The 141,629-nt window shown below is 38.2% G+C and overlaps 12 protein-coding genes, 3 long non-coding RNA genes and 1 other non-coding gene across 35 annotated transcripts; 5 read left to right on the plus strand and 11 right to left on the minus strand.

Annotated features, from left to right (window-relative positions):
* Positions 1-13,033: 13,033 nt before the first annotated feature.
* LOC112274576 (brefeldin A-inhibited guanine nucleotide-exchange protein 5) lies at positions 13,034-27,228 on the minus strand. Of its 2 annotated transcripts, XM_090245557.1 has the most exons (35): positions 27,155-27,228; positions 26,860-27,062; positions 26,154-26,220; positions 25,354-25,603; positions 24,952-25,073; positions 24,621-24,679; positions 24,424-24,481; positions 24,125-24,212; positions 23,544-23,861; positions 23,071-23,129; positions 22,866-22,935; positions 22,682-22,750; positions 22,252-22,374; positions 21,855-21,908; positions 21,496-21,581; positions 21,186-21,282; positions 20,873-20,971; positions 20,546-20,773; positions 20,153-20,263; positions 19,589-19,773; positions 19,273-19,447; positions 18,572-19,002; positions 17,996-18,413; positions 17,535-17,774; positions 17,158-17,281; positions 16,871-17,019; positions 16,318-16,677; positions 16,008-16,174; positions 15,396-15,706; positions 15,093-15,262; positions 14,693-14,812; positions 14,425-14,561; positions 13,978-14,293; positions 13,650-13,745; positions 13,034-13,370 (listed from the first exon to the last, which is right to left on the minus strand). In XM_090245557.1, exons 2-35 carry the CDS (start codon positions 26,966-26,968, stop codon positions 13,308-13,310), a joined length of 5,529 nt encoding a protein of 1,842 aa, XP_090101683.1. In that variant the 5' UTR covers positions 26,969-27,062; positions 27,155-27,228; the 3' UTR covers positions 13,034-13,307. The 2 variants fall into 2 exon arrangements, with proteins under 2 accessions (XP_090101683.1, XP_090101682.1); XM_090245556.1 differs by having other exon boundaries at positions 26,860-27,195.
* Positions 27,229-28,908: 1,680 nt separating this feature from the next.
* LOC112274577 (uncharacterized) lies at positions 28,909-32,980 on the plus strand. Of its 2 annotated transcripts, none has more exons than XM_024504246.3 (8): positions 28,909-29,273; positions 29,691-29,915; positions 30,024-30,295; positions 30,839-31,242; positions 31,413-31,538; positions 31,815-32,000; positions 32,163-32,300; positions 32,638-32,980. In XM_024504246.3, exons 1-8 carry the CDS (start codon positions 29,137-29,139, stop codon positions 32,866-32,868), a joined length of 1,719 nt encoding a protein of 572 aa, XP_024360014.1. In that variant the 5' UTR covers positions 28,909-29,136; the 3' UTR covers positions 32,869-32,980. The 2 variants fall into 2 exon arrangements, with proteins under 2 accessions (XP_024360014.1, XP_024360015.1); XM_024504247.3 differs by having other exon boundaries at positions 28,915-29,273; positions 29,663-29,915.
* A 3,870-nt stretch (positions 32,981-36,850) lies between these two features.
* LOC112274328 (serine--glyoxylate aminotransferase) lies at positions 36,851-39,700 on the minus strand. Its single transcript, XM_024503734.3, has 5 exons — positions 39,407-39,700; positions 38,455-38,739; positions 37,713-38,082; positions 37,378-37,588; positions 36,851-37,202 (listed from the first exon to the last, which is right to left on the minus strand). Exons 1-5 carry the CDS (start codon positions 39,609-39,611, stop codon positions 37,065-37,067), a joined length of 1,209 nt encoding a protein of 402 aa, XP_024359502.1. The 5' UTR covers positions 39,612-39,700; the 3' UTR covers positions 36,851-37,064.
* Positions 39,701-39,710: 10 nt separating this feature from the next.
* LOC149986742 (uncharacterized) lies at positions 39,711-41,627 on the minus strand. Of its 2 annotated transcripts, none has more exons than XM_090245591.1 (3): positions 40,347-41,613; positions 39,999-40,161; positions 39,711-39,852 (listed from the first exon to the last, which is right to left on the minus strand). In XM_090245591.1, exons 1-3 carry the CDS (start codon positions 40,477-40,479, stop codon positions 39,741-39,743), a joined length of 408 nt encoding a protein of 135 aa, XP_090101717.1. In that variant the 5' UTR covers positions 40,480-41,613; the 3' UTR covers positions 39,711-39,740. The 2 variants fall into 2 exon arrangements, with proteins under 2 accessions (XP_090101717.1, XP_090101718.1); XM_090245592.1 differs by having other exon boundaries at positions 39,743-39,885; positions 40,347-41,627.
* Positions 41,628-42,103: 476 nt separating this feature from the next.
* On the minus strand, positions 42,104-45,501 carry LOC141044707 (uncharacterized). Its single transcript, XR_012216373.2, has 4 exons — positions 44,323-45,501; positions 44,130-44,176; positions 43,539-43,660; positions 42,104-43,201 (listed from the first exon to the last, which is right to left on the minus strand). It is a non-coding gene; the product is annotated as an uncharacterized LOC141044707 (long non-coding RNA).
* An 8,487-nt stretch (positions 45,502-53,988) lies between these two features.
* Positions 53,989-55,630, plus strand: LOC112274021 (uncharacterized). The gene has a single exon (XM_024503152.3). It carries the CDS (start codon positions 54,734-54,736, stop codon positions 55,229-55,231), a length of 498 nt encoding a protein of 165 aa, XP_024358920.1. The 5' UTR covers positions 53,989-54,733; the 3' UTR covers positions 55,232-55,630.
* Positions 55,631-56,066: 436 nt separating this feature from the next.
* Positions 56,067-56,808, minus strand: LOC149986743 (uncharacterized). Its single transcript, XR_016499803.1, has 2 exons — positions 56,704-56,808; positions 56,067-56,209 (listed from the first exon to the last, which is right to left on the minus strand). It is a non-coding gene; the product is annotated as an uncharacterized LOC149986743 (long non-coding RNA).
* Positions 56,809-58,175: 1,367 nt separating this feature from the next.
* TRNAN-GUU (transfer RNA asparagine (anticodon GUU)) lies at positions 58,176-58,249 on the plus strand. Its single transcript has one exon. It is a non-coding gene; the product is annotated as a tRNA-Asn (tRNA).
* Positions 58,250-59,319: 1,070 nt separating this feature from the next.
* On the minus strand, positions 59,320-60,848 carry LOC149986744 (uncharacterized). Of its 2 annotated transcripts, none has more exons than XR_016499611.1 (2): positions 60,712-60,848; positions 59,320-60,248 (listed from the first exon to the last, which is right to left on the minus strand). It is a non-coding gene; the product is annotated as an uncharacterized LOC149986744 (long non-coding RNA). The 2 variants fall into 2 exon arrangements; XR_016499610.1 differs by lacking the exon at positions 60,712-60,848 and adding an exon at positions 60,545-60,597.
* LOC112274114 (uncharacterized) lies at positions 60,242-66,270 on the plus strand. Of its 6 annotated transcripts, none has more exons than XM_024503288.3 (3): positions 60,242-61,264; positions 62,495-62,588; positions 62,887-66,270. In XM_024503288.3, exon 3 carries the CDS (start codon positions 63,287-63,289, stop codon positions 65,264-65,266), a length of 1,980 nt encoding a protein of 659 aa, XP_024359056.3. In that variant the 5' UTR covers positions 60,242-61,264; positions 62,495-62,588; positions 62,887-63,286; the 3' UTR covers positions 65,267-66,270. The 6 variants fall into 6 exon arrangements, with proteins under 6 accessions (XP_024359056.3, XP_024359054.3, XP_090101664.1 ...); XM_024503286.3 differs by having other exon boundaries at positions 62,949-66,270; XM_090245538.1 differs by lacking the exon at positions 60,242-61,264 and adding an exon at positions 61,459-61,593.
* Positions 66,271-66,966: 696 nt separating this feature from the next.
* Positions 66,967-71,987, minus strand: LOC112274116 (uncharacterized). 4 transcript variants are annotated; one of them, XM_024503296.3, is made up of 9 exons: positions 71,744-71,987; positions 70,333-70,806; positions 69,954-70,103; positions 69,434-69,661; positions 68,976-69,186; positions 68,597-68,733; positions 68,336-68,416; positions 67,948-68,014; positions 66,967-67,711 (listed from the first exon to the last, which is right to left on the minus strand). In XM_024503296.3, the coding sequence occupies exons 2-9, from the start codon at positions 70,773-70,775 to the stop codon at positions 67,331-67,333; spliced, it is 1,698 nt and encodes a 565-aa protein (XP_024359064.1). In that variant the 5' UTR covers positions 70,776-70,806; positions 71,744-71,987; the 3' UTR covers positions 66,967-67,330. The 4 variants fall into 4 exon arrangements, with proteins under 4 accessions (XP_024359064.1, XP_024359061.1, XP_024359063.1 ...); XM_024503293.3 differs by having other exon boundaries at positions 67,918-68,014; XM_024503295.3 differs by having other exon boundaries at positions 67,918-68,014; positions 71,723-71,985.
* An 8,012-nt stretch (positions 71,988-79,999) lies between these two features.
* Positions 80,000-82,218, minus strand: LOC112274311 (protein SRC2). The gene is made up of 3 exons (XM_024503685.3): positions 82,128-82,218; positions 81,168-81,559; positions 80,000-80,960 (listed from the first exon to the last, which is right to left on the minus strand). Exons 2-3 carry the CDS (start codon positions 81,525-81,527, stop codon positions 80,592-80,594), a joined length of 729 nt encoding a protein of 242 aa, XP_024359453.1. The 5' UTR covers positions 81,528-81,559; positions 82,128-82,218; the 3' UTR covers positions 80,000-80,591.
* Positions 82,219-83,248: 1,030 nt separating this feature from the next.
* LOC112274309 (uncharacterized) lies at positions 83,249-88,746 on the minus strand. 5 transcript variants are annotated; one of them, XM_024503680.3, is made up of 13 exons: positions 88,277-88,746; positions 87,843-87,992; positions 87,484-87,528; positions 86,606-87,352; positions 86,359-86,456; positions 85,771-85,856; positions 85,429-85,557; positions 84,956-85,023; positions 84,475-84,555; positions 84,125-84,291; positions 83,878-83,932; positions 83,679-83,756; positions 83,249-83,573 (listed from the first exon to the last, which is right to left on the minus strand). In XM_024503680.3, exons 4-13 carry the CDS (start codon positions 87,314-87,316, stop codon positions 83,499-83,501), a joined length of 1,548 nt encoding a protein of 515 aa, XP_024359448.1. In that variant the 5' UTR covers positions 87,317-87,352; positions 87,484-87,528; positions 87,843-87,992; positions 88,277-88,746; the 3' UTR covers positions 83,249-83,498. The 5 variants fall into 5 exon arrangements, with proteins under 5 accessions (XP_024359448.1, XP_024359446.1, XP_090101638.1 ...); XM_024503678.3 differs by having other exon boundaries at positions 87,838-87,992; positions 88,277-88,703; XM_090245512.1 differs by having other exon boundaries at positions 87,838-87,992; positions 88,450-88,695.
* Positions 88,747-90,815: 2,069 nt separating this feature from the next.
* On the minus strand, positions 90,816-94,361 carry LOC112274366 (aspartic proteinase Asp1). 4 transcript variants are annotated; one of them, XM_090245772.1, is made up of 3 exons: positions 93,798-94,361; positions 93,367-93,458; positions 90,816-93,080 (listed from the first exon to the last, which is right to left on the minus strand). In XM_090245772.1, the coding sequence occupies exon 3, from the start codon at positions 92,812-92,814 to the stop codon at positions 91,108-91,110; it is 1,707 nt and encodes a 568-aa protein (XP_090101898.1). In that variant the 5' UTR covers positions 92,815-93,080; positions 93,367-93,458; positions 93,798-94,361; the 3' UTR covers positions 90,816-91,107. The 4 variants fall into 4 exon arrangements, with proteins under 4 accessions (XP_090101898.1, XP_024359575.1, XP_090101900.1 ...); XM_024503807.3 differs by having other exon boundaries at positions 90,816-93,083; positions 93,798-94,197; XM_090245774.1 differs by lacking the exon at positions 93,367-93,458 and having other exon boundaries at positions 93,798-94,193.
* Positions 94,362-94,747: 386 nt separating this feature from the next.
* Positions 94,748-97,329, plus strand: LOC112274369 (uncharacterized). Its single transcript, XM_024503813.3, has 4 exons — positions 94,748-95,254; positions 95,983-96,076; positions 96,220-96,386; positions 96,723-97,329. Exons 1-4 carry the CDS (start codon positions 95,009-95,011, stop codon positions 96,975-96,977), a joined length of 762 nt encoding a protein of 253 aa, XP_024359581.1. The 5' UTR covers positions 94,748-95,008; the 3' UTR covers positions 96,978-97,329.
* Positions 97,330-97,780: 451 nt separating this feature from the next.
* Positions 97,781-102,124, minus strand: LOC112274368 (15-cis-phytoene desaturase, chloroplastic/chromoplastic). Its single transcript, XM_024503812.3, has 11 exons — positions 101,727-102,124; positions 101,467-101,555; positions 101,284-101,341; positions 100,840-100,992; positions 100,556-100,704; positions 99,934-100,267; positions 99,454-99,556; positions 99,221-99,314; positions 98,767-98,954; positions 98,460-98,622; positions 97,781-98,190 (listed from the first exon to the last, which is right to left on the minus strand). Exons 1-11 carry the CDS (start codon positions 102,013-102,015, stop codon positions 98,128-98,130), a joined length of 1,683 nt encoding a protein of 560 aa, XP_024359580.1. The 5' UTR covers positions 102,016-102,124; the 3' UTR covers positions 97,781-98,127.
* Positions 102,125-141,629: the final 39,505 nt, after the last annotated feature.

Below are 141,629 nucleotides of genomic sequence, written 5' to 3' on the forward strand. Positions count from 1 at the left end.
GGGACATCTTCAATCGATACTTGAGATTGGCTCCTCACAGTTAACTCTTCTGTCAGTTTTGACACCTCATTTTGTAAAACTTCAATTTCAGACCTCATTTTTCTCGTTTCACATCTCAATTGGTCACACAATAACGCTTTCTCTATCGCCAATAACTCTGTCTTGTCCACTTCTGCTTGTAACTGGCATTTGAACTTCTCTCGTTCCAAATCCCATGACTTCTTATTCTGAACCAATTCGTCCCGTTGTCCTTCCACAATCCATGAAATCTGTTCTTTTTCCTTTGTCCAAGCCTCATATTGGAGAACCAATTTCCGCTCCAGGACCAACTTGGCTTCTTCAATTTCTTGAATCCTCAGTTCTTGCTCCCTAATTTTTCGATTTTGATCTGATATCCTTTTTTTACTGTCTTTCCAATCCCGTTACTTCTGTCTTCTACATCCAATGCTCGTACCATACAATATATTTGCGAAATGTGCTTCAATACGACATTTTTAAGAAATACTCCTTCAGGTAATCGACCTTCAGGAAACGCCAACTGGTTGATATCTATCAATAATGGGACTTCATTCTCCTCTTCTACCGCAACACCACTTGGAACCCGTCCCGCTTTGATAATCGGAACTACCCCTTGAACCACTGTACGACTTGATTCTCCGATTTCGTGTATTACATCTGCTGCATTGTGATTCTGTGCCAACAAATTTTGTTCTCTCTGCAAAAGTGCTGACACTGGTATAGGATTTTCCTCTTCTGACGGTGGTTGACGCAATGTGTGCGCGATGACAGCATACACATAATTTGAACAAAGCAAGGATGTGAACTTCTCCAATTTGAACTTGGCTCCTATCTCCGCATGAATATGAGTAGCTACATAAGCCGCCCAGTTGAACACCATCCCTTCAAACGCTCCTACTGCTGCATACAATAATCGTTTTGACACATAAGTGGGGTGTCGGTACAACCTTAACCGCCTCAACACGAACCGCAACCATTTTTCATATTCTGGTGTAATCGCCTCCTGAGTCCGCCATCCTTGGCTCCTTTCAAAGGATGACATTTCTTCCTTGAAATATCTACCTGGACTGAAATCGCTTGACTCATCAGTCCCTACTGCCATCTCTCCAATGGGAAGAAACAACACCTTTTCCAGGATTGTTTCATCAATCCCAATAATTCGCCCTTGAACCACACTCGATCCATCCTCGGGGTCGAAATTCTTAATGTATTCCTCCACTAATGATACATTGATTGATGGTAAACGCTCTGAATGGTGCAAAAACTGGAACAGCTTCGCAGTCCAAAAATCCCTTATTTTTCTCTGCGTCCAACAGATTTCTAACTTCATCGGCTCCATATTGGTAATGATTATCACAGACAGTGGTTTTGCTGTGCGTTTAGCTCTCACATTCCGGCCACTTTCATCTCTGTCTACAGCTCTCTTGGTACTTTCAATCGCCATGACTCAAACGCTTACAGGTCCTAACCGTCAATGCGACTCTCCAGTATGCTTGAAACACTAAAATGAAACACAAATAAGCAACAACAGAATATAACACCACAGAATAATCCTTAATAGGAGCCCTACTCCTATTCTATTACCTAGTGATGAGAACGACAACATGGTACCCATACTGTCCATTTTTCACTTCCTTCGCATCTGATACAATAGTGATTACTAAATATCCTTGCAGCCGCCTCTACGCCTTATACCATAATTAGGTCCCTCCTGAGTCCATTCGAAGTCCCCTCCCCTCAAATGAAATAAAACCCGTCTCGGATTTTAGGTATTATATAACCGTAAACGATTCCCATTAATGCAGGTACTGAAACGATGACCCGTGAAATCTTCCAATTGAACAGACCCATTGAAAAATCCTTCAATTATGCAATATGGCCCATGCCAGCGAACTTGAAATTTTTCCGAAAAATGATTGAATCAGCTATCATATAGCAATACCAAATCATTGGGCATAAAACACTTCGACCGTAGTTTACTATCATAGTAACTCTTCCTCCGTTTTTGAGTGGCTTCCATGTGGAATAGAGCTACAGCCCGTATTTCATCCAATTTCTCCAATTTCATCAACCGAGAGTGTAATGACTCGGTGTCATTGAGGCGTTCGTCTAAGGCAATACGTAAACTGGGAACCTCCAATTCGATAGGTAAAATTGCGTCTTGACCGTAAACCAATTGGAACGGAGTAGAGTGGGTAGTTACTTTATAGGCGGTACGATAAGCCCACAAAGCTGCAAAGAGTTTGGTCTCCCAATCAGTACCGGCCCCTGAAATTGTCTTAGTCAAGACTTTGCACAAAATACCGTTGGTCTTTTCCGTTTGCCCATTGGCGCGAGGATGATAGGAAGTGGTCTTACAATGCTTGATCTCATATGTGGTCGTCAAGGCGGCGATGGTAGCATTGATGAAATGGGTGCCTCGATCGCTGACCAATTCCTTGGGACACCCAAAGCCAGTGATAATATTCTCATATAGAAAAGTTGCCACCGTACTGGCATTATAGGTGCGGGTAGCAATCGCCTCTGCTCATTTGGTGACATAATCTGTGGCGACTAAGATATACTGCTTTTGACCAGGTTTTGACGCAGGTGCAATGGGACCAACAAAATCAATACCCCATTTTTCAAACGAGACCTGAGCCAAGATTGGGACTAACGGCATGGCGGAAGTACCCGTAGGTCGACCAATTCGTTGACAAGGATCACAACGACGAACGAACTGGTGGGCATCAGAAAACATTGTGGGCCACCAATATCCGACCATTAAAGCCTTGCGAGCAGTGCTGTCTCCCACGAAATGACCACCACAACTATCCAAATGACCACCACAACTATCCAAATGACAACCGGTAAGTATTGACTGTACTTCACTGGGAAAGATACAGCGCCATAAAAGACCATCTCGGCCTTGTTTATACAAAGCATCACGAATCATCGTGTATGGGGCACTCTTCAGAATAAGGCGCTTCTTAAGCTTGTCCGTGAAAGTTGGCGGAAAAGTATGGAAGGTCAGAAACTGAATAATTTCGCTATACTCGAGGGATATTACATCCACTACAAATAATGTGGCGTCGGGAAGATCATCGAGAACAGGCTCGTTGCCGAGAATATTAGACAACCGAGATAAATGATCCGCGTTCGCATGTTGCTTCCCAGGTCTGACAACCACTGTAAAATTGAACTCCTAGAAGAGTAAGACCCAGCGAGCAATGCGCCCACTCAATTGAGGCTTATTAATCAGATATTTGAGAGCATCATGATCCACATAAAATACAAACGGATACCCAAGCAAATAGTGCCGAAATTTTTGAACCGAGTATATCATATCCAACGTCTCTCGTTTAGTAGTAGTATAGTTGCGTTCGGTAGCCATTAATTGTCGACTGGCATAATATATGGGATGATGTAATCCCTTATCATCCTTCTGGCTTAACACCGAGCCAATAGCAGCATTGGATGCATCAACATACACATGAAATGGCTTTGTCCAACAAGGAGCTACCAATATTGGTGCAGAGACCAATTTTGACTTTAAGACCTCAAAGGCTACGGTACACTCCTTGGTCCAGAGGGGACTAGTACCATCGGATGGAGGTTTCTTCAGTAAGTTCGTTGAAGGTTGACAAATAACCGCAAACAAACTTATAAATCATCGATAATAACTGACATGACCAACAAACCCTCGAACACCGGAGACTATCTCCGGTCTGGGCAAGTTCATGATATGCTGCACTTTGTCAGGATCCGTAGCAATACCACGACTGGAAACAATATGGCCCAATAATTTTCCAGACAGAACACCAAATTGGCACTTCTCTGAATTCAACGATATCCCAAATTTGGCACACTCAGCCAAACATTTGCCTAAACAATGAAGATGATCTTGTTTGGTATTGAATGTATAAAAGTCATCTAAAAAGATCTCCATAAACATCCAAAGATAGTCTTGAAAAGCTTGAGTCATCACGCGTTGGAACGTGGCTGAGGCGTTACATAACCCAAAAGGCATCACGCGATAAGCAAATGTGCCCTAATCTGTAGTAAAGGTTGTCTTGAGCTGGTCTTCTTTTGTAATTTGAACTTGATTATACCCGGAGAAACCATCGAGAAACGAATAGCATTCGTGACCGGCGACGGCGTTCAATATACTATCCGTGAATGGTAACGGAAAGTAATCTTTCTTAGTGGCTGCATTAAGTTTCCGGAAATCCTGACAAATTCGGATTTTTCCATTCTTTTTCGGCACCATCACAATTGAAAAAACCCACTCACTATTAGGTACCGGGTAAATGAAACCCACCGCAAGAAGCTTGTCCAATTCTTCCTTCACCATAAGGGAATATTTAGGATTAAGGTGATGTTGCCTCTGGCGTACCGGTTTAGCGTTTTCTTTCAATATGATACAATGTTCATAGACATCAGCGGGGATACTTTGTAGATCATCATAAGTCCAAGCAAAAGCGGATTTATGATGTAAGAAAAATTCTGTCCAACAGGTCAACTCTTGTTCCTTAATACCTTCGTAGACCTTAATTAGCCGAGGTTTGGCCGTGGTCGCTAAGTTAATAGTTTGACACACAGGTTCAGCAACAATACTCTGTTTCAATTCCCGCAGTGATTTAAAGTTACTCCGTATATCCGACATATGCGAAGTAACGAATCCCGTCTCGAGGGCACTAACATGGTGCACATCGTGCGGAGGTTTCCAGTCAATATTAACATAAGCAGAGTTTTCTGAATCCTTCGGATATATCAAGTACTCCCCCGGACCTCCACATTGGTACACCACTCCAAGGTGTAGTACTGCCTCCACATTGGCCTCTGTACTCGGTACTTCTGTGTCATCCTCGGAGCTAAGCTCTTTGTCCGACGTCAATTGAGATACTGGCAACTGAGACTCCCCGTGATAGCGTACTGGGTACATTTGTAATACCATTTTATCTACGCCCTTACCAATTGTCAAAGTACCCCGACCCCAATCGTTCTTGGCCTTTGCTTGATAGATCCAAGGTCGTCCCAATAAAATAGGGTACGATAAAGTCAAACGTTGTAAGCGAAAGACAATGTAGTCAATTTCATATGCAATACCTACAATTATAGTTTGAACACTCCGTAAAATACCCATTGGCTTAACTTGGCTATGATCTGCCATCCGTAATACCAATGTCATGGGGACTAATTGTTCGAGATCTAAAGCATCCATTGTATCTGCGTTCATTAAATTGACATTGGAACCTCCATCTACCTAGACGCCAGAGATCAGAACACCATCAATCGAAACATCAATGGTTGGTGCACCTGGATCAGGGTTCAAACTAACTTCACAAACTTCCATATTACGATGCCGATGTCTTGTTAGGGATGAATTCAAGGTAGAACGACACTTTGGTGCGACTGCTAGAAGTTGCTTCATAGAAATTGAAGGTCGAATAGCGTCCAAATCCTTTAAAATATCGTAGGGTTCCATATTTAGGGTAATTCCCAATGCCCTCTTCCGTTTCATGGGTTTGAGTTTAACTCCGTGAGATAAATTATTCTGCCGCCGTGGCCTTGGAATTGGAATAGCAGCTTGAGCTTCCTTGGGACTACCTTTCTCAAGGGGATCTTTCAACGGGTATGATGCTTCTTGGAACTGCGGTGGGAACAAATCGGTTCGAGATGGAACTGAAGACTCCGTAATTGGGACCTCATTGGGCTTCGCAACCAAATCAGGGCTCAAGACTTTTCCAGTATCAAGACCTGAATGGGATGGATCCGTAATTGGGTGTGATTGGCCCTTCGCTTTAGGATCGTCCAAATGTTTAATTAGGCCTTTTCCTTTTTGCTGACTCCTAGTAAGAACAGTATGGACACATTCCACCCGATTTACTGGAGAGCCTTGAGCACCTCGATTTATCCCCTCCATTTTTCTTGGACTCTCGATCTGCTCATCCTGATTATTGAAATTGAATGGAGCATTACATTGCTAATACGTATGCCCTGACTGCTTGCAATTCCCACAAACAGGCGCATAATCGTCACTGGCTCTTGGATTGGGACATTCATTGGCATAATGACCAATTTTTCTACAACAGAAACAACGCAATGGCCTTTTTGCACCTCCATCAGGCATATTGGGTGTCTCCATCGGTATATACCTACTAAGTTTGTTCCATGTAGGTTGAGAAAACGATCCTGGTTGTCTCGGTTGTACTTGGTTCAATGGCATCGATGGAGCATATGGTTGATACCCATGCTGCTCCTTACCATAGTTCTGAGGATTTGATACAAACCCCTGATTATAAGTGGAATTCTAAAAATGATTGACTGCTCGATTTTGGCGGTTAGATCGATTTCCATGCCATCCAAACGTATTTCTTGTTTGAACTTGATTGACATCCCATGGAGTTGGTGGAATCATGGTCGGATTACTGAATTGTTGTTGTCTTTGCAAATTCCAACAATTAGCGGTTAAGTGCTTGCCTCCACAAAATGTACATTTACCCAACACTTGTGAAGGTGACGGGCATTCAGTTACCAAATGACCGTGGCCCTGACAATTACTGCACCATCCATTGGTCCTAGTATTGGTTGGCTTTTGCCTCTTCTCTTTATCTTTGGCCATATTAACGGCCATTTCCTCCATTTTCTTCGTCAAGTTCAATAACAAGACTTCATTGGAATCTTTTGAAGCTGGTATTATTTGTTTTTCTGCCAAAGTTGACTCTTGTGTTTGATATGGAAAATATGGAGCATACGCTATTGTGACTTGCGGTGGTAAAGCTTGCAATGGGATAACATTAGCTGGCCCCTAAGTATTGGCACTTGAATGGGCCACTGTTTCGATCATCTGTGGATAACTATCCACTGATCTGTTCAAAGCCGGATATTGATAATTGCTTTGAACTGGTATCATCGTGGCACTTGCAGTTAAAAACTGATCATAATGGCATTCCTTCCAAACCTTGGCTCTATCAAGGGATGCAGATACTGTAACTGGTTCAGCTTCTTTTATAAATATTTTTAGCTCTGGTGGGTGCAAACCATTTATTAATATAGATAATATAAATGCCTCCAACATTTGGTGGTTCGGCCACTTACTAAGTATATCAGCCACTCGGCCATAGTACGATTCCACCGCCTCTCCTAGGATCATTTTGCTGTTCATTAACCTTCTTCGAAGACGGTCTTCAAAACTAATTGGTCGAAAACGGGTCAAAAATGCATTCTTCAATGCTTCCCAGTTCAAAAATTGACCAACTGGTTGACGGTTATACCATTCAAATGTTGTATCTTTTAAGGTTGCTAGCAACCATCGTAACCAAATATCCTCGGTTCTCCCATTATTGGCGACACATGTTGTCAAAAACTGCGATAAATGTTGATCTGGATCCGCACCCGGAAAGCCCCTAAAGGTAGGTAATGGAGCCACGCTAGTTTTGCAATCACTCACAGTACCCATTTGTACTGCTATGGGAACCGCTGGACCTCCCGTCGTCATTCAATTTGACAACGTGATACTTAATCGTTTGTGAATATAGTCTGCGTCTCTCCCAAATATATTTTCTGAACTTTCCACCTTGCTCAATTTACTATTATTATCCTTGAACAAGTTTATTGGTTGAATAGGAGGTGAGAATGACGGATTTTGAAACACACTGGCAATTTCTCTAACGGTATATACTTCTGAAATATTAGATGTCGATTAGCTTCTGGATATGCTCAAATATGACGACAGGCATGCAACCATGGCTTAATCCAGCTTTGTCTATGATTCCTTTTTAACTTTCTTTGTTGTTCGTTTCGAAACAAATTTCTTGCTTGCGATCTCTCTATTCTATCTCTTGACTGCCGTATTTTCTTTACTGTTAAGTTCTCATTCTTAATAACCATACTCTTTCATTATATTCTTCTCCGATTGCTACCTATTTTCCATCTTCTTCAACCGGCAATTAATACCTAATACTCCATGCTATTATCAATTTTCCCGGCAGCGGCGCCAAAATGTGATTGTCGTTTTACTTACTCTAATTAATCTAATCAGAGTAAACCTGTATAGGGGGATTCGAACACAGGGAAAGAATATCGCATGAGCTTATACGTTAGGGTCACACAATTAACTGTATTCCGTACTACTTAAAACACCCAGGAAACACTACAATGCTTTCCACTTCCTAATAATACTCCACCATCACTGATAACAATAACGTGTAATCCCGCACTATCCTAAATGACAGGACATAATCATACTATAATCCAAACTCTGGAATTCTTCACCATTAACTGCCTTCACATTATAGTGTTTCACACAAACACAGACTCATTCTTTCCGCTGAACTACAATCAGATTTCAGCATTCAATCTTTTTTCTTCCCATTTAATAACAATCATACTTCCATTTTATAATTCACTTTCACAATATTCAGAAACTCTTAATCTTCTTATTCAAAGAAAATAACAAACAAAAGAAAAGAGGTAGCACCAAGCTTACCCCGGCTCACACTATCACAGTCTGGCCCCTACTTCCTCTCTCCCATCCTCCTTAGGCTAACACAAGATACCAACTGCTACATTTCTAATGAAAACTGCTTTTTCTAACTATTCATCCATTTTACCTACTGAACTACCTTTTCAACAGTCATCTATCCATGTTTACACTATAAACTAAGTATCTACAATTCAGCAAATAACTACTTATTCTACAACTACCTTGATGAACACATATGAGATTAAGCATCGAAAAACTATTCCATATCATCCTCGAGCAAGTGGGCAAATAGAAAAGACCAACGAAATTTTGTACAAGGTCTTGACTAAGACAATTTTGGAGGCGAGTACCGATTGGGAGACCAAACTTTTTGCAGCTTTGTAGGCATGTCGTACCGCATATAAAGTAACTACCAACACTACTCTGTTTCAATTAGTTTATAGCAAAGAGACAATTTTACCTATCAAGTTGGAGGTTCAAAGTTTACGAATTGCCTTGGATGAATGTCTCAGTGACAAGGAGTCGTTCTACTCTTAGTTGGTAAAATTGGACGAATTAGATGAAATACGAGCTATAGCTCTTTTTAGCATGGAAGCAAGTCAAAAACAGAGAAAGAGTTACTATGATAGTAAACTGCGTCCGAAGAATTTTATGCCCAATGATTTGGAATTACTGTATGATAGCTGGTTTAATCATTTTCCAGATAAATTTCAAGTTCGCTGGCATGGGCTGTATCGAGTGATTGAAGGTTTTTCTAATGGGTCTATTCAACTAGAGGATTTCGTGCACCATCGATTCAGTACCCGCATTAATGGGAACCGATTACAGTTATTTAATACATAAAATCTAGGACGGGTATTCATTTTTTGGGGAGAGGTGACTTCGAATGGACTCGGGATAGACCTAGGTATGGTATAAGTGCATTAAGGTGTAGATGCGGCTGAAAAGATAGTTAGTAATTATTAATGTGTCAGATGGGACGTAGGTGAGAAACGGACAATATGCATAACCTGTTGTCATTATCACCAAGTAATAAAAGAATAGGAGTGGGGCATCAATAAGAAATCATTCTGTGGTGTTGTTACAGTCACAAGTGACAATTGAAGATGTTCAAGAATAGATGAATCAACTACAGCATCAGTTGGAACTCCGTGATGCCCAGATCTTGAAACTAGAGGCTCAAGTCCGTGAATTGGGAGAGTATAATGAAGATCTCTCAAACCAGTTGAGGAAGGAGTCGATGGACAGATTGGAGGAGGAAGAAGATTTGAATTTAGAATCAGAATTGGTGGAATCCACATTATATAATGTAACAAATGATCAATTGGATAGGCCATAGGAAATAGTAACTTTATAGAGTTTTGTTAAGTAGTTTTTAGATAGGTAATAATTGTGTGTTTGCGAGGACACTGCACAAATAGGAGTGGGGCTATGTAGAATAGATATTAATTCGTTTTTGTAAGATATTGATAAAATAGACTAATAGTCCATAGAATAGTCAGTTCAAGAGGACTGATGATTGATTTAGTTATTAAAAGCAGTTAATTACGTGATTACGGTTAGAATTTGGGAATAGTGAGTAAGTATATAGGAGTTGTAGAAGTTAGTATGAGGGCCAAATTGTGATAGTCATGAGCCGGGATAAGCTTGGTGCTACCTCTTTGTCTCTTTGTTTTTTTTCTTTGTTGTTGAAGAGTAATGGATAGTTTTTCAATACTGAGAAGTGAGTCTGTGGAATAAATCAGAGATTGATTTATGAGTTATTGATTATGTAATTGGAGTACTCAGTGATTGAATTATATGAATTATTGGAAGATTAGGACTATTGTTTATTGAGAGCTGTGTGTGTTTCGACAGAGGAAGTCTGTAATTATAGAAATTATGTGAATTTAGATTAGTTGGAGTGAAATCTGTTATTCCTGGTGTTGGATGGAAATTATTGTGTTTTGAGCAGTATTTTGAGAGTGCATGATTGCACATTGTTGTTATCAGTTGATGAAGGAGTATTGTTACTAGGAGAAAGCATTGTAGTGTTTCTTAGTATTTTAGTGGTTCGGAATACAGTTAATTGTGTGACCCTAACAAGTAAAACTCATGCACTTAGTCTTTCCCTGTGTTCAAATTCCCCTATACAGGTTTATTTTGAAAAGAATTATAGAATAAGAAAAACGACAACCACAATATCTTTTCTATGAAAAAAAAAAATATCATATATATTCATCAAATATGTTGAAACATCAAAAATATCCCTCTATACTTGAAAGTAGCAAATCTACCTCTCACTTTTGTGATAATAGCAAATTTATCTTTAAATGTGATAAGGTATCACTACTCTTCTATTTTTAGGTATATTTGGGATCCTTTTTAGTACTTTTTGGTGTCGCATGTAAACAACTCTAAGTTTATTGGCAATAGAAGCCAAAGACATGAAACCAAAGTTGATATTAGAGGCTTTTGTATGCTAGAGATCTAGTAAAAGTTTGTGGAGACAGTTTTATAGGATGGCATTTTTGAATACCTAGAAAAGTAATTGATGTCAATGAAGTGAAAATGGTTACTAGCCTTGAAATCCTTGATAATATCAAATCAAAAAAATATAGTCCAAGAGCTTCTTTCAACCTATTAGTCACGTTTTCTATGAAATTTGTAGGTCGAAGCTCAACATTAGTAATATTCTTGTCTATGTTGGTTCTTGAAATCATATTCAAAATATGAAATAAATAAATAAATAAATAAATAAATAAGGATTTGTCGGTACTCACTTGTTCTTTGTGTATGTCAAAGAGTGACTTTTGCTTCATGTACTTGACATATTTTCCTACAATATATATTTTAAAGATCATTGTATTGTAGTTCACAAATTCTTGTAGCACCATTAGAGATTTCAGTTTGTTGAGACTCCACATGTTGAGTACAAACATGGCATGAGACTTGGCACTTCCATTTGCCACCATGGGCTTTGCAATCACAAGGGAAAGTCAATTGATTCAAAGGACTTTCATCATGAAGTATTTTTACATTGTTGACAATTAATTGTTTAAAAATGTTGCAAGTTCCCAAACTTGGAGAAATTTGTAGATGTTTTATAGCCTAGAGTATAGAAATGGGATTTTGCAACTTTGTAATTGCAACAAAAGGATTTGTAATCACCACATTTGAGTGCCAATACTTATATTGCAATAGTTGCTACATCTATACTTCTTCTATGTGCTTGTGTATAATCACATAAAAAAGGCCCCTAATCCTTGGGAGATTTGTGAAAATCCATGCAAACCAAGTTTATCCCTTTGCTCTTGGCATATACTATGAGAGAGAGTTCTATAAAGTTTTTCTACTTCTTCTTTACTAATGCATATCCTACATCAAACATCTCTTCCCTTGTGGACATCATTTGCACCAAACCCTAAAACAAAACACTCACAACAAACTGCAACTAATTCTTATTTCTTTCCTATTCATTGTTGCTTGTACATGCTGACCTAGTTATAGATTTTAACACATTCCCACAAATTTGCACAACACTCAGATATTGATAAAAGAGTAGGAGACAAAATGTGCCAAAAAAGGTAGCTCCAAAATCTGTGCAACATACAATTTGGACCCCAAAATGCACCTAAAAAGGAAAGAATGGTAATATTTTATCACATTTGGAGATAGATTTGCAATTCTCACAAAAATAAGGAATAGATTTGCTATTACCAAGAATCCAAGAGTAATTTTAATATTTCAACATATTTCAAGGATACATATAATATTTTTCCTTAAAAAAAATTATGTTTTTTATTTCAATTAAATGTTTGTTGCATTTCAATCTAATTTTATTTATTTATATTTCTTGTTGTTTGAAAATTCCAAAAATACATACTACTACACCACATTACATTAAATTAAAATGATAGAAATAAGTGATTTGGAATAAAAACTATTTTTGAAAAGAATAATTTGTGATTTACAAATATATAGCATGGTTTCCAAAAAATACAATGAGCAGCATCAAAGTAAGATCAAATATTACTGGATGAGACATTACAAAATGCAATACTTACTTCCAAAAAAAATAGTTATAAATATAACATAACACTTTGAACCACATTACGTATTGATCAACTTCCCTAAACTTACATTGCACCAATTTCACAACCCAACCCAATGATCATTTCAACAAACCATGAGAGAATTGCATAGGATGGAAGACCACTCCATGGAAGCACTAATGAAAATTGGCAACATAAATACAATCCCTAGCAATAATGTGTTGCCAACTATCAAAGGCAAGACGAATCCAACAAACGCACAAGATGACATCTATTGCATTGTAGTAAAACGATCACCAAAACCTCCAAAATTGCATCAACAGTCATGTGCTGAATCCATCCTGATCACAAGAACATTAAGCCAAACCTAGAGCCACCACACCATTCAAACCAACCAGACCACGAAAAAAGGTATTAGGACTCATCAACTCGGACAATCATCATGAGATCGGTAATCTGCAACAACTGAACCTAAACAACAATAACCAACTCGAATACCTCCTGCTGCTCTCGATTCAGAAGCAATTCCAATCTTTACTGCACGGGGTCCACAACACTGGACAATACTCCAGCGCACTCGCGAGTGCCCCTCCCACGTTGCCAAGGTATCCTTGCTCCGCAAAACAATTCTGCCTCTCAAATAATGGTTCCGTCTCCACTACTCTATCATCTACAACGGACAATCGCCTGTCCAATGTCGCTCACACCTACTTCTCTATCAACAACAACCCACCCTCCAAATTGCTCCACTCCCCCCCCCCCACCTAATGCCCCCATCCTACCCACAATCACGGCAGAAGTGCCACCAATTGCACCCTAAATAACTCTCCCAGAGCTCTCCTCACGTCCATCTGCACAACCGCCATCCACACTCTCAGTCTACTGCAACCACCCGCTCGTCACAAACATATACCATGATCCATCCAGGATTCAAAAAACCACTGCACCAACACTCTACCCCCACACAATCTACTGCCAACTGCCCATCAAATCTCCATCCCCTACCTCCAACAACCTCATCAATCAACCACAACCACTTCCGGAACACCACCCCGCCTACTCAATACTGCATACCACCACGACACTGCCCACCAATCCACACACGCCAACGGTTCACGAGAAGCTCGTACCTGATCACTGCAGATAAGCTTGGTAAACCAAGGGTAGAACTCTTCTAGATGCTTCCTGAACAGCCTTCTGTCCATCTCCCTCATCGCCTTCAAAACCTGCACAACGCAACGCTCCGTTCCTCAATTCCCCTCACCCACCACACCCACTCTCCCAAACCCACTCGACACCTCACTCTCCATTCACAACTCCAAAACAAAATGTGCCGCCACTCCACCACTTCTCACATGCAACGCCTCCACCCATCCCCAGCCTTCCGACTTCACACGCCCTTGCGCGCCCCACCCTACCATCACACAACCTCCATGCCATGTGCGTGCGACCAACTACCTGCACAGTCACCGGTGACCGTAGATCAAGCGCTCGGTGGACGTCGGACTCCACAGCCTCGCTTGGACCCGGTTGCAATGTCGCCACTTCTCTCAATACGTCCCCACAAAACGACACCAGCCGCCTCTCCGCCTCCTCTCTCAGCTCCTGCTCCCCACCTTTCCACGTCGTATCACCACTGTTGGGACCGTCACCACCCTGCTCCGTCATCTCATCATCCCTCGCTTCATCACCACCCCCGCTCGCGGTCTTGTTCAGCACTGCAAGGTAAATCTTCGTGCCTTCGGTTTCCTGCCGCAGCAGATTCGGAGGAGACCTGCACCACAACCTCCGTTGCAACGTCAACAAACACCACCACGGATCCCACTTCCTATCGCCCACTCCCACCCGCACCAAACCCGTTTCACACACTACAACATCATCCTTCCACTTCCCCCGGAACCTCACCTATCTCCAGCGACATGCTGCATTCTACTCCGAAGGTTCGAGTCGCTGTTGTAAGAACCCGCGAATTCCACCATCGACAACACTGTATCCATCATCAATCGCTTGTGTGACGCCTGTAATCTCTGCCAGTGATTCCTCTGTCCAACGCAAACGCACGTCAAATTCACCACCACACCCCACCGGACCATCTCCACCAAACATGCCACATCACACCACCAATGCAACAACACCACACTCCACCATCCACTCCGTTCAAAAATATCCTCACCTGCAGACTATCCAGCGCGCCCAACAGCAAAAGCTGTATCACGCATTTCGTCCTCACGTCCTGCAGAAACGGACTCTCTGCTTCGCTCCCGTCGGGGCCAAGCTCCATCACATCCACATCCTGCACACCCAACGTTCGTCTTGTCAGACAACCCCACGCTCAACCATGGATCCTTCCCTCACAAAACCTCCTCTTCCCCTAACGCCTCCAACTACTCAGGGGACGCTGTCCACGCTACGCCTCCCGCCGCCACGCTTCTCGACACGTCCTTTGCATACCCCAATCTCTATACTTTCCGACACCACATATGCACCTCCCTCACCACCTCCACAACCCCGGTAACCCTACACCACACTTCACACACCACACTGCACCAGGTTCTGCTCAACCACCACATTACCTGCAAAGAACTTTGCACACCAACATCTGTGGGTTTGCTCTTCGCACTCCTGAATGACGTGTTCCTCATCAGCAGTGTGTCCATCACATTGCTCATGAAAGTCCGCCCACTCGCCAGATTCGCTGCCTTGGCGTCCCTCGGAGAAGCCACCGAACCTGGTGCTTCAAAACCTGCACAGCACCACGCTTCCCATTCATTCAACCAACCCACCGACCTACAACATTCCAACACCCATGCATCCCACATCTATTCACCCCTCTCCACACCATCTATGCACCGCCATGCCGTCACCCCCATCGCTACCTTCGGACTCCGCAATGCTCAGTCTTTCCACCCGCTCCTCTGCCACTGAATCGAAGCTCAACCGACGGTTCATCTTCGATGCGTCCCCGTTGCTCACGCTCTTCGGCGTTCCTTCAACCGCACCGTTCTCGTGAGCTACCGAATGCTCTGCCTCTGCCTCTGGTTGTCCGCCTGGGGTGTGACCTCCTCGCATGCTCGATGGAGGGGTCGCAATTGACAGCCTGCCCGGTCCCGAAACCAAATCCGACCCCAACGTCACCATGCTCTCCGGCTTCATCAGTTCCACTGGTTGGGTGCTCTGACACGCATCCCTGCACAACCACCGCACGCGCTGTCAGAGCGTTCGCTCCAATGTTGGTTCCTCGAGTACACCTGCACCCCAACGCCTCGGCTTCCACCCGTGTCGCCATTTACCACGCAACCCATCCATCAACGCAGTCACAGCACCACTCCACCCACCCGACCCACCGTGCTACAACCAACTCCACCTTCCAAAGATGCACATCCGCACAACCTCACTGACATGTACCGCCCCCCGAGCCCTCACAAAAACCCCGTTCTATCTCCCCACTCCCCTCCTCAATCCACATGCCTCCACGTCACAATACTTACCGAATGCTGTCCAGAACAGTGCTCCAATCCTTGTCGTTGAACTGGTGTCCACCAACTTCAGCAAGCCGCACCAGAGCACCCATCGAAATTGCTGCCAATGTTTGATCCGGTCGAGTAGCGCAGTCCAGCAACAACCCCAACAATGCCGGTAACAGAAACGAAACCTCCTGCCACAACTCAAACACGCCCCGTCAGAACCACTGCATCCACCTCCTCTCGCCTCATCAACTACCCGTCCAAACATCCCACCCCCGCCACCACAACAATTCACCACCACCACCACCCAACACAAGCTGCCATGCAACCCCACCTTGTAGAAACTGCTGAACAGGTCGCACAACAGCTGAAGCGAGTGTATGCAAGTCTCCCGAAGCCACTGATCTGCAGATGCCGGCTTTTCCCCATCTTTACCAGCATGACGAACGTAGTCGAAGATGGGAAACAACACACGATGGAACACGCTGTCCCAGAAAGGTCCCGAAAAGTTCTTCCCACGCTCCTTCAGCAGGTCGAACAGAACCTCCAAAGCACAGTTCCTCACTTCCGTTCGCGGATCCGACGTCAGATCCGACAACCCGGCCAGCATTGGGAACCAGTAGTACTCCGCTACCTCCAGGTCCGACTGATCTCCGTTCTCCCCTGTCTTCGACACGCCACCGGCTATCTGACCCTGCACACACCGCGTCACCTCACCATTCTCAGTACAACTTTGCCACCACCTCCTGCTCTGCACCCACATCGTCCGCAAAACAGCGTACCACCTCCAACCGGACCCGCGCAACCTTCAACCACAACGCAAACGTCCTCACGCTCGCACCACAACTGCCTACGAATGCATTCGCCCAACCCACCACCCATCTTACATCTGCCAGCCGATCCTCACAGATTCGAAGCAGGGCAATAGCCTTCAGACTCGTCTGTGGACTGATCTTGTTGTTTGCAAATGCAATCAAGCAATTCACGCAGTCCATGAAGCAATCTCCCACCACCTGATCAAAGTGTTCCAGCACAACTGCACCAAACCCAACCCAGAAAACAACCCCTCAGACCCACCATCTTCTCCTCCACACCTGCAATCTCCACCATCTCACAACCCAAATCCAATCGCCCTCACAACCCCCCATCAAATGCATCCACCACCACGCAATACCTTGCTCCACATTCTCGAAAGCAACGTCGGATATGGACACCACGCCATCGTACGCGGCTGTGGTGAACACCATGAACACGCTCCGCCACCCGGATTTGATGCTCCCAACCTTCGACTTGATCATCTGAACACAACCTCCCACTGCTCAGCACAGCCCACCTACTTCTACCGCCCGAACATCCCTATCCGACCAAAAGCCCACTTCAACCGCACCGCCACTTCACCACACCAATGCCGACCGTTCCACCACCGCCAACCTCCCCCCTCACACAAAACCTACGGGATGCCTACTTCCCACCAACCCGCACATGCTGCCACTCCGGACATGCTAATGCCCGTCCCACACGCGCAACCACATGTTCACAACACCTCGTTACCTGTACAATGCAGTCCACGATCAGAGCCCTGATGCTCGGGTTCTTGCTGCTCCGCATTATCACCACGAAAGGCTTCAGAATGTCGTTCTGGAATGTGAAGTTCGCCAACTCCGCCCTCTCCAGATACTTGATCGCCAGTTGCCTCAGAGAGTCGATCGCATACATCGCAATCTTCTCCTCCGAATGACTTCCAGCTGCAATGAAGTGCAGCGAAAGAACTGCCCATATCCTGCCCCACACCTGAACCCCACACCCGCATGCACCCTGTCAACACCCTCCACCTTCACCCTGCCGTCACAACCTCCACGTCCTACGCGCACGCCGCCCACCTACACAATCTTACTCCTCATCATGCAACCATGCTTCACAATTCACCCCCGCGCAACAAACTCCTCTCACGTTCTCCAACCCCCTTCTCACTGCACTTCTCATCCACTTCCTCCTCGGTCAAGTCACTTTACCATTCGAATTCGCGTCATGTTGTAGTAGCTGATCTCCACCAGCTTCGTCAAACTGAACACCCGCGGTGGAGACTGCCTCAACTCTTCGGCTGATACCCCGCACAAAGCCCCAAAGAACTCCACGATCACGTCGCTTGGCAGCCGCACACTGTTCACAAACACTTGTTCCGTCGGCTTCCCTGTCAGCTCCGTCAACGAAAGCACCAGAGAATCCCGAGATATCTGGTTGCTGCCCTGCATCAACGTCGATGTCATCCCCGGCGTCGTGATTATGAACTCCAGCCTCGACACGCACTCCAGAACAGCATTCCATGTGTCCTGCAACGCCTCTGGTTCGTTCTGGCACATAGATAGCAGCGTCTTCAAAGCCTCCACGTTCTTCGATCGCATCTCCCTCGGCGCATGCAAAAACGTGAATCTGCCACCACAAACCACGCAGCCACATATGTCACTATAGTCCCCGCCCGCGCCCTCTGTGCACTGTGAACGCCCGGCTCACATCCAACTCCAACACCAACACCGACACCAACCCATCTCCGCTCCAAACAATCCTACGGGACGTCGGTAGACACCAACCTCACTAAAGACGTCAGAAACGCATAGCGCATGGTCTCCATTCCCAGTGCCTTCGTCAGGTGTATGCCAAGTCGAACCCCTTCCATGCACAGCAGAACTCGCGACTTGTTGTCGCTGTCCTCCATCGTCACAGAAAATGCTGCCAGCAACGGCCATCCCACGGCTTCCAGCATTGGACGAGCCAGGTCCTCGTGTTCCGCTTTGTGGAACACCCCTTTCTTGAACCCCGCTTTCTTGAATATCGACTGCGTCACCTCGATCAACTCGTCGCTCTCTTTCTTCGTATCGGCAGCACCTCTTCCTCGAAATCCACCCAGGTTCAATATGCTCACCAGCGAGCTTCTCTCTTCCGGCCTCTCCCTCTTCGAGTCGTCGTCCTTCAGCTTTATCTCCTCTCGAACTATGGAATCGTATATTTCCTCCAACAGTTCCTGCCACGTGTGATCAAACAAGTCAGTTGCACTTCCCCACCCCTACTGCTTTTCCCTATTCTTCCCAATACCACCACCACAACATCCCCAAAACCCGTATCCTCCACCACACAACCCCCTGTTGCACACCTCCCGAAACCTCGCCCAAAACTTACAAACTCTCACACCGCTCCCAAAATCCTCGTGTTTCCCGACCCACGCTCGTCAACTGCAACAACCCTACGTTCAAAACACGCCCAAGCGTTCACGGCCCATGCGCTATGCCCATACCGCAGGAGCATGTTCGTCCACGTCGCTGGACGAGTTCATGCGCACGAAGTCGGACTTGCTCATCTTGTTGGTCACCATGGGGTTGTGGGCGTCCGTGTTCAGCATGATCACTGCATATGCCAGTATGTACGCAGTGTCCGCGTTCTTGAACAGATTTGGATTGTCTCGGCAGTACCTGCGGTCAATAGTACATGCATCACCCAACCATCACAGCAACTAACCACAACCTCATCTCAACTCCACAACCAACAACAGCGCCGTCTCTGCCGTCAAGTGCATCGCATCACCCGGCCACGCGCTCTCGCCTCCTGCTTACCTCTCCGCAAACTTCTCCATGATGCGATCGATCTTCTGCGCTTCGCCAGGAAGACGAAACCCGTTCAGGAACATCCGAATGGCTTTGTCGAACTTCATATCCTTAAAGCTCAGTGCATCAACGAATGCATGCATCACTGCCAGCGGAAACTCCTCGTGCTGCCCCAAGTAGTCTCCGATCATCGTCTGCACCACCCACACCCAATCACGTCACAATCTCATCTCCTCCAACACTGCACCAGTCGCACGCTCTAATCCCCAAACACTGTCCCGTGTCGCCCCACAATCCAGCCCCCTATTCTGCCATCCGTCATCAGCCTGCTATTCTGCCAACATTCTTCGCCTTCACAGGACCGACTACCATCCCGCCTGAACCATCATCGCCCACTCCAGATGACGCAAACTGTACTCCAACATCCAAATCACCTCGTGCTGCCCTCAGGTTGCAGCCCATTCCCATCCAGGCCGTAATCTGACCAACATACCCCTTGCAACAACATCCGTGGTAACCCGGACAACGCCTATCCTGTGTGTTGCAAACTCCCAACTGCCACGAAATCATTACCTTGTCCAACCCCGGAGAATCCCTTAGAAACTGAGCGACTGCTTTTGGCTCCTTGGCCACCAGGTTGTGCTCGAAAAGAAACTTGATCCCACTTGACGGCTTCATATTGAACTGTACAACCAAGTAACTCGTCCGTGTCAGCACATCTCACCTGCTCACTCCATCACTGTCACACTTGAAAGATGCACGAACAACAGCTGTGAAGCCAAATGTGCACACCCCACGCACCAGTAACTAGCAATCATCCCACAAAATACTATTCCTCAACCCCTCCTGCCCACTCGCCACTGGTACTGTTCTACGTCCTCTCACTAGTATCGCATCCGTAAATCATAGCTTCACAACGCAGGTGCCATGCCGCCCTCGTCATCAATGTTGCAGTCCGCCGGGTACCTTGGCAACCGCGCTCTCCATGGTGACCTTCAGAGCTTTTGCTTTCTCGAACTCATTCGCTTGGGTCACGACCTTCGCGTCCTCCTTCACATCCGCCTCAGTACCGCCACCGTTCACCCCACCAGAGTCAACCTCCACGTCGGCGACGGTCAGGTCGGGAAACACTGGCCTGTTCCCCCTCTGTTTCGATGTCCACGTTCCCAGTGACCTCAGCACGCTCACCAGACACTGTGGATCAACGCACCACTTGGATGTCAGATGCCAGCCACCCGACAACGACAAAACAACAAGCCCCCATAACCTTCGAGATTCTCGAGTTTCACTCACTTGAAGAGCCAAGGCTTTCAGCGCAATGTTTTGCGACGCATTCGCGGCGCTGGGATCTCCATTCGCCGTCCCTTGGGCAAGTCGCGATAGCGAATTCACCTTCATCACACCCCACACATCGCATCAACCAACCGCACATGCCACACCACGTACAACCTCCACAGCCACAAAACCAACAACGGGCCACGACAATCGCCCGTCATCAACTCATACATTCTCGCTTGTCAACATGTCAGCATCACCACATCCTCACGCACCACTGACCGTCCCAGACCAAACAAACGTGCACTTGCACCATGTTTCGGCTCCATACCATGCGTTCAAACAAGTTCGTAGCGTCCAGATCACAATCGTAGTTCACAAAAATGTCTGCCAGCATCTGCGGATCGTTGCAAGCCTTCTCCAGCATCCTGCAGTGCCACACACCACACCACACTCAATCCGCTTGCACCGCCACCATAGATGCACGTTGGACCTCGCCTTGTCAATCAAACATCAGGCTTGTAACCCGCATCCAAACACCACACTGCTAAACACGACCGCAGATTCATTCCGTCAAACCCTGGGACCCGTAAACAAATGTGGTTGCTCCAACCAGCCTCATTCGGGGGACCCAATCTTACTTCAGCACTGCCGTCTTCTGATGAATCGAACACTCGATCTCCAACGACCGCAAAACAATCAAGTTGAAAAATATTCCCAACTCCGCCTGCACCAACAACCCCAGTTTGTCAGCAAATTCACTCCATGTCGGACACGCCGTACGTCGACTCTTTCAAACAGGCTGCTCAAGCCGAGTACAGATCCAAACTGGACCAGGTTCACCTTGCACACAGCTCACGCATTCGTCTTAATCGTCCACTCAACACTCAACACTCAGATCCACTTCCACACTAAACCTGCTCTGCTATCTCAACACACTCGGAGACCCCCGTTCCAACTCACGAGCGAACAACAGAACCCCCATCTACCACAACTTCACCTTCAGGCTTTCCCTGTAGCGCTGCATCATTATCAGAAAGATGTTCACTGCAAGCTGCCAGTACAAGAGCACACAAAATCAGCAACTCCCGAGCCTCAATGCCACACACGTCCATCAGTAACGTACAGGGATAACTGTCCACAATAAATCACACTACAAGATCCCGGCAGTATACGCCATGCAGCCTGGCTTATGCCTCCTCTCACGTTCATGTTTCCACCCCAACTCATGCTCAAGTCTGCATACTGCTGAAAAACCAGCAGTCAGACAGAGCAGCTCCATTCACAAAATCAGCACTCTACCAACGCAGTCTGCTCGTCACCTAGGCCACCCGCTCCAGGGCAACAGCTTCGCTTGCATCGCCAACCCAAGGACGACACAAATATCAAGCACCCACCTGGAAAACTGCTGCGGTTGGCGAAACGCACGACCTCAACAATGCATAGCATAGGTACGCTTTCACGAGCTCAATGAAAGGGAAGTTCGTCGTGAAAGCATGGTTCACACTTTCCAGGCATCCCTGCACAACAGTCCAGGATCCATCACACAACAATGCTACCAAAATCCATAACCTATCACCGGCTGCACACTACAAATCCCCCAAGCACGAGAATCCCAACATCGTCCCCAAGTTGAACCTTCTTAGATCATTTCCCGACAACGCATCGCAGGCAACCGCTGGATTCATCAGTTCCGCCCGTCTATCATCTATACCAGCCTGCATGCATCCTCAACCTACATTCCACATCAGGCGAAGCTTCCGCACCGCACACTTGCCTTCCTATCAATCACACACACACACACTCAAATTGTACGCGACAGCTCACCTGGAGCAACTCCAGAGAAAGTAGCTTGGTTCTACTCAGAAAATCGTCACTCCCATCCTTCATAGCCATCTGCACACGCATCATCTTGCACGCTCAGCTCATCAACGACATCACCACGCTGCACCTCCATCATAGCATGGAAAGATAGACACGGCACAAGCAGGAATGAACAATTGTGCCTTACTTTGCAGATAGTGCGGAGGACAAGAAGAGCGTCTTTCTGGCCCAAGCTCAAAAGGTCCAAGTCCCCTCCACTGTTTGCGTCCCATACATGCACACCACATCAACAGGATGATGCCACCGGTTCAGAAAACATTCCCTACCCATCACACATGTCTACAGCACCACCATCACTTTGGCCCTTCACAAGGTCACCCAAGACCACGTACTCATGGTTCTTGATCGCTCCCTCGGGCGTCACGGCTTTGTCCAATGCAGCTTCAATGCCCTGCAAATCCACACCCAACCACGTTCCCTCAGCTCTTCGCACTATAAAACCACGACGTACACTGTACCGCCGCAATAGCTCAGCTGCGTAAACTACTGGAGGACATCTGCAGCGCGACCCCACCCAATATCACGTGCACAGAGCGCATGCACCCCACATTTACTCCCACAGCAGCTCAACCACCTCAACAAGTCCAGGACCTGCTTAGCATCACGATACTACCAACGACGAATGAGGCAAACCACCCACCGAGAGCGGCGCAACCAAATAACAGCACTGAAAGAATCACAAGTACATTGCCGACTGCTGGAGAACACGAAGAACACCTAGGATCAATGCGCCTACGGTAAGTAACATGATGCCATGCTGGCTTTCTACAATTTCTCCTAACGAGCGTTGTTGTTAACCGCATACCTTGAGATCAGATTCAGTCGCCAGATGTTGGAACTCCGAAATCGGCACTGGTGGAGGAGTGCTTGGCACTGGCCGAGGTGACCGAAGGGGCGTTTCCATCGTCTCCCCTGTGCTTGCGTTCCTTGCTTCCCCGGTCTCCGGGTCTATGTGAATTGTGGTAGTCCTGCTGTACGTCAATGCTGGCCCTACTGTGCTCTGCCCATCTTCTCCGTGAGCAACCTGTCCATTCGATGAGGCATCCGGGACTTCATCGTTGGAGCCACCAGCACGTGCATCGTCGCCTGCGTGTGCCGATGGCGGTGCCACACTCTTGCCAGCCTGTACAACGTGCGGGTTCTTAGCAAACAGGACACGCTGGGCAGTCACCATCCAACTCGAGGCACGGTTCCGGTCTACGTACGACGACGCTAACCAACGCTGAAAACAAAATTCGACAACACGGTGCCTCGTATGGCAGACCACCGAATTCCTCACTTTGCGCGCACCAATTACACCGACTCCAGAAAACGACACGTTCCCACATCCTGTTCCATCCCATGCAATGACCGACCGACAAACGCCATGCGGGTCCACACAATCACCTCTACATCGATCTCCATGCGCCTCAAAACGATGTTGATCATCTGGGTCAAAGTTGCCTTGGCAGTCGCCTGGTTCACGGGGTTCTTGCTGCAACACACAGTACCTCGTGTTAAATAATCTGACGTAATCACAACCCCCAAACCGAAATCACATGCATGCGTATTTGGACCTCACGCTGACCTAACCTGGAAAACTTTGCTTCCAAATCACACCTCTCCGACACGCATCCACCACTTCTTACCGACCAATCCAGGCAAGCATCATTTGCGATGCTTACTGCCTTTGTCGTGCACCCTACCTGCTCAAGACGATGTTGTAGCACGTTCGAACAGCGGTCAACAAGCATTCTCCGTGCACTGCAGTTTCACAGCAGGTACAGCCAAGTTAACTGCTGATCAACTTTGGTTCGAACAATTTCTTCATTTCCGTCAGCAAAAGCATCCACTGACAACTGCCTGCTACACCTCAATTGCACAACAGCAGGTGGACCCTTACCTTGAAAAGTAGGTGAAGCTACCGCAGTCAGAAGCACCTTGATGACCTGCAGGACCAAACTGCACCACAGTCCAGACCACATGTGAGACCACATCCCACAAAATGACGAGTAACATGTCAGGGTAATCCCACAAAGAGAATTGCGATCCTCAGTCCGGGAAGAGCCCAGTCACTACCAAATGCAGGTTGTGACTTGCTAGCCCACAGTCTGCGTGTGAACGTGAACTGAGCCAAGTCCGTTCCCCAGATCACACACACAAAGACAGACTGGCTGAAATTGCACGCCTCCCACCCAAGCACCCGTCGCAACTAGCTTCAAGGCGGATCTTACCTGTCGGGTGCGCTAGTGTCAGCAGAAGCACAGACCATGTTAAGTATCTCAGTTGCCAACTGCGCATTCCTTCCTCCATCAACACCAGCTTCTCCCACCAGATGTCCGTATGATATGAGTTTCTACACACATGGTGCCATCGATGGGTCAGTCGAAGCAAAAATCCTCCATTGCGAAGAAGAAAACCGCAATCACCAAGCTTGCGGGAGTAAGCTGGCGGCACCACATTCCAATCTCCATCACCAGCACAAACGGGAAAATATATCGACAACCACGAATACGAGGAACGCACAAAACAAATCATGGACCACGGCATTGTGAGCAGAATCACTCCGTGACGTCCTTAGCACACCTCGCAACAGTGACCGACCGAGCACTACTAGAGCAGGTGTGTGTTCTTACATGTAGGCAGTCTAGAGCTGGTTCCACAAGCTTGGACTGCTTCGTCTCAAAGGCGAGACGCAAGGGCAGGATCACCAAATCTGCTTCCGAACCTTCTAGGATGTGTCCGGCCTCAGCTAGGGCTGCAGCAGCTGCCTGTCCGGTGCTGGGCTTGGCGGGAGATATGGCCGGGCTGGTATCCTCAAACTTCTCGTCTGCTTCTTTAGGACTTGATGGATCACCTTCCGAGAGATTGTCTTGGACGACGGATCTGCATCCACTATGTACATGTCACTAGAAGCACCACGGAAGTATTGATTTTCGGTCGTCAAGGAACGGCGGAATAGTATGACCACGCTGGAACGACCCTGTTACTACTATATCACTTTTGGACTATGTGTCCATTAGCTTGGGACACGCTCTTTGCAGCATGACTAGGCTCCTTTTGGAATTTAGCGGAGTATCTTTTATTGAGCGTGACCCTTAACCTGCGACCTCTTCTAAACGACTGATCACTTGATGTTTTTTAACAGGAATTTCCCCAAACGCCTCAGAGAAAGATAATGTATGGCATGCGAGAGCTGTTGCAACTTAGTTTTAAAATGGTCCGCTTACTCTTTTATTTTAATTGCACAGTGTCATCAGATTTTATAAGATGCATTTCGCTGTCAGTTTCTAATCCTACCAACAAGCTTGACCAAAACATATATGCTTCCACATTCATATTTGGCCTGCCTTCAGCCACTCGTTATTGGAACTCACGAAACAGAGCAGGGCGAACCGCAAAGAAAGAGTGATTTGATATTGTCCCGAAAACATACATTTCATCTCGAAAAACTGGCTCTGGCTCTTCAGGGGGCTCATGCGGTGGTGACACAGGTTTCCCCTCTGCAATGTTACAAGAATCCCCCGAATTAGTGACCTATTCCTGACATTGATCTTGGTTGTCTGGAACGCTACGAGGAAGAGCTAAAAACATGTTCATTGAGCTACACCCTCCATTGCTTGGGACATTGCTTTCTACAAGTTCTTGAAAATTCACAATCATCCAAGAATGATATCAAATCAAATGATAATTCACTCCATGAAAGTTGTTGACTTCTCAAAGGACATTGCTCATGCATCTACGCAGCCAACTGCGGAGAGTCTACACATGTAGAACACAGTTGATTTTAAATTTGCTGAGGCCTCCATCCATCAATATGTTCGAAACATCGCGCGCAGGTCACAGAATATTTTACAAGGATGAGAACAGAAACCCCAAATTGCGCCCAAGGCAAATCCAAGGCAAATCCACTCAATTGAATTTTCTCGACTTGTGGCGAATTCGTCGAAAACGATGCCAATGGTCCCAAAAACGCACTTGCGAAATGCAGGCCGGCGCCAACCGGACCCGCAGAAGCAATGCCATCGTGTGTGGAAATCCGCTACTCTCGCGAACACCCCAGTCACTCCATTAGGTCACACAAGCTTCTCACGCGACGAAAACCAGAGCGCTTGGATCACCATAAAAAGTACAAAACTCACCGAGATACGCCTTCAGAGCAGTTTGCAAGCTGCCAAATTTGCGGCCAGCGGAATCCTTGAGCATGCGCTCGAACGCACGCGTCACGAAGGCGCCCCCGGCCTCCGCCATGGTTACACACTCTTGCACTAGATCAGAATGCCGCTCTCATAACCCCGACCTTAAAACCTCGCAATCACAATCGCACGGGCTCCAGATCCTCCTCCTGAAATGCAACACAGCATGCTTGAATCGAACACTCTAAGGGGAGCACTAGCGTCCGATGTGCACTCCACCGAGAAGTAACCATTCACTTACTCAATCAAACAGCCTTGCTCACCAACGCGGAGGACCCAGGGGCTGACTGGGCCCCGCTTCGCCATAGCCATGACTCCTCTTGCAAGAGTTCCTCTCTCCCCATCCACGTCCTGATCCAGGTGTTCTCTTCAGGTGTTAATATCATTCGTCACCTGGGCCATATCCCGATTCCCTACTCCTTCCCCACCTGCTCCACGTCTCCATAACCACTCCCTCCCTCAAAACGGAGCTTTTATTGGCTGCAAATAGGCACATCGTGGAACTATATTTTATAGTTATTCTTATTTACTATTATATAATATTATCTTGCACGTTTTATGTTAAATTTGGAGCTTCTTAGTACCTTCAGTGATGATTCGATATCCGTAATAACGTTCAATTTGGTCATGTTTTGGAAAGAGAGAATGTTGTTTCGGTGATTTATATGACAGGATATATTTGTTTTCAAGAGTGATTTCGGTTTTGAAAAAAATCAAAAATCAAAAACAACAACGACAACTACAAGTCATGGAATTGTTTTTGGGGAAAAAATATTTGTAAACATGTTAAATATAACAAAGTCTACACAAATCATAATGGCTCGTGAATGAGCTTATGCATTTTAATCTTGAAGTACTGTTCTCAAATCAATGAATGTTTTCATGTATTTCACAAATTTAGGATTTAATTTGATTAAACTATCCAAACAAATATATTTATTATAATCATTAAATTGAATTGTGAAAATCCGAGTGTTAACTAGTTAAAAACATGAAAATCCATCAACAATTTAAAAAATAAAAAATAAAAAACTGAACTAAACAAGATAAAATAGATCTCTAGAAAAATTCAAATCAGACATTGATTTTGAATAGAACTGCCGAATATTTTTGTTACCTGCCTCACATCTTACACAATGGAACGAGCCATGTGCACAATTGACATGGAATTTATTAAGGTGTAGTCATAAAAGCAAAAGAAAAAATTACAGTAGATGGTTAAGATATACAAACATCAACTTATAAAATAAACTTAACGAGCCATAGACTACAAATACACAATGGCATGATTAAAGTGGTTTGTTTTAAATAAACTAATTTTACCATTTTCGATTTGTTTTAGAAGCTAGTTGAATATATTCTTTTATCAATTCAAAAATAGTAAAAAGAAACAGAAAAATAACTATTGATTTGGCATGCTCACAAGGTACGTGCTCTATCATTAATTTATTTTTCGAAAAATAAAAAATGGTGAGATTGGAATATAATATATATATTCCAATCTCACCATATATATATATATATATATATATATATATTAGTTGGGAAATTTCCCCATAAAATAATGGAAGAAAAAATTATAGTTGCAACGTAATGAAACAAACTAATTTATCATGATTGTAGAGAAACATCCCATAAAACCAAAGGAAATGTAATAAAATGTACTTATTCCACAATAAAAACATTTACAAGTATAATAAGTTTATGCAATTGGTCTTGGAAATCTATTCAAATGTTGTAAGGATGATTGAAAAAATTTGAGAAATTTTCATGATCCAAAAAATATTAATTTCATGACAATTATGTTAGATTCACATATATGGCCTGCATGTTCAGACTTACAGTATCATCCATCATTCATCCACACGTCATCGAATTTCATCCGATACATCCAACATCCATCCACGATGAATCGAGATATCATCCATCCATCTCATCCGTGGAAGTGACCCAAGCTTAAACCCCAGTGACGAACTACTATGGCGATTTTAGGGTTTAAGGTCCGAGAGTGTGCCACTCGTTGCTGCCAATCGATCATCTGAATTGTGCATCATGGTCGAGAATTGTGACACCAGATTGCTCAAGTGGAAAAACTTTAACGGTCGGTGTTGTTCATAATGAAGATTAACTGTTGCAGTGTCTCGGGAATGATTTTTTCTGTCTAGGGTAGGGAAGGAAGTGGGATGTGGAGAAGACTGGGATTGCGCACAATTGGTAAGGAAGATGGGAAAGCTGAGCGCTGCTGCCGGCGGGGCTGGGAAGCGGGCTTTGAAGCGCCTCCTTGAGCCCCCGATCGACACACTTTCCAAGGTTTTGCTGGTTGGCAGGCCCAATGTGGGGAAGTCGGCTTTGTTCAACAGGTGTGTAGTTTGTAGAAGCTCTTGACTAGTGCGTAGAGCACAAATTCAGATGTGTGGTGTGTTGTTGTTTTCTTTCAGTTTTATTTACATTCAAAGAAATTTTCCTTAAGCTTCGATGTCATTACGTTCAAGTGATCTGCCCGAATTTTTTTGATGCTCATGGATTCCCTTGTGGCTTTCGTTAGTTTTGGTTAGTTCAGATTTTGGGTGACTGAGTTAAGAAGTGGAGTGAGTTGAGCATTCTTAGGTGATTGGAATGCGTAGTGATTGGACTTAATCAGGTTAGTTGAGGAGTGAAGGTGGGGGAGTATTATTAGGTTGTTACATGAACCTTACATTGAGCTTCAAAGATGCTTGATTTTGATGTGATTTTTCATGCACGACCACAGGCTGATTCAATGCTTGGATCAACGATAGGTTGACGAAGAGGCGGGAAGCGCTTGTTTACAACACCCCAGACAGCCATGTCACGCGCGATGTGCGGGAGGGCGTGGCAAAGCTGGGGGACATGCGGTTTCGCGTCATGGACACTGCAGGGCTGGAGACAGATGCCGAGGCGGCCAGTGTCTTGTACAGGACTGCGGGCCTCACGGCTGCAGCACTTCGGAATTGTCAAATTGCGCTTTTTCTTGTTGATGGCAGGTTGTTCAATTCCTAATTTTCTTGAGAGAGGAGCATACTTTGTGTCGAATTTTTTTCAACCTGTAGAATGTTATGAAGAATTTAAGTTGATTGCGAATTTATGAACAGATCTGGGGTTCAGCCGCTGGATGCTGAAGTTGGAAAGTGGCTCCGCAAGCTTGCGCCAAACGTGCGTGTGAAGGTCCTCCTCAATAAAGCTGAAGGAATGCATGATGATGCCAGTGGCTCACTTATGGCAGCCATGGGGGAGGCCTACAGTTTAGGTTTTGGCACACCTGTAGCTATCTCTGCAGAGTCTGGACTGGGCTTAGCAGATTTGTATGAAGATTTGCGGCCGTGGGTGGAAACAGCCCAGGAAGCGTTGTTGGCTAAACGAGCAGGTATCATCACTACCCTCATTATTTTGTGGGCAGTTTTGGTGCGCTAATAAATTTTCATTGATGGTAGTTTAATGATAACATTTCTTTGATAATATTATTCCGAAGTAAGCATGGCAGTTTTCTTTTGTCGAGACTTTATTCTACCACGTACGTGATACTTACGGCTGCCTTACACCTTGTCCACTACTGAAAAGGTTTTAGCCCAGGGCATGCGTATTTTTGGCAAGGATAGCAGAACATGAAATTAGATGGTTTTAAATAAGTAAATACATAGATAAATAAAGAACATATAAAGACATATTTTTCTCCATCTTCTTAGTACTCGTGAAAGTGAAGACTGTTTTTAAATTGTTTATATAAAAAAATATTATTTTGTAGTCTATGTGGATTCTGTACTACTTTCTCATCCGTCAATTTTTTGGAACCCCGGCTGAAGCTCAAAGCTTCTAAATCCAGAAGACACATCTCAACTTCTTTTACCATGCGTAATATTAGATTGTGGTATCCATGTCCAAATCTAATCTTGCTTGTTACGGTTATCAGCGGCAAATTTGCGTGAAGAAGAATCTGCTGCTGTAGAAACTGAATTGGAATTTCGAGTAGATGAACCTGCTGGAAGTGGGCTAGAGAACGAGCTCAGTTATAAAGGAGAGCTTTCATCTTTGGAAGACATCTCTATCAATAGCGAAGTAAGACTTTCTCTTGGTGACACTGACGAATTTGAAACCAAGTTGAATTTGAACGAAGAGAACGAGGCATTGATGAGTGAAGCCGAGTTGAAGAGGGTGCCAATGCAGTTGGCAATAGCCGGGCGTCCTAATGTTGGCAAATCTACACTTCTTAATTCACTATTAATGGAAGAACGTGTGTTGACTGGGCCGGAGCCTGGATTGACTCGTGATTCTATTAGAGTAGAATTTGAGTACGAAAACCAGAAGATTTTCCTTGTGAGTTTGTTTCTCCGATTTTCCTGTTATTTTTGTAGTTTTGCACCGTTTTCACACGCTTTTTTTTAATATTTTCTTTCCTTTTCTTCCTTCACACCATTTCTGTAAGTTCACAGTTAAGTTTGGTTCAATTTCATCATGTTTATTACATGGGGATTGGCGCTTGGCAGGTTGATACTGCAGGTTGGATGCAGCGAAAGAAGTTGAAAGAGGGGCCTGCTGCTTTGAGTGCAATGAATGCGCGTCGCAACGTTCAACGAGCCCACGTCGTTACACTTGTTTTGGATGCTCAAGAGGTACTTTTCAACAACAGACATCAATGGCTGACACACGCTCTTAAATATTCGCGTAATTTTAGCTGAGAATCTCAAAGATTGGTTCTTTCAAATAAAGGCCACTACAAAATGTGGTTAAAAATCGTGCTCAATGTAGGAATCACATTTATACAACTTTCTGCTGTCTACTTCTATCAAGCACTACTATACTATCAGACTATAAGAATGCTGTTTATTTCGATCTAGGTTCCCAATTCAAGCTTGGTTTTGACTTTGGGAACTGGGCTCTACATGCAGATCGCTGAGACTAAGAGAAGCATGCGGCATACGGAAGCTGCCCTTGCTCAGTGGGTGGTTCAAGAAGGTAGAGGCCTCGTTGTTGTGGTTAATAAAATGGATTTGCTGGCGGGAAGTGAGCATGCTCGGTTAAGATCACTTGTCATGAAAGCTGTTCCTGAAGAAATAACGAAACTCTTACCACAGGTGCCAGCCCATCTTACGTTGCTGATGTTCATTCCTATGAATATTGCCTTTTGATTTCAAGTCATAGAACAATTCCGAGAATATATTTTAACTTTGCATTTCATTTTTACGTATTTTTTTAATCCATTTATGAACGTATGAGTATTACATTGTATGTGATAGGTTACGGGAGTACCTATCGTATTTGTATCTGCGCTCGAGGGTAAGGGGCGGGCTGCTGTAATGCGACATGTGAATGAAAGTTATAGGCTGTGGTGTGTGCGGCTGCCAACAGCGAAACTCAATCGTTGGATTCGCAAGGTAAGTTAACTTTCGGTGATTTTGCTGATCTTGACCTGAACTATCTTTAACCAGTTTCTCATGACTGCTAATACACAAATCTGATTCACTGCTGAAAGCAATGCAGTCTACTGTCGAAGATGCCGCGTTGATTGATCCCGAAACTTTCGAAAACTATTGCTTACAATTCGCAAATTTCAACGTGATCTTTTCTTCTAGACCCTTCTAGTCATTTGAACTAATGTCCCTGATAAACCTATTCCAGCCTAATTTTCCATATTAATTCTAGATTGGATTGTTCGTATACCCAGGCATGACTGATCTATTTATTATTGACAAGGGGATGTACATTCTGCAGGTCATGAGTCGGCATCCGAAAGGTGGTGAGGGTCATGGAGCTAAAGTGAGGTACATAACTCAAGTTAAGGCTCGGCCGCCAACATTTGTTGTATTTGTGAGTGGGCAAGGCAAGCTTGACGACACTGAACTTCGATTCATTGCTTCTGCTCTTCGAGAAGATTTTGGCCTAGTAGGAATTCCTATTCGTGTATTTCAACGGTGTAGTAAAGATCAGCGTACCGTCGAATAGAGAAACCTGTAATTGGGTGAATGGTTGAGTAGATGGTTTACGTTTTTGCACTAATATTCTTGAATGCTTGTCTCAATAAATAAAACGAACAATCAAAGAGTGTTCATGTCAATTTGAATGCGAGGTAATCGATCTAGTTCAGGAAATTGTGATCTTGGAACTGCTTGCCAAAAGGCTGGTGTGTTGACCAATGCGCAGATTATACGCCAGTTTAACCATTTTTTCACGTAGAGCATGCTGCCAGCTCCCAGTTCTGAGTGCCATGACCTAGTACTGAATCTTTGACTATTCATTTACTACCAATGATAAAAAAAAAGGCATATTTCATCGCCCCAAACTCTATTTGTGCGTAACTGAATCGTAACATTACTGCATTGGTCGAGTTGTCATGGAGTTTAGATGTTGAGATTTATTATTGCAGAATAATCAAATCAAGTTACTGTGCACATGTTAATAAAATTAATGACGAATTCGTATTATATGTATTTGTGTTTATAAATAAATAAATAAATAAATATATATATATATATATATATACACACACATAATCAATGATAACGTGGTAGAGTCAAATGAAGAGCGGGGTTTTTTATATCAGTTAATTTCATAAATCAAACAAGATTGAAATAGTAGATTATGTTATCATGTTGCATACATGTGCGTGTAGATATGAATATAATGTTTTGCAAAGGTATGTGTGATGTCTACAGGCACTGATTCTTGACTCACTCGGTAGCATAAAGTTATTCATTTTAAGTGCGTTGGTCCATGTTTTCATGTTAAGGAACTCGTATTGGTTCTTCTAGGAGCTGAACAAATAATACTCATGAGAAAAATTTATTAATCACTAATTGCCCATGGCTTCTTTAAATAAAATTGGTAAATATTGAGAGAAATAACATTGAATATCTCAAATAAAAGATAATTTATTTTTATTTTTATAACACAATAAATAAAAAAAAAATCATCTTTTGATATTCAAAATTTTATACAAAGTTGAGTAATTCTAATGTTGTATCAAAAAATCATCTTCATTACTATCAATCATGAGTTTCACCTAATTAAAATGTCATGGTTTGTAACTTGAATAATAATTTTATAGCACGAATTCACATTAGATTTTTTTTATTTTCAACTTGTAAAACATGTTAAGTTTAACATAATATAAATAGTCAAATTAATTAATCTATTGTTTCACAGAAGTATGCATAATTTTTTATACGTAAGTGTAGCTAAAATATATATATATATATATATATATATATAATGTTAAATTGTCTTATTGGTACTTTAAACAAATCTCAAAATGGTTTCAAGACTTGATTAATTCTTTAGGTTTGGCTATTGATTTGTTGACATAATATAAGACCAAGTTAAATGTCTACATTTTATATTTTAACTAATTTTTTTAATAGTTGGAGACAAATCTTAGTTTTTAGAAAATGATATACTATTAATGTAACAAACTATGGTAAAAGTATATATTATCTGTAAACAATCAAGTTGCTTATATACCAATGTAGCAAAGAATAAAATATGTCATCTTTGTTGATCACTTTTTTTATTACAAAGATGCAATTAAATAAAGTTAATAAAATTAAACTTATGCAAAAATTTCTTCAAAAATAAAACTTTATAACAAAGCTAAAATATACAATGATAGGAACGTTATTTTAATGCAATATTAAAACTAAAATCATACATATGTATTATATGATAAGATTTTATTTATTTATTAATTTTTTGTTGATGTTTTTGAATATTTAATGCCACCAAAAATCTTAATTACCAAATCCAAATATCTTGTTTAATTCATAATTTTCATCAATGTTAGAATCTCATTGTAATTGCATAATTAAAAGAATAATTTTTTCTTTTAAAAATATATAATTATTTATAAAAAAATAAAAATACTATCTTATTATTCAACTTGTCAATTAATTTTTTTTGTTATAATTTAAATAATATTTTATTTTATTTTATTATAAATTGAATTAATAAATGATAAGTACATTGATAATATTATTGCATAAGAATAAAATCTCTTAAGTTTTTAATAAATAATTCTTGTAAAACACACCAAAAACCATCACTAAAAATTATAGTATTATATATATATATATATATATATATATAATATCATTAATAATAAAAATTGAGTGATTTGGTACAATTCTTCCTTCAAAGTTGAAAGCAATCCAGAAATTTAGATACAAGTATCTAAATTCTTTAGCTTTCTACAAATGCAAATGATAAAGTTTTTTAACAAAATAGTCACTATTGTACAACTTGTTGCAATTGAAGTTGGTATATTGAATAGCAAGAACATCAAAGAAGAAATTGCCAAATTTCCTAAAAAATATTTGTTATAAAGCTTTCTTATTTCAAGGAGATGTAGCAAAGATACCAAAAATATTAAAAACAAAGTACAAATTTTATTAAAAAAATAAGACGTGGTTCTTGTCACCATCTTTTCCTAATGTTCATGTCTCCTCTTTCTTGGAATTTTAAAAATTTAGTGAGTGATAGCAAATTAGTTACTTTGGTTCAAAACTAATTCATTAAGAGCTACAAATCTTAGAACTTGATACCAAACAAAAGAGCCTCTAAAGTTAACATGGAAGTCCATGAAGTAAGTCACAACATTAAGCAATATATGAATTTATGCACAAGATGAACACATATACAACTCATTTGCTATAAATCACAATACTAAAATATGTATTATACAATTTTGATCATACCCACTTATACATATCTGCAACTTAGGGAATATAAGACACAACTACAACTTGAAATTAGCATTAATATGTTCTAAGCTATGAATAACCAAAGTTTCAAAACCAATGTTGATGATTTGATATCACATATTTATATGCAAAAGTTGTGTAAATTCCAATAATTCCTAAAATAAAGTCAGAAATTCACAAAAAACGGGACATTCATGGTTTAGCTTGAAGATTCTGAATGAAGGAACCAAACAATTTTACTTTGTTTCTAGTTCAGGACATACCTGCATCAGATTGTTTTCTTGTGCTCCGGATGAAACAATAGATTGGGTTTAATACGTGAATAGCAGAGTTTAGTTTCAATTCATTCAAGCGAAGGCACTCTTCAAAATTCACTTGAAAAGTTCTGAAGAGTGCACTACAAACTGGTTGAATTCCAAGTAATGCCCTGCTCAGAGTCAACGACGAATATCCATAAAAACATGGTGTCATTTGAGCTTCGTAGTATGAGTAGATTGAGGTCTTCACCGACAACACTTGTAAAAATATCATTTGGAAGTCTGTCAACTTCGTCTTTTCGATTGAATCCTTTCAACAATATCACTGTTTGTTAACCTTCCTGCAAAATATTACCCAGTGTGGCATCAGACCACGAAAATTCTGATAGGTGGGTGTTTTTTTTGTTGCGTTTACTGCATATGTATTTCGAAACTCAACACCCGTTTGTCCATTACTTCAAAATAGAAATAAAGGTAACGTTCAAATATTTAAACTTTAGTTGTGGCTTCTTAATGACAGGACAGCGTTACTTTCGACTGCAGCAAGTCAGCAGTCTTTAATAAATCTGGAGATTAAAGTATGTCCACATTTTCGGGAGACACATGGAATGGAAGTGTCCACTATGAAGGAGAAGCTTATCCACAGACAACTTTCTGGCACGCACGGAGTCACTCCTATCCTACGAGATAAGTTTTTTCTTACAATTGTTGGTTAAATTAGACTGTCCGAGAGCTCTTGACCATCTACGGGAAACTTAAATCCGAGGTGGACATTGAATTTCACATGAATGTGTGGTCGAGAATGTCTGACATCGATAGTGTGTTTGATGATAGTGTTTAATCGGTTGTTAGGGAGTGAAGTATTTAGGATGATACATACTATTCAGGTTCGTATTAATCCCAGTATACTCAATACACGTTTGAAACTGTAAATGCAGTTTACAACAAGTTTTGGAAATTATCCAGCGGGCTGTGTTCAGGGAGTAGAATTGATCGTTTATACAAATGGGATACCAATACATTTGGTAAGCAATGTAATCTAGTGCCAAAGTATTAGTTAAGGCGATTGTACACAACACTTCAACAACTCAACAGACACCCTTCTGGACTTTCTAAAATATTACATTGACGGCCACAGACTCTGGTGTATCCAGACATTTCTAACATCATCAAATGCCGGGGTAGCTGCTCATATACGAGACACAATCAAGGGCGTCTTCTTTGCGAGATGAGCCTGAGCTGCAGCTACACCGCTTCCTAGGGTGACTGGGTATCCAACCTCCATCAGGCACAACTCAACTCCTGCCAAGGCTCCGAGCAATTGCAACTGCACACAGGCGAAATTCGTAAATTTACATTAGCAATTGATACAAATGGAAAAGTAAGACACAATTTCGCAAATATTGTACGAGGGAGTCTGGAAACAATTCGTGGAAATATTTCATGGAGGCTCTGAATAAGCAGATTGTAGCGCAACGCACCCATGTCCTTAGCAAACATACCTCGTTAACATTTCCAAGGTGTCCTATACGGAAAACCTTCCCTGCAACTTTGTTCAAGCCAACTCCGAGGCTCAAATTGTACTTCTTGTATGCAATCTTGACAATGTCGTTGCTGTTGATCCATGAAGGCACAACAACTGCGGTAACGGTATCACTTTTCCACTTGGGATCCTTGGTGCACAGAGTGAGGCCCCAGGCCCTAACAGCTTGCCTGCAAAACAGAATGATCCTCATCGATTAAGCCGGCGCTAAATCCCCAGATGCCGTAGAATTTCTGTAGTCACTGAGCCAGAGAGTGATCTTTGCAAGATTGTAAAACAAGTACACAATTTTACCTGGTTGCTTCAGCAAGACGACAGTGCCTGGCAATGACGTTGTCGAGTCCCTCCTCATTGAGAATCATGTCCAAAGAGGCTCTGAGTCCGTAGAGCATCTGGCTCGACGGAGTGTAAGGCCAATAAGTTCCCGCTTCGTAAAACTTCAAGTAATCACCCCAATCGAAAAACACGCGGGTTGACTTGGATCTTTTCGCAGCTTCAAGAGCCTTGGGGCTTGCGCAAACAATACCAAGGCCAGTGGGAAGTGACAAAGCTTTCTGGGACCCAGTAAGAGCGACATCCACTCTCCAGTCGTCCATACGGAAATCAATTGCACCAATTGAAGATACTCCGTCCACCAACAACAACGCTGGGTGGTTTGCCTCATCTGAAACAATCACCACATGTGATTTGCGACAGAATCAGTCATGGTGTTTCGGGAATGCAATTTAAGAAAACCCTTAAGTCTAAATAAGAAGGAGCAGTTGGACGTTGCAACCTAGTTCAAATCCTTTTAAATAGGCATCTCCTTCATTCTACATATTCGAACCTTCTTGCAAATTCTACTCGCTGCGTTAAATCAATTATAAAGGTTCTAGAATATGGCAAACCTGGCTGAATAATGATAATTAATATGCTTTTATGTCTAACGCATACTACACATATTCTCACTGACCTCTCCGACTCTAAACCTTGAATTCGCTCACAAAAACATTCTTCACAAAGTTAGTTCCGGATACAATAAGAGGAGAGCGTTTACCGAGCACTCTGCGTACAGCACCGATGTCGTTCGTGACTCCGGTGGAGGTCTCATTGTGCACCACGCAGACAGCCTTCACAGAGTGCGAACGATCAGATACCAGCTTCTGTTTCAAGACATCCAGATCGATTCCCGCACCCCACTCACAGTCAACTACGTCCACATCGAAGTTGTATCGTTGCATTTGGTCAATCCAGAGAAGGCTGAATTGTCCCAGCCGGAAGGAGATGATCTTGTCCCCGGGTGACAGTGTGTTCGTCAAGGCACTCTCCCATGCTCCAGTACCTGACACGAAAAATTCGATCAACCCATATCCGTAAGAGTCGATGCAGGACGACAACGAAACTTTCAAAAATTATCACAGTAACACGACACAATTTTTGCGTTTCTGAGGGACATGTCTATGTTCCTGTTCCTGTTTCATCGATTGGAGGGGTACTAGACCAGTCAGAACCCCCCCCCCCCCCGAAGCAACATTATCACAAAATTCCAAATTCTTGTAACTCGAATTGAGACTCAGTTAAGACACTGAAGCGAATAAGAATGGTCCATTATAGTGCAGCGAGGAATCGGACGACCATGTATCTCTGTATAACAATAGACCCGTTTAACTTGCGAAGAAAACAACATAAGCAGTAGCCGAAAAGTTCTAATTAGTCAATTTTCACTCATGGCAAACGCTAGAACCTTCAGTACTGAAAAGACAATCATTCCAAAAAAAAACAGAGAACCTAAACAAAACAAAAGAGGACCGAAGAGCGTCTGAAACACATCCCGGATGATAGCTACAGCCTCCGACGCGATTTTGGAGAACGACAGTCACTACCTCGGGGACAAATTCGACTCAGATGTTCACGGAATTCTGCTCCTGCAGCAACTACAGGACGAGGATGACAAACACAGAGAGAGCCAAACCATGTTGGGATCCAACCGAGCAGCGAATTGATCATACCTGTGGTAGGAAAAATGAAGGAAGTTGCAGTTTTGGTGCGGAAGATCTCTTTCACATCGTCAATGACGGATTTGGAGAGCTTGGGGAAAGCGGGGGAGCGGTGATCCTCGTTGCTGCGGTTCATAGCCCGCAGAATGGGCTCGGGAACATTGGTAGGGCCTGGAACAAACAAATGGTTCCTCCCCGGCGCAGGGTAGTACTCCATGACTGCTCAGGCACCACCACCACCAGCTCGTGCAAGATCTATCAGCTGCGAGTCCGACTGCGAACAACGCCAAGAGGAATGGAGCTGTGAAGGTGATGGATGAGCTGCAATTGAAGGAAGTGGTAGAGGTTAAATTAAGAGGGCCAACGCGAGGCTGAGAATGTGGGGTGACGGGGAGCCCAGGATTGTGGGATGGGGGTTCTCTCTGGGGATGCTGATGAAAGCTCCACGGCAGCCCGAGCTTCATCCAGGATAAGGGGCCTTTATCAATTCTCTGAACAATGGACCAGAAAAATAGGAGGATAAAATCCAAAGAAAATTCGTAAAATGGGTCAGTAAATTAAACAACCCTCAGAAAACAATCTTTCCTCGTAGAGACACACTCACGTTTTCGGGAAATTGGTTCCGCGCAGCCCCTGACTCTGAAAATCCTGCATTCTGCTGTCAATTTTGAGGAGAAACGATCTCCTCACGAGGACTCGTTTGGTAAGAGTCCGTGTTGACTCTCTAATCCGAGAACCATCGATTTTCCTTCTCATGTAATTAGCATCTTTTCGAAAAAAACACACACACAACAAAACAAAACAAATCTCAAGGGTTTGTGAAATGGGTGGTAAATCAGATGTGGACGAGGTGTAAGATAAGAATTGGAAGGGTAGTTAAGTAATCAAAATTAGCTTTCTGCGGCTCAGAAACTCCAGCGAAGATGACATTTTGAAGCCTGTGGTGGCGCACCCAGTTCCGAAACGCTTGTTGCATGGCTGATTGAGCGGCCACCCTTCCAAGACGGCAAATAAATCTCGCGTTTCTCGTGTCGCACATTCCTCGATGCTGATTGACCCCATCCTTCCAAATACCGTTCTTCCATGACAGCAACAAACAGTTCTGTTCCACAGCATCATAACTTCGAAACCCACCTCGAAGAATGAAAGGTTTCGCAGAGTGCGGTCCAAGCTTTCTCTGCTGCTGCTGCTGCTGCTGCAAGTTCCTTTGCTGAACAGGACCAGAATCAGATCCAGCTTCCATTCATGCAAGAACGTTGAAATTTTTACCCAATTTTCAAAATTTAGAGTTTATCCATCAACGCAGCCCTTATGCTTGCAGCTTAAATTTGGGTGTGGACGGTGCTCGGCTCACTTGCATTTCATTCCCTCCACAAGCAGTTTGTTGGTTGATTTGTTGTTTAGTAAGTGCTATTTGTGTGTCTTGTCTAGTGTACAGACAAGGATTGCTAACTTAGTTAGTGATGTTGGAATAGTGGATGGGCAAAGTGGTTTGGATGTTTGACATGTGATTCACATTCAATTGTGAGCCATTGAGAGATTTGATAATGCAAGAATGATCTTTTGGATATATATTGGATTGGATTTGTATAGTAAAGACGTGTAAATGGTGTGAGTCAATGATTTTAGCAAGTATTAGTTGTTGGGTTTCTTTTTTCCTTTATTTTGGTTCATTTTTATTCAAAAAAGTAATAAAAAAGCTGTGAATTACACTCATGACCACCTAATCACTTTCATTCAAAAAAATGTATTTGGTTATAAACTTTTAATGATTGGTTACTTTGTTCAAAATTAATTAAATAGTGATTGTTTGCAAAAAGCTAATATACATTGTACAAATAGGTTTTAGATTATTTATAGAAGATGATGGAAGCTATTAAAGAATTTTTTATATATATAGAATTCAAAAATATCAAAAAAGTTGATGATTGAGATGTCATATCTTTAAAACCATGCAATATCTTCATTTTTTGTATTAGCCCAAAACTTTCATTAAGTATATTTTATCAAATTGTATATGTTTTGTATTCATTTTATTATTTATTCAATTTTTTATTTTACCAAAACTTAGAGAATATATAATAAAAGTAACATGCTACTAAAATTTTGGATGTTGAATAAATATACTAATATTTAATTTAAACCTAAAGATGTAGTTTAAAAACTATGTTTATATGGTTTAAACATAAAAAAATTAAAAATAATCTTAAATTATTAAAATTATTAACACTATGAAATTTTCATAAAAAACTATTAAATCAAGAACTATGAAATAATATCATTCTAAAAAAAACAATCACATTATGTTGTTAAAGTCTGAAAAAAATTATATTTGAATATTTATATAAATATGAAATTTGAATATTAACAAAGTTGTGTATATCAATAGTTTTATCAAAAAGTGTTGTTCTCCAAAATTTATAACTATTATCCTACTATTCTTTTTCATCTTACAAAAATGACCATTGGTTTCCATTCATTTATGAATACCTTATGAGAATAATCACTATTGTATTTATGCACAAAAAATAATAACTTTAATACAATCAAATCCTTACAAGTAGAAGCTAGAATTCTTCTTCTTTAGATCTTTTACTTATTATACATATTTTAAGCTATTGCTATCTTTTTTCCTAATTAAAATTTATTTTTGTAGAAAAATATTATTTTTTATTATTTTACATTCTTTCAAATTATTCTAGTTAAAATTTGAAGATATCTTATTTTTAGAAAAGTATATTTTTTTGGTGATTAAAGTATATTTTTTTGGTGATTAAATTATATTTCATGTTTTAAAAAGTAAAAAATAAAGACTAAAAAATAAAATATTTAAATTTTTAAGTATTTAAAAAATATATATATAAGCATTTTTTAATTTATAAAAATATGTAACTATTTATCACATTTCAAAATATATAGTTTCCATAAGAAATAGCAATAGATAACATAAATTTCATGTTTTTTTTAAGACATGTTAAAATATCTAATTAAATATATTATAATTTTAATGTACATTTTTTGTATTTATATTTATTATGTAGCATTTTATTTCTAAAAAAATCATTGGAATATACAAAGAACAAGCAATCCCTCATAGTACCATTCAAGGTTTTTGGCATTTAATACAATATACAACAAAATAAAATATAACTTGTGATTGGGCAAATCTACAGTATCAAATGTTGAAAGTGGTAGTAATTGAGTAAACTACGGTAACTCAGTCATGATGATTCTAATAAATATAATACAAAACTTATAAGATACAAAAAAAATTAAATTAAATTAAATTAAAAATTAAAAAAATAAAAAACTTCTTGTGTATATATACATATATATTTATTTATATATTTATATATTTACTTATTTTGTACATAAATTCCGAATCCTTTTGCATGACAGATAGCGAAGGAACAGCCTTCGCACATAGAACTGAAACAATGCATGGAAGATAACATGACGTCCAAGAAGGCTCTTCGTCCATGGCAGATGAATAATTACAAACTACAATTCAGAAAATCACTCACATCGAATCCTGGCAACAACGGCGTAGAACACTGAAATAATGCAAGTGAAAAGATGAGTGGTTTTCCAGAGATCAGTGACATGGTGCAAATGGAAAAGATGGACAGGAGGGAGAAACTCAAATGAACCTGCAAGCCCCATCGCTTCAAACTTGATAAGGTCAAGATTTTACCTGAAATAGTGGACATTATTGACAACTCGGACTCTCCACATCTGTCTCCGTTACCCGACCCAAGTACTCATTCTATCGAAAGAATTTACATCGTAATGAGAAAACAAGAAATGCTGCAGGACAGCGAGGTTAATAAATCAAGTCCACTCATTCATTGCAAAGCTAGTCCAGGAAATCACCCAATTCTTGCACTGGCCATAAGAAACAGTCAAATTGTAAAACTTGTAGCACAAAATGGATTTGAGGGAGGGTCATCAAAAGCTCTCATATGTTTCACACATCATAACTCTCCATACTCTAGCGTCACACGGAAAGACTCATATGACCTTTGGAAAATCAATTTACACAGCTGATAGTTTTGAGAAACACGAAGTTGATCCGACTGAGAAGGAAGCACTGTAAACGCAGATTTGAAAAAGGTGAACTGTACAGGCTCCAGGATCACTTTACCTACAAACGACTGAACAATTCTGCCGTCATAATGATTTCAGGGTTGAGGGTAAGCCAGAAGAAGGTTCATAAAGTCCAGATGAAGACGACAAGGTATCGGACTCGGCAGAGTGGCTCGACTCCTGCGGCAGACACGGTACAACAAATACATGTTACGATCCACCAAGTGACACAGACGAATATATTATCTCCTTTTAAACTTTTTCTCAAATCTTGTTTCGGTGACCAGAACAAAACTTCCCTTTCTCATCTTTCTGTGGCGACATCAACATACTAATACTTATCGATTTTACAAGACAAAATGAAGAAAAGAAGATTCAAAAGTTAAGTATGAATAAGACTAATACTGCTTTTAAACTCAAAGCGAAATTACTAAGCAAAGTATGAATTGAGGCAGCACCACAAGAGTATTCCAGAAAAAAGTTGTGTCACATCGACCGAGATTCATCTGAAAAAATCTCAAAAAAAAAAAAAACAAAACAAAACAAAACAAAACTGCACCTGATCAGGTGGCGCAACTATTTCATGATTTAATAAGGGATTCAATAATAATTTGTGCCCAAAAAATGCGAAAAAATCAACAAAAGTTACCACTGCCGCAGCATGAGAATGTCTAGCATAGTCTACCATGCTCCACACTGAAAACCGAGACCAGAAATGTTAGTGCAGATCGTCACAATCGGAGGCTATATTCTAGTTTATCAATCAGGTAGAGGAGTGCCACGCTCCAGATTGTTTTTTTTTATTTTCACAGCGTAATTCCGGAAATCTCTCTCAATCTTACGATTGAAGTGCTCATTTGGATTGTTGACAGAAACAATGTCTGGCTCATCATGAAACCTACGACGCCAGCTGAACTCCTTTCGACTTTTCAACTCTATCTTCCATTTTCTTTCACCATCCCATCAATGTTTCTCCCCGGTATCATAAGTTGCTGAACAACATCGGAAGTAATACAGATAATCAGTTCTTCTCAACAAATATTAACATGTATCCATTGCGAAAGTTCACATGCATCGACCGTTGTCAACGATACTGATTAAAAGCAATGAAATAGATGGAGTCCAAGAGAGAAATCAAGTTCCATACATGGAAAAGCTCGGGGAAAATAAAAGCTTCAAATCACTAAACAGAATGCTACTTGTGGTAATTACAGGCCTAATAATGAAATTATTTTTTTTTATTGAAAACTGCCACAAAAAACCCAAACGATTGTCCCAAAATGAAAGTTAACATCGAGATTCCTCTTCATTTCGGCGTATCCTCGAAATTTGATTAAACGCTCTGGCTCCAAAACATGACACAACATGCGAAAGGTAAAATAACTGCACCAATTAAAACGGTGAAGGCAACTGCATTATCGCGCACCATCTCGTGATAGTACATGCCAAAAGGCCGAAATAAACCCACATTATTTCTAAACTCAAAGTAACCCACATTTGTAACTGCAAAAAACAGAGTGGAGCAGAATTTAGGTGAACCCATGTGATTAAAACCGACTTGAATGTAGAGTACCCCGAATTAAAGCGAGCTACTATGAAACGTCAGAAATCCTTGTTAAGACAAGAAAAAGTGCAGCAGCAACAGCAGAATCCATACACAACTCTAATGCCGTGCACTAAAACCCTAAATATGAAGAATTTTCCAGCATCCTACTAACTTGCAAAATTTTCGAACATGATATGAATGCTAAGAAAATTGCCGCACAACAAAGGAAAGCGTAAAGAAAAAAAAAAAGAAAAGAAAAACAGTTAAAATTACAATCAATTTGCAAACAATTCGGAGCAATTAGGAACCTGATATGAATCCTACGACAATTGTTGTCTTTTTTCTTTTCTTTTCTTACAATCTTTTTGTTTGTATTTTTTTGTCAAAATAGTTATATTTATAACATATACAATGGTTTATTTTTGGATGCTTGCAATATTCTTAGATCATCAAGTACCAATTGTTATGTTTAAAATAAAAGTTGAGATCTTTAAATGACACAAATAAATTAAGAAGAGAAAAAAAAAATATATATATATATATATATATATAAGAAATGAATTGAAAAAAATTAAAAATATCATCAGATTTTAAAATCTCTAAAATATATGATACAAATACATGGATATTCTTATTTCATTTTTTGTATACAGTACCATCTAAACTATGTAAAACCTTGTAGAAGAGTTTCTATGAGTTACATAATTTTTTTTAAATCTAACAAGTTTTGTATGAATATTTGTAAAAGATTGCAAAAGATTTTGGATTGTTTTAAAAACCTATAGAAGTATTTAGAAATCTAAGAGAGGTTCTTAGAAACATTTTTAAATTATTAAAAAAAAAAAACTAAAAAAACTAAAAAAACTAAAACTAAATCCAATAAGAGAATTTAAAGAATTTTCACAACTTTTAAGGATTTATAAAAATTAAAAAAAATATCTATAGAAGAATTTAAGAATGTCTTCAAATAAACTAAAAGATACTAGAGGTCAAAATCTATAATATTTATGTTATAAACTTTGGTTTACATTAATTCTACACAATTATATATCACGGCCATAATCATGTAAGCTAATAATTACATATAGAAATAGGTAGAAGTAAGTAAAAATAGATAAAAGTAAGCTAATTCTATAATATTTAATATAGAAGCTTCCTAGAAACTTCCTAGACGCTGCTTTGACTTCATAGGTGTCTTTAATTGACTTTTTGGATTAGAAACGTGGTCAACAAGTTGGCCATGTGCCACACATGTTGTTAGCTTGAAGATCAAGCTAACTATGTGGCCCACACGTAGAAAAACTTGCCTTGTAAGTCAAGGCATGTGTCCTACAAAGTCAACACATATTTGAGGTCCTATAGAACGTCGCCACGTAGCCCCTAGTTATATAGTATATATAGAGACAAGAGTGAAGGCTTCTTCACTCTTGTGAACTCCTTTCTTGCTTCTAGTCCAGGTTCAAGAGTCTTTAGTTTCTTGTCTTGTGGCAATAGCCATTCCAGTTTCCTTTTAATATACCTACTTGTTTATATTTTGACTTATTGTATCGAGATAGCCTTTTTGTGTATATTTTCCCTCATCGAGTCTTTGTCCTTGACAGATTGACAAGAGTACACTTACAATATCAGAGCTTTATTTTTCTTGAGTGAGAGTGGATTACCCCTTTCTCTTGACAAGACATAAGCGTATTAGAAGTTTGCGGATTACCCACTTCTAAACTGATATTGTTCTTAGTATCTTCTTTGTTATCAAGTCTTTCTTTTCTTTTGACTTGAGCAGTATCAAACAAATTTTTCTTCTTAGTGTCATTATGGCAGAGCTTGTTGAAATGAAGAGTGCAATGGCACAAATGCAAGAGCAAATGAGGGAGTTAATGCTTGCGATGCATCAACTCAATTCACCAACACATGAAAGAACAAGAATAGCAGAAAGTGGAGATATAGAGATGATCGGAGCTGCTTCAACATCTACAACAAATCACGTTCCTTCTCCAATTGTACAACACCTTATAAGCACTAGAGAACCAAGAATTGCCTTACCCGAGAAATTTGATGGTACGAGATCTAAGTTTCGAGGGTTCATCAATCAAGTACAATTGGCAATTGAACTTCAACCGCAAAGCTATCCAACTCCAAGATCACAAGTCAGGTTTATTGGCACTCTACTTTCTGGTTCTGCATTATCATGGTTTTCGTCTTTTCTTGAACAACGAAATCCAATATTAGACAATTTGGAAGCTTTTTTGGTGGAGTTTCGATCTATGTATGGTGAACACGATGCAACTCGTGTTGCAACAAATAAGATCCGAATTCTGCGACAAGGAAATCGCTTAGTAATAGTGTATGCTTCACAATTTCGACAACTTGCAATTGACATCAAGTGGGATGATGCTGCACTCATTAGTCAATTTCTTTATGGATTGCAATATGAAGTAAAGAAATTGATGCTCAACTTACCTGATCCTCAAACTTTGAGTCAAGCAATCGATTTTGCGGTAAAATATGATAATCGACTTTTCGAATTTCGATCTGAGAATCATTCACGGGAACCTCAACGTTAGTACTCAATGGCAACATCAACATCTTTGCCAAACGTACATTCGGAAGTAGAAGACATGCAAATTGACGCGGTACGTTTTAAATCCTTAACTGAGCAAGAAAAGATTCGTCGTCGTCAAGAAAGATTATGTTTATATTGCGGAGAACTTAAGCACACTACTCAACATTGTCCAAAGAAACGATGCAACTATAAAATGAGGGGTACGACGGTCAAAGAAGACAACATGTCGGAAAACGGATTCGTCCAGCTACAATAGGGACCGTGCAGCTGGAACCTTGTACAATTCCTAATGAAGGTCCTATCCTCTCCTCAGAACCCTCTCCTTGTTTTATAATAGACTTATATTTAGGACCTAAGAATTACAAAGCCTCTGCTTTATTAGATTCGGGAGCCTCAACATGTTTTTTAGATGAACAATTTGTTAAAAGTCATAAAATACCCTTTGTACAGAAACCTAAACCAGTACATGTAGAAGTCATAGATGGTCGTCCCTTGTCTTCTGGAGATGTCACTCATGAAACTCATCCTATAAAAGTAACAATAGACGGTCATGATAGCTACATAGCTTTTAACATAATTAAATCCCCATCCAATCCAGTTATTTTAGGTTTATCCTGACTAGAAAAATATAACCCTCGAATAGATTGGAATTCGCGTAAACTTGATTTTTCCCAGAGCGTTATTAATAGTTCTACTAACCAAGTAAAAAATTATAAGTCTAGTACAATAAAACCCGTACTGATAGGTGCAAAAGCATTTATATACGCAGCAAAAGAAGGATCAACTTTTGCTATTTATGCTGTACCTATTTTTGAAAACGTAAAGACTTCAAGTGGCATTCCAAGTCAATATCAGGAGTATCAAGACGTTTTTGAGAAAAAGAATATAGATATTCTTTCTGAGCATCGTCCATATGATTGTTCAATCGACCTCAAGGAAGGAACTCAGCCACCATTTGGACCAATTTACAGTTTATCGCAAGATGAGATGGCTGAACTCAAGACATATATTGACGAGAATTTAGCGAAGAATTTCATATGCCATTCAAAATCTCCAGCAAGAGCTCCAATTCTATTCGTAAAGAAAAAAGATGGATCTTTACGAATGTGTGTTGATTATCGAGGACTCAACAAGATCACAATCAAGAACAGGTATCCATTACCTTTAATATCAGGACTCCTTGACCAGTTGAATTAAGCTAAGATCTATACAAAAATAGATCTAAGAGGAGCATATAATCTAGTACGGATCAAAGAAGGAGATGAATGGAAGACTGCGTTTCAAACCAGGTATGGACATTTCAAATATAATATCATGCCCTTTGGACTCACGAATGCACCAGCTGCTTTTCAACATCTCATGAATGATGTATTTCGTGAATTCTTAGACAATTTTGTCGTCTGCTATCTAGACGATATCTTGATCTATTCTAAGAACGTCGAAGAACATGAAATACATGTTCGTCAAGTATTACAAAAACTTAGAGATGCAGGATTGTACGCCAAGATGAAAAAGTGTATATTTCACACTACTCAAGTTGACTTTTTAGGATACATCATTTCAAATGATGGTCTCATGATGGATTCTAAGAAAGTCCAAACAATCATGGATTGGAAGATTCCAAGGACGGTAAGAGATGTCCAATGTTTCTTGGGATTTGCCAATTACTATCGGATCTTCATCAAAGATTTCTCACGAATTGCAGCTCCACTTACACGCTTGACTAGTAAAGATAAATTTCAATGGAATCAAGAAGCGGAAGCAGCATTTGAAGCCTTGAAGACATCGTTTGTCTCTGCACCAGTCTTATATCGTGTTGACTTTTCCAAGGTATTTTTTATGGAAACAGATGCATCAGATTTTGCCTTGGGTGTAGTTTTATCACAAATGGGAACAGATGACAAACTTCATTCGATAGCTTTTCATTCAAGAAAATTCTCAGTAGCCGAGATCAATTATGAGATCCACGATAAAGAACTTCTTGCGATCATGGATTCCTTTCAAGAATGGCGTCATTATCTAGAAGGCGCTTCTAGTCCAGTCACTGTGTATACAGATCACAAGAACCTCGAGTATTTCATGTCAGCACGCGTGTTGAATCGTCGTCAAGCTCGTTGGAGTATGTCTTTGTCAAGATTCGAGTTCATTATCACTTATCGGCCAGGAAAACAATAAGGTTTGTCCGATGCCCTATCTAGACGTTCTTATTTTGCACCAAAAGAAGGAGATGCAGCTTTTGAGCAACAAAGAACGGTCCTCTTGAAACCGGAGCAATTTCATCTCCGAGCAATGAAATCAACATTGACTGTTGATTCAACTTTTCTCAAGCAAATCCAATCCAGTATGTCCTCAGACCCTCTTGTTCATGATATCGAGAATAATTCTTCCAAGTCTCATGATCCTTCTAAGTTCGAGTTCAAGAATAATCTATTATATTTTGAAGGACGCCTATATGTTCCAGAAGGAGAAGCACGTTTATGTGTTCTTCAAGCACGTCATGACTTTCCAGCAGCAGGGCACTTTGGATATAATAAGACTTTGGAACTCATATCAAGAGATTTTTGGTGGCCACAAATGTGGAAGTCAGTCAAAGACTTTGTACAATCATGTGATATTTGTTCAAGATCAAAAATTCCTTGTCATCGATCTTACGGACTTCTTTAGCCATTACCTATACCAGAACAACCATGGTCTTCTGTTTCTATGGATTTCATCACAGATCTTCCAAGCTCAAGATCTTACGATTCTATATTTGTGATAGTAGATCGTTTCACCAAGATGGCACATTTTGTGCCATGTACAAAATCTATCACAGGTGAAAAAACAGCTAAGCTTTTCATTGATAATATCTATCGCTATCATGGATTACCTATAGATATCATATCGGATAGGGGAACTCAATTTGTGTCAAGATTTTAGAGGACCCTTTTCAAGATTTTAAAAGTGAACATAAAGCTATCTTCGGCTTTCCATCCTCAAACTGATGGACAAACAGAGCGCGTAAACCAAGTCTTGGAGCAATATTTAAGGTGTACTATCAACTACCAACAAGATGATTGGACAACCCTTCTCCCATTGGCAGAGTTTGCTTATAATAATACGGTACATTCTTCCACGCAACAAACACCTTTCTTTGCCAATTATGGCTATCATCCACGACTTGATACTTTTGATTTTTCAAAAGTTGATAATCCTGCAGCAGAAGATATGGCAAATCGGTTGTCAGAGTTACATGCAATAATGAAGACGCAATTGAAGAAAGCTCAAGAACGACAAAAGATAAACGCAGATCTATATCGTAAGGAGCAACCACAACTCAATGTGGGTGATAAGGTATGGCTACTTCGTCGCAATATCAAGACTACTCGATCTTGTGACAAGTTGGACTATCGTAGGCTTGGCCCCTTTTCTGTTTCTGAACAGATCAACCCAGTTGCATATCGGTTACATCTACCGGAGTCAATGAAGATCCATCTTGTATTCCACGTGTCTCTTCTTGAACCATATAAGACAGTGGATATACAAGGAAGAAGACAAATGCCACCGCCTCCTATAGAAGTAGATAATAATGAAGAATTTGAGGTGGAAGAGATATTAGACTCAAGGCAGCGCCGAAATAAGCTGAAATATCTTGTTCATTGGCGCGGATATGATATTAGTGAACGCACATGGGAGCCATCCAGGAATCTAGCGAATGCATCAGCTAAAGTCAAAGTTTTTCATCAACGACATCCATCGAAACCAAGATGAAAATCTCTCTTATAAAAGAGACAAGATTGAGGCAAGATAACATTCAATTTCTTATCCTTGTTTGTAACTTCTTTGCATTTGTGACGCTAATTAGATGGAGAGCCAACAACCAACGGATTCAACTCAAGAACCTTCGTTTACTGACCTGCCGGACAAGACATTACGATTGTCACAACCTTCAAGACGACTCAATCGAGATGAAGATCTTCAAGAACGACATGTTCTTCCTCGAATAGATGGTGAGATACAACGCATTTGGTATCACGATTTGGGAAGGGACTCTCGATGTTTGGTGATTTTGCTAGAGGTAGGAACAACTCGTGATGGTGTTCCGAGTATTCTATTCGAAGAAAGTTACGAAGGCCTCAACAATGATCAAATAACTGGGTGGTCTTCCCGCCCTAGTATGGGACACTACCGATGGTTGAGAGGCCCTATCAATCATCTTCGAAGAGAACAGAGATCAGAGTATGTGGCGAATATAATTCGTCGCATCATAGATTTCCTCAACATATGATGACCGCTCCTTGTGGAACTCGTCTCTAGAAGGGGGGGTAATGTCACGGCCATAATCATGTAAGCTAATAATTACATATAGAAATAGGTAGAAGTAAGTAAAAGTAGATAAAAGTAAGTTAATTCTATAATATTTAATATAGAAGCTTCCTAGAAACTTCCTAGACGTTGCTTTGACTTCATAGGTGTCTTTAATTGACTTTTTGGATTAGAAACGTGGTCAACAAGTTGGCCATGTGCCACACATGTTGTTAGCTTGAAGATCAAGCTAACTATGTGGCCCACACGTAGAAAAACTTGCCTTGTAAGTCAAGGCATGTGTCCTACAAAGTCAACACATATTTGAGGTCCTATAGAACGTCGCCACGTAGCCCCTAGTTAGATAGTATATATAGAGACAAGAGTGAAGGCTTCTTCACTCTTGTGAACTCATTTCTTGCTTCTAGTCCAGGTTCAAGAGTCTTTAGTTTCTTGTCTTGTGGCAATAGCCATTCCAGTTTCCTTTTAATATACCTACTTGTTTATATTTTGACTTATTATATCGAGATAGCCTTTTTGTGTATATTTTCCCTCATCGAGTCTTTGTCCTTGACATTATAAGTACTTCTTTTCATAAGTTGTTGGTTGTTTCTTCAATCTATTAAAAAACACATGTAATTTATACACATTTTCTTTCATATACATCTTTATTATTAATATCAAATAAACTCATTCAATATTCAAAAATCACTTGATATATTAGCTAATATTATTCAACTTGATGGTCTTAGCTTCATCAAATATGTACTTCTTATTTATGTATCAACATAAGTTTCATTGTATAGATCTAAATGTCACAAGTTGTTGTGTTCTTTTTCATAACAAGATTTAAAATTTAGGATTATTTTAAATAATATATACTTAATTTTATTAAATTTATGTGTCATTTTGAGTAAAATTATTTTTTATGTAGAAGGTGCTATCTAACCATATTCCTTCTAAAAACTACATGAAATAACCTATAAAATAAATATTTATTTAAGGTATAAATCTAATTCTTTAATATTTTAGTTACATTATGCTTATATAATGCCTTATTGTAAATATAATATTCAAGTACAACAATTGTTAATCTATACTATTTTTAAATAAGATTGAAACTACTTACACATATATTTTGGATTTAATAAAAATTTGAAGAATTTTTATATTTTTTTAAATTTTTATATTTGAATTCATACTTTTATAGGTCTTTTTAAGAATAGGTTTTTTTTAGTTAATACCTATTTAATATGTTTTATTAATCATATCCTTTTTAATATACATAATAATATACATAAAAATATTAAAGTTTAAAATGTAAAAATATTTTTTGATTTATATGTATATTGACCAAATAGAGAATATTGTTTTTATTAAAAATTACATTGTATGTTTGATACAAGTGTATGTTTTATATTTAAGCATTGTAACAAGTTATTTTTTATGTTGTGATTTTTTTCAAAGTAATATAAAAAATTTAAGAAAGATGAAGCATGCAATTTATAACATGTAGGAGAATTGTTTTAGATTTCATCTTTTTCAAAGAGTTTTTTTAGATTTTATGTTTAATTTATACATAGTTGTAAATAGAAAATAGTATATAATTTTATTATTTTTATATAAATACACTATAGTACAAATTATAATGTAGCTTAATTTAAATTTTAAAATTATATATATATATATACATAAATATATTTAAAATACTGAGAGTAATATATATTTAGCAAATCAATGAAATAATGCTAGCAATAAGTAAAATCCTAGAGCCAATTTAAACTCAATTCTTGCTCTAATATTACATATCACTTTTGACAAAGTCAAGATAGATATGTTAACTTGACTTTTGTAAATTATGAAACTATTAGCATTTTTTTAATACTAAATTATGTATATTTTTTTTTGTCAATTTTTGACTTAGAGCATCGCCACCCGATGGCAACAATAGGGGTAGCCAATGGGTGGATGGTGTGGCAGCATGGCGCACAGGCTAGGGCGGCCCCAACATAGTCTCCACCCACAAGGTGGGGTGGCCGGCATAAGCCAGGCCCAGTGCCACATGACCGCCCCACATTGGCTTCCCTAGGACCCCAATCTCAAATCCCCCCCTCCCTCTTAGCAACAACAAATTCAGGTTTTACAGCTTTTTCGTGCCAAGCAACATGGGTTTCCGCTAGTATATATACATATTCAAATATGCAAGCGTAACAGTCTTTTCCAGTCTGTCACCGAATCCAAAATACCCGACATTGATGTTTTTTGTTACTTTTGACATTTTTTTAGCATCCAAAGTGAGATCCAATTCCTTTGGGACTATTTACTCTCTCAAGTACACCAGGCAGAGTTGAGGAAGCACACGTCCACTCTCCATCTCTGTGTTCATCTTTTCGGAAACATCACCGACAGTAAACAAATTCGACCGCGCTTGCCGACTAAACACAATTCTCCGACTAGAGAAAGCGAAGTCGGACGAATTTGAGTCAACGGAACTACAACGGGGTCGAATCCGAACGCCAAAAACAAGCTCAACAAATGCTCTCTCATGCTTCATCGAAATGAGTGCATGATCGTGGGGGTGAAGCAACGAAGTTGCGATGACCGGTTTTAATCGGTATTCCTCTTCTTGCAGGTTGCGAATTCACAGGGCGCGAAGCATCTCCGGAGATCCTGAGCTATTCCTTATCAATTGATCCTTAAACAGGCGGTATTTATTTATTTATTTATTTATTTTCTGCACTGCACCCCCACTCCGATGCTTCAGTCCCACCTGAACGTAAAAGAGTTAGTTGCTACAATCAGATTGCTGGGATCGTTGGAAGTCTAGGTTTGTCGCGGTGACGTGAATCCGTTTCTGATTGCCATGGCGGTGATGTTCGCATATGTTGCGATGCTTTTCGCTTCTGTACTCGTTGCAGGAGTTGGAGTTGGGGGACAATCACTGTACTGTAGGGAAGCGACCTACTCCTCGTTGGCGCCGTGCTCGAAGTACATGGCGGTGAATTCCAATTCCTCGACCCCTACTCCGACGTGTTGCTCTAGTATTTTGGCCTTGAATACCAAACAGCCCGACTGTCTTTGCCAGATTATGACACAGCTTCTGAACTCGACGTTAACAGGGGTGAATTCGACTAAAGCGCACCAGATTCCCGTCATGTGCTGCATCGCTGTTGACACGGTGAAGTGCCCGGCATTTGCACCACCTCCGGGCTCGTCGATTGCTCCACCGGCTTCATGTGTAGCGCTGGCTCCCTCCGGCCCTTACATGGATGGCGCTCCCGGCGTGCAAGCAAATCCGCCGGAGGTGTCCGCTGCCTCGCCGATCAGAGGCTGGTGGCTGATGAAGTGGATAGTGGATTGACTGCGGCTTTTCCTGCAGCATATTGGCTAAATGGGGAATACACCTTCGCTGATTATTTCATTGCTTATTTTTTTGTGTTTTATTTTCTATTTTCTATTTTTCAAGTTGATTTGCGGTATTATATGATTTGGTGCATTGATTGCGATAGGAGTTGAAGTGATCCGGGACAAAACCCTACATGTGACGTCCATTTAGAAAGTGGATCACAAGATTGTATATATTTAAACGACAGAGGAACTACCCAAGAGTATTCGTGAAGGTTAAGATTGGGTGAAACTGTTGAAGGGGAACCCTAAATGTTGCTTGAAGTTGGAAGCCTAGATATTACTCTACACACGGATCACCGGAGATGTAGTTTTTGAGAAACTTGAATTTGCAATGAAGATAGTGATTCATGAACTTTGTGGAGCAACCTCGTTCAAAACGACCTCCAAAAATGTGATTCGCGTGCAATCAATCTCTTTGCTTCTCCACTATGGAAGGCCGCAAATGCCACATATACGAATTCTGTATCTACAAGCTTGTAATGCATTTGATCCGCCGTGTTTTTGTGTTGAAGACCCAGGTTTAACGCCTTGCTCAATTTTGAATTACTGGTAAAGGGGAATAGAGAGTTGTCGGAATGTATGACCAGCAAAATGAATTCCGCTTCCCCATATGTAGAGAGCATCAACGTGCCTTTTTAAAGCTTACCTCTTTAGATTTACAACTTTTGATCAACTCAGCTAAGTTGCCAGAAAGATTATGTTGGAGGTATACTTGGCTTGTAGAAATAACGAAAAAAATCTTGACCTCATGCGACAGCACATGCAGTCCACTTGTCAGACATGGTTCATTTCAGTCTCGCTTAATAGTAGTGATAGGAGTGCCGTTTGCAATCCCAAGCTCATTCCATCGTGCTATGACGTTAAAAGGTTCGCTCCTTCGATTCCACTCTAACAATGCGACACGGCCCGAGGACAACCTTCCTGACCTCACCTGCGAACCAATACCAGTGTTTAGTTCCGATTACTGAATGAAGGCGTGACGCGGGACTCGATCAAAGCTTTTAATCTGCCTTCTTCACGGCAGGAACGATCACTGTTAGGATATCCAGTTCAACCTCGTAAACAGTACGTAGGAGCAAATTTTCGACCGACTGGAAGACTCTTTCAAGTGCACCAGACAACACGGGACAATATTTTGTGTCTCATTCGAAACGGTAGCAGTTCGAAACAGTTTCAGAGCAGACAGCACCTAACTTGTAAACCACAACGTCAACATAGCGAGGAACTCTAGGTATGACGAGAATCACACATGATTCGCCCAGATCAACCCCAACGTTGTGTACCAGCAAGGATGAAAAATACACCACACAGAGCAAAGTTCAAAAAAACCACAAACACGGTCGAGGTACACTCTACTCAGAGATCGAAAGGCAAAAGAGCGAGGGGATGGCACGCCGTCAAATGCCAGCGTCGACGGCAACAAACCTGCTGTGCATTGGGATCAGAACATCATCATCAAGTGGTTTGCGAGCCCGTGCTGTGGTTGCATCACTTGCTGAGATTTGATGTAACGACGTCGTAAAGAGTTTCAGAAGCTCATGAGTTTGAAAAACCTCATGATGTGGGGGAAGCGAGAAACGAACCTTAACCTAAACACATGGAAATGTGAGCACGAGAGTTGCACGCCAACTACAATGTCCTTCATTTGTTTATGAAAAAAATATATATATATATATATATATGTATTATAACGTGAATATTTTGAGGACATGAGCATATTCAAAACATAATAAAGTATTTCTACACAAGAGGCCAGAAATGAAATATTTAATATATTTGTGCATATTTGTCTTATTGAATATGAGTATGTGTGTGTGTAGTCTATTTGTGCATAGTATAAATGCACACATAAAATTTAAGAACTGCTTAATATGGAAATTTGAGAGCAAAAAGATGAAAAAAATGGATTGAATAAAAAACCCCCCCATCTACTTTCTATATGTACTAACACAAAGAAGTTCCGTTGACTCAAATTTGGTCTTACTAGACAATTTATCACAAAGAAGCTGTAATTTGTTTTTGAAAGATAAAAAAACATGGAACATACATAAAACCAGAGTCCCAAGAAGAAGCCACTCGGCGCATGTGGTGAGGTGGATACAAGATCCATCATCTTCGGTGGTGGTATCAAGCAAACGTAAAAGGACGCTTCGTTCAAATCTTTAGTTCCCGGGATGCCTCTGTCATCAAGCTCACACCGGAGATGCAGACAACGCAGAACAGGGCAGAGATCCGATGGAGAGGATGCAGTGAACCGGGGCCCACGAGTTCTTCACTTCACCTGAGGTCCGTCACAACATCGGGGAACATTGTGGTTACCTGGCTGTTCACGGCGGCATTTCGTGTGTGTGTAGGGGCAACGACAGCGATGGCGGCTCTCTCTCGCCCTCTCGCTCTCTCTGCAAGCTGCCATTGCTGGGTGTGAAAAGCATTTACCAAGATTAGAGCTGCTGTGCTACGTGCTCACCTTGGGAGAAAGTGGGTTTGCGTGGCGATATCGTGAAGCAGAGCGTGAGATACGTCACGCATTTGTGAGGGGAAAACGAGAGTAGTGATCTGAAAGAGGTGGGAGTTGACAGCGTGTGCGGCAATGGGCTCGAACAGCAACTTGCCCAGAATAAGAGCGGAGGACAATGTAAAAATAGAATAGAATAGAAGAGCAGAGGACGCTGGGATTCTCGAGGCTGAGGTCGAAGGTAACAGGGAAGACCACGAGAGGGGGGCTGCGCGGGAGGGCGTGCAGAGAGAGTGAGTGAGTTGTGCTTGGAGCGGGTCCGCTTCGTTGCACGCCTCGTTCGGATACACAAGTGGTCTAGATTTTGATCGATGTATATGCCGATTATTGTCCCTTGTAATATCTGATATAAATATATATATCAACCCATCCTTCACCATCGGCTGGAATAGCTCAGTTGGTTAGAGCGTGTGGCTGTTAACCACAAGGTCGGAGGTTCGACCCCTCCTTCTAGCGCCATTGCTTAGTTCTAGAGAATGATCTGTATGTACCGATATATCTGTTTTCCTTGAACGTCATATGATTAATGTTTTGCAAGCCCTATTGAAAATCAACAAAATTATTCATACTTTGTTTGTTTTTGCAATAAACCTTGAACATTTTTGAAATGATAAAGAAGTTATAGTGTATGCTACACCAGTTTACTCTAATTATTTTTATTTTTTAGAAAACATCAGAATGTTAAATCAATAAAAACCATTTGCAAGTTCAATTGCAAATTTTGATGTCTATCATTTGTGGATTTTATTTTGTGAAGGATGGAGTGAATATCATCTTTAAATTGGAGTGAATATCATCTTTAAATTGGAGTGAATGTCACTTAGCTTGTTTTTGCATAATGTAACATTGCTTTGTAACATTTTATTTACAGCAATAATTTATTTTGCCTATTGAATTTTAAAAATTAAAGCTCGATTGATTTATTTATATTTACAATCTTTTTATATAGCTTACATAATATAGCTAATTGTAATAATGTGATTTGTATTTTAAATGATTTTTTTATATATACTTATAAAGTATTGTTTCACTAAAATACTATGAAATAATAAAAGTTGAGAAATTTTGGAATAAGATAATGTTTTGTAGCATTTGTTTGATTTGCAAAAAACATTAAAATAATTCAGCCCTCTAAAGTAACCATTCTCAACTTAGCATGAAGAACCAATAATTAAAAATGTCATAATTTAAAACATTGTTACTTTTACTAATCGATTTGAAACATGGTTATTCTAGGTAAAGTATGCAAGGGAACTATTTTGTGTTTAAAAAATAAAATAAATCAGAATAAATAACTGCTTAAGGAAAACTCTTATATTTCAAATTTATTCTCTTACTGTCGAAGAGAGTCGTTCAAAGTATAATGACTAAATTGACTAATAAGACCAAAATCAGCCAGTTTTTATTAAAGAACTAAACAACCATTAAAATGAATGTACAATTCATGTATGGAACATTTGATTGTTTATATATATATATATATATATATATATACACACATCACAATCAAATTTCATCAAATCCTCTTCAGATACAAAAAAATTAATCAATTTTTAAAAATTACACAAACTGCTTAAGAATGATTTCTAATTAGAGCCGATTTGTTTCAACAAAAGCATCATCACATCGTCATGTCTGCTTTGCAAAAGCCCTTTTTTCTATTATGAACTCTATGTATTGCATCACAAACCCTAAATCCCTGAACACTATGCTACATCATGAGCATTGTGTGTTGCCTAAACCCTAAACCCCAACCGGGTGCAATACTTTATGTTTAGAAGGCAATGTTGTTGCAGCAGCAGCAGCAGGTATCTTACAAAACTTCGTATCCTGTCGAAGACAAGTTCCATAGACTGCTTGGTACCTCGGCGTGTGTGTGGATCAAGACCCCGTGACAGAATTGCCCGCTGACAAATCATCAATGACCTGCAAATTTGATGAGCGATGCTGCATTGGTGACTTCCTCTCTTGACTTGTATCTCTGCGTAAACTGTGTTTTGATCTGCAATAAGTAGTGGCTGGGTAAGAATCGCCCAGGGTGCGAAAGCATGGCTTCTCAAGAATATGAGGCGATAGGAACATAGTAGAAAATAAAAATAAGACAATGGAATTGCAAGTCTCATCCTCTCGTTCTGTAGTGACTTGACCTAAATTTTGAACAAAACCCGAAACGAGCTCAATCGAACACGGTTGAGATGTGTTTTCCGAGCAACATTCGCGGATAAAACACCGAAACAGTAAATGGAAGTGGACGAGATCGACATGTGGCAAAATCCTGCAAATTCAATCACGCCGATGGGCCCATGAAGGAGACAAGGATTTTTGGCTACGGAAGGAGTGGCTTGATTACGGCACTCAGAGGAGAGGACGGCAGCGGCCCGAGTATAACCATAGCAAAGCAGCTCCATGATCAGCTTGAAGTCCACGGGAATGATGATCGCGCGGATTCACACTCCTGCGAAAAATGAGAACACTGTGAATCTTCAAGTAGGGGCCAATCTGTGCTGCAGAGATCTTTAACAGAAAGGAGTGCCCGATCCAAAGCACTCTGTGTACTCGGATTCCGAGGAAGGACGAAAAGTAACCCCAGGAACGTGGCATGGTCTTGGCCACATGATGCAACAAGTACCAATGCCCTCATTTCGTCACTGTGTTTAAAATTTTGCGAAAGCTCGAAAATTAGGGTGAGCGACACTAGTTACAAAACAAGTCTACACTGCTGATTCTGAGAACGAAGCTCACCATTACTACCTGAAGGCTCTATAATACAGATGACCTTTTGTAGGACGTTACACGTTAATAGCTAGCTATTTGTAAATGTGCTTGTTAGGGTGAAGCTAGGTCGACTACTTGAAATGCAACTACTATCAATTTACAGAGCCATGCAACGAAGGATGCCCAGCTCAATGGAGGTCGACCTAGACACTGACAGGTGGTGGTGATTGTGAATGATCGAGGTCGCCGAGATCACTTGCAGAAAGAAGAGTGGTAGTAGTTTGGAGCTCGTCGTAGCAATCTTTAAACTTGGGCTGTAGCCATGCAGGGAGTCGCAACAGTAGTACAGAAGTATTAGTTTGTATCCATAGTGATTCTCCGATGACGAAATTGTTCTTGGTTCTGCAGTGATCGGTTTGCCTAGATGGGTACTTGTCGATGCATCTTGGATACAGCGGCATGAACCCTGATTCTTCCCTTTCGTAGTGCACTCTAGCTGTTGGTCATTTCCACGCGCAGATAGTGGTCGACAGAAACGACATCATTTGCAATTACAGAGGTAGCAAATGGCTTCATTGTTTCGCTTGATGCGAAGTCCCAGGAGGGAATGCCAGCAGAAATTGGACAAGATTCAGCAAACTTCCCAGTGTTTTGATGGAGGAGGTAGTCTGCGTCGCCCTTCCACGCAAGCACGAGTACCCAGAAGGAAATTGCGCATGACTACGCAAGGAAGCACACTGCAGACGCTCAGAGATGGTAAGGAATCAACTGGCGATCTCGTTCAGCTCCCGAACTCTGTTGCATTTTCGGTGACTCCACCGAGATCAAGTGTCAAAGTTTCTAATTATATTGTTCAGATCGGTTGATAAGCTCCGAATCGGCTGAAAGAATACATGTGCGCATTGTCGAATAGAAAAAAACGATTAGAACAACGACTCCGTTCAACTTCGAACCCAATATTTAGAGCCCCACCGAGTTGAGAGGGCCGGATTTTGTGGCGAGTCTAGGGTTTGGTTGGTGTCTTTCTTCTACCCGGTTAGTGGTTGGATTATTGCTGGTGAGCATCTTCAAGAAGCGCATTGATGGTGCGCTTCCTTAACTCGGGTTGGTGGTTGTCCGTTTTCATGCTCAATGCTTTTGATGTTTTTGATAGGTGCCACTTTGCATTGTGTTGTTGGTTTGAGGGCTTTACGTGATTTGCTCCAGCATCCGTTGATTGCGTGTCGTGGATCGTGGATCTCGGCTTTTGCGTTAGGTGTGGTTCATTACGGTTGTAGTCCAGCCGTATCTTTGTTCTTGTGTTGGAGGCTCGAGGGGGCGTGGCCGTGGGGTAGTTCACTTCGTAGATCCTGGTTTTGGTTCGCCGCATTGTGCTCGCAATGTGGTCGAGGGCGAGATTTGAAGGCAATGAGGAAATCCTCACGAAGTTGGAATCATAGACCTGAGAGGGCTCTAGTGATAGTGTGTCAGTACATTTTTTTTTTAAGCCATATGTTGTGTAGATGCACGGAGGAGTCGATTGTATACCACATTCTGGTCATTTGGACTTCGATTTTAAGAGATGTGTCTGACAAATGGAACGTTGAGGATGCTAGATTTTTTGCAACGATGTGCACGTCGTTGCGATAATGTGCGGTACCGTTACCATTTCTGAAGAATTTCCGTTGAGGCGAAGTGAACACGCCCACGATCACTTCGAAAACCTCAATGGGTCATCGTAGACAGCAGTCACCGTGCTACTCTTTGCCGCATTAGTAAAGGATTGAAACTGTTCAATGCCAAACTACCGAGGGCAGTGACTGACTTAGCGATGGAAAGGGACCTATGTTGTGATGACTCTGGATTTTGGGTTCACATCTTTTGATAATTATGTCACGTGTGGTGTCGACACTCCTGACTGGATGGGTTGCTACGTTTAGAGCAGTGCATCTAGCTGGACATTATTGTGGAGTTAATACGATGAGTGTGTATGCGGGTGTGTATCAGTGAGCCTCCAAAGCCCAAGGATCAAGGATCTGCCCGAGCCAAATCGAATGAATCTAAATGGCAGAAAATGCTCACCAGCAATAATCCAAACATGGTAAAAACACACTTCAGTTCCTGCTTCAATTCGTGATGTTACTCTTAAGATTGTTGCGTAGTTAGTGTGTTTCATTACAGTGCGCCTCGAAGCTGTGGCCTTACAGTTGAAGGCAGTGTGATTTTCTCTGGCTAATATACTCGTTATTCTTTTTCCACATACGTTTCACTCTGAATTCGATCACATTCAGCGAGAACAGCTAGGAGAAATTCTTGTGGCATCTTGAATGATCGGGTAAAGTTTAGGGTCTAGGGTTTTGTGGGATCAACTTGAACATTGATTTTCCTAATCCTCACAGGTGATTGGAACGCGCTTTAGCTGATGGAGCATGGATGTATATGGACGTTTTTTGTGTTACAGCTGAAGGTGGGCGATGGATTGCAACAATTTAAGCCCTTGCAAATTGAGGGCACAAGGAATCTGGAGCACCAAGTCACTTCCATTGTTCTGGATCCTAAGACTACCAGATGAGACCAGACCTGGGGTGGGATTCGTGCCGTTTGTATTGTGAACTTGATCCCAGACATGGTCTCAGCTCATGGAAGGATACACCATCTACTGCTCGAATGTGGAGACCTTGTTCAGGAAGCATGCAGAATGGCTTTCTAGCTCTCTCTACACTGTGCATGGTCTCTATTTGTGGCGCATCTTTGCTTTATTAAAGGAATTCTCAAGGTCGAATCGTAAAGGAATAGAGAATGGCAGAGATTGAGAAGCCGAAGAAGAAACTCTTGAGCAGAGGATCCCCTCAAGCTTGGTTCATCAGGTTTCTAAGATCCGTCCGAAGAAATCCTCACCGGAGGTTGAGGGATCATGAACATGCGCACAGTCCTGAGCCTGTAAATACCCGGAACTCGAAGAAGGTGGTGGAGAACATATACAAAAACCAAGAAAACGCATTCAGTCGAATTGAATCTTCACCAAACTTCAACGTTCTCTTAGAGAAGGGCAGGGCCTCCAGTGCCAGTCCAAAGCCTGAAGATTCTCTGCTCAGAGCGTTTTCTAAGTCCAAGAGTTATGTGCATCCGGATGAAGCGGATGAGACGGACGAGGCGTCCTCAAGGAGCGGGACTAGCCACGGTAAGAGCAAGTCCTCGGTATTCTCTTCGCTTGGATATTTGTGTAGCGCTGCAGGAGAGGAATCGTTTTCGAAGAGAAGCTCTCGATCTGAGCAAGTTTCGTCCTCGAGTAGAAGTCGTAGTGAAAGTAGGAGTCCATGGTTCTTTCCTGGATGTGGGAGTTTCTCCTCCCGCAATCGGCGAACTCGGTATGGAAGCATGGATAACTCAAAGAAGGCGGGATTGTTGCAATTAGATGTGAACACGGAAGAGGTGTGTACAGAAGCAACGAAAGCAGAAGAAGTAGCTTCCAGAAGATGCCAGAAAGGTGAGTCTTGGGTGGGAGATGATACCAGAACGTGGAGCATGGATCTCTCGATATATGGAGAGGTTGTGAAATGCCTCGTGAATGATGTGAAGTCGTCACCAACAGCCAACAGAAAATCTGCCACGTTAGGAGAGCTCTTCTCTGAACCTGAAACTGATGAAGCTCCCATGATCCCCCCACGTTCAGAAGACGAGTTTGATGATCCCTATCCGGCTTTTCCGTGGAGTTCATCGATGTCCTCGTTCGGCAGCAGTCGAGAGTTTTGGAGAACTGAAAAAAAGAACCGGAATGCTACAGAGAGCAGTACTGCGTTGGTGCCTTATAGTGGGGAGTTCGGTAGCGTTGACATAGGGAACATCTCAGATAGCCAGAGTCTGCTAAGAGCTAAAGTTTTCGGAGCCGAGATGTACAGAAAGCAGTGTCAGTTGGAGAAGAAGCGGGAAGAAGAAACTAAGAGACTCCTGTTGTCCCTAGACTTAGCTTTGGACCAGTACAATCACGAGAGGATTACTGAAGACGACGATTTCAAGGTTCAGAGTCCCAATTTTGAGCTCTACAATTCCCCTGTTTTTGAAAGTTTTCTAGAGTCTTCAACTAAGGCGTGGGGGACCGACCCTCTTCCACTTCGAATTGAAGGGGGGTTGAAGGATTTAAAAACCCCGGAATCTATTCGGGAGTTGCACTGCATTACTATTCCATCGCCTGATATTATGGGCAATCAGCAGGAGCTTATGCTCGATGAGGAAGGCGTGAGGGACACGACTCTCTGTGGCGACGCTCCTTCTGCTGCTGGCAAGGCGCGCAATAGTACGAAGTGCAGTGTGGACACAAGCACTCAAGCGAAACGATCTCCTTCCACTTCAATCTGTGAGGATAGGATCCACCATCCGCAAGGAGAAGACAATGCAGTGCTCAACTTTGCACGTCTACAGATTGATGAGCTGAGCACTCGGAAGAGACGATTCAGCAAGCCACGAAGAGCCCACAAGCAACGGAGGTTCAAACAAACAGCCTTCGGGGCTGAGAGCTCCGTTTCTCCTCGACCCCCTCGTCCTGTTGGAAATGTTGTCAAGGAGAGTGTGGCAGTGGTTGTGGAAAGCTCCTATGATCCTTACGCTGATTTTCGTGAGTCCATGATTGACATGATCGTTGATCAGAACATCCAACAAACTTCCGATTTGGAAGAGCTCCTGCAGTGCTACCTTGCATTAAACGAGCCAGAGTATCACCCAGTGATTGTTGATGTCTTCTCAGACGTCTGGCATGAACTGTTTGAGGACAACAGCACTTGAACCTGGTTTCAGAAACCAGCTTTTGTTGTCAACTTCACCGGTTCAGTGATCAGATTGTTCCTCGTGCCTTCAGTGCCTGAATTCCAAACTCAGGTGGATTCTCTAGGCTCTTCCAAACTATTTTTGCCCTGAAACCCTGTGTGGGATCGGGTGTAGTGTGCAAGTGCAGATGAGGAATAATTATCCTGTGGGGATAACGGATAAGTTGTGCAAAATAATTGTTACTTCTCACTGGCTTGGAATTAGCCATGAAATTGATAGTGGTATAAAGTTTTAACCATGGAAGCTAGTACGGGATAATGGTGCAGCTTCATAAGCCATAGCAGATCGACAAGAAGTTTTCCCGAGGCCATCCTTTTTTTTTTTCCCACAAAACCATTGTTTTCTTCTTCAGTGCACCTGCTTCAAACCCACATCAATTCGTGCATTGTCACCTGAATTACTCTGCTCTCTACCAAGTGATCCTAATTGTGGAAACCATTACCGCTGCTATCTCAGCATTGATCTTTCCACATTCAATTTATTCTGGTTCATGCGTCATTTAGTGCAGATTTGTGAAACCCGAATGAGAGAGGTACACTTCTAACGAGAAGCAAGGCACATTTGTGTATAACATGTTGCCTCTAGTGTGTACTGCAGCGATTTAGGAAATCACAATACAAGCAGGTTTTCGGGAGGTGTTCGAATTTCAGGAGCCCTGTTTCCAAAGAAAGACATTTGTCACATTTCAGTGAATGGCTTTTAGGATAATTTGGTATTGATGAGCGAAAAAGGCATCAAAGGTTTGGATTCACAGTGCTTACACATGATGGAAGTGAGTCTAAGAAATAGTCAATGAGTTTATCAGATTTCTAATTGGTAGCAACTTTGTCAAAAACCTGTGGTATATTCTAGTTTTGTTTATCTAGCTCTTTATTACAAAAGGTAGTAATACAGGCCGTATTTGTAAGTCCAAAACCCAAAAGAGCAAATAAAACCAACAAACAAGAGAACATGATGCATTAGTAATTTGATTCTTTGATGTATGAAGGATGGTTTATCCATCAAGTTCACGGGTATCTTTTAAACTATTCTTCCTTTACTGATTTACCAACTAGGTATATGCTTGGATAATTTCAGTACTTTCTTCTAAGTTTTTCAAGAATAGTAGTTTGAACGAGATGCAATTAAGAACTTTTTGAGTTGGATAGAGAAAATTTTAATACGGCAAAAACGTATGTTTTTATACACATGTCCATGCTAAGAGTCTTTTAACTACAGCTTACGAAGTATGCTTTATCAGGTTTCCAATACTTTTGGTTAAAACTTTGTACATTCGTATGAGGAATAATCGCTTTTTGCCTTGATATTTATCCTGTGATTACTTCAGAATATAATTTAAATAGTCAACATTGTGTTTATGTATTTTATCAAAGATACATAAACACAATGTTAACTATTTTTTAAGCACTTTCTTATGAGAAATTAACAATTGTGATCGATTAGGACTTACGGTGGCAACAGGTTTTTTTTCACCTAGTAGGCGTGGAGTAGGGAAGTGGATACGTAGAGGACAAGTAGGGCTGGAATTCCGGAGGGTGTGAATAACATATTCGTGATGACTGGTAGCTGAAAGGTCGAAAGGAGTCACAAATACGAGTCATATCAATTGTCAGTCATTTTGATGTTCACATTGAGGACTTCCCTCAGTTCTGAGCTGGTATTGGCAATTACTGCAAAGAAATCCTATATTGATAAGGGTTAAATTAAAATGAAATACAAGGCATGGAGAAGTTTCAGAACCCCGTCTTTAATAGCGAACACAATCCCAATATAATCCCAGTAAGAATAATGGGGTGTGCACAGAATTGCACACCAGAATGTCAAATTTAACTGTTACGACACACCTGAGGAGGCATCGAGAGTACAGTAGTAGTGCATATGAGATGACACCTTGAGATGCACAACTGCCTTGAATGGGACCGTAAAAATCCAAATCCCTGTGTGACATTAACTCCATGCGAATAAATTGTTATCTGTCAGCGTCCTGAAGCCGTTCCGCTCCTTGCATTTAATATCCGAGAATCAGTAACTTCCAGAAGTAACTTCCAGAAGTGCTTTCGCTTTTGGTAATGATATTTCTGCATCAGGTGACGCAGAAGGTGGATTCAAATGACTCGTATACTTAGTAGCTCCATCAGGAAGACCGAATACCCAGTCAAGAACGTTGAGGTACTTCGACCTGAATACATCTCGTTCTTGCGCATAGCAATGCATGATGATGGCGGTAGCTGCACTAAAAAGGAAGACGTCTATTCGTTTGGGAGGAGTCAAGTTGTAACGCTCTAATACTCCCCATTCGGTTACGCAAATTGCAAAACTTTCAATAGCCCTTGCAAAGCAGTAGAGGGCAAGTTCCATTCGTCGTGACTTCTTCTCAATCATCACTGCCAACCCGACTGGAAACTGTTGACACAACATGAAATAATGGTATTATAATCAATTCACCAAGAATAATGCAACAAATTGAACTCAACTATGAGACACCATGGCTAATATTAACCAACTGACAAATCAGAGGAATAAAAAAATCATGTCTGCACATACAACTTCAGATCCTTGACATGCACATCAGCAAGCATGGTAACTCTATGACAGCAAGACAAAAGTACCATGAAGATGCAAAAGCAAAGGATTCGTACAGTTGCTGTAGCTATAAGAGGTGGCTTGCAAATTCCAGTTGATCTAAACAGAAAACACGTCCAGGCCCTGTGAGAAAGTAAAGACACAGCAATAAGTAAGTTAACCGCACGTATTTGCTATCACTCAACATGAAAGTAGAAGCAACCTTCGAGAACCAAAATGTCCTAATCTCGATTCCCAAAATGCTTCCTCCGAGCAAAGATTCACCTACACCGCTTGCCCGAAACAATAACGGCTACTACTTGTATATAGCAAGATTTACATTGAGGAGCGCAGCTAGTATCGATGATATAGCTAGTAGTGTGCTACATCATCTTCGTGTAAAATGACATGCATAGTTCAATTGAGAAGTTCTAGCAACGATTTTGTTAGTAATAAAATACTTACCAAGCAGAAGAAGTGTACACTGAGAGGAAAAGGCTAGATCTGACAATTCCCAGCACCGACTTCCATAAAATGGGTGAGGGTCTGCACCAGCAACAACATAACAAGTATAACATCAAACTCCACGATTAAAATATATTTTTTTCATAAAATTCCTCCTAATTATCCCCTCAAACGTAGACTTATAATCACACCTAGCGAGAAATTACCCAGTCGAAAAGGTGTACACTTTCTCCACTCTGTGATTGAATAAATTTTACATACCTTGCAAATAGGCCTTGCCGGTGCACAAGAAGTGCAGGGACAAGGTAGACAGGTACATAGACTGGCAAAGAACGTAGATATGCTTGAACCAGAAATGAGAAGAAATGCGGCGTACAACCTTGCGTTCCATGAATCATCTGCGAGAACATCACAAAGAATTTATGCCAGATCTCAGGCGTCTCTGTCAACTTTAGATGTGCTGATTTCTACCTTCGACATACGCTAAAAGACAAGTATGAAGGAAGATCCTATGAACATGATAGAAATCGACAGGTTTTGCCTATCAGCGTTTAGCTGCACAAACCTCCACAATTTGCATCATGGACTGCTGTGATACTGGAGCCTAACAAAAAATTTAGCATAGTTCAGAAGTGCTCACTGTGCAAGGAATAGACATCTCCGGGTTCAGTTTAATGTCAAGCCCTGATGACCTGTAGTGCTCCTCGATACCCTTTAATGCAGTGAAAGGCTTTGTGTTGAATGCTAACTGGTTGATGCCCTTGATGATTGAGGCATCTTTACCTCCATGCTTATTGAGAAATGAGACATAAGATTTTGGTAAACTGGATGGCTTCAAAATCCAGGCCGTCCTACAAGATAATAACAAAATAACGACTACAAGAGCGCTTCAGCATACGATAACACATGAATTGTACGGAATAAAAGGTGCAGAAATTCATTATTTGCCCATACTTGAAAAAGAATGTTATATAAATAAATAGTTGATGCCACAAAGACAGTAAAGACCAGAAGTAACAAATTTTAACAGGGACCAGATGTTGCAAAGAAAAATTTTACATGTAATAGTCTTTAAGAAATGGGACAAGCAGAACGTACAGAATCTGACATGATGATAAGCACATGAGAAATGTATCGCCATGCTTCCAAGACAGTGGCTTACAAAGCCAACCTACGCGCTCGCTCTTTAATCCGCAGCGAGCAGCCAATACAGCTGCCCGCAGAAGTATGTAAATGGCCATGCTAGTGTGGCGCACTTTGTGTCCAGTCAATAGCAGAGATGGACCTACAATTGCTCCGGCAACCAAAGATCGCCACCTCGCAGTCCTAATTGATGATCAAAAGTAAGAAAAGCCTGGGTTAAGCAAAACCTCAAAATGAAAAAGCATTGAACGTATTAAGATAATACAGAACCTCACAACAGACCAGCGTTAACATGAAATGAGTTCTGAATCTGCTCGTGAATTAAAATCGTGATCAGCATGATACAATCTCCACCAAATTACAAAGGAAAATCGAAAAACAGTAGAAACAAGAACGTAGTTAATAAATTAAAGACGAACTAATTGGGGAGAAAAAGAAAGGGAAGAAGAAAGAAAGAAAAGTATCCGAGCCAAACCTTCGAGAGCCTCCAAGCGCTGCAATGGTTTCCTCAACGGTGCAGAAACCTCCAGCGAAGGTTCCCAAAAATAAACCATATCGAAGAGTCTCCCTCAGTGCAGCCAAAAGAGCCTGATTATTTGTCTTCCCAATCTTCACAGGCGACTTACTGCATCAAAACAGAAGGTTTATAAGTTCCACAACTTAACCAAGGAACAACCAATAATGTCTCTACCAATAATGTCTCTACCAAATAATTGCTTTTAGTCCTGCACAATTTGAAGAAAAATTTTAGTCCTGTACCTACAATGTATGGATAACTTTAGTATTAAAATGTCACCAGGGATACACGTATATCAAAGGAAGAAGATGACGGTAACATGACACAATGCAACTACCTTACGGACGATTTTCTCCTTAAACGAGTGAGGATACCAAAAAGCGAGAGACCTCCTCGAAGTCCAGCTCCAATTACAAACCCTTTGACAGATGCTGCAACACACCGCTCTATAGCTCTCCAGCTATTTCGTCCATCATCTTGCCCAGAAATAGAACAATCGTCCTTAGGTGGACCTCCTATTGTTTCAAACATACTAATCTTCTCTATACCATTAGTCAGCTTAGCCAGAGCTGCGGCACTTCTTGATTGTATCATTCTTCCATTTACCAAAACAGGGCCGCTTACCAATGAATTTTGCCCAATGTCCTTCGAATGAACCATTTTATTCAGCAGCAAAGGAACTATGACATTTTTTTTATCCCTCTCATGTTGATCTATTCTAATAACCTCTTCAACAACCTCTTCTGTGATTGAGTCCTCCGATCGCACGTTGCCTTCCATAGTTCAGTAACTTAATATTATGCCTCCGTGCCTGGTAAAGAACAACACAACCAGAGGATGAAGAACTTCATAACGGACACAAAAAAAGATTACAGAAATGGGAAGCTGGAATATACAGAGAGTTGGAATGTTGTCCCTCACAAAACCAACCCAAACGCAGCGGATAAAATATTCCAAAATAATCTTAAAATTCAGTGACCACGCTCCTCGATATAGTAAGACCCTTAATGCGCATCTATGTGCAAGTTTACATCAAGTGCCCATCTTCACTAATGCATATTCACAATCCTCGAGTCCAGAGCTTCGGTTAGCCATGATATATTACTATGCTGGTCTAGATTCCGAGAGAAGGAATTCTCCAAACTAATCAAGTGATTTCCTCCATCATAAAGTAGTGAAAAGATTTTAATTTCTTGGAGCGTATCGGGCGATGACATAACAATCCGCGGCCGTTACACGTAGGTTTTGATACAAGTTAAGTTATCTCCTTGACTCGTTAAAATTGGCGGAAAACATCAGAAGCCACTAAACAACTGATTCTCTAATGTATTCTTGAAAGTTCATGCAATATCATCAACCAAAAACGAAAAAAACAAAAAACAAAACAAAACAAAACAAAAAAAAACAAACAAACAAAGGTAGTGTCAGGAAAAACACAATGCGAGGCAGATACTTCACGAGAACACCCTTACGATTTGAGAGCCAGAGTTTGAAACACAAGATCGAATTCCCGTACTAATTCGTGCAATTAACACAATTAACAGCTCACAAACCGCAATCAAAACCCAGCAATGGAGAAAGCCGCAGGAATAGCAAAATAAACCTCGGGTAATAAACCGCAGAGGGCACGCAAACGAAAAAACTAGCTCCACACACTCTCATCTCTGCTAGAAAAATAAAACAAACAAACAAACAAGAAAACAAGAAAAGAAAAGAAAAAAACACACCGCACTAACACCGTCACAAACCTTCGCCGCAGCAACAATAACTCAACGACGCGGATCCCATCGCACTGAAAGCAGCATATCCGTCAATCGCTCGTCAGCAAGCGATGTGCAGGATACGGCGAAGGGAAGGAAATTGGCGAGAGGAGGATCGACGCACGAGAGGCGTATGATACAAACAACAGCCCCGATATCAGGAGGAGGAGAATGGGGAAGAGGAAGAGTAGGAGGAGTCGAGCCCAGCCCAGCCAATGCACCCCCGCCCCGCATGCAACGCAGTTCCCACAGTGCTTGAGGAAAGGGCTGGGCAGAGCAAGGCAGGGCGCCCCTCGCTGGATGGATGAGAGAATATTATAATCCATGTCTCATATCCCATCCCTCCTCTCATACATAGGTACATTTATCTATCCATCCATCCCCCCTGGATGCCGAGCTGTAGCTTCGTTGCCTAGGCATTGGGCCTGGCGGTTGGTGCCCACGTTTCGCCATTCATTGGGGCTCCTGACGGCAATGAGGCTCCAATGCCCGCACCATGGCCATATCTAGTTGAATTCGTATTGGTCGGAGGTGGAGGCGGAGCCCCCGAGGTGTGAGTGAGTGAGTGCCGTGGCTCCTCCACTTGTAGGAAGCTCCCCTCCCCTCTTAGCCCCCCTCTTCACCCTTTGGCAAAGCTTTGCATGGCGGGTTTTTTTAATTTAATTATCTATTTATGTTACTTATAAATATTTTTCACTCATTAGGGCCGGTAGATGTAGGCAAGGGTAGCCAAAATGCAAGAATTTCTTAAACAATGGTTGAGATTTTGTAGTTGGGATTTGAATCACCTATCACTTTAGCACCATAATATAATCTTCAGTGCAATTTTCACATGGCCTAGAATAAAACAGCATTGCCATCTGTTGGTGCTAACATGACTTGCCAAGGGATCAATGCCATGGATTCATGGCACCCTAAAAAAGATGGGCACAAGGCCATCTCAAGCCACATAACAAAGTAGTCAACAAAAGTCATATCTAGCATCACTTGCTTGCTTCTTAATGGCTCTCTTAGGACCAATCCTTCCCCCTCTCTTATCATGGACATATATATTTATTCTAATATTTATCTATATAATTAAATAAAAATAAATAAAAGTAGATTTATTTTATAATATTTTCTAAAGAAGCTTTTTAAATGTTGCTTTGACTTTACATGTATTTGTAGTTGATTGATAAGTTAGCAATTTAGTCAAGTTAACTACATGTTGATAGCTTATAAAATAAGCTAATTATGTGGTGCACATATGGAAAACTTGCCTTATAAATTAAGATATATGTCTTGCAAAGTCAACACATTTTAAAAGTCCTATAAAAGTTCACTACGTAGCTCTTAGTTTAAAATATACACGGAAGCAAGAATGAAGCTTTCTTCATTCTTTTTAACACCTTTCTAGTCTTTAGTCTTATCTTAAGACTTTTTAGTCTTCTTATCTTTGACAATAGGCATTCTAGTTTAGTATTATATCATCTTTGAGTGATTATTTAATCTTTTTGAATAATACAAGATTGTCTTAATCTTTTAGTTCTTCAAGATTAATATCCTTGATAATTTGAGAAGAATATTAATTCGTTTTTCTTATCTTGTTTCAGAAGTGAATGGATTATTCTACTTCAATTGTTATATTTTGAAGGTTGCTTATTATCCATATTATTTTTTTAAATTTTTTTTAATATTAATATTTTTCTTAAAGAGAGCAGATTATCCTTCTTTGTAGAATTTTTAATTTGATATTAGCAGTTGCAGATTACCTTCCTCTAATTTGACTTGTAGATTTATTAAGTTGTTTGAAATGGAAGAAAAAATCATAGATGCTATACTTTGCAGAAGTAAGAATAGATTTACAACTATTGTTGATCTTCATGAATTTATCAACACTCTTAATGTAGAAATTTTATGCATTATGAGCGCCAACTATGGAAATACTAATCCTATGCATATATAAGAAGTTTAAAATCTATATCAAGAAGTTGTGCAATTGAAAGAAGCAAGTAAGTTGACCTCAGAACTAAATCTAGGAAGTTTTGCTGCTATTAGTATAATAGGGACAAGAATTAATATACCTAAGAAGTTTGATGGAACAAGATCAAAATTTTGAAGATTTTTGCAACAAGTCAAGGTGTATCTAAGATTGCATCCCTTCCAATACCTTAATGGATTTATTCAAGTTGGATTCATGCATGGATTTCTATTTGGAAGTGTTTTTTTCTTGGTTTGCACCTTTAATAGAAAAGGATTCATGACTCTTTTAAGATATGAATTCATTCCTAAAAGTGTTAATGGCCACACTTTGAGAAAATAATCCAAAAAAAATACTAGAGACTAAGCTCTTGTCTTTATGACAAGAATCACAATCAACTACCATATATGTTGTTGAATTTCAAAACCTTACTTGCAACATGGACTAGAATGATAAAGCTCTTATCAATCAATTTTGATATGGATTGAAGGATAATATCAAAGATTTATTATTAATAATACTAAAAGCAAAAATCTTTAGAAGAATTTATTACTCAAGCCATTATATGTTACAATTGATTACTTGAAAAACGTCAAGAATGAAGACATGGCTAAAGAAGAAGAAGTCAGGTAATAATGGTAGCTCCTAATTTTTAAGAAATTTATTAATTAAAGCCAGAATCAATGCAAATTGATACGATATATTTTAAAATCTTCATAGAGCAGATAAAAACTTAATGTTGTCAAGGAGGCTTGTGCTTATATTATGGAGAAGCTAAACATACTACTTAATATTATCCAAAGAAACAACATAATTACAAAATAAAGAGCATGGTTGTAGAAGAAGATAATGTATCAAAAAATAAATTTCTCTAACTACAATGAAAATCATGTGGTAAGAATCTTATGTAATTCCTAGTAAAAGTCATATTCTCTCTTCAAATCTCTCACCTTCTTTTCCAATAGAATTTTATTTAGGACCAAAAAATCACAAAGACTTAGCTTTATTAGATTCAGGAGTCTCAACTTGTTGTATAGACAAAAACTTTGTCAAAAAATAAGAAACATTGTTACTCAAGAAAACTAAATCCATATATGTAGATAATTGTTTGTTATCTTTTGGAGATGTTATCTATAAGATTATTATTTTAGATGTAGCAATTAAAGATCATAATAGCATAGTAATATTTAATGTAACAAGATCTCTATTTAATCTAATTATTTTAAGATTATCTTGGTTAAAAAAGTATAATCCTCAAATAAATTGGATTTTTCATAATCTTAACTTTTCTTATAATTTGATCTAAAATTTTTTTAGTCAAGTAAAAATATATAAGCCTAGTACATCTAAATCCTTATCAATAGGTGCAAAATCTTTCATTACTATGCCAAAAGAAGGATGATCTTTTATTATATATGCCACGCCCATTTTTGATGGTGGAAAGACGTCAAGTTGTATTCCTAGCTAATATCAAGATTTTTAGGATGTTTTTTTTTTAAAAAAAAATGTAAATATTTTTTCAAAGCATGAATCTTATGATTGTTCAATTGATTTGCAAGAAAGAGCTCAACCACTATTTGCACCAATCTACAACTTATTATAAAATAAATTGACTCCATTAAAGGACTATATTAAAGAAAATTTGGCTAAAAACTTCATATGCCATTCAAAATTTCTAATAGAAGTTCCTATCTTATTTAAGGAGAAAAAAAATGGATCTCTATGGATGTGCATAGACTACCAAAGACTTATTAAGATCATCATCAAGAATATGTATTTCCTACATTTTATTTCAGGACTTCTTGACTAACTCAATCAAGTAAAGATCTACATAAAAATAGATCTACAAGGAGCATACGATTAGATTTGCATCATAGAAGGAGAAGAATGGAAGATTTCTTTTTAAATTAAATATGGATATTTTAAATATAATGTCATGTCTATTAGACTTATAAATGCACTAACTACTTTTTAATATTTCATGAATGTTGTTTTTTGTGAGTTTCTTAATGATTTTATTGTTTGTTATTTAGACAACATTCTAATCTATTCTAAACACATAGAAGAGCATAAAATTCATGTTCATTGTACATTATAAAAACTCAGAGATACAAGATTATATGCGAAGATGAAAAAATATATATTTTATATTATTCAAATTAATTTCTTAAGATACATCATTTTTAACAAAGGACTTATGATGGATCTAAAGAAAATCCATACTATCATATATTAAAAGATTCCAAAATCAATCAAAGATGTGTAATATTTTTTAAAATTTGCCAATTATTATAAAATCTTCATCAAAAATATTTTTCAAGTTGCAGCTCCTCTTACACGTTTGACATATAAAGATAAACTTGAATGAAGCAAAGAAGGTAAATCATCTTTTGAAGCCTTGAAGACAAAATTAATTTTTGCATCAATTTTGTATCATTTTAAATTTTTGGAGCATTCTTCATAGAAACATATGCATCACACTTTGCTGTAGATATTGTTTTGTCATAAATAAAAATAACTGATAAGCTCTATCTAATAGCTCTTCATTCCAAGAAATTTTTAGTATGCAAGATTAATTATGAAATCTACAACAAAGAACTTCTTACAATCATAGATTCATTTGAAGAATGGCATCATTATTTAGAAAGAGCTTTTAATTTATTCACTATGTATATGATTCACAAGAATCTAAAATACTTCATGTCAATACATCTTTTGAAACATTGCCAAGCTTATTGGAGCATGTCTTTATCATGATTTGATTTCAAGATCACTTATAGATTCAAAAAACAACAAGGTTTATTAAATGTCCTTTGTAGATGTTCTTATCTTGCACCAAAAAAACAGAGATGTAGCTTTTGATCAACAAAGAATGATTTTTGTGAAGACAGAGCATTTTCATCTTTGAGCAATAAAATCAACGTTAATTTGTGATTTAAGATTTTTTAAGCAAATTCAATGAAATATGTCATTTGGTCCTCTTATTTATAATATCAAAAATAATTATTTTAAGTCTTATGATACTTCCAAGTTTGAGTTCAAAAATAATCTATTCTATTTCAAGAAATAATTATATATTCTAAAAGACAAAGTATGATTATATGTTCTTCAAGCTTGTCATGATTTTCTAACAGCCACACATTTTGGATACAACTAAATTTTGGAGATAATATCTAGAGATTTTTAGTGGCCTCAAATATAGAAGATAGTCAAAGACTTGGTACAATTATGTGATATTTGTTTAACATCCAAAATTCCTAGTTATCAATCTTATGGACTTTTTTAGCCATTACCTATTCCAAAACAACTATGGTCTTTTGTTTCTATGGATTTCATTATAGACCTTCCTATATCAAGTTTGTATGATTGTATATTTGTGGTATTAGACCATTTTATCAAGATAGCATATTTTGTACTATGTACAAAATGAATCATAGGTGAAGAAATGGCTAAGTTTTTTCTTGACAACATCTATCACTATTATAGATTATCCAAAGATATTATATTACATAGAAGGATTCAATTTGTAACTAGATTTTAAAGAACTCTTTTCAAGATTTTAAAGATAGGTATAAAGCTCTCTTTGACTTTTTATCCTTAAACTAATGGACAAACCGAACAAGTAAATCAAGTTCTATAGCAATATTTGAGTTATACCATCAACTATGATGATTAGAAAAGTCTTTTGCCATTGATTGAATTTGCATATAATAATTTGATATATTCTTCTATTCAACAAATACCTTTGTTTGCCAATTATGGTTATCATATATGACTTAATACTTTTGATTTTTCAAAAGTTGATAATTCTATGGCAAAAGATTTCACAAATTGTTTATTAGAACTACATGCAACAATAAAGTCGTAATTAAAGAAAGTTTAAGAACAAAAAAAGATGAATGCAATTGCCTATTACAAGGAACAACCACAATTTAACTTAGGTGAGAAGGTATGGTTACTTTGTCACAATATCAAGACTATTTATCCTTATGACAAATTGAACTATCACAAGCTTGAAAATTTTCATATTTGTGTATAAATTAATCATGTTGCTTATTAATTATATCTATTGGTGTCTATGAAGATCCATCTTATATTCCATATGTCTCTTCTTAAACCATATAAGATAGTGAATATCTTGGAAAGAAGATAAATGCCACCTCTTCTTATAGAAGTGGATAATAATCAAGAGTTTGAAATAGAAGAAGTCTTAGATTTAAGGCAACACCAAAATAGATTAGAATATTTTATTTATTGGCATGGATATGATATTAGTGAATGCACATAAGATCCAATAAAGAATCTTATAAATGCAACAAAGAAAGCTGAGGCTTTTCATTGATAACATCCATCAAAATTAAGATAAAGAATATCAAATCTTTTTTATAAATGAAACAAGATCCAAGGAAGATAATATTCTATCTTTTACTCTTATTTATAATTTTTGTGTATTTGTGACGCTAAAGAGACAGAGAATCAACAACCATTAGATTCAACTCAAGAGCTTTTACTTGCTAACTTATCAAACAAGACATTGCAATTGTCACAATCTTCAAGATAATGTAATCAAGATAAAGATTTTAAACAACAACATGTCCTTCCTCAAATAGATGGCAAGATATAATGTGTTTGGTATCACAACCTTAGAAAAGAATTCCAATATTTGGTGATTTTATTAGAGGTAGGAACAACTCCTCATGGTATTCTAAATATTTTATTTGAAAGAAATTACGAAGACCTTAACAACGATCAAATAATAAGGTAATCTTCCCACTTTACTATGGTACAGTATCGATGGTTGAGAAGACTTATCAACCATCTTTAAAGAAAACTAAGATCAAAGTATGTGACAAACATAATTTGCTACATCTTAAATTTCTTCAACATATATTGATTATTCTTTTGAGAACTTGTCCCTAGAAGAGCGGATAATATCACAAACATACATATTTACTATAAAATTTATCTATATGATTAAGTAGAAGTAGATAAAAATAAATTTATTTCATAATATTTTTTAAAGAAACTTCTTAGAAGCTTTATAGACGTTATTTTGACTTTATATGTATTTGTAGTTGATTGATAGGTTAAAAACTTAGTCAATAAATTAACCACATTTTCAAAGCTTGTGGAACAAGCTAACTATGTGACATACATATAAAAAACTTGTGTTGCAAGTTAAGATATATGTCTTGCAAAATCAACACATTTTAGAGGTTCTATAGAACATTGCCATGTAGTTCTTAGTTAAGAGTATATATGGAGGCAAGAATGAAGCCTTTTTTTATTATTATCAATACTTTTTTAGTTCTTAGTTTTATTTTAAGACTTTCTAGTCTTCTTATCTTTGGCAATAATTATTTTAGTTTAATATTATATCATCTCTGAGTGATTATCTAATATTTTTGAGTGATAAAAGAGTGTTATGATCTTTTAGTTCTTTAAGATTCATGTTCTTAAAACCCCTCCAAGAAGCTTCTTCACTATAATTCCATTGTTGATCAAAATCAAGATACCTTGGCTACAATATGCTATTAGGAAAACTCACTATCTTACTAGGATTGGTGCCAACAACAATGATGATACTTTAATGGAATTTTAATCTTATTTACATATGTTTGTTTATAGATTTAAAACAAAATTTGCATAGATTTTAAAATGAATCTATTATTTCAAAATTCAAATCTATGGTCATTTATATAAGTTTAAACACAAATTTTTATTCTATTTTTAGATTTTTGAACTAAAACAAACTTATATCTCATAGTTTGTTTATTAGATTTTTAAAAATAATGACATTAAGGATTTTATTGCAAAATTCTTAAAAATTACAGCCTTTGAATGTTGTAGAATTTAGCTTTTAAAGTAAAATCTTTAAAAGATAAGTTTTATTTTGATTTTTTTGAATCTTTATATTTTATAATGTTATTATAAGAAACTTCTTTTATTTCTTGAACAATGCCATATTCAAAAAGATATCCTAATTAAATTTTAATATTTTTGGAATATAAATGAAATCTAATAACTTAAAAAAAATCAATCCATAAAAACCACAATGCTCCTATAATGTAAACCTCCAATAGTATCTTTTCAAGTATACACCAAATAGTTGTTCTACACACCTTCTTCGACATAAAACAACATTTTCAAAAAAAAAAAACCTATACTTGACATTTTGCAACCAAAGTATCATTCAAATGTCTCCATTGTACACACGACATGAAAGAAACTCTTTAAATAAAAGAGAGAGCTAGAGAGAAAGAGTTATATAAAAACAGTCAAACTAAAATCAAACCATAAAAATCTTTATTCTTTCAAACACCTTTGATTTCAAGATGCTAATCCTACCAATTCAATCTTGGAATACCCAATTGCCCACCAGACCTACGATCGATCACAACTGGAGGTGTTGCAAGTGTTAAAAATGTTCAAAAACCCTAAAACTCCTAACAAATGTGATGATCAGAGCCCACAAACCAACCTCACTTCCATGGGGCTCGTAGCCTATCAAACCTCAAAAGATTCCTATACAGTGTCATCAGAAGTGCAATTCTACAACTGCTAGTGTGAGTTTAGTGTTTAAGGTTACATGTGGATCATGTACTGTACATGAACAAAATTCCTATTACATGCGTCTGGAAATGCCCAGGTCATTCTTATCACGCAATTTGATAAGAATCAAGAGATTGCGAAATGCTTTACACAATCGTACATACATTTTGCAAAAGAATTGTCAGTAGAAAGGTGACAGTCCGGTGGTAGCAAACCTATCATGGAGGTTTCCTTCCACCGATCTGGCTCCTGGTCTCATTCTTGCTCTCTTGCTTGTCTGTTTGATTTTGGTGGCTCCGTTTCCGATGCCTGCTGTTGTGCATATTAGAATACTTGCTGCGGAGGATATGTCTGTCGTGGAGGATAATTGTTCTGCGGAGAGGATTTTTGCTGGGAGAGATAGGGTTGCTGTGGAGGATACATTTGATGCAGAGGGGAAGCCTGTTGAGGAGGATATGGTTGTTGCGGAGGGTAGAGGTGCTGGTTGTCTTTGAAATATGCACTCAGCTTTGCAGCAGCAGCAGCAGCTTCGTTATGTCCCGTGGAGTTGGCGGGATACACTGGATATGTTGCCTTTGGAGGGTAAGGCATATGTGGTGCAACCGAAGCTGTGCGCTCTGTTGTCTTCAGAACTGTTCCCACCTTCACAGCGAGATTCAAGACACCGCGAGGCTTTCCCAACCTCGTTTTAACCTGCAGAGTCGCATAGAAATTAAGTCAGTCGCTAATTCTTTAAGAGTCACAAACTCTGAGAACCTGACTATGCCATACGTTGCTAGCTAAAAGCTCCATGGAGAACTCGTCTACGCGATTGAAAACCATGGAAGGTGTGAATTTATTGTTAGTGCAGAATTGTCCATTTGGTATAAGAAATATTCCCAGAAAAGAAATCGCGAGTACCTGATACGACATGAGTGTCGACTCTGGAGAAGCATTCGAGTCCGCCGCTCTGCACTGTAAGCTTAGATCCGACAGTGGAACTGTCACTGTCCCTATAAGCTTGTTGGAGATCGATCCGCGGTTGCGAATTACTATCGTAATCTCCCCGCCACTACTCCAAATCACTGTGTCCTCACAAGAAAATCTCAAAACGCTGTTCCAGGATGGATTGATGCCGCCGCCTTCATCAACCACTGTCTGCACCTTATGGGACGGATAAACCCAAGCTACAGCATAAGGGTTCATCAAACGTCCGTAAAGTCTAACATTCTTCAAACCCTGTGCCGAGATTACCGTCACTTCAAGCTCTCGCTGTGCCATTGCAAATCACTCACCAGAATTTTTCCTTCCCGCTGCGCAACGAAGCCAATTCTAATAACTAACCACAGCAAACAAAACTGTGCAGGATTTTTCTCGTTCCAACTGCAAACTTATTCACAACAACCTGGAAGAAAACTCTTATACGTTTGAGTTGTCTACAAGCAAGCAAGCAAGCAAGCAAGCAGACACGGGCTTATTTGCAAATTATTTTACCGGCAATCGGTGTCGCGGTATTTGTATTATACACACAACGCTCAGATTTTCGTGTTGCCAGGAAACAGAAAGACACACGTTTTCAAGCTCTACACACAACGCTGGACCAGGATGTCTGCCAATTTAACGACTGGTGAAAAGTCTGCCAATCTAACTACTGGTGAAAAGTCTGCAAGTAGTACAATGGACATCCTATTCAAGATTGAAAGCCCTAGACTACGCATTACCAATTCTAACGGTTTGTAGGGCAGACTTGGGCCCGACATTCTCCTCTGGTGCTTCAATAGTCCTCCTAGCGTCTCCAATTCAGATTCACAACGATGCCAAATTTGCGTATACCTAGCAACCTTCTCACAAAGTTTACGATGCATACAGTTCCCAACTTACACTGTTGCATTGTGAGGGTCTTTCAGCTGCTTCCCGGCGCGGGTCAAGCCGATTTTGCCGACCGAAATGTCTCGTTGGTCTCTGATTGAGTCTTTCAGTTCAAGGATGGACATGTCTAAACGGTGGAGAATTACCTGCATGGTTTTCTAGGAGAACTTTTTTAACTTTGATACATAAGGCCTTTCGCGGCGTGTGTTCGGACGCAGATGTGAACTGTGAAGCTTGACTAATCTAGTTGGAGGTCAGGGAGGAATTCGTTCGGTTTTCGTGCATCTCTGTATAACTTACCACCATACAACGCAATGACGGCTAGGGTTTTTTTGTTTGTTTGTTTGTTTGTTTGTTTGTTTTTTTTTTTTTTCCATAGATTTTCAAATCTGCTAACAGTCTCGGTATCCAAGTTGAGCAACCTTTTTGCTGAAGGTTGGTCACTTGCAGGGAGCTAGACATCCATAGGGGGACGTTTGTTAACATTGACGTCATGTTTACACAGCCACCAAAACCATGTGACGAACGGCTAGCACCAAAAAAAGTCACTCATGTGCGATGTGTTACCATGAAGATACTGTGAAACAGTAGAAAGTGCAAGGAGGACACGTTTTCTTATGGGAAGCCTCATCCCTCGCATGTTGCAGAGATCATAATTTTTTTGTTACCAAGCTTCATTTCTCCATGTTGTACAACTGGAAGACACACGTTTTCAAGCTCTACAGCTTCAACGTTAGAGCATCTCCACTGCTGCTCTCCATATGACAGGTACACTGAACCCGCAACGAAGACGATAATACCAGTATGGTCGTGCCTGATATAGCTTGAACCGGAACTTTTCTCATGGATTCGGGGCTGACTGTACTTTGGGTACTTCCTCGGACTGATACATATCGCAATCCTCCGCATTGTTGTTCATCCACAAACCAGTAAGCAGTGTCATTATGGAGAAATTGATTACAGATCTTGAGTTTGTGATTCAGAATTATCCCAAAAGATCTAATTTTTTCCATCCAACTTTCCAGATCACTGAATTCATGCTGCTGAGGTGCGCTGAAGCACAGGACACAGGAGGGAGAAAATCTTTCTGAAGACTACCACAAAGATACCATCCAAAAAACACCCAAATCATGTGGTGGACAAAATAGGAGTCAGTTAATAAAGCTCAAACACAAACAAAAGCATTTCAAGTCACCTTTTATGCCACTTTAAAAATGCTCCAGTAGCCTATCTTGTATGTGCTCTTATGTACAGAGAAGAAAACTCAGAAAGAGCTCTGCACTAAGGATAACAGTGGTGTTGCAGTTCCTCCACTACCACCGAAACTTCTACAGATCACTATACATCACTATAGAGCTCTAAGAAACTCATGTACCATCACCCTCACGACATTTTGTCTCGCCGCATCTTTGTAAGAAGCGACCTCATAGATTCTGCATCAGTCGCTCTTGGCGCTTCCTGTGTTACAGATATCACTAAGTAAGAATAATTCACGGATTGCTAGGATGTAACCAAGTTCACAAATAATATATAAGAAACCTACATCCTCACACATGACTATACCTGAATGTAAGCTTCAAGGCAAGGTATCGCCTCTGAGAAACGGTTCAGCAGATACAAGCATATTCCATAGTCCCTGGTCTGCACCATACAGGAACAACACGCAGGTATAAGCAGAATTGAACGTGTTTCTAAAGAAAGGCACAAGATGGAGCCAGAAATTAATATCTTTTACTCAGGGTTGTAGACCATCTGGGCATACCTCCTCAATGACACCTGGCCGCACAATCTTCAGATAATCGATGATGCAGAGTGTACTACAAAAGCCAGATGACAACAAAAAGAATCAATACAGGAATAATCACAGGATAAAAGCAGCACATAACCCAGCCATCAAAACAGCTGCCAATCATTCGTGAGCAAAGCAAGTGGCCTAAGACAATCGGCTTCTTGAAATAAAGCAAGCTAAACTCAGCTTCCAATGAATTTACTCGAAGAATTAGTATTACCTGACAGGATCTTTCCGTTCAAAGTAGATCCGTTTCAGGTTGAATAATAGGCGAAGCAAGAAAGCTCGATTAGTGATGGATGTGTGCTTTAAAAATTCTGGGTTGATCTCAACTGGCACACCATACACTACAGATAACCTCTCTTCGGCATCCTGCAGGAAAGTGATCTGCCAGACAAACAGAAACCCTTAGGTTGTGCCGTCACTTCAAAAACTGATGCGACTAAACTAGACATCTGGATACACGAAATTGAATATATTGATCATTTCAAACACATCAGTATCAACACAGATAACGATGGCAAAGTAAGAAGCTGCCAAACAAATAGCAAGTTTCAAACTAACACCTACTTTGCCATTCGCGTGAGCATCAATGAAAAACTCTAATCCATCTCCAGTTGGACGGCACATAAAATGTGCGGGCAAGTTCACCTGTGATAAGTCCAGTAGAAATAAGCATTCTTAGTAAATTTGGACCAAGCAACTTAGTGCTATTTGTATACACTGAATATATAGAACAAACCTACTTAGTACTGGTGCTCATTCAAAAGTAAAACGCAAATCAAGATATTAGAAAGTAAACTTATTTCAAATATAAACTTGTTACTTTTGGATTCAATCACACCTCCCCTCTAATCAAAGCATGACTCTACCAGTCTACTCTTGAACTTCCTAAACACGATGCGACCTTCATGTGAAGACTGCACGAAGCCCTAGGGCTGGGCATTACCTAAAATAAAGGTCGAAGACTCCAGAACTCATATATTCAGCCAACTTCATCAAGACGATGAGTGAAAGGAAACTACATAGAGAAATAAAGTCAGGTACATACCCCTTGCATTGGCAAACCCACGCGCTTAGCAAGTTCCATATACAACAGTGACATTGTAAGAGGCAATCCTGCCATTCAATACACAGGCAAGTACCAGATTCAACCAACCCATCCTAACGAAGAATCATATGTGGAGCACATAGGCAATGAAAGAGGTCATGGAGTACAGATAGAAAAACTTTAAGAAAATCCAGACGTGTATCTCAAACAAAAAATTTAAATGGAGCCCATGCGAACGCTTTCAAGATTGTAATTTTAACTGCGTATAACAAATGCGTTTTCCAAGGGTTAGAATGAAAGCCATTCTACCGGGACCCAACACCACTTTATTACTAAACCGTTGTCATCTAAGTACCTGCCGGATAACTGGACTATCGAACCCTAATCACCTTTGGAGCAATTAGAGCAAAACTGACAGTGATTAGGTTGCTAGGCCTAAAGAATATTCATAAAAGCCGATTACAGGGCCATACCTTCTCGCCTCTTCAGCACCATGTTTATACATGAGTTGTCGGGATCAAGGTAGTTTGTCGCTCCCTTATAACCTAGTTGACCATAAAGATACCTATTGATGGAGTTGATCATTCGCATTGTGTATCGCTCTGAATGAAAAACAATGATGGTCAGAGGATGTGCCACTTGAACGTGCTTACAAATTTATTCTATTATCAAATTCCTTTACCACACCACAATAACCCTTTTCTCATTACACAATACAGTACATCATATCTATAGCTCCAACCTGTTTATGAAAGGTACAAAAACCAAAGCCACTGAACTAAATTATTGAAAAGTCCAGTATAAACAGTACAAACCAGCAGGTGGTGGTAGCAGGGGCTCAAGTTCATCAGCCATTTCCTTCATCTCGGCTTCCACTTCTTCGGCAGTGATTCTTGGGTACCTACGACCATAGCCACATATTAACAGCCCAGTCAAACACCAAAATGACAAAAAACACGTCCTGCTCCAAAGTACTATTAGCAGTATAAATCTAGACACTTGAAGAACTGATTCAAGCCTCCCGGCTCTCGAAGAGGAACATACTCTTGGTTAAACCTCACAAAACTAGGTGATGGTTACATGCAACATGATAACCTAAACAAATCCACAAGCAGTGAAAACGCCAACTTAGAGAACGATGGACTAAAGACACAAGCTTACTCTACGAAACACAATAGTAATTACGACTATAGCAAAAGAAGGCAAGTCGTAGAAGCCACATTATCAGCTTTTCTCGCCTGTTTCTGGTACACTGAAATCTACGCCATCGCATCATGTCAAACCCAGTTCACAGAAAGCTAAAGAACTAGTTTTCTTTTATTTTTTTATTTTTTATTTTTTATACAGTACTGTCACTCACTTCTTGAAACCGCATTGTAGGAAAATATCAACAAGAAACTTACAAGTGCTGGGCCACAAACACTGCTGCTCGGACTAAGCTGATCTCTTCATCTGGCTTTGCCACTTCTGCCCTGAAATTCTCCAGAGCCCTCATACGGCCCTACATTAAGTGCAGCACGCATAATTATAATCTATACGGTAACACATTCAGCTGACTTCGGCCAAAACGTTTTGAGGTTCAATACACTTCACAATGTTCATCAAGAAGCTGAGGAATAGCCTTTAAAGACGACAGAAAAGGAAGCATACCGTGTACAGGAATAACTCAGACTCCAGTGTCCCAACTTGAGCGGCTGAACGATCGGCTACTCGGTCAGATTTGGAACTTGGAGTAGCTCTGTTGGTCACCCCTTCATTAGGAATACGCGAGACCTCATATTTCTCTTCTCCTCCGGCGCCAGTCTCATTTTTATCACCACCCATCCCTTCCGAACTGCAGCAGCAATTTCGTGATCGTGGCCTCTTCGATCCCCATGGGGAACCACGTCGATGGATGCCACCAGAAGTCGAAGCAGGAGATGAGTTACCAAATGCAGAGGAATGAGTCGAACCAATTCTAGGTTGATCCCTGAACCAGTGTCCTTCTAAATTGTCAAACAACGACCTACTGCATCCGACATTCGTCGATGATGTCTTACTTCTCGCCGAGTGTCCATGAACATCTCTGACCTCTAATCGCTCGTGCCAGCCTATATCAGTATGCATGACCAACCTGCCACCAAGGCCGTGATTGAGCTCCACACCATGGGTGCAACTCTGCGCACAGCATGCATAATTCCCTACTTGGACAGCTTGTGTTGATGTGACCAGCAAGGACGACCTTGTAGTCACATTGCCTTGCTGCAGAAACGCAGATGAGACCCTTGTGTTGCACACGTTACTTTTGCTGCAGCAAGGACTTAACGAGACTGGCATAACCGAAAATTGACTGCGAGCTAAGTTCGCACATGCCGGTTCCATCGAATTCTGCCACGACAATGCAGACTCTCCACGAAACTGCAATATTGTATCAAACAAAAGTGGACACAAGACTTCTGTTAATTAATGGTCGTCTCTGTAACCAAATGTCCCTTCACACAAAAATGATAGACTAAAGCCAGAAAACTATGTGGAAGAAAGAAGCTTACCACCTAAATTCAGAATCAGATGTTACTCTCAATTCAAGCGGTTTTCTGCTAATCACACAGCTCCAGCAAGTTTCCGATTAATCACTCATTAACACTCGTGATAATTAACCAGCCATCATCAAACAAGAAACTGAAACGATGAACCCATCGTCAGGTCTCCAGAACAAGTCATCACTATGGCAGAGTCCTAAAACCGCAAAGAAACAGAGGAGTTCCTCTACCTTTGTAATGTCTATTTGTCCAACTATGACCAAGCTCTCATTCAAATACCACGAGTAAATCAACCAGAGTCAATGCAATAACGTGGTAACGAGATGGATAGCCCTCTCTCTCTAAACTCCTCGAAACAACTACCTTACAATGAATACGACCGCAGGACAGCGTTACTCAATTTAGCTCGATTCAGCTCTAATCCGCTAGAATCCGTGCGCCGCCCACCCTTGCTACCACAATAACTTCCTCCATCACCAAGACCGCTGCTCCCACCACCCCCGCAACAACACGCTCGCCTGCAGAAACCCAATCGCTTCATCATCTCTCATCTCCAGAAGTGCGCACTCACCAAAAACCGTTCAAATTCAACAACACTCCAAATATCTCTATTCAACATGAATTGACGACTCTGACGCCCACTTACTGCCACCCTCGGAAACCAAACCCCAGCTGCCCCACCCACCCACCCAATCAAGAAAAAAATAAATTAAATTAAATTTTAAAAAAATGAAAACCCAGAAACTGAAAACGAACACACTGCGATTGAAGGTACCCAACCGTATCCGAAGCAGCAACCCACCTCAGATTGTACAAGCCTGGACACTGTCGATGCTACGCAAATGCTTGCCGGGCACAGGGAGGGGAGCAGTGGGGGTGCACAGTGACAAGAGAGAAGAGGAGGCTCGTAAAGGCCGAGTTGGGGTGCGATAAAGTGGGGGCGAGTGAGCGAAAGAGAGGTGTAGCAAGTAGTACCGGTAGTGACACCAACACTGTCGTCGCGTGGAAAGAAGGAAGAAAGGAAAAATTCACTTCGTCCCGCAGGAGAGGGAGAGCGAGTTGAATCAACCAGCGTCTCTGTCTGTCTCTCTCTCTCTCTCGACCGAGTCTTGCGAGATATGATCTGCACACCACCACCACCACCACCACCACGACGAAGGCGAGGCCCACAATCACGACGACGGAGACGACGAAGACGAGGCGCACGACGACGAAGGCGAGGCGAGCGAGAACCCATGGACGAGGGAGGGGAGGCCTTATCTCGCATTGGTAATCCCGTCCCCCTCCTTCCTTTGCAGGGGGGTGGGGACGGGTGAGGACAGGCCCGCGGGTCCCCCCACCAGGGGTCTTCTAGGCCCCTCTATCCTGAACTTGTGACATGTGGCGGTGTCGCATTAGCGTTTCTGACTTTGTGAATGGGTTGTCACGGTGATACAGCCCAGTGTCCATTCGTTACGTCTCATTTTTCTTTCGTTGTGTATAACTTTTTCTTTACTTTTTCCGTGCGAGTATACTTTTCTTTTTATGTTCTTTACCGTATGTCTTTTTCTTTCTCTTCGATATTCTCTTGGAAATCATAGTTTTAGTCATTTGTGGATTAGGTTATTGGATTTAAGGTTTTTTAAAACTTGGAAGACATGTATATGTAACATGATAGAATTATGTTTGGTCCAATGAAATGACTAAAAATAATGCAAATTTTAGTAAAAATCTTGACTAAATGACTATGAATGTACATCCTTTCACAATGTATGAGGTATGTTGTTCTTTCACAATACACTTCTTTGAATACAATCAAGATTTTTTTAAATATTATTTTTATTAGTTGAATTTTATGTTAATATGATTAGAAAAATCATAAGAAATGTGGCAAATCAAAATGTAAAATAAAGTTCACTCCCTTATCAATTTGAGGGGTAAATATATTAGTATATGTATATATATATATATATATATATATATTACAAAAGAGAGAGTGAGAATTATTAACTCTTCATCCCCAATTGATGTTGCTATGCCCCACTTGACCTCTACACAACTTAAATTAACTAAAACACATCCTTCAACACTTAGGGCACTTTTAGCCAATCCAATATTGATCCAAAAGTAGAATAAATTAAAAAATTGATTTTTAAAGTTTTGGTAGCCAAATAAAAAAATAGAATTTTGAATTAAACGATTTTTGAGGTATATATATATATATATATATATATATATTATATGCCTCTTTTTTTTGCACTTTTTTTTCCCTTTCTTTGTTTTAAGAAAGATCGATGGTTAAGAGGGAGAAAATGAATATTTTATGGAAAAAAACTTTTGTGAGCTATTTAATATATATATATTTTATATATATATATATATATATATATATATAATAAAATATAAATTTGAAGCCTTGTACTAAGATGTTTTTTTGCTTTGTATTAAAAAGTATATATAACTATATATTTTCAAGTTGCTAACTATTTGTTCTAAGATCTTATTAATTTTTTGAAACAAAATATAAAAAACGTATTTGGAATTTATTATTATATATCTAATTGAATTGTAAATAACATTTAAAAATATGGTAGATATTAATCTTATTAATTTTTTGAAACAAAATATAAAAAACGTATTTGGAATTTATTATTATATATCTAATTGAATTGTAAATGACATTTTAAAATATTGTAGATATTGATAATTGCAATATTCCATAATACACAAATAATGCAAGATAAGTGTTTTTATTTTTATGTTTTTTAGCAAAGATAGAAAATAATCAAAATAATTTGTGTTTGTGTATTTGATATTTTTTTGTTTTTTCCAATAATTTTATAATTATTGATATTTTTATATTTGGTTAAATTTAGTAAAGTCAAAATACAATTTATTTATGAATGTTTCTATTCTTTTTCTTTTTAAAATTTTATGTGGCCAAATATTTGAACAAATTAAGCGTAAATAATTAAGTGTTATCACTATATTTTTTTGTTTGTTTTTTTACTATTTTATGTTAGGAAATAAAACTATGAGATTTTGTTGAGTAATCAACATTTGGTCTTGAAATTAAATAGTGTTACAGTGCATTCTTGGAAGTGCACATACCAATTGGCTAGAAACCAACATTTATTAGTATTCACTTGTCCATAAATACTTTTCACAAAGTTGACTAGAAAACTCATGTACCCATTGACCACCACTAGTCACACTATTTCCATACACATACTTCTAAAAATACAATTGTTCAGATTTTTTTGTTTTGTTTTGTTTTGTTTTTTTAATTTTTTTTTTTTTTTCCCTGTTTCTAGGTAAGGCCATACATACATACAGGAATCTTTACACAAAAAACAAAACCCTAAGAGTGAAAGCATCAAATCCTTGCAACTGATTGTATTGTCTCTCAGACCTGAAGCATTCTCCAGCTCTTCTAACTCTGCAGTCCACTTCTAAAATACCATAGTCCGGTAATTGTGATGAAACCACATTTCTACAGATATATCTGTGATAGTGGGGAAACCTAAACTGAATCCTGAGGAAAAGCCAAACAAGGTCCTGCAGGAACCAACTCATAACAGGAGAAAAAAGGAGTGGGCCTGGTGAAAGCAGAGAGTGGGTGCAAGATTGGTTGCAAAATCAGGGTTTTGCTACTTAATCAAACAGGTGCGCCACAGTTGATAGAATCTGAGAGGTGGCAGTTCTGGGTCGGTTGTAGCAGTTCCGTCTCACCCACCCGATCTGTTCTCGCATGTTGTCATACACAACAAGATATCCCCGCATGGAAATGTCTCCAAGGATGTTTGTAACCTCCAGGCTTGCAACACTTGCATCCAGAACACCAAGACAAACATTACCTTGCGTGGAGACAATGAGATAGCCCTCTGGGGAGAGCTCAAGCAGCTTGCCTGATGACCACCAGGTGCTTCCACCGAAGTCCAGGGTCACCGTTTTGAAGTATGCACTAACATCTGCAACAGATTCAAACGGAGAGGGACCACGCCAGCAAAAGGGCAAGGTGGTGTCGGTTTTTATCCTCTCAAGGCCGCTCCTCTGTGCCTGTCTTACCACAGCAGAAAGAACAGCAGTGTAGGCATTTGGGACGAGGTATGTGAAAGAAGTTCCACTGTCAAACATCGCCCCACCCACATCATCTGTCGTGCCCTCAAGCTCGAGAACTTCCCCTCCATATTTGATGCTGCGGAGCCGTGCTTGGTAGCCTTCCACCAAAGGCCTTCCGATCATCGGGGTCCATGTCATGCCCAGAGCGGGTACTAATGTATCTCCGAAGAAGAGATAGCCACCGCCGTTGCTGCCACCAGCTAGACAGTGGCCTATGACATTATTTGCAATGCCTTTCGCGGCTAGCTGCGAGGGTAGGGAGATTTTGGAGCTGCTCAAACCAATTACGCCATCCGTCACTGCGGGTGCTTTTGCTAACGTCCCTTGTTGATCATACCCACAACCAATGACAGCCCTGGTTTGGAATCGAGTACCGTTGGTGAGAACAAGGGTGATTGTGTCTTCCACCAAGATTCCCATTGTGGAGCTTCCATCTACATAATCCACCTCGTAATCGCATTGCCGGACGTCTCCAGAGCATGTAAATTGACCTCCTCGTTGCACTTGAGCGCACGTTGGACGCCGGCAATCGACTACCCTAGCTCTCTTGGGATCATATAGCCCGTGCGGTCCCACGGCACAGCTCCTGCAGGGAGCATCGCATTGCAGCCATGTGAGGTCGCTACCTGTGTCCATATCCAGATAGTAAAGCTTCGCCGGATTGCCGATGCGCATTGCCATGTAGTACAGTCCATCAGGGTAAATGTTTCCTCCAATTGGATAGGCAGCAGTTCGTTGAGCAGTTTCAGGAACAGAAGCCTTGCTAAGCCTCTCCATATCGCGCTCCAGTAGATTCCTTCCAACTAGACGCATCTTGATAAGGGCCGGGGAGTACTTAGGGTGCAAAGTATAAACATGAACGTCCTTCTCCTCGCTTTCTTCCTCCAGTTGCATCTCTGAGTAGTACAGGGTTGGAATTTTGTATGCTAGGTAAAGAGCAGCCAAGGAAAGTAAGAAGAACAGCACCACGCGTTTGAATAATCTACCCCTTTTGTAAAGGGTTCGTGCTGGATGTGCGGCTGGAGGTGTCGGCAATGGTGGGGTTTGTAAAGTTTGTTGTTCCTGCTGTTGGTGACCTTGAACTTGCTGTTGCTGGTGGTGTTGCTCGTGTCCTTCTTGCCACATTGCGGCGCACATTGTTTTACCCCCACTCTCAGAGTCTGGGAGTGAAATTATGACGACTCCCCGCATCTGTTGAGGTGCTGTCATGGCCACACTCTTTTCGTATGGCTTGGCCATGACTACAGGTCTTCTCTGCTCGTCTCTGCTGATATGAATGGTGGCTACTTGGTGTCCTGTTGCCCTTTTAACCAAACCGTTCCTTTCCGCAACAAAACAATAGGCTTCCCTCCACAACACCTAGAGGTAATCGTTTTGCAATCTGGACAATTTGTTTACAATCGCTCATCGCTCCATCACACCAGCTGCGCCTGCTGATTTCGGCCTTTGGCTACTCACAACTTCAGCAGAGTCCACAAAACTATTCCCCTCAAATGCGACATTACCTGCTAAAAGAGTGATTGAACAACTTATCAGCATGAAACACCCATTTGAGCTAGCCAAGGGAGTGAGAGCGAGGAAGGAAAGAACCAATCAAAGCATTGAATTGCAGATCGAATTAAGGCTCTTCCTTGGTACCACATCAACACACATAAAGAAATCGATCACGATGAGGGAGCGCTTGCACTGATCATTCAACGCCACCCTTGTACCACAAATGCAGATTTGAACCCTATCAATAAAACATTTAAAGGTCGAGTATCATCGCACGCTTATAGACACTAGAATTACCGGCATAGTGTCGGATGTCATCAAAGAAGTCAGATGCTACATCACAGTATTACTCATTCAACGTCTTCGCACTTTTGACGAAGCTGTTCAATCTGATACACCCCAAAATTTACCAACAATTTTAGCAGCTTTTCAAGTTAAGTTATCAGCAAACAAGAAAAAGGATGCATAAGATTTGTAAGGCACGTTTTCCTCAAATTCAAACCGAGATTACAGAGGCACTGCTACGAGTAACCATCCACAAATTCTCTGAGAATAGCTTCTTGCGGTAGCCACATCCTCCGTGTAAGTGTTAGGTGCTGAATTGAACACGAACTTTACGCTTAGACTTAGAGATTCTGCTGAGACCTACCCTCTTAAGTGCGCACGCCACTAAACGAGAACCCATAAACGCTGTCAGTGATTACAAAGCACCCAAGGAACCCACAAACCTGATGTTCCATACTCGAGAAGGCTGAGCCTGGATTCCATCCTCCCATGCCATACAGCCCTCGCAGCTTCTCAAAATCTCAAAGCTCCGAAAAACTTCTCTTGAGAGAAGTCGCAAACCCTTGCCAAGTCTCATCATCCAGACGAACTTCTTCCATGTGGGCTTTCCAGTCAATTGCCCAGCTACAGTAGTTCAAGTCTTCTCCTGCGGACTATCCTTCGTCTACCAAATTTTTATTCCAATTCCTGGCAACTTGCTGTAAACAGTTAATCTATTCGTGTTCTATTCATCTTCGAGCCCCTTCAGGAACTACACCAGCCGAGCTTCCACATTCGGGTACACTCCAAATCAAGCTAAAACAAACAAAAACAATAAAAACAAAAATAAACAAAATCAAATACACAACAACCAGGCAAAAATACTATTCGAAATAGGTTTAATGTAATAGAAACAGAATATTCAGTTTGACAATTCGTCCCTACGACCACCGTGCCCTCGGGACCAGCACTCGAGTGGTGATTGAACGAAGCTTCACAAGGGTCGGACACTGTAAATAATTGGCATTATGCGGAATGGCACGACGTGGTGAGCGTCCTTGGTGTAAATTTGGAGAGAAGCGCCGGTAACGCGTAGGCGGGGACGAAGGATGGATGACATCCACTATCGAGGCTGCTGGCTGGTATGAAAGCTTTGATTGCAGTCACGGAAGCCCATCCAGTCAAGATAGAAACCATATTCATCTACACCTCGCCTTCCGTTCCAGCTTCATGTCCTCTCCCCGCAGACAAATCTGAATACCCTGCTAGACGAATGTTGACACGAATCCGTCGCAATCACCATAATCCATGTTACAAGTGCATGAACTACGTGGATTCCTGGGGAATTGCGTGCGGCATATGCTGGGTTGTGATATAAGATGGTAGCTAGTAACTGCGACGCGGGTTGCCGTCTTGTGGCCATTTTCGAGCTCTGTCTTGCCTTACCTGGGAGAAGTTTTTCTGTGGGATTCGCGGTGAATGGTAGGATTCAATGCAGAACTGTAAGTGGAGAAGGAAGGATTCGAGCTTTTGGAGTGTGAATTTTGAGAATGTGTTGTGAGCCTGTGGGTAGTGAGGGGTCGCTCCAGGGTGCTTGAGCACGGAGAGGGTTTGCTGTGGAGGAATTGGGTTACTGTTGGTGTGGGTTCGAGTTTTAGGTTTTGTGGCGGTTTAGATGGATGAGAAGAGGGAAGAGGAGCGGGTGGTGACCATGATTGTGAGTGGGGAGTCGAAGACGGGACCAACGCATGGTCGTATTTGCAACCCATGGCGACTCGGAGAATCAGATGCGCGGTCTCGTGAACCAATAGTGGAGCAGAGCTTCATGAGCAGCAGAGTGAGGGATATGACGTCCGCACCGATTGTTGTTGATGACGAGGACGATGATGTTGTTGTATCATCACCAAGGGCTTTTGCTCAGGTATTTTGGCCATTTTGGCTGCTTCTACGCATTTTTAGTTTTCATAGTTTTCATAGTTTTCATAGTTTTCGTGTGCTGAGGTGATGATCTACACCTTCAATACGTTAGAGGTGGTGGATCAGTGTGTTTTTTTCTGTCCAATTTGCGGTTGAAAACACAACTCATTCTTCGTTTGCATTTGCACTCTGTAATTGTATCTTTCTATTGTTCAATTCTAGTTCATCATCGTCCTTAAGAGGAGATACTTGGTGACCGCCTTTGCCATAGAATCTGATTCAAGCATATGAGTTTGTGGCGGCGTGTTGGGTGCCTTTGCTGGGTGATTGTAATACTTTCTTGCTGTCGTCTAGAATTCTAGACCTTTTGCTTATTCTTAGTTATTTGCATTGGACCCCACGTCGCAGCATGTGTTCATTTCCTTGTGCACCCTGACCCGTTTATTGGTTTTGAAAGCTTTCCAGCGTGGTTGTACCCTAAGTATTCAAACAACGTCGTATGCTTACTCAAAAACTATGAATGTCTGTTTTAAAATCTGTCTGGCTGGTTCTTAAATTTCAGACTCTGAGATTTTAGTTAGGCTCCACTTAGCAGACAGACAATCGGATGAAAGGTTGTTAATATCAGTGGGCCTGTTGCGGCTCTGATATATTCACTCTGATGACTGTAATGTCTCTTGTTCTTATTGCCTCTGTACTGTTTAAGTGATAGTGATGTGCTTATATCTGCAGGCTAAATTGATTGCGAGCATAGAATCTCGCCGCTCCTCACGACATCAAGTACTCGTGGAAGAGGATCCTTTGGCATTGCGTCTTGGCCCTGGAGGTAAATGTTACTTTTTTCTTATTGCTACATGATTTGCTTGCTGGTGCCAATGGCATGTACTTGCCGGCACGTTAGATTACATGTAATCTATTTTGTCCGGAATAGTGAAATCTAAATGCGACATCGTTGAACAACTTGCGCAGGGACATCGCAGTATAGCGTTCGGACACAGTCAAGTATCACTCAGCCTCTCCGTGGTCGGCGGGGGCGACCAGCCAGGGCAACAATAGATCTCACGATTCCGTCAAGATCACCTCCAGTAATTCCATTGGTTGAGGACTGCGTGCTTCTTAACGACAATCTTCCTAAGGTATTAAGATTTATTTCTCTTGGTTTAGAGGATTATCACATCATCAATTTTGTTTGTTATTTTATAATTTCATAATAAAAAACTTTAAATGTAAAATTATTAAAAGCCTCATTGACGGAGCCTTATTGTTGGTTGAGGATCGATCGCCTTATCATGTCTTTATCGAGTTTGTTATGTTGCATTTGGAACATGAATGCTAGATCTGTATTTGGCAACTTTGTTGGGTTTGAATATATCACGCCTTTTGCATATTGTGTTAGACCTTTCGTGTATGCGACTCGTCTTCCGTAGTTCATAAACATTTAGATCTGACACAAATTTTCTTTTGTTTTACAGAGTAGAAAACGAAAAAATGTTCTCATCGAACAATCTTTCATGCAAGAGCTTGCTCCAACCATACAAGCCAACGAGCCAGAGGGGCGTAAATTCAAGTGTGCCATTTGCATGGACACAATGAAGGAAGAGACGTCCACCATTTGTGGTCATATCTTTTGTCAATCTTGTATTCAAGGGGCGATCAATGCACAGAAGAGGTGTCCAACTTGTCGGAGGAAGCTGACCATGAAAAACGTCCATCGGATATATATTTAGATTTCATGCAGAATTAGCAAGTTTCACAGATTATCAGAATTTAGTCATTATTACAACTTAGCGTTTCCGAGTGAATATGCTGGATATCTTAAGCAATCCATCCAGATGTAAGGGATTTAGTGAGGTAATGGAAGATTTTAATCATTAGATGCAAGGCCAAAATTTTTTGGGACCCATTAGAAGGTGTTGAAAATGTGCAGAGAAGCTCATGGCTGTGCACAACCGCTTGCCTTGGTTGCTCTCTTTGGGAACACTGGAGTTGAAACACTTGTTGTACATTGAACATTCGCTTTGTACTCGAAACTCATGTTACTTTACATAACTAAGTCATTTATGTTTGGTTTTCATGGGACATATTTTGGGATGCACTTTCGGTACCGAAAGTACGGTGTAGGCGAGGTTGGTCAATGGGATTGTGGTGCCCATAGTCAAGGAAGCTTTTGCAGAAGTTGGTTGAGCAACGTGGATTACACCAGAAAATTGTTGCTACGCAAGGTCACACCAAACTTGATTACATCGTTGCATTATGGACTGCAAAAGAAATACATTGCAAAATACTTCTTCTGTGTTGGTCCTAAAAATTCTCATTGCTTTGAGGTTGTGCGGAGATAGGAAAGTATGCCAGACAGGACTATTCAAAAGAGGAATAGTGAGTGATGTGCTACAAACCGTAATGAAATATTTTTAGTTGCAGAGGAATGTAATGAGACTAACATCTCGTATGGGCTATTGCAGAACTATTAGAATACGAACCGTAATAACGGTGAACCCGTACAAAAGTCATGACATCTTGCAGCATTAGAGACAGAAATTGATTCAGATTTGAACATGAAGTGCACTGAATAGCATGCGGTGAACCGCTTACAGTAAATCTTCAACCAGCAATTTTCGTTCAAAAACCAGTGAATTGCTGGATTTCCGGCAAATCAGCTTGCGGCATATGAATGAAGCCTACCTAACAACGAGACCCATCAGCTGCATCGTAATCAGTGGATCAGTGAATCCTGTACCAATCCAAATTTCTGCGCATTGAACACAGCCCCACCTATTATTGGTGAAAATGTGTTAGCTGAGAAGCGCGCGTCAACCAGTGCAAACGACCAAGTATAATGAATTACAAGTACAAGGGTAAATGAGTCTCAAGCTTTGGTCATTGAGAGACCAGCACAGCTTCCTTCTCACCGCCCGCTTTCAGTTTTCCTGCCTTGAAATCCTGTGATAAAAGTCAACCACTCAAGATCATCACTAGGAAAATGCATGACCAAAAGCACAAAATTTACAGAGCAGGTTTGGAGCTCACACTGTCCACAAAGTAAATACTAAACGATCTCAAGGAATATATCGAACAGGTATACTACAATTGCCAAATGGAAGACTGTGCTCGAAGTCACAATGAAGGCCGTTTTGGGTAGAACATGATCAAGCGCGTTACAAGCAGTCACGAGTGAAATCTTCCCATTCAGTTGACCTGCAGTGTCATACCTGTACAATGGATTGGGCACAAAATTTGCCAGAGAGCACAGCCCCTTCCATAGAAGCGAGGTACTTCTGCTTAGTGAAGTCACCCGCCATGTAGAACTTTGGAATAGGTGATCTTTGAAGTGGCCTACAAGGCTCACAATCTGGCACCGTCTTGTAAACCGACCTGAAAGATGCAGCGGTCAGAAAAGGGCTTACTCGTGAATTCATAAAACTACTGGTGCTTGCGAAAAATCAAACACACGGCAAAATTAAAAGAAATTTAGCATAGTGCAGATGAGCCCACAGTAGGGTGTAAAGTTCTTAGTACCTTGGAGTTTTCACCACGTGGTACTTGAGAATCTTGGCTTTACTTTGGTCAGCTGCAATTTCATTGGGGAACAATTTGGCTAGCTCTTCCATTGTTGCATCGACAATCTCCTGGTCACTTTTGCTGATCCATTTGTCGGCAGGGGCGAACACAAGCTCCAACATGGATTTGTCTGGGTCGTAGTACTCCTGGTCAAAATAGAGTGTACACATATGAGTACAGAGAATGTAGATTACACCCCGGCTGTTAGTGTGCAGGTTTGACAATTTTTCTCTACAATGGAAGACCCATTCGGATTCAAACCTGGAAGTCACTCTCAATGAAGTAGTCATTCGTAAGTAAGACCAGTATCCACCTCACAACTGAAAAAATCAATCTTATTTTTGATAGACCAGATTGGACAGGATCACAATTTGGTGAAAGTACAGTAGATTATTCTATTTAATAATCTCACCTTACACGTAGTGGACATATCGGCGTACACACTCAAGAGTGGACTCCTGCTAAATAGCAAGTGATCATACGTAGCTTTCAACTTCCGGTCAAACCTATACATTCAGGAGCAAATAATTCAAGTCGCTTGTAGAATAGTGCAATACTTAACTACATCATCAAACTTGAGCAATACCGCTAAACTTAGCTGGTCTAAACTACAAAAATGATACAAAGCAAAAAAGTGCATCTTACCATATATGAACATTAATGACAGGCACGCCAACAAGTTTGTCCATTTTCTTGAAGTAGGGTATCGGTTTCCACTGGTTAGGTATAATGAGCTTCACAATATCCACTGGAACAATAAGAAGAGCGTCAGCAATAATCAATCACTAAATATGATAAGTAACACAGCTTAAAAGTACACCAGTACCAAAACATTCGGCCACGCTGTCTCCAGTATCTATTCCAAACAGGTCTGTTGCTAATCTTTAATAACAGAAGCTGCAATAGTTGCTGCACACTGTAAATGAAATTAGTGGAGGGAGGAGAGGGAGTAGGGGGAGTGACAGAGAGAAAGAAAGAGAGACAGTGCAAGATCAGAATGGAGATGGAGGTATTCGATTTAACACCAACGTTCACAACTTAAAACATCTGACTTATTATGAACTCTAGATCTGCCCTGTTCGGAGCACACCCACTTAGTCACGATGCTTCAGTAACCGGAAGTACCTGGCATCGCAGATACATACACATCCCCTTCCACTGTAGTCCCGTCTGAAAGTAAGTAATGTTTCACAGTATTATCCTCGTTTAGTACAATCTCCTTCAACCGGGCATTGAGACGAACTTCACCACCAAGTGCGCTGAAGTGTTCCACAATTGGTTTGCACAGGCGCTCTGGTGGAGCTCCATCAAGGAATGCCATTTTGGACCCATGCGTTTCCTGGAGGAAACGGTTAAGTGCAATCAACACACATTGCATAGAGAGGTCATCGGGGTCGATAAAGTTCAGTGCCTTGGACATAGCGATGAAAACTTCGTCGTTAACACGCTCCGGCACACCCTGCACAGACAGAGGGGAACCAGAAACGTTCAGAAGTGTTCGATGCGATGCAATTCGCCGACGAACACTAGTGTTTTGGAAAACGATGGGACAAACTAAAATCCAATCGTCTTCTCTGTTTCAGCCTCAGCTTCTTTGTACTTGATTGTTACACAGCGAACTTAAGAGTTTCAAAACAACATCCTTTCGCGTAGTTTCACTGCTTCAATTATATTCCCTGACAAAAGTATTCTGATCACAAGTCTACTAAGAGCGACAGAAAGAAAGAGATCAGAGGCCGTAGATCACCTGTTTGAGCATCCACTCACGAACGGTGAGACTGTCTTGAGCTTCAACGTAGGACTGACCTCCGACAATGGCAGGTAAAAGACCGATAGCAAAGCGAACCTTTTCAGGAAACGTAAGCATCTCGTTGTTTTTCAAAATTGCCCATATACCTGAAACATGCCACATTGCTTACATTATTCAAAACACTAATATCTGAGCCAATTTTTGGGACCCTGCACATAAAACAAAGTCAAACTTCTAGTGCGCAGACGGGGTCTCGAAATCTACAAAAGATGGACACTTACCATTGAGAGGTGCAGGGATTTCTGGGAAATCAAAGCGGCTGAACTCTCCAGGTTTGTTGGGCATTGCAAAGATCATGCTGTGCTCCTTCCACTGAAGACGGTCATTGATACCTAGTTCACCGAACAAATTCTGCATGTTCGGATACGCCCCAACTGCACATAACATACCTTCTGTGTCAGTGTTATAAGACAATAGAGACAAAAGGCCTGTAAAAATTTGAAGAAAGCAAGGTGAAATTGACTTGTGCAAATACGTACAGAGACGTCACTGTACTGCTCGCTTGAAGTAAGACTGTTTAGTAAGACTATTCTTAGTAAGACCGTTTTTATTAAGACTTTTTTAGTAAGACTGTTAGAGGAGTAAGTAAAGAGTCATTTAACTTAAGAGCTGATAATCCAGCAAATATGCAAGCAGAATTGAAGAAGGGCGCGTAAAGCTCTTACAAAAGATGTGCAAACCAGTCTCGTACCAATCCCCATCCTTGTCCTTCCATGCCGCAACCTACATTTCAGAAAAATCACTTAGAGCCAGTATTATTGACTAGTCTAGTTATAGTTAGCGTAATATTCGTCCTCTGTTCGGCTGAGGCAGAATGGCACATTAACCCAAAAGTTCACAATTATCACCTTTCCTCCGAGCACATCTCTGGCCTCCAGCAGAATCGGAATGTGGCCAGCATCGGCAATGTACTTAGCGGTGCTAAGTCCAGCCAAACCTGTTCATATCGAATCAGAATGCAAAATTTAAGAAAGTGAAGGACTGTAAACAAGAACGCGCACCAGCCCAACAAAGAAGAAGAGACCATAATCCAAGAGTAAGGAAACATAATTCAAAACACCTCCATCCTAAAATCCGTCCGAGGAGAACTGACAGTGAAGCAACCCACCAGCTCCGGCAATGACAACCCTGAGAGGTTTCTCGGGGCGTGGGGAGTCGCGCATGTAAGCCGAGAGCGCGGCAGCCTCCAAGAACCCAGTGGTGTTATCAATATCCGGTCGAGGATAATCGACAGCGACCACCTTCAAGGGCTGGTAACTAGACTGCGCAACGCGGGAGGGAGCTGTGGAGAGAGAGGTGGTAGCAATTCTCACATGCCGCAACCCACTGAAGCTCACATCACGGGGCTTGGAAGTCAATGAAGTGGCAACCGCAAGGCCCGTCGTCATGGCCGCCATGGCCTTAGACCCAAAACCCAACAAATCAACCACCAACGCAAGCGAAACGAAACAAAAGAAACTCAAATTGGCCGACGACCTACAAATCTACACCACCACCCTGGACTTCTCACTAAGAAGAAACAGAGCGGGGTAGAGTTGGGGCCTCAGGATGGGGTCCAACAGCACCAAGCGCGGCGAGCAAGGCAATTGAGCGAGCGGATTGAAGGTGAATGAAAAGCACATAAAAGCGAGAGAGGATGATAATAAAAGCGCAGATAGAGTAAGGGGGGGACAGTTAGTTGATGATCGAGTGACAGAGAGGGTGGTGGGAATGGCTACCCCTCCATGGGTGGTCACGAGGAAACGTGGAGCGCGGCTGCTCCTTCAACCGAACGGCAATGCCAACCAACAGCCTGTGACGGTGAAACAACCGCATCAGCAGGTCCAGCAGCAGCAACAGCAGCCTGGAGCAGCCTGGAGCTGGCGCTGGTGTGGATGATGCTACCCGGAGAGACGAGAGAGAGACGTCGTCACGGTGGTTGGTACCGTCCGTCCGGGCGTTGCGATGCTTTTCCACGCAATCCGAGCTCCTCCTCCTCTTCCTCCTACTGGTCCTCCTCGTCCTCGTCCTCGTGCTGCGGGACCCTCCTCATCGTGGTTGCTGTGGCCGGGAATCAAAGCACCCACGACGACTCAGGCCGAGGATCCTGCGAAATCGGGGCCACAAAAAGCATCGTCTTCGTCGTCGTCATCACAAATCCCGATTCATGCAAACGGAATCAATCCCCCGTTCGCGCCTCCCCTTTCATTCCGCCGATGAACCTCATTCTCTCACCCTCACACAGATTCCTCACCTAGTGTTGTGGGTTGTGTTGTTTTGTGTGTGTGTGTGTGTATTTCTGTTTGATTCTGTGCAAGTTTGTGTGTAAATTATGCAATCCGGTATCCCCGAAAACGTGCCACAAAACCATGTCCATGCGAAGAAGAAGAGTAAGAAGAAGACTCGACCCCACTATTATTCCTCATCTCGTTATAGCATTTTGCTTCTGTCATCGTTGTTTTATTTATTTTTCTTTTATTATTGATTTGTGTGACTCTTTCAAGAAGGCTTTGTGCGACATTTTTGTTCGATTTTTTTGGTTTTGAGTGTTTGGTTTTTACTAGGATTTTGTGCTATTTTTCTGAGTGTTTATCTCTTTTTGTCATTGTTTGGTGTTTTGTGGAATAGAATGTTGTTTCATTGTGTAGTTTGTGTTTTACTTTTTATTATTATTTTTTATTATAAAAGAATGACCTCTTTGTTTAGTTTATATGTTTGATGTGATTTTATATTGATTTAATAATGAGTTCTTAAATTTTGTAGATCTAATTTGTTTATGTGATGAATTAGTATTGGATGATATCAAATAATCTGTAGTAGTAAGTTTTAGTGTTGTTAAATATGTGTTTGTTGTGTGCAATATATATGAGATATTTGAAATTGTAGAGAATGTTAATATTTTTGAATATACATCATATTTATAGGTTTTTGAAACATAAGTTAAGATACAAATTGAAACATTGTAAATAGTTGTGACTAAAAATCTCTGTTGGCTACTTGTTTAGTTTGGTGTGTCATAATATTTGAAGATTCAGTAACAATTGTTTCTTAGAATTGTATCTATAAAATACACAAACATATCTTGTTAAAGATATCTACATCTAATTAATTTTTATAACATTACATTACAAATTGTTTCTTTTTTTTGATACATTTTTCTATTTCATGTAAATCTTGTATCTGTATAACATAGCCTATTTGAGGTGATTATAATATAGAATTTTAGCCACAATGTGCTTTATATTAACAAAAACCATAAAATTAAAAAAATCAGGAAAAAAAAAAAGTTATCCAAAACATAATGTATACATTTAAAAATATAAAAGTATCATCTTGTAATTTTGTAAAAATTCTAGTATTGACAAAGATATTTTTGATTGTTCAACACGAATGCAATATTTAGTATATCTAAAAGGCATATTAAAAAGTTAACCAACTTTGTTGCCATATGAAATTTATTTAAAAGATTGTGATGAAAGCTTAAACAATCTTTGTCTTTAATTTTAGATCTTGTATTATTTATTATTGAAATGGAAATGGTACCAAATATTTTTTGATCTCCTATAATTAATATAAATTATATAATAATTTAATTTAATTTTAAAATAACCACATATTTTTTATTTATAATTAATCTTAAAACATGTAGTTATGAGTAAGTGGTGTTTTTATTAAATTATATATATATTTTCAAGTTATTATTATTATTAATATTCAATTTTTTTTTATTATTGAACTATGTTTAAAAATATTTTAAAGATCTTAAAATTTATTTATTATATATTCTATATATATATATATATAGAATATATATATATATATATATAAAACATTGACATAGATATTAAAATCTTATGTTTAAAGGATGTTTTTTTTATATATAACTTAACTGTGATTTTGGATTTATTTTAGATAAATATCAAATATTATATTATTAGCTAATAATTTTAAATTTATTCTTTTATAATAATCTTCTTTAGTTATTTTAATATAATAAGATTTAATTAAGTATTATTTTAAATTCTTTTGGATTAATCCATCTTATAAATAATATGATAATTAATTAATAATGATTTACAAAAATTATCTTTATATTAATTATTTCATAAAATAATAAATTCTTAAATTTATTTTAAAGAGTTTTTTTGATAAAATTATAAAAAATATTAATATATATATCTATCTAAATATAATATAATTTCAATATTAATAATAAAAAATTTGAAGTTTATTAATTTTTTTCATTTAAATACAAATATTCTTCTATATATATATAAATATTAATATATATCTATAAATATTAATATATATTTATTATATAAAATAATTTGAATATAAGATAAAAAAATAAGAACATATTTTTATTGGCTATTAAAAAGAGAATGTGAAAAATTCAAAGAATACAAAGTTGTTAGGAATATGAGTATTCAAAGAATTGAGTATTTAAAAAATTGAGTAATTGAAACAGTGAGGATTTGCAATAAAAGCTTCTTTATCAACCACAGTAGTGGCTTAAGAGCTACATGTTGTACTAAGTTGTAAGTCAAAATACATCATTCCTTCTTTTTTGCAAGATTTGAAGCTATCAAAGGATTGTGTTAAGAATATGCAAGATTGAATCAGCTAAGAAACTTCATTTTTATCTTCTTTAAAAAATAATTTATTTTAAGATAAACTCACTCACTATTATTTGTACTCAATCTCATAATCAATGTGACTTCAATTCCTTTCTTATTAGTCTTAATCTTTCTAATCGTCATATTTGATATCAATACTTATATGTATAAACATGCGGACAATCAAGATAATATGGCCTAATGTTGTAGCTCATCATAAGGAATCTATTGTAAACATCATGACAAAATGCCAAGGATATGAACTTCAAAAAATTAAAAGGTCAATATATTCTTATATTACTTAAAAAAACTAAGAAATCACTCAAAGATGGTAATATATTAAACTAGAATGACTATTGCCAAAGATAAGAAAACTAAAAAGTCTTAAAATAAGACTAAGATCAATGAATAAGATGTTCACAAGAGTAAAAAAGGCTTTGCTCTTACTTCTATATATATTCTCTAACTAAAAGCTATGTGACAATATTCTATAAGACCTCCAACATGTATTGACTTTGCTAGATATATGTCTTAATTTGCAAGGCAAGTCATGTCTATGTGCACCACATAGTTAGCTTGTTTCACAAGCTATTAATATGTGTGGTACATGGTTAACTTATTGACAAAGTTTTTAACCTATCAATTAACTACAAACATGTTTAAAGTCAAAATTGAATCTATGAAGCTTCTAAAAAGCTTCTTTAGAAGATATTATAAAATTAATTTTATATATCTACTTCCATTTAATCATATAAGTAACTATTGGAATCAATGTATATGTCCGTTGTTGTGTTGTGGTTTGGCTACTATATGAAAATAATATAATTATGTACTTAGTATATAATTTACTAAGTAACATGGTGAGAGTCGTGTTAGTAGATTTTAGTTGGTTGTAGAATATAATTTGATTATTACCTTGAGAAGAGGTTGTTTAAAAAGATCACTATAGAATTTGTATAACTTTAATTTCTTTTGATAGTGGCTTTTAAGATTGGTTTTGGTTGATAGTAACTTCTAAATATTTAGAGTCACCTTTGTTAGGTATTGATGACCTTTGAAAACTTATTTTGGTTCTTTTATTTGGTGTTTAGAGCATAAATTATGTAAATCTTATAAAAAAAAGGATTGAAGAAGGGTTTTGGTAGCAAAGGGAGTAATTAGGGAACCAATATAGATGAATGGAGATGAATAATGAAAATCTCCATTCCTATTGGTCAAAAATCATGACCAATAGGCTTTGAGGAGGCTGCCCGAGGCCATATTAGAGATTAGGGTTAGTTTTTTGGGCCATTCAAACTTTAAATGCTAGGATCAGCAAGTTTAGGTTTTTGGCTATGGTTTTGGTTCAAGTTTTGTATGATTTGGAGTTTACGTGAAGAACATATAGGTGCTTAAAGTTAAGGTGTTGATTTGGGAGCTATTGTCACTCTTTTTGGCATAACACACGCGTACGGAGGGCAATTGAGGATCGGCAAATGCAACTGGAGAGAGCACTTTTGCAGCTACATTTTTTTCATATTGCTTATTGGATTCCAAGTTGAAATAGAGGAGTTATTGGATTTTGAAGTCAGTGCATGCAATCTAAGGGTAGTAAGTGACCCGATTTACTAGTGGTTGTGTCTTGAGCTATATCTTGAGTAATTCGACAATATTTTAGCTTAAATTTTCAAGGAATGTGTAAATTCATGTTAATAAACTTTATACATAAGTTTGATGATATTTGAGTATTAGATTCTTGAGATATTAAGAAAATAGTGCTCAGGTGCTTGTAAATTAGGGTTTAGAGTATTTGCTAGGGTTTCTTAGATGCCAAAAGATCGAGAGTGAATTTGTAGTTGATATTTTTTGGGATAAAACTTAAGGGTGAATTCTACCTATCCTATAAATTTTAGACAAATTGAATAGTTAGATCAAGAGTTATGAATTTCTAAAGTTCAGAAAGAGAAAATCCTTTGTGGGAAAAATATGTGTTGAAGGGGTTTTGTTATATTTTGAGTTTTATGCAAAGTAAAGGAGTTTTAGAATCTAAGACAAGATTCATATAAAGGTTTAAGCTAAACTCTCTACAGCTAGATATCCAGTATATTAATCTTTTGTTGTTCTTGAGCTTCGTTTAACTATGCCTTCATTATTGTATGTAGCTTTAACAAATAATTTGCCAAATCTTAAGCAATAAGATTATCAACATTTGAAAAGTCAAAAGTATCAAGTTCTAGATGATAATCATAATTGACAAAGAAAGGTGTTTATTCAGTAGAAGAATGTATCTAATTATTACATGCAAACTTAGCCAATGACAAAAGAGTTGATCAATCATCTCAATGATAGTTGATAACATATCTCAAATATTGCTCTAAAACTTGATTCACTCATTCTATTTGTCCATCAATTTGAAGATGAAAAGTCAAAGAGAGCTTTATATCCACCTTTAAAATCTTGAAAAGAATTTTCTAAAATCTAGATTGAAATTGAGTCTTTCTATGTAATATAATATCTTTTAATAATCCATAATAATGATAGATATTGTCAAGAAAAATCTTAGCCATTTCTTTACTTGTGATAGATTTTGTACAAGCTACAAAATGTACCATCTTTGTAAAATAATCTATTATTACAAATTTAGAATCATACAATTTTGAAACTAGAAGATCTGTAATGAAATCTATAAAAAAAGAATACCATAGTTATTCTAGAATAGGCAATAGCTAAAGAATTCCATAAGATTGGTGACAAGGAGTTTTGAACCTTAAAAAAATATCACATGATTGTAAAAAGTCTTTGATTGCCTTTTATATTTGAGGCCACCAAAAATCTCCACATATTAGCTTCAAAATCTAGTTGAATCCAAAATGTCAAGCTATTGAAAAGTCATGATGAGCTTAAAAAATACGTAATTGTATTTTTTCTTTTGAAATATATAATTTTTTTTACAATAAAATAGATTATTTTTAAATTTAAACATAGAAGTATCATAAAAATCAAAAGAATTATTCTTGGCATCATAAATAAGAAGATTAGAGGATATATCTCATTAAATTTTCTTAAAAATTGTTGAATCAATAGTCAATATTGATTTTATTGCTAAAAGATGAAAATGCTTTGGCTTCAAGAGAATCATTCTTTGTTAATCAAAAACTAAAATTCTTTCTTTAAGTGTAAGATGAAAACATCTAGAAAGGACATTTGACAAATCTTGTACTTTTTTAGGTCAATAAGTGATCTTAAAATCAAATCATGATAAAGACATATTCTAACAGGCTTATTGACGATTCAAAGCACATGCCAACATAAAGTATTTGAGGTTCTTGTGATTTGTATATACGATGTTGTATTATGTGTATTCTTATTTGAAAATGTATCAAGCATCTAGCTATAGAAGGTAAGTAAAAATACAACAAAAATTCTACGAAGTCTAATAAAGCCTTAAATAAACTGCAAGTAATTCCTAAAAAATCCAATCAAACTTTAACCTATCAAAATAAAATTTAAAAAAATCGTAAAAAAAATACAAAGAAGTTACGAATTAATTTTAAAAAATAATAATAAAAAGTCTTAAAGAAATATTAAAAATATAAACTTTAAAGAAATAAAAAATAATTAATTTTTTTAAAAAAAATTAAAACCCTAATATAAGCTTAATTGAAATCCTAATTAAATCTTAATAAAAAATTAGATCAAACTTTAATTAAAACCCTAATTGAACCTGAAATGTTAGACAAACTTAGGATAAACCTTAGAAAAATCTTAATCAAATCTAAGTCAAGTTCTAAACAAAATCCTGGATAAATCCTAATCATAATCAAATCTTAGGCAAAATCTTAAAGCCTAATCAAACTATGAATAAATCTTAAAACAAATCCTAGTTAAATCCTAGATCTTAAATAAACTCTTAATAAATCCTATAGAAAAATAGAACTTCAATAGTTAATGATCAAACTATTGATCTCAATTAAAAATTTGTACATTTCTTAATATCTTAATTATAAACAAGTTAAAAACATATTTTTTTTTTCTCAAATTCTTATCCTATCAAAAACATAAATAACTTTGAAAATCCTTCAAAATCTCAATTTTGATTCAAATGACATAAAAAAATTGTTTAAAAAACTTTCTTCTAATTTGCTCTCAAATCCTATTCTTTGGTCTACAAAAGATCTCAGAACTCATTTTAGGTGTATGATTTTGTTCTTTGGAATTTGATTTCAATCCAAGTTGACAACTGGTTCTCTTTAGGCAACAATTCTTGGCTTTTTGAAGTAAGTTTTACTAAAAATTACTCTTAATTTCCTCCTATATATGCTTATATTATTTAATTTTCTAATTTACTTTGTTTTCTCTTATTTATGGTCCTACAAAATAAGTAGAAGTTTATTTTGTAAAAAATAATATTAGCACTTTTTAATTTCTCTATGTGTTAGATTATTATATATATTTCTAAAAAAATTTGCTACAATATTTTAAAATAAAAAATTTTATAATATAATGTTCTCTTGTTTATTTTATTCATTAGATGTATTTTATCACAAAAAAGGAGACTTGACTAGAAATGCCTTTTAGATAATGACTCCATTCTTGAAATGAATCCACAATTGTAAGAAGCTCTTCGGCATAGATCTCTTAGTTAATCTTGATTGTTAAAAATTTCTTAGAATGAAAAGCTATTAGGTGGAGATTGACATCTACTTTAATTTGTGATAAAATGAAACCTATAGCAAAATCTAATGCATTTTTTTCTATAAAGAATACCTTAAAAAAATCAATGTGATACAAGATTGGTACAAAAATAAATATTATTTTTAAGATTACAAAAGATGCTTTAGTTTCTTTGCTCTACTAAAATTTATCTTTATATATCAAACATGTAAGAAGAATTTCAACTTAAAAAAAGTTCTTAATAAAGATTTTATAATAATTAAAAAATTCTAAAAAATATTACATATCACTAACTATTTTTGAAATTCTCTAATCCATGATAGTCTTGATTTTTTTTGGATCCATTATTAGCTCTTTATTGGAAATGATGTATTCTAAGAAGTCAACTTAAACATAGTGGAATATATACTTTTTCATCTTAATATACAATCTTGCATCTCTAAGTTTTTGTAATACATGATGAATATAAAGTTCATATTTTTTTGTATTCTTAAAACATATTAAAATGTTGTCTAAATAACAAACAACAAAATCATCAAAAAATTCAAAAAATATAACATTCATGAAATATTAAAAAGTAGCCAATGCATTTATGACTTTAAAAGGTATGACATTATTATCATTGATATATTGTCATAGACATACATATTTATTTTAGTAATTATCTATAAGATTAGATAGAAATAAGTAAAAATATATAAAATTAGATTAATTTCATAATATCTTTTAGGTAAGCTTTTTAGAAGCTTCATAGATATATCTTTGATCTTATACTTGTTTATAGTTGACTTTTAGATTAAAAACTTAGTTAATATGTTAGCAACGTATCATATATATGGATAGCTTATAGAACAAGCTAATTATGTGGCACACACATAGAAAACTTACCTTGCAAGTTAAGACATGGCTTGCAAAGTCAATACATATTGAAGGTCTTATAGAATGTAGCCATGTAGCTCCTAGGTGGATAATATATATAGAGGTAAAAGTGAAGTCATCTTCATTCTTATCAAGTCTTTTTTTGCTCTAGTTTAGATTTAAGAGTCTTTCGTTTTTTTATTTTTATTTTTTATTTTTATTTATTTTTTTAATCTTTTGGCAATAGCTATTCCAGCTTCTTTTTATTATACATGTTTCTTCACTTCTATTTTGTCATACTCCTTTGAAAAAAGTCTTACTTAATTATTTGCTTTTATCAAGTTCTTATCCTTGAAAAATTGATAAGAATACATTTATAATATCAAAGCTTGTCTTTTGTTAATTAAGGATATATTATCTTTTTTTTTTATAATAAAACATAAGTATATTAGAAGCTATGGATTCCCTTCTTCTAAACTGATATTATTTTTAGTATTTTCTTTGTTTTCAAGCTTCTCTTCCATTTGTCTTGAGCAATATTAGATATCTTTTTTCTCCTAAATATTATGATGATAGGGCTTTTTAAAATGAAAAGTGCAATAGCACAAATGCAAGAAAAATTGAAGAAGTTAATACTTATGATGTTGTATTAAGACACAATTATATGATAAAATTATAATCAAAAATAAATTTCTAATTAACATCTAATCATTTTGGTTCAATAATAATTTAATATATTTAAAAATGGCTTTTATATAAGTCTCTTAATTTTTTTTTTCATAGCTAATAGATTAAAGGTTGGTTAGTAATTTTATCTTTTAGGCTGTAGAAATTCTTTTACTACCTAAAAAAGGCTATAAATTAATAAAATTAAATTAAAAGAAGTAAATAATTAGCATGATTGATACTAAGATTAAATCGAGGTTAGAATTAGATTAAAAAATCCTTAAGGTAGGTTAAATTGATACTTAAGGATTGACTATTTGTAGAATAAGGTCAAAATTAGATCTCTAGCTACTAAAACAATTGCATAGGATAAAATAAAGAGGCATTCAAAGTTTGGTAATTAGAATTGCTGAGGTAGCTTCAAATTGATTCCAAAGATGTAAGAATTTTTTTTAGAAGATTTAGTATCACTTTGCAACTATTATTCAAAGTTACGATTTGTATTAGTTATTTGGAATTTATATAAAATAATTAGAGCTAGCTCTCTTGGCTAGTTTGTGCAATTGGTATCACATCTATAGTTCAAAATTTAAAAATACTTGGTTGATTAGATGTACTAAGTGTTTGTAAAATTTTATATTAATCTAATAAAGCAATTGAAAAATATCTGGATTTTGGTTCAAGAGGATATTAGAAGTTGGCAGTTTGGGGTCAAATAGGATTTTTATGATATTTGAAGATCTACTAATTGGATCAAGATAAAATTTGACATTGTCTTAGAATACTTCAATATCTAGCTATATATTGATTTTGAGTTAAAATTAATGGTTGGAAAAAGAGAAATCGCTACTAGAACATTTGCATAAACTTTCAAGCTAGTTGCTAAGTGATATCAATGTAATTTTTGGATTTTTTTTCACAATTTATAAATTGAATTGGGTTGAATTTTTCTTTAATATATAGAAGGCTTATAGTGGCATTTGTGTACAAAATTTTGTACCAATTGGATAATCAAATTAGAAATTACAGCTTGTCAAAGGTCATTGAATAGAATTAGGGCTTGCAAAGAAAAATCAAAATTATCCAAATATGAAAGTAATATGAGAATTGGAATTTATATATAATTGTAGTTACTAAAAAGAGTATTTTTGAGCACTTTGTACTAGCTTTAAGGTCTTTTTAATTAAAATTCGAATTCCATTCTTCTTATATGGGTGAAATCTATTAGGGTTTCTTGAATATTTATAAAACACAACCTCACCTTCTACAGCCAAGTATTTAGTGCATTCTCAAACAAGATAATACGCATTATGACAATAATGTATGAACTCAATTTATCACTACAAGAAGTAATAAGAATATTTAGAAGAAAAGATATAGAAATGATTGCAGGTGCTTCAACATGTGTACCAAATCATGTTCTTTCTCTTATAATAGAATATCTTTTTAGTATTAGAAAATAAAGGGTTGCATTGCTTAAGAAGTTTGATGACATAAGATCTAAGTTTCAAGGATTTAACAATCAAGTATAACTTATAATTGAACTTCAATTCGAAGGCTATCCAACTCTAAGATTGTAAGTAAGATTTATTAGTACACTTCTTTTAAGTTCAATATTATTATGATTTTTATCTTTTATTGAATGATAAGATTAAAAAATAATTAATATAAATATATTTAAGAGAAAGTTAAAAATAGGTTTAAGAAAAAATTATCTCAAATTACCAAATATTGATACCCGGAGAGAACTAGTTGTCAACCTAAATCAAAGTGAGATCTTGAGGCATAAAATCACACATCTATGATAACTTTAGAGTTTTTAGGTAGATGTCACGGACATACATATAATTACCTATATGAATAGATAAAAGTATGTAAAAGTAGATAAAAGTAGGTTAATTGTGTAATATCTTCTAGAGAAGCTTCTTAGAAGCTTCATAGACGCTGCTTTGACTTTATAGGAGTCTATAGTTGACTTTTAGGTTAGAAACTTGGTCAACAAGTTAGCCATGTGCCACACATGTTGGAAGCTTAAAGAACAAGCTAACTACGTGGTCCATCCATAGAAAACTTGCCTTGCAAGCAAAGGCATGTGGCCTAGAAAGTCAACATATATTGGAGGTCTTATAGAACATCGCCACGTGGCTTCTAGTTAGATAGTATATATAGAGGCAAGAGTGAAGCCCTCTTCACTCTTGTCAACTCCTCTCTTGCTTCTAGTCTAGTTTCAAGGGTCTCTAGTTTTCTTGTATTTTGGCAATAGCCATTCCAGTTTCTTTCTTAATATACATATTTCTATTTTGTCCTATTTCTTTTTGAGAAAAGTCTCACTTACTCTTTAGCTTTCATCGAGTTCTTGTCCTTGACAGATTGACAAGAGTACACTTACAATATCAGAGCTTTGTCTTTTCTTGATTAAGAGTGGATTACCCCTTTTTCTTGATAAGACATAAGCACATTAGAAGTTGCGGATTACCCTCTTTTAAACTGATATTGTTCTTAGTATTTTCTTTGTTATCAATTCCTCTCTTCTATTTGTTTTGAGCGTTATTAGACATCTTCTCTTTTCTAAGTGCTACTATGGCAGAGCTTGTTGAAATGAAGAGTGCAATGGCACAGATGCAAGAGCAATTGAGGGAGTTAATGCTTGCGATGCATCAACTCAATTTACCACCACAAGGAGCAACAAGAATGGTAGGAAGTGAAGATATAGAGATGATTGGGGCTGCTTCAACATCTACACCAAACCATGTCCCTTCTCCCAGAATGGAACACCCTTCGAGTGTTAGAGAACCGAGAGTTGCCTTGCCCGAGAAGTTTGATGGTACCAGATCCAAGTTTCGAGGATTCATCAATCAGGTCCAACTAGTAATTGAACTTCAACCCCAGAGCTATCCAACTCCAGGGTCACAAGTTAGATTCATTGGTACACTTCTTTCAGGTTCAGCATTGTCATGGTTTTCATCTTTTCTTGAACGACGAGATCCAATATTGGATAATCTGGAGGCTTTTTTGGCGGAGTTTCGATCCATGTTTGGAGAACATGATGCAATTCGTGTTGCAACCAACAAGATCCGTATTTTGCGACAAGGCAATCGATCAGTAACATTATATGCTTCGCAATTTCGACAACTTGCAACTGATATCAAGTGGGATGATGCCGCACTTGTGAGTCAATTTCTCTACGGATTACAATATGAGGTAAAGAAATTGATGCTTAATTTACCTGATCCTCAAACATTGAGTCAAGCAATTGACTTTGCTGTGAAGTGCGACAATCGACTTTTTGAATTTCGATCCGAGAGTCGTACAAGTGGGCCTCAACGTTACTACAATTCAATGGCAACACCGACGTCTCCTCAACACATACCTTCGGAAGTAGAGGATATGCAAATTGATGCGGTACGTTTCAAACCTCTTACTGAGCAAGAAAAGTCTCGTCGTCGACAAGAAGGATTGTGCTTATATTGTGGAGAACCTAAGCACACTGCTCAACATTGTCCAAAGAAGCGACGTAACTACAAAATGAGGAGTACGACTGTGAAAGAAGACAGTATGTCGGAAAACGAGTACGTCCAGCTACAATAGGGACCGTGCGGCTGGAATCTTGTACAACTTCTAATGAAGGTCCTATCCTCTCCTCAGAACCATCTCCTTGTTTTATAATAGATGTGCGTTTAGGACCTAATAATTACAAAGCCTCTGCCTTGATAGATTCAGGAGCCTCAGCTTGTTTTTTAGATGAAGAATTTGCTAGATGTCATAGAATATCATTAATACAAAAAACTAAACCTGTACACGTAGAAGTTATAGATGGTCGTCCGTTGTCTTCTGGAGATGTAACTCACGAAACACTTCCTGTAGATGTAGTAATAAATGGTCATAGTAGTTGCGTAATTTTTAATATAATTAGATCTCCCTCTAATCCAGTAATTTTAGGCTTATCATGGTTAGAAAAGTATAATCCTCGAATAGATTGGATTTCTCGTAAACTTGATTTTCCTCGGAGCATTAGTAACAGTTCTATTAATCAAGTAAAAAACCATGAGTCTAGTATAGTAAAACCCGCACTTATAGGTGCAAAAGCATTTATACACGCAGCAAAAGAAGGATCAACTTTTGCTATTTATGCTGCACCTATTTCTGAAAGCGTAAAGACTTCAAGTGGCATTCCAAGTCAATATCAGGATTATCAAGACGTTTTCGAGAAAAAGAATGCAGATATTCTTCCTGAGCATCGCCCATACGATTGTTCAATCGATCTCAAGGAAGGAACTCAGCCACCATTTGGACCAATTTACAGTTTATCGCAAGATGAGTTGGCTGAACTCAAAACATATATTGACGAGAATTTAGCGAAGAATTTCATACGTCATTCAAAATCTCCAGCAGGAGCTCCAATTTTATTCGTAAAGAAAAAAGATGGATCTTTACGAATGTGTGTTGACTATCGAGGACTCAACAAGATCACAATCAAGAACAGGTATCCATTACCTTTGATATCAGGACTCCTTGACCAGTTAAATCAAGCTAAGATCTATACAAAAATAGATCTAAGAGGAGCATATAATCTAGTACGGATCAAAGAAGGAGATGAATGGAAGACTGCGTTTCGAACCAGGTACGGACACTTTGAATACAATGTCATGCCTTTTGGACTCACGAATGCACCAGCTGCTTTTCAACATCTCATGAATGATGTATTTCGTGAATTCTTAGACAATTTTGTCGTCTGCTATCTAGACGATATCCTGATCTATTCCAAGAACGTTGAAGAACATGAAATACATGTTCGTCAAGTATTACAAAAACTTAGAGATGCAGGATTGTACGCCAAGATGGAAAAGTGTGTATTTCATACTACTCAAGTTGACTTTTTAGGATACATCATTTCAAATGATGGTCTCATGATGGATTCTAAGAAAGTCCAAACAATCATGGATTGGAAGATTCCAAAGACTGTAAGAGATGTCCAATGTTTCTTGGGATTTGCCAATTACTATCGGATCTTCATCAAAGACTTCTCACGAGTTGCAGCTCCACTTACACGCTTGACTAGTAAAGATAAATTTCAATGGAATCAAGAAGCGGAAGCAGCATTTGAAGCCTTGAAGACATCGTTTGTCTCTGCACCAGTCTTATATCGTGTTGACTTTTCCAAGGTATTTTTTATGGAAACAGACGCATCGGATTTTGCCTTGGGTGCAGTTTTATCACAAATGGGAACAGATGACAAACTTCATCCGATAGCTTTTCATTCAAGAAAATTCTCAGCAGCCGAGATCAATTATGAGATCCACGATAAAGAACTTCTTGCGATCGTGGATTCCTTTCAAGAATGGCGTCATTATCTAGAAGGCGCTTCTAGTCCAGTCACTGTGTATACAGATCACAAGAACCTCGAGTATTTCATGTCAGCACGCGTGTTGAATCGTCGTCAAGCTCGTTGGAGTATGTCTTTGTCAAGATTCGACTTCATTATCACTTATCGGCCAGGAAAACAACAAGGTTTGTCCGATGCCCTGTCTAGACGTTCTTATTTTGCACCAAAAGAAGGAGATGCAGCTTTTGAGCAACAAAGAACGGTCCTCTTGAAACCGGAGCAATTTCATCTCCGAGCAGTGAAATCAACATTGACTGTTGATTCAACTTTTCTCAAGCAAATCCAGTCCAGTATGTCCTCAGACCCTCTTGTTCATGATATCGAGAATAATTCTTCCAAGTCTCATGATTCTTCTAAGTTCGAGTTCAAGAATAATCTATTATATTTTGAAGGACGCCTATATGTTCCAGAAGGAAAAGCACGTTTGCGTGTTCTTCAAGCACGTCATGACTTTCCAGCAGCAGGGCACTTTGGATATAATAAGACTCTGGAACTCATATCAAGAGATTTTTGGTGGCCACAAATGTGGAAGTCAGTCAAAGACTTTGTACAATCATGTGATATTTGTTCAAGATCAAAAATTCCTCGACATCGACCTTACGGACTTCTTCAGCCATTACCTATACCAGAACAACCATGGTCTTCTGTTTCTATGGATTTCATCACAGATCTTCCAAACTCAAGATCTTATGATTCTATATTTGTGATAGTAGATCGTTTCACCAAGATGGCACATTTTATGCCATGTACAAAATCTATCACAGGTGAAGAAACAGCTAAGCTTTTCATTGATAATATCTATCGCTATCATGGATTACCTAAAGATATCATATCGGATAGGGGAACTCAATTTGTGTCGAGATTCTGGAGGACTCTTTTCAAGATTTTAAAAGTGGACATAAAGCTATCTTCAGCTTTCCATCCTCAAACTGATGGACAAACAGAGCGCGTAAACCAAGTCTTGGAACAGTATTTAAGGTGTACCATCAACTACCAACAAGATGATTGGACAAACCTTCTGCCATTGGCAGAGTTTGCTTATAATAATACGGTACATTCCTCCACGCAACAAACACCTTTCTTTGCCAATTATGGCTATCATCCACGACTTGATACTTTTGATTTTTCAAAAGTTGATAATCCTGCAGCAGAAGATATGGCAAATCGGTTGTCAGAGTTACATGCAATAATGAAGGCGCAGTTGAAGAAAGCTCAAGAACGACAAAAGATAAATGCAGATATATATCGTAAAGAGCAACCACAACTCAACGTGGGTGATAAGGTATGGCTACTTCGTCGCAATATCAAGACCACTCGACCTTGTGACAAATTGGACTATCGTAGGCTTGGCCCCTTTTCTGTTTCTGAACAGATCAACCCAGTTGCATATCGGTTACATCTACCGGAGTCAATGAAGATCCATCCTGTATTCCACGTGTCTCTTCTTGAACCATATAAGACAGTGGATATACAAGGAAGAAGACAAATGCCACCGCCTCCTATAGAAGTAGATAATAATGAAGAATTTGAGGTGGAAGAGATATTAGACTCAAGGCGGTGCCGAAATAAGCTAGAATATCTTGTTCATTGGCGCGGATATGATATTAGTGAGCGCACATGGGAGCCATCCAGGAATCTAGCAAATGCATCAGCTAAAGTCAAAGTTTTTCATCAACGACATCCATCAAAACCAAGATGAAAACCTCTCTTATAAAAGAGACAAGATTGAGGCAAGATAACATTCAAATTCCTATCCTTGTTTGTAACTTCTTTGCATTTGTGACGCTAATTAGATGGAGAGCCAACAACCAGCGGATTCAACTCAAGAACCTTCGTTTGTTGACTTACCGGATGAGACATTACGATTGTCACAACCTTCAAGACGACGCAACCGAGATGAAGATCCTCAAGAACGACATGTTCTTCCTCGAATAGATGGTGAGATACAACGCGTTTGGTATCACGACCTTGGAAGAGATTCTCGATGTTTGGTGATATTATTGGAGATAGAAACGACTCCTGATGGTGTTTCAAATGTATTATTTGAAGGAAGTTATGAAGGCCTCAACAGTGATCAAATAACAGGGTGGTCTTCTCGCCCTGGAATGGGACACTATCGATGGCTAAGAGGACCCATCAACTATCTTCGAAGAGAACAAAGATCAGAGTATGTAGCAAATACAATTCGCCGCATATTAGATTTTCTCAATATATAATCACCGCTCCTCGTGGAACTCGTCCCTAGAAGGGGGGGTAATGTCACGGACATACATATAATTACCTATATGAATAGATAAAAGTATGTAAAAGTAGATAAAAGTAGGTTAATTGTGTAATATCTTCTAGAGAAGCTTCTTAGAAGCTTCATAGACGCTGCTTTGACTTTATAGGAGTCTATAGTTGACTTTTAGGTTAGAAACTTGGTCAACAAGTTAGCCATGTGCCACACATGTTGGAAGCTTAAAGAACAAGCTAACTACGTGGTCCATCCATAGAAAACTTGCCTTGCAAGCAAAGGCATGTGGCCTAGAAAGTCAACATATATTGGAGGTCTTATAGAACATCGCCACGTGGCTTCTAGTTAGATAGTATATATAGAGGCAAGAGTGAAGCCCTCTTCACTCTTGTCAACTCCTCTCTTGCTTCTAGTCTAGTTTCAAGGGTCTCTAGTTTTCTTGTATTTTGGCAATAGCCATTCCAGTTTCTTTCTTAATATACATATTTCTATTTTGTCCTATTTCTTTTTGAGAAAAGTCTCACTTACTCTTTAGCTTTCATCGAGTTCTTGTCCTTGACAGTAGATCAAAGAATAAGATTTGAGAAAAAACTGGCTAAAAGGTTTATAAAAATTAATTTTATATTAATCAAGCTAATATTAAGTTTTTTGAGGATTTTTAAAATTAGTGATATTTTTGGTTGGATTAGATTTTAAAAAATAAAATCATGTTTACAAAATTGAAGGTGTCTTGAGTTTTGTGATATGTGTATGGATAAATTTTGAATAAAATATTGATGTGCTAGTTATGAATATTTTTGCATATTTTGAGATTAATAAAATAGTTAAATTGAGGTGTGTGAAGGTTTCTATGGATTGAAGTCTTAAAAATTGAAGTTTAAAGGTTAGTAAGTATTTTTAAGTTTTTTAGCAATCTACTGATTAGATCAAGATATATATTTTTTTATAGAAATATTAGACTTGATTTTCAACAATTAAGATAAAATTTAGAAGCAATTTAATAGTTTAAGAAAGAAATATTAGTATTAGAAGTTCAACATTTAGATTAGAATAGAAGGTTGAATAAAACTCAAGAAAAATTTAGGATTGATCTTCTATTTGGTAAGTTTGATCTTCTTCAAATTTTATATACTTTTTGCCAACTTAGTTTTTAAGAGGTTTGCAAAATCTTAAGCAAGATCAATTATATAATCGATAGATATTGAAGTTCTAAACTACACTAAGATTAGGTTAATTTTTTTAGGATTTGATTTAAAGTTTAGAAATTGATTAGAATTTAGAATTATTTAGGAATTAATTAAGATTTGATTTAGGTTTTAGTTAAAAACTATTAGAATTTTAATTAATATTAAATTAAAATTTAGTTGGAATTTATTCAAGATATATTTAAAATTTTATTCTAATACTTCATTTGAATTTCTTTAAGATTTTTTCATGCTTCTTTCATAATTTTTAAATTTTTTTTAGATTTAATTAAAGTTTAATTAGCATTTTAAATATTTAATTGGAATTATTTAAGATTCTATTAGAATTAAAATCGTATTGTTATAATTTTTCTTTTATCTTCTATAGCCAAATGCTCAATGCATTCTCAAATAACGCTTTATATAATACATCATAAGCTTGGAGCTTTTTCTATTTATAAATAAATCTATCCAATTAATTATTGATTATACCTATTGAATCAATGAAGATTCATCTTGTATTCTACATGTCCTTTTTTGAACCATACAAGATAATAAATATATCAAAAAAAAATCAAGTGTCACTTCTTCTTATAGAAGTAGATAATAATGAAGAATTTGATGTGAAAGAAGTTTTAGATTCAAAATAGCACCAAAATAGGTTAAAACATCTTATTCATTGGTGAAAATATGATATTACTGAATGGAAATAAGAGCAAGTAAAGAATCTTATAAATGCAGCAAAGAAGGTAGAAGATTTTTATCAATGACATCCATCAAAATCTAGATGAAGAATAGTATATCTTTTCTATAAAAGAAATAAGATCAAGAAAAGATAATATTTTATCTTCTATCATTATTTACAACTTTTGTGTATATTATGGCACTAAAGAGATGGAGAATCAACAACTAGTGGATTCAACTTAAGAGCTATTGTTTGTTGACTTGCGAAATGAGATATTGTAATTGTTTTAATCTTCATGACAATGTAATCAAGATAAAGATCTTCAAGAACGACATGTTCTTCCTCAAATAGATGGTGAGATATAATATATTTGTTATCATGACCTTAAAAGAGATTTTTGATATTTTATAATTTTATTAGAGATAAGAATAATTCATGACAGTGTTCCAAATGTTTTATTTGAAAGAAGTTATGAAGGCCTCAACAATGATGAAATAATATGATGGTCTTCTTGCCCTCGTATAGGACATTATTAATGGCTAAGAAGACCTATCAACTATCTTCAAAGAGAATAAAGATCAGAATATGTGGCAAACATAATTCATTACATCTTTGATTTTTTCAATAAATGAGTGCACCTTGTAGAACTTATTTTTAGAAATAGTGATAATATTATAGATATATTGTGATAGATGTACATATTTATTCTAATAATTATCTTTATGATTAGATAGAAATAGATAAAAGTAAAAAAAAATAGATTAAATTTATAATATCTTCTAGAAAAGCTTCTTAAAAGCTTTATAGATATGATTTTGACTTTATACGTATTTATAGTTGATTTTTAGGTTAGAAACTTGGTCAATAAATTAGTCATATGTCACATATTATTATATTATAATTATTTATGGTATATAATAAAATTAATTAAAATATATAATATATTTATAAATATTGATGTGTATTAGAGTAGTTAATAGAAAAATTTATTTTGAGATTTATCTATTTTGATTAAATTTTAAAAAGAAATTTGGAGGTTCAAAAATGAAGATCTAAACTACTAAGAGGCTTATTTTAAAGGATAAAAGCAAGGTTTAGATAGATAAAGGCAAGAGGTGAAGGTCTTCATTCCTATTGATTAAAAGCCATGTCCAATAGATTCAGAAGAGGCTGTCTGCAACCATAATACGAATTTTGGAGACTTCAAAAAAGGCATTTGAGAATCAAAATCAAGAATTATAAGGTTTAGAATTTGGACTATAATTTATGTACAAATTTTAGAAGGCTTGGAGTTAGACTAATGAAGTTATAGCCATTTGAAATTAAGGTGTCTTTTTAAGATATACTATTGCTTTTTTGAAGATACTAGGAGTTTTACAATATCTTTTGAAGATTAAAAGGTGTAGCTACAAGGATGATTTTAAGACCTACATTTTTTGTCAAAGAATTACTACATTTAAAATTTATATAAAGAAGTATAGAATATTGAAGATAGCACATGTAATTTAAAGGTAGTAAGTAAGTTGTTTTGTTGATAGTAATGATTGGAGCCAGATCTTAAATTTTTAGACGAATTTTTAGCTCAAAATTTTCAAAGATTTGAGTTATTAGGTTAAAAAGCTATATATCAAATTTTTTTGGTATTTGAATATTTAATTTGTGAGATATGAAGAAATTTGCATACAAGTATATATAAGCAAGTGTTTGAAGCTACTATTAGGATTTTGGCAATATTTTTAGATTATTATCAAATTTATAATTAAATTTTTTTTAATAGTTGTTTAAAGTATATCAATATTTCATGTAAAATTTTAGTTTTTTTTGATTATGAAATTGTGAAATATGAGCTATTAAATTTTGAAAAAAAATTATCTTATAGATATAGATTTAAAATATTTTTATTATATTTTGGATACTCTTTGAACTTAGGGCTTATGTATTGATGTAATTACTCCTATAGGAACAATTATATATATAAACTTAGTACTTTCTTATCTTAAGACTTTATTGACCAATTAATGACAATTAAAAGTCCAACGCTTTCTTGAGATAATTCTCTCTATTTTGATAATGTGTGGGTAGCTTACAAAAGAAGGTAATTATGTAGTACATACATAGAAAACTTACCTTGTAATTTAAGACATATGGCTTGCAAAATCAATACATATTGGAAGTCCTATAGAATATTGCTATATAGCTCCTAGATAGATAATATATGTAGAAGCAAGAATGAAGCCTTCTTCATTCTTGTCAACTCTTTTCTTGCTTTAGTCTAGATTCAAGAATCTTTAGTTTTTTTTTTTTTATCTTTTGGAAATAATTATTTTAGTTTCTTTTCAATATATATGTTTTCTTACTTCTATTTTGTCATACTTCTTTGAAAAAAGTCTTACTTGATTATTTACTTTTAAGAAGTTCTTAATCTTAACAATTATATTTAAAATATCTATACATACTTCAAAAAGTAGTCTTCTTTTCATCTCTTTCTTTGATACAAAGTATGTTGTATGCTCTTTGTAGATCTATTTTTTTGTAGATCTTTGCTTGATTTGGATGCCTAAGCAATCTTGAAATTAGAGATAGGAGATACTTATTCTTGATGGTGATCTTCTTAAATCTTTGATAGTATATGTATATCTGCAAAGATCCATCTTTTTTCTTCACAAATAAGATAAAAGCTCTTGCTAGAGATTTTGAATAGCTTATGAAGTTCTAATCTAAATTTTCATCAATATATTCTTTTAATGCAACAAATTCATTTTGTGACAGACTATAGATTGATTGAAATGGTGGTTTAGTTCTTTCTTATAAATCAATTGAATAATCATAGGGTCAATTCTTTAGAAGAATATCTATTTTTTTTTTTAAAAAGGTCCTAGAAATCTTAATACTGGTTAAAAATACCACTTGACATCTTTTTACAATAAAAAATATGCATGGCATTTAAAACAAAAGATGATCCTTTTTTTGTTGTAGTAAGAAAAGCTTTTGTACCTATCACTATAAATTTTAATGTACAAGGCTTATATATTTTTATTAATCCAATTAAATTTTGAAATAAACTATAAAAAAATTAAGATTACAAGAAATTCAATCTATTTAAAGATTATACTTTTTTAATTAAGATAATCCTAAAATAATCAAATTGAATGGTATCAAAGATAATAACTTAATAAAAGCAAATAAATAAGTGAAATTCTTTCAAAAAAATAGAATTAGAGAAGTATTTATATTAAAAAGAGAATTAGAATGGCTATTGCTAAAAGACAAGGAAACTAAAGACTCTTGAAACTAAATTAGAAATGAGAAAGGAATTGATAAGAGTAAAAAAGACTTCACTCTTGCCTCTATATATACTATCTATCTAAGCTCTATATGGCAACATTTTGTATGATATTCAAAATATGTATTGACTTTATATAATACATATTTTAACTTACAAGATAAGTTTTTTATATAGATGCCACATTGTTAGCTTATTTCACAAGCTACCAATACATGTGAAATATAGTTAGCTTATTCACCAAGTTTCTAATTTATCAATCAAATATAAATACATATAAAGTCAAAACAGTGTTTAAAAAGCTTTTAAGAAGCTTATCTAAAAAATATTTTAAAATTAATCTATTTTTATCTATTTTTATTTATTCATATTATCTAAGTAATAGTTAAAATAGATATATATCTATGATATTATCCTCCTTTCTAGGAACAAGTTTCATAAGAAACATTGATCATATGTTGAAGAAGTCTACAATGCAACAAATTATATTTGCTATGTACTTTGATCTATGTTTCTTTTAAAGGTAGCTGATAGGTCTTTTCAACCATCGATAATGTCTTATTCCAAGGTAAGAAGAACATCCTATTATTTGATCATTATTGAAACCTTCTTAACTTCTTTCAAATAAAATATTTATAATACCATGAATAGTCATTCCTACCTCTAATAAAATCACCAAATATTAAGAGTCTCTTCTCAAGTCCTGATACCAAATGAATTATAGCTTGACATCTATTCAAGAAAAAATTAATTGTTCTTGAAGGTCTTCATCTCTATTACGTTGTCTTAAAGGCTATCATAATTACAATATTTCATCTGATAAGTCAATAAATGATGGCTCTTGAGTTGAATCTGCTAGCTATTGCTTCTCTATTTCTTTAATGTCACAATTATACAGAAACTACAAACAAGAATAAAAAGTAGAATGTAATCTTTCTTAAATTATATTTCTTTTAAAGCAAAGGTTTGCTATCCTTCACCTCAATTTTCATAGATACTGTTGATGAAAAGCTTTGACTTTCTTTGCTCTATTTATAAGTTTTTTTTGTTGGATTTCATGTGAATTTATTAATATTGTATCTATATCCATGAATAAGATATTCTAACTTATTTCAGTGCCACCTTAAATTTAAGACTTCTTCTACCTTAAATTCTTGATTATTATTCACTTCTATATGAAGCGGTGGTATTTGTCTTCTTTTCAAAATATTCACTATTTTATATGGTTCTAAAATAGATACATGAAACATGGGATGGATTTTCATAAACTCTAATTGGTATAATCAATAGGAGATTAGATTGACTTATTCATAAATAAAAAATGGTCTAAGTCTATAATAACCTAATTTGTCACAAGGGCAAATAAACCATATCATTATAAATAAACTCTACCAATAGTAAAAAAATTGTCCAATCATCTTGTTGGTAGTTGATATTATACCTCAAATACTGCTTCAAAACTTAATTTCCATGCTTTGCTTGTCCATATATTTGAGGATAGAAAGCTGAAGATAGTTTAATATCTATTTTTATAAACTTGAAAAGTATTTACTAAAATCATGATATAAAATGAGTTCTTTTATTTAATATAATATCCTTAGATAATCCATGATAGTGATAGATGTTATTAAGAAAAAACTTGGTTGTTTCTTTACTTGTGATAGTTTTTATAGATGGTTGTGGTTATCGTTTTACTTATTTTATAAATTCCTTTCAGGATAAACTTGTAGAGGGAGATTCGAATGTAGAAAAAGACTAACCGCATGAGCTTACACGTTGGGGTCACACAATTAATCATATTCCGAACCACTAAAAAAACCAAAGAATACTACAATGCTTTCTCTTACTAACAATACTCCTTCATTTACTGATAACAATAATGATGTGCAACCATGCACTCTCAAAAGACTATTCAAAATACATAAATTCTATCCAACATCAAAAATAATAGACTTCCATTCCAACCAATCTGACTTCACACAATTTTTGTAATCATAGACTTCTTGTGTTGAAACACAAACAACTCTCAATAAACAATAATCATAATCTTCCATCCATGAACAATCTTCTATCAAATCTGATATCAAATTCCCAATATCTTCTCATAATAATTCAATCACACAGTACTCCAATTACATACTCAATATCTTATAAATCAATCTCTAATTTATTCTATAGATTCACTTCACAGTGATCAAAACCTAAAACAACAAAATAAATAAGAAATAAGAGATAGGATCAAGCTTATCCTGACTCATAACTATTACAGTCTGGCCCCTCCAATATCTTCTACAATTGCTATATACTTATCCTTGAAATTCTAGATTCTAACCATTGTCATGATGTAACATAACTAATAGGTGAAAGAGTATAGAAATTATTATAATATAGAAGATCTTAGTTCAAAGTATTAGAACAAATTATCTTAGAAATATAGATAATAGTCAAAAGGATAGTAAAACTAAAAAGTACCAATATTGTCTTTTATATAATGGCCTTCTATTTACTTTGTTGGACCATAAATAAGGCAAAATAAAGTAGATTAAAAAAATAAAGAATATAAGCATTTATAAGAAGAAATTAGGAGTTGATTTAAATAAAAATTAACTCAAAAAGACAAAATTTGATATCTAAAGATGGCTGATTATCAAATAAGGTCGAAATTAGACCTTGAGGTACACAACTAAGTATCCATGGTAACTTTGGAATTTCTTTTGTATATCGAAGACTAGAATTTGATAGTAAACTAGATAAGATTTCTATGAGCATTATTTTTGTATGATTTGGATTTATAATGACTTTATAAGGGCTTTACAAAGTTAAGTTTGTTTTCAGATAACTTGGATTTTGTGAAATAAAATAGGGTTCATGTTTTAGGCGATTTCAAGAGTTTTGTAATAGATCTATAGACAAAATTTTGTAGATTAATGATTATAGCTGTGCTTAATACGTGTTGTGAATTTTAGCTAGATCTAATGGTTGAATTGAAGATTATTGATGTTTAAGTGGGTCAGGGTCTCAGAAAGTAGAATTTTAGGTCTAGTGAGGGTTTTAAGATTTCTTACAATCTACTAGTTGGATTTGAGTAGAAGTTATGTGTTTGAGTAGTGGACTTTTTTCCCTTCATATGTGAGAATTTTGAAATTGATTGAATAATTTGATTAGAAGAAATTAGCACTGGGAATTTTGCATTCAGATTGGAGAAGAAGACTGATCCACACTCAAGCACATTATTGTGATTATCATCTATTTGAAGTTAAGAATATTATCTTATTCCTCAAAATTTTTGAGCTCAATCCAATAGTTGGATTGGAAGAAATTGAGTGCTAAGGTTTTGTAAATTTAAAGGATATTGATTATTGCTATTGGATATTAATTATTGCTACTGAAAATTAGTTATTACTATTGAATATTAGTTTTTGCTAGTAGATATTGGTTATTACCATTGGATATTGGTTATTGCTACTAAATATTAATTATTTCTATTGGATATTGGTTGTTACTATTGGATATTGATTTTTACTACTGGATATTGATTACTGCTATTGATTTTTGGTTACCGCTACTGATTATTGGCTACTTTTATTGGTTATTGGCTATTGCTATTGATTATTGGTCACTGTTATTATTTATTTGTTGTTGCTATTGGTTACTGTTACCAAAGTCAATTAATGTTACTGGTTATTTGTTGTTGTAATTTTTCCTTTATTTTCTATAGCTAGTGTTAAAATAAATAGAAGATAAGTTAGAAGGTAAAAGATATTATCTTAGATAAGTTGCTAATGATCAAAGGGCAGCAAAAAGATGAAGAAAAGTTATAAAGGTGGTGGCTAGGGTTTTAAGTGGTAGCTAGGTTAAGAGAAATCTAGGATTTAGTTGGATGAAAGTAAGTTGAATACTAGCCAAAATGGATGTAACCTCTACCTATAAGTAAAGGGTGTTGGAAGTGAGAGGTATCTCATTCCACACTTCTCTTGTATCTAACCTTGCTGATTTTTACTTACTTGTATCTTGCTTATTGTGTTATTTCAATAGGTTATGGATCCACACACACTTTGTTGTACCATTCAAGTAAGTTGAAGTCATTTATTGGTTGTTGTTCTTATGTAGAATAGATCTTATGGTATTTGCTGATGTTAGAGATTGTATGATCTAATGTGATGTTTTGACTTGTGGAGGTTCTAATTTAGGCCTTATACATCTCTTACATCAGTTTAAAGGTTCTTAATTCCTAGGATTGAGTGATTAAGACCTTATACAAAGACCTTGATAGTGTCTTTGATTTTGTGGTGAGAAAGTGAGTTTTATGAGTGGAAGAACTACATGGTGAGGTTGGTTGGAGTTCAAATACTTGTTAGAAGCTTCAAAAGTTGATTTGGGAGTGTTTGGAGTGAAGAAACATTCATTTCTTCACAAGAAGGCATTTTGAGATTTTGCAAGTACAAAATTGTTTTAGTGATTCTAAGCACATAGAGACTCTTTTTCTTGATATTTTTTGATAGACCTCTTCTAAGACATGGCTACAAGTGAGGGTGAAGGTTTGAGAGTGATTGAGAAGTTTAGAGGTGACAATTTCTACCATTGGAAGGTCAAAATGGAGCTTTTGTTGGCATCTTTGGATGTCTGGGACATTGTAGATAAAAGTAAAGAGCCTCTAAACATGCATGCTGATGTTAAAGAGAGGAAGGACTTCACAAGACGAGAAAAGAAGGCTTTTGGTATGATTGCCACTAATTTGGATGAAGCCAACTTTTCTCACATCATCTCTTGCAAAGGACCAGCAGAAGCATGGAAGACTCTTTGCAACATATATGAGAGTAAGAACTTGTCCAATATCATCTTCACAAGGAGGAAATTCTTTACTTGCAAGATGGAAGAAAGTGAAGACCTCATGGCTCATGTCAACAAGATAAAAGTCCTTGTTAATCAACTTGCTATTGTTGACAAGCCTTTAGAAGAGAGTGATAGTATCATGACGTTGCTTATGAGCCTTCCCAAGTCCTACAACTATCTCATTGTGGCATTAAAATCCATCAAAGTAAAAGAACTCACAATAGATTATGTGACGGCAAGACTTACCCATGAAGTGACCAAGAGAAAAGAAAAAGAGCTCCAAAGTGAGGATTCGGCTCTCTTTTCAAGGCAAGGCAAGGAGAGTCATCCCAAACAACGTGGCAATATGAGAACTTGCTTCATTTGTCGAAAACCAAGTCACTTTGTTCGAAATTACTACAAGGCTAAGAAAGGAGATAGAGAAAGTACAAACAATACTCGTGATGAATATGGAGGTGATGATTATACATTCATGGCAAGTGAAGGCACTTCCAACACTGCCATGTCCAAGTGGATCATTGATTTTGGTGCCACCAAGCACATGACTCCATATAAGTGTTCATTTGATACTTATGAAGAGATTTCAACGGTAAATGTCCTCATGGGAGAAAATGGCATAGTACAAGCTATTGAAATGGATTCCATTGTTATAGAGATTGTTGTTAAAGGCCAAACCAAGAAGCTCAGATTGAAGGACGTCTTACATATACCAAAGATGAAGAAAAACCTCCTCTCGATGAGTAAACTTGTTTCACATAGTTGTAAAGTGCAATTTGATAAGAATGGGTGTTTTGTGAAGACATTGAAAGGAGATCATATTGCAAAAAGCTTTAGAGATGGCAACCTCTACTTCATCAAGTGTAAGAAGGTGAATGGAGTTGAATTGGCGACATTTACTGAATTTTCTCAAAATCAAGACAAGTTTGGCATTTAGCATCGACGCCTTGGTCATTTGAATGCCAAGAGCATAAAAGAGCTCTAATCCATGGTAAGCGGCTTAGATCTTGGTCACATAAGCCACAATGCTATGACACTTGTTTGTGAAGATTGCATTCAAGGCAAACAACAAAGGGCCTCATTTCCAAGTAGAGTTGCAACACGTGCAACCAAATTATTGGAGATTGTCCATTTTGATGTTTGTGGACCTATGAGGATGCCATCAATAGGAGGAGCAAGGTATTTTGTTACATTCATTGATGACTTTTTAAGGAAAGTATGGATTTTCATCCTCAAAGCAAAGAGTGAGTATTTCTCAAGATTTAAGGAGTTTAAAGCACTTGTGGAGAAGCAATGTAAATGCAAAATCAAGGTATTGTGTACAAACAATGGAGGTGAGTATATGACAAAGCAATTCAATGATTTCTTAAAGTTGCATGGTATTGCAAGACAAACCTCCACTCTTTAAAATCCACAACAAAATGGAATTGCTGAAAGAGCAAATCGGACCATTGTGGAGATGGCAAGGAATATGCTTCATGCACAACACCTTGGATATAAGTTTTGGGCGGAAGCAATGGTGAATGCAGTATACACAAGAAATAGGTGTCCTACAAGTGTACTTACATCAATGACACCGAAAGAAGCTTGGAGTGGGAGAAAACCTTGTATTTCTCACATGAAGACCTTTAAATACATAGCATATGCAAAGATACCAGATTGTATGAGATCAAAATTTGATACAAAAGGTACAAAATGTGTGTTTGTTAGATATTGTGAAGGTACAAAGGCTTATAGGCTCATGTGTTTGGAGACTAAAAAGATCATCAAAAGTCATGATGTTGAGTTTTTGGAGTATAAGATTACTTGTGAGCACTTAGAGATGTGTCCAAGTGGGAGTAATGGTGTGTTTGTGGACACATATTCAAATTCAATAAAGAAGGAAGAAGACAAAGATAATGATGGTTGTAAAGATGGAAATGAAGATGAAGAGGCAAAGAAGGTGGACAAGAAGGCCTCTACAATTGCTAAGACCAGCAATGAAGAGCATGAAGATATTAATGATGATGGTGATGAGGATTATGAACCTTTGAGTGAAAAAAGACTATCTTCAAAAGAAAAGAAGGTTGGAGGTGACGATGGAGTGCAACAAGTTGAGTCTTCTTCAAATGAAAGGAGATATCCTTTGAGAGATAGAAAACAACATGGTGAATGGTGGAAGGACCATATTTTTCCTCAAGTAAGTAAAGAACATACCAATGTTACATTTCTTGCTGATCCGTTGAGTTTATGTGATGCAATGAAGTCTACGGATGCTATGAAGTAGGAGAATGCTATGGAAGAAGAGTACAAATCACTCATGGATAATGGAACATAGGAATTGACTCAACTTCCACCAAATCGATTTTCAATTGGTTGTAAGTGGGTGTTTAGAATCAAAACGGATGCAATGGACAATATTGTGAGGTATAAGACAAGATTGGTTGCCAAATGCTACTTACAAGTTACTAGTATTGATTTCAATGAGACATTTGCTCCCGTGGCCAAATTCACCACGATTAGAACCATTGTAGCAATTGGGGCAACAATGGACTTAGAGATGCACCAAATGGATGTGAAGATGGCTTTCTTGAATGAAAAATTGGAAGAAGACATCTACGTGGATCAACCTCAAGGATTTGTTGAAGAAGGCAAGCAACACCTTGTGTGTAAGTTGAAGAAATCCTTGTATGGGCTTAAGCAATCATCAAGGACATGGTACCAATGTATCGACACCTTCTTTGTGAATGAAAGATTTGTGAGGAGTGAGGCTGATGATTCTATATATGTGATGCAATCAAAAATCTTCTTGCTGATTGTTATTCTTTATGTTGATGATTTGATCATTTTGACCAATACTTTGAAAAAGATGGATGGATTGAAGGCAAAGTTAGCAAAAAATTTGAAATGAGTGATTTAGGAGAGTTCCACTATTGTTTAGGAGTGGAATTTGTGAGAGATCGAGCTAAGAAGATCATTACATTGAGCCAAAAGAAATACATTGAAGAAGTGTTGAAACTGTTCAATATGGAGGAGTGCAAGTCCATTGGAACACTTTTGGAGGCAAATTTGAAGTTCATGAAGCTTACGGATGAAGAATTTATTGAAGTTGAAGAAGAAATGAAAGATCTTTCATACAAGATAGCAGTAGGCTCTTTTATGTATTCAATGGTTAGTACAAGGGTGGATCTTGCATATGCGGTGAGTATTGTGAGTCAACACATGTCAAAGGCTGGACCAATTTATTGCGCAACCATTAAGAGGATCTTGAGATAATTAAAAGGTACTTTGAACTTCAAATTGTATCTTGGAGGTGATAGTATTACATTGCATGGATATTGTGATGCGGATTGGGCTGGAGATGCAAATGATAGAAGGTCAACAACAAGATATATATTCTTTGTTGGAGTGGGAGTAATTTCATGGAATTCTAAGAGACAACCAACAATTGCAAGGTCTACAATGGAGGCGGAATACATGGCAGCATGTCATGGTGCAATGGAGGCAATATGGCTAAGACAAGTTTTAGAAGACATTGGACTTGTGCAATTGGAAGAAACTCCAATGAAGTGTGACAATCAAGGATGCCTTGTTTTTACCAAGAATCCAAAGTATCATTCAAGGAAAAAATACATTGATATTCAACATCACTTCATACGGGAGAAGATTGAGATGGGAATAATTGACATGAAATATTATGTAACGGAAGATATGCTTGCTGATTTACTTACAAAAGCATTGGTGAAAGATAGACATTACAAATTGTCAAAGGGATTAGGTTTATTAGCCTTTGACCAATAGCAAAGTGGGAATATTAAAGTAAATGGAGGATAAGTTAGAAGGTAAAAGATATTATCTTAGATAAATTGCTAATAGTCAAAGGGCAGCAAAAGAATGAAGGAAAGTTACTAAGGTGGCGGCTAAGATTATAAGTGGCAGCTAAGGTTATAGGTGGCGGCTAGGTTAAGAAGAATCTAGGATTTAATTGGATGAAAGTAAATTGAATACTAGCCAAAATGGATGTAACCTCTACCTATAAGTAAAAGGTGTTGGAAGTGAGAGGTATCTCATTCCACACTTCTCTTGTGTCTAACCTTGCTAATTTTTACTTACTTGTGTCTTGCTTATTGTGTTTCTTCAATAGCTAGGTGCCTAGTGTATTCTTAAGCTAAACGCCATGTAATATGACATTGTTATTCCTTCTTTAATTATTTTTTATAACTAATTTAATCATTTGACCTACTAAATTGACTATCCTAGGAATGATCAATCTACTTTATTAATATCTTACAAAAAAAATTTCTATCCATTTTACATAGCCCCACTCCTAACTATACAACGTCCTCACAAATAGAGAATTGATACATATCTAAAAAAAACTACTTAACAAAATTCTACAATATTTCTATCTTCTTGGCCTACCCAATTGATCAACTTCCACCTTATCAATTGTTGGTTCCATCGATTCTAGTTCCAAATGCAAACTTTTATCATCCTCCAATCCTTCCATCAGTTCTTTCCTCAATTGGGCTCAAAGATCTTCATTGTGCTCTGCCAATGCATGGACTTGAGCCTTCAATTTCAGGATCTCGGCATCTCTCAATTCCAACTGGTACTGATGTTGACTCATCCATTCTGAAACTTCAAAAATTGGCATCATTGATACTTATAATTTACTAATATTAACTAAATCATTTGTCAATTTTATCAACTCAGTATTCAAGGCCTCAATTTCAGCCCTCAATCGCTCTGTTTCACATGGGTATTGGTCACTCAATACTACTTTCTCTTGTACTAATAACTCTGTTTTTTTTCATTTTGCTTGCAATTGGTACTTGACTTTCTCTTGTTCCAAATTCCATGTCCAGCGATTCTGGAATAATTCATCCCGTTGACCTTCCAAGATCCATAAGATGTATTTTTTTTTTTGTCCTGGCTTCATATTTTTGTAAAACCTCTCTTCCAATATCAACTTGGACTTTGCATTGTCTTGGATGATTGATTCTTTCTTTTCAATTCTTTGATTTTGCTTCAATATCATCTTTTTCCTTGCTTCTAATTCCTATTTTACACTACCTTTTATATCCAATGTTCATACCATACAATGTATTTGTAAAATATACTTCAATAAAGCATTCTGAAGGTGTGCACCTTCTGATAGTTGGCCTTGTGGAAACACCAATTAATTGATATCTAACAAAATCGGGACTTCATTCTCTTCTTCCATTGCCCAATGAATTGGAGCCGATTTTGGTACAATTTCTAGACTTGTCTCTTGTGCCAATATATGACTTAATTCTTTAATTTTATATACTACATCCCTTGAATTCGTGGTCAGTGCAAATATATTCCATTCACCTTGTTGAGGCATTAGCAAGGATACATTTTTCTCCACTACTAGCATTGCTTGACTCAATGTAAATACAATCATGGCTTATACATAGTTGAAGTAGAGCAATGCTGTAAACTTCGTTATTTTGCGCTTAGCTCCTATTTTTGCATGAATACGGATTTCTACATAAGCTGCCTAATTGAATACCATCCCGTCAAGCATTCCTAGCAATGTAAACAATAACCATATTGATATATATGTGTTGTATTGATACAAGCCTAAACGCCTCAATACAAAGTGCAACTATTCTATGAGCTCTGGTGTAATTGCCTCAACAGTCCACCAACCTTGGTTCTTCTCAAACGATGACATTCCACCTTTGAAAAACTCTCCTGGACTAAAATCACTAGAGTCAACCGCTCCCACCGCAAGCTCTCTAGTTGAAAGATGCAACACTTTTTCCAAGGTCTTTTCATCAATAGTGATTATGCACCTTTTGTTAGGGACATAGTCCTTAGAACCTTCTAGAGACAAGTCTCTGGAACCTTCTAGAAGCTTCTTAGTTGGTAGAAGATGTTAGAGACATAGTCCTTAGAACCTTCTAGAGATAAGTTTCTAGAACCTTCTAGAGATAAGTTTCTAGAACCTTCTAGAAGCAAGTCTCTGGAACCTTCTAGAAGCTTCTTAGTTGGCAAAAGATATTAGAAACATAGTCCTTAGAATCTTCTAGAGATAAGTTTTTAGAACCTTCTAGAAGCAAGTCTTTGGAAGCTTCTAAAAGCTTCCTAGTTGGTAGAAGTTGCTTGAGAAGCTTCCTAAATAGAAGTATATATTGGAATCGAGGCTGAAGAGTTCTTCAGTCTCGACAACACGTCTCTTGGAGCTCTAGCTCACCTCTCTGGTGTTGTTCTTGTATTCATCTGATTAATCTAGTTCTTGCCAGTTCTTCTTGAACTTCTTGTTAGATCTCGAGTCTGTATTTTTGTGTCCATAACAATTTGTCGAGACTTCACTCACCTCAGATATCAGAGTTAGTTTCTTCCTCATTAGAGTACGGATTACTCCTTTGCTTGGAAGTGTACTAGCATTTTAGAGGTTGCGGATTACCCTCCTCTAAACTGATACTTCTTTTGTTACAATATTGGAGTCTTATTCTTCTTGGAGATAGTGGATTACCCTTATTCTTGAAGCTCTTAAGGCATTTTAGAGGTTGCGGAGTACCCTCCTCTAAACCAATATTTTCTTCTTGTAGAATCATTTCTGTCCTTTTCTTAGAATGGCCGGAGGCCAAGACATTACTATGATGGAAAGTTCAGAGTCCAAGTTGGATGCTATTATGAATGCCCTCGCTATGTTATTACAAAGAACTGCAGAGATTGAAGGAGTCGTGGCAAGGCTTCATAATGATGGAGCATCTGGGATGGCACAATCTAGGTTACACCAGCCTCAAACTTCTACACTTAGAGAAGCAACTTTGCCTCAGGTTCGACAAGCACCGCTGGTTCTACAACATAAGGAGCTCCGTGTTAGCCTTCTGGACAAGTTCGATGGTACGCATTCCAAGTTTCAAGGATTTGTCAATCAAATTAGGTTGATAACAGTTTTACAGCCCGAATGCTATCTAACGGAGGAGTCATGTGTTGGACTTATTGGAACCTTACTTACAGGGCAAGCTCTATCATGGTTTGCTCCTTTGTTTGAGAAACGATCATCCATACTAAACAACTTTGAAACCTTTTTGGAGGCATTTGCGGAAGCATTTGGTGAATACGATAAGGTTCGATGGGCTACAACAAAGATCCGGTCACTGTGACAAGAGATGCGCTCTATATCAGTCTATGCATCGAACTTCAGGCAATTAGCATGCGACATCAATTGGGATGAAGAAGCATTGATGAGTCAATTCTATTGGAGTTTAAGAGATGATGTGAAGGATTTGCTGTTAACTCTTCGTGATCCATAAATGCTCAACGAAGCTATTAGCCAAGCTGTGGAGTGCGATAATCACCTATTCCAACGTCGCCAAGATTAATATTCAAGACAACATACGGTTCGCCATGCCTCAACTATGTCGGCAAGCAGCATGAATACACATTCAGAGGTAGAAGACATGCAAATTGATGCGGTACGTGTCAAATTCCTAACCCAAGAAGAAAAAAAGCAGTGTATGGAGGAAGGTCTATGCTTGTATTGCGGTGAAGAAGGGCACAAAGTTGGAAACTATCCCAAGAAGCAAAATTGACATATTGTAAGGACTAGGGGCACGTTTGTTCAAGAAAACGAGGATGCCCAGCCACAATAGGAACTGTGTGGCTGGATAGTGAAATATCGCAACAACAACTAGGTTCCTTTCTTTTCGCTCAACTTGCCCTTTGCTTTATAATTCCTTTATTTATTGGCCCTCAGAAACTGAGAACCTTAGCATTATTAGATTCAGGAGCATCTGCTTGTTTCTTAGATGAAGAATTTGCAAAGCGTCATAAGATCCCTTTAGTACAAAAATCCAAACCTGTTCATGTTGAGATCATAGATGGACGACTTTTATTGTTTGGTAGTATCACCCATGAATCAAAACCTATAGAAGTGATGTTTAAGGGCCATAGTAGTCATATTATTTTCAATATTATTAGAACTCCATCAAATCCTATTATTCTTGGTCTTTTCTGGTTGAAAAAGTATAACCCATCTATAGATTGGAGGTTGCGGAAGATGACCTTTCCCACAAAACCATCCAAGAGCAAGCCTAGTAGAAAACTCCGAATAAAGAAATCCTTATTCATTGGAGTAAGAGCGTTTATAAGATCATCTAGGGAAGGCACACCGTTTGTCATTTATGCGGCTCCAACTACTAGGGAGAAGATCTCGACAACAAATATACCTGAGCAATATAAGGATTTTAAAGACGTGTTTCAAAAGAAGAATGCCGATATGCTACCGAAACATCGACCATATGATTGTGCCATAGACTTACAGGAAGGAGCACAACCACCTTTTGGCCCAATCTACAATCTATCGTAGATGGAGTTGGCGGAGTTACGGAAGTACATCGACGAGAATCTAGCCAAGAACTTCATCCATCATTCAAAATCGTCAGCTGGAGCATCCATCTTGTATGTGAAGAAGAAAGATGGCTCATTACGGATGTGCGTGGACTATCGAGGCCTCAACAAGGTAATAAAGAAGAATCGTTATCCGTTATCTTTGATTTTTGGTCTCTTAAAATAACTTGGACGTGCAAGGATCTTTATAAAAGTTGATCTAAGAGGAGCTTACAACCTCGTACGAATCAAGGAAGGAGATGAGTGGAAGACAGCGTTTCGGACAAGGTATGGCCATTTTGAGTATAATGTCATGCCCTTTGGTCTTACCAATGCTCCAACGATCTTTCAACATATAATGAATGATATTTTTTGAGAGCTCCTTGACGATTTTGTTGTCATCTATTTGGATGATATTTTGATATTCTCCAAAAATGAGGAAGAGCATGAAAAGCACATTCGTTTGGTCTTGGAGAAACTATGCAAGCGAGGACTATATGCCAAGTTAGAGAAGTATTTATTTCACCAAATAGAGATGGAGTTTCTGAGGTTCGTTGCGACTACAAAAGGCTTGAAGATGGATCCCAAGAAGGTGGAAGTAATCGTGTCCTGCGAGGTTCCGAAGACAGTTAGAGACGTACAATGCTTTCTTGGTTTTGCCAACTTCTATCGGATCTTCATCAAGAATTACTCTCAAGTTGCTGCTCCTCTCTCTCGGTTGACATGCAAGGATAAGCTGGAATGGGGACTTCTAGCGGATAAGGCATTTCAAGACCTAAAGACCGCATGTCAAGGATAAGAATTCGATGAAAAAATAATTTAGACAAGTGAGCCTTCACTCAAAGAAAGGTAACAAAATATAAACAAACAAGTATGTATATTGAAAGAGAAATTGAAATGGCTATTGCCAAAAGACAAGAAAACTAGAGACCCTTGAAACTAGACTGGAAGCAAGAAAAGAGTTGACAAGAGTGAAGAAGCCTTCACTCTTGTCTCTATATATACTATCTAACTAGGGGCTAGGTGGCAAAGTTCTATAGGACCTCCAATATGTGTTGACTTTGTAGAACACATGCCTTGACTTACAAGGCAAGTTTTTCTACGTGTGGACCACATAGTTAGCTTGATCTTCAAGCTAATAATATGTGTGACACATGGCCAACTTGTTGATCACGTTTCTAATCTAAAAAGTTAATTAAAGACACCTATGAAGTCAAAGCAGTGTCTATAAAGCTTCTAAGAAGCTTCTATATTAAATACTATAGAATTAACTTACTTTTATCTACTTTTACTTACTTCTACCTATTTGTATATGTAATTACTAACTTACATGATTATGTCCGTCACACTGCATTTACTACGGTTTCAATCTTAGTACATCCACACTTTACAAAGGCCTTTTATTTAAAAATTGATGCTTCAGATTTTGTATTGGGAGCTGTACTTTCACAAATGGGAGAGGATAAGAAGCTCCATGCAGTTGCATTCTATTCTTGAAAGTTCTCTGCTACTGAAATCAATTATGAGATCCACGATAAGGAACTTCTTGCTATAGTGGATTCTTTCCAAGAATGGCATCACTTTCTTGAAGGAGCTGTACACCCAGAGATCGTATACATAGATCATAAGAATTTGGAGTATTTCATGTCGGCTTGAGTTCTAAATCGACATCAAGCTTGATGGAATATGTTACTATCTAGATTCGATTTTGTTATCACTTATCGACTTGGAAAGCAGCAAAGGACTATTTGATGCCTTATCGAGGAGATTGTATCTTGTACCAAAGGCTAGAGAAGTAGCGTTTGATCAACAATGTACGACATTATTGAAGCCAGAGCAATTTCAGCTTTGCTCTACTATTGTACCAATTGATGCTGACTTCCTGAATCAGGTATGTGCCATGACCATTGAAGATTCAGTAGCGATTGATATTAAGTAGTGTGCTAATGACGACAAGTTCAAGGTGGAAGGAGATCTTTTATACTTTGAGGAGCGGTTATATATCCCAAAAGGACCAGCACGACTCCGAGTTCTTCAATCTCGCCACGATTTTCCAACTGCAGGACATTTTGGATTCAACAAGACCTTGGAACTTATTTCTCGAGATTTTTGGTGGCCTCAAATGTGGAAGGATGTGAAAGATTTTGTCCTCTCCTGTGACATCTGTTCAAGATCCAAGAATCCTTGGCATCGCCCTTATGGACTCCTACAGCCATTGCTGATTCCACGTCGACCATGGTCTTCAATTTCCATGGACTTCATCACGGACCTGCCATCATCGAACTCATTTGACAGCATTTTTGTCATGGTAGACCGGCTTACAAAGATGGCGCACTTTATCCTTTGCAAGAAGACATCATCTAGTGAAGTCACAGCAAGGCTCTTTCTCGATAATGTATATCGATATCATGGACTACCAAATGATATCATATCAGATCGAGGAACCCAATTCGTATCAAAGTTTTGGAGATCTCTCTTTGAGATACTGAAGGTGGATATCAAGCTTTCTTTGACTTTTCATCCTCAAACTGACGGCCAAATGAAACGGGTGAACCAAGTCTTGGAACAATATTTACGATACAACATCAACTATCAATAAGATAATTGGACCACATATCTGTTGCTAGTCGAGTTTGCATATAACAACACCCTCCATGCGTCGACTCAATACACACCATTCTTTTTCAACTATGGGTATCATCCGAAGCTTGATTTATTGAGTTTTTCAACAAATAACAATCCAGTAGCTAAAAGATTTACGAAATAACTATCAGAGCTTCAAAATACGTTGAAGCTTCAATTACAATCCGCTCAAGAATCCTACAAGGTGTCTGCAGATAGATTTCGGAATTAAGCACCTACTTTCAAAATTGAAGATAAAGCATGGTTTTTTTGACGGAATATCAAGTCCAAGTGAGCATGTAATAAGTTGGACTATCGAAGATTGGGACCATTTATCATTCAAAAGCAAATCAATCCAATGGCGTACCGTCTGGAATTACTGGCTTCTATGAAGGTACATCCAGTCTTTCATGTTTCTCTTTAGGAGCCTTATCGAGAGTCGTCTTTTTCTGGAAGAGTGCAATATCCACCACCTAGTATTGAGATCAAGAACCACGAGGAATACGAGGTTGAAAAGATGTTGGATTCACGACGAAGGTGGGGCAAGTTGGAGTATCTTGTTCATTGATGCGGCTACGATATTAATGAGCGAACGTGGGAGCCAGTTGAAAATCTCGCCAATATGTCGTAAAAGGTATAGGAGTTTCATCAACAACATCTTCATAAATCTAAGCCGGTTCGACGATAGCTTCCTTCTGAAGCTTGCTCACCCAAGAATATAAGAAAGGGGGAGAGCACCACCAAAATTCGTAGTTGATGTAGTTATTTTCTCCAAGATAAAATAGAATTTTTTTAGTAGCCATAGTTTGGTCTTCTGATATGGATAGCCAAGAGATAGATACTATGCCAGTCAGATTATCTCAACCGACTAGCTCACGAAGGCAATCCTGAGATGAAGAACCACCTACACTATGACGACGATGGAGGATATCGAGTAACCGATCACTGTTGATTGTATTTGAGTCCGAGCTTGCTTACGATGGTCAGCCAAAAGACGTATTTGTAGGACAATTTCACAATGAAGACACGGAAGTTCATGCTTGGTCAGAAATTGAAGGAGTGGGCCACTACCATCGGCTTTAAGGGTCGATGAACGACTTGCCTCGTGAAAAACAGTTGGAGTTCATAACAGACGTTATGTGACAGATCTTCATTTTCTTGTATTGGTACTGATTAACAAAAACATTGCTTCTCAGAGACCTCGAAGCTAAAAGAGGGGGTGATATTAGGGACATAATCTTTAGAACCTTCTAGAGACAAGTCTCTAAAACCTTCTAGAAGCTTCTTAGTTGGTAAAAGATATTAGGAACATAGTCCTTAGAACCTTCTAGAGATAAGTTTCTAGAACCTTCTAGAAGCAAGTCTCTGGAACCTTCTAGAAGCTTCTTAGTTAATAGAAGTTGCTTGAGAAGCTTCCTAAATAGGAGTATATATTGGAATTGAGGCTGAAGAGTTCTTCAGTCTCGACAACACATCTCTTGGAGCTCTAGCTCACCTCTTTGGTGTTGTTATTGTATTCATCTAATTAATCTAGTTCTTACCAGTTCTTCTTGAACTTCTTGTTAGATCTCGAGTCTATATTTCTATGTCTGTGACACCTTTATACTATGCTTGATCCATCTTCTAGGTCATAGTTCGTAATGTATTCTTCCACTAATACTTTATTA

Source organism: Physcomitrium patens, chromosome 21 (genome assembly GCF_059467195.1).
Source record: "Physcomitrium patens ecotype Gransden chromosome 21, ASM5946719v1, whole genome shotgun sequence".
Taxonomy (NCBI): Eukaryota; Viridiplantae; Streptophyta; class Bryopsida; order Funariales; family Funariaceae; genus Physcomitrium; species Physcomitrium patens.

Coding starts and splice junctions, on each gene's coding strand:
- LOC112274577 (XM_024504246.3), top strand. CDS start 29,137: ATGGGAAAGCTGAGCGCTGCTGCCGGCGGGGCTGGGAAGCGGGCTTTG. Junction 31,539..31,814: donor TTGTTTTGGATGCTCAAGAG/GTACTTTTCAAC, acceptor CTCTACATGCAG/ATCGCTGAGACTAAGAGAAG. Junction 32,301..32,637: donor TCAATCGTTGGATTCGCAAG/GTAAGTTAACTT, acceptor TACATTCTGCAG/GTCATGAGTCGGCATCCGAA.
- LOC112274368 (XM_024503812.3), bottom strand. CDS start 102,015: ATGGCGGCCATGACGACGGGCCTTGCGGTTGCCACTTCATTGACTTCC. Junction 100,705..100,839: donor AATCCCTGCACCTCTCAATG/GTAAGTGTCCAT, acceptor GGCATGTTTCAG/GTATATGGGCAATTTTGAAA. Junction 98,955..99,220: donor ATATGTCCACTACGTGTAAG/GTGAGATTATTA, acceptor TATTTTGACCAG/GAGTACTACGACCCAGACAA.
- LOC112274366 (XM_090245772.1), bottom strand. CDS start 92,814: ATGGCCAAGCCATACGAAAAGAGTGTGGCCATGACAGCACCTCAACAG.
- LOC149986742 (XM_090245591.1), bottom strand. CDS start 40,479: ATGGAAGAACGGTATTTGGAAGGATGGGGTCAATCAGCATCGAGGAAT. Junction 40,162..40,346: donor AACAAGCGTTTCGGAACTGG/GTGCGCCACCAC, acceptor TTTTTCGAAAAG/ATGCTAATTACATGAGAAGG. Junction 39,853..39,998: donor GGAACCAATTTCCCGAAAAC/GTGAGTGTGTCT, acceptor TCCTGGATGAAG/CTCGGGCTGCCGTGGAGCTT.
- LOC112274021 (XM_024503152.3), top strand. CDS start 54,734: ATGGCGGTGATGTTCGCATATGTTGCGATGCTTTTCGCTTCTGTACTC.
- LOC112274328 (XM_024503734.3), bottom strand. CDS start 39,611: ATGGAGTACTACCCTGCGCCGGGGAGGAACCATTTGTTTGTTCCAGGC. Junction 38,083..38,454: donor TGCTGTACGCAGAGTGCTCG/GTAAACGCTCTC, acceptor TGATTGTTTCAG/ATGAGGCAAACCACCCAGCG. Junction 37,203..37,377: donor ACCTTGGAAATGTTAACGAG/GTATGTTTGCTA, acceptor GCCTGTGTGCAG/TTGCAATTGCTCGGAGCCTT.
- LOC112274116 (XM_024503293.3), bottom strand. CDS start 70,775: ATGGAAGGCAACGTGCGATCGGAGGACTCAATCACAGAAGAGGTTGTT. Junction 69,662..69,953: donor GCGCTTGGAGGCTCTCGAAG/GTTTGGCTCGGA, acceptor ATCATCAATTAG/GACTGCGAGGTGGCGATCTT. Junction 68,015..68,335: donor GTGTACACTTCTTCTGCTTG/GTAAGTATTTTA, acceptor ACTTTCTCACAG/GGCCTGGACGTGTTTTCTGT.
- LOC112274114 (XM_024503288.3), top strand. CDS start 63,287: ATGGCAGAGATTGAGAAGCCGAAGAAGAAACTCTTGAGCAGAGGATCC.
- LOC112274576 (XM_090245557.1), bottom strand. CDS start 26,968: ATGGCGGAGGCCGGGGGCGCCTTCGTGACGCGTGCGTTCGAGCGCATG. Junction 24,213..24,423: donor TACAACATCGTCTTGAGCAG/GTAGGGTGCACG, acceptor TGTGTGTTGCAG/CAAGAACCCCGTGAACCAGG. Junction 20,264..20,545: donor TGGAGAGCGCGGTTGCCAAG/GTACCCGGCGGA, acceptor TTGGTTGTACAG/TTCAATATGAAGCCGTCAAG.
- LOC112274311 (XM_024503685.3), bottom strand. CDS start 81,527: ATGGCACAGCGAGAGCTTGAAGTGACGGTAATCTCGGCACAGGGTTTG. Junction 80,961..81,167: donor CGACACTCATGTCGTATCAG/GTACTCGCGATT, acceptor GCGACTCTGCAG/GTTAAAACGAGGTTGGGAAA.
- LOC112274309 (XM_024503680.3), bottom strand. CDS start 87,316: ATGGAACCGGCATGTGCGAACTTAGCTCGCAGTCAATTTTCGGTTATG. Junction 86,457..86,605: donor CTGAGTTATTCCTGTACACG/GTATGCTTCCTT, acceptor CACTTAATGTAG/GGCCGTATGAGGGCTCTGGA. Junction 85,558..85,770: donor CCTGCTACCACCACCTGCTG/GTTTGTACTGTT, acceptor TTTTTCATTCAG/AGCGATACACAATGCGAATG.
- LOC112274369 (XM_024503813.3), top strand. CDS start 95,009: ATGGATGAGAAGAGGGAAGAGGAGCGGGTGGTGACCATGATTGTGAGT. Junction 96,077..96,219: donor ATTGCGTCTTGGCCCTGGAG/GTAAATGTTACT, acceptor CAACTTGCGCAG/GGACATCGCAGTATAGCGTT. Junction 96,387..96,722: donor TTAACGACAATCTTCCTAAG/GTATTAAGATTT, acceptor TTTGTTTTACAG/AGTAGAAAACGAAAAAATGT.